The sequence below is a fragment of the Schistocerca piceifrons genome, unplaced genomic scaffold (genome assembly GCF_021461385.2).
Source record: "Schistocerca piceifrons isolate TAMUIC-IGC-003096 unplaced genomic scaffold, iqSchPice1.1 HiC_scaffold_2340, whole genome shotgun sequence".
Classification (NCBI taxonomy): Eukaryota; Metazoa; Arthropoda; class Insecta; order Orthoptera; family Acrididae; genus Schistocerca; species Schistocerca piceifrons.
This window is the reverse complement of record NW_025728274.1, coordinates 7,365,103-7,509,281: the sequence shown is the minus strand read 5'-3', so window position 1 is coordinate 7,509,281 and position 144,179 is coordinate 7,365,103. Positions and strand designations below refer to the sequence as shown.

Genomic DNA, 144,179 nt, shown 5'->3' with positions numbered 1-144,179 from the left:
GTATGTATGATCAGAATGTATTCATTTTTTGATCACTTCATATCAGTTTATCCCTCAGAATTGACTGATTCTGAATAGCTTTGTAAATGCATTCCCCTACACTTCATTTTTATGTGACTAGTGGAGGGAACAGAAGAGGAGAGTGTTTCAGGATTCAACAAGGGAGACGATTAGGGAGCTGCAATCATAAATATGAGCTTATTCGTTTTTGACAAATGGGGAAACTGCAACTTTAAATAAGTCTGAGGAAGATACTGAGCTCCAGGTGAATAATAATGACGATGATGCTCTGACTAATACTCACAGTATGATTCAATTATTCGTGGAAGTGCCTGTAGCTAAATGGAAGAAACAGGTAGAAATATTAAGGTGTTACGTTGATCTATTTTAAAAAACACCTCGGCTGATCAGATGTTGCACTTGTTGAACTGTAGTTAAGAATCATGAGTCATTCCATAGCATATTGTATCCAGTACCCTTGCCCTAGAAAGCAGTAGTTAATAAAGTAATTATGGGTAATTTGGAGAATCAGGTAATTTAACACTCAGATATTGAATGTTCTAATCCAATCCACACTGTAGAAAAAAGGGATTTCAGTGTGCATTTACTAACTGATGCTTATGGTGCAGTGATGTGGTTTACTGTAAAACGAGATCAACTGGAAAATGAAGGTATAGCTGGAAAAATACAGACTTTCTGTTGAATGGAAGATGTTACCTGTTTAAATGAATACCCTTCAGTCTGTCAGGATCATCAGCGGCCCTTATAACAGAACTTACAGAAGTTCTAAGAGAAGAATTTTTAACACACTCAGCATTATGTAGGTGATATTCTAATTAGTGCTGCCTTTAAGGAGAACATTTAGACATTCTATGCTATTTAATTTAAGCATTTAGTGGCATTTTGTTTTTGTTTTTGTTTTGTTTTTTGTTTTGGTTTTAGGGCGCAAAACTGCTATGGTCATTAGCGCCCAGTCCGTGACTTAGGAAACAGTAAAAAACCGAAAATGGAAACCAGCAGCAATGGGAACGAAAGTCATAAAATTGTAGAAACTAAAAGCAGAAGGAAGGCTTAAAAATCCACTACAGAAAGGGGTTGGTTGTCTGCAAAAAAAGCTTCAAATGACTGACGTCATTTCACTGGCACTAATAAAATCGAGAACGCGATCGGCTGAGCGCGTGTCATCTGCTAAAATCGACCATATATCAGGCGATAACTGTAGACAGGAGCGTAATGGATTTAAATAGGGGCACTCAATTAAAAGGTGTCTTACTGTCCACAGCTGAGAGCAGTGGGGACAGAGTGGGGGAGGATCGCCGCTTAAAAGATGCCGATGGCTAAAAAGACAGTCGAGTTAAAATTACCTCCTCCCGACGACGCATTCGGGAGGAAGAGTTCCAAGCACAAGGAAGAGCTTTCACGTCCCGCAATTTATTACGGGGAAGCATCAACCAATGAGCGTGCCATAAATGTACAACACGATGACATAAAACGCTCCATAGATCGGCGAAGGGAATTGATTGAATAGCTGGCCGAAGAAGGGAGACTGCAGCCTTGGCTGCAATATCAGCCACCTCATTTCCACAGATACCAACGTGTCCCGGAAGCCAGAGGAACGCCACCGAGACGCCCCCCAGGTGGAGCAAGCACAGACAGTCCTGAATCCGGTGGACCAGAGGGTGCACAGGGTAAAGAGCTTGGAGACTGAGGAGAGAGCTGAAAGAATCTGAGCAGATAACGTACTGTATCCACTGATGGTGGTGGATGTAGTGGACAGCCTGGAGAACAGCGTAAAGCTGCGCAGTATAAACCGAACATTGGTCGGGAAGCCGAAAGTGATTTGGGGTGTCGCCAACAATATAGGCACTCCCTACACCTAACGATGTTTTCGAGCCGTCAGTGTAAATAAATGTGGCTTCCTTCATTTGTGCACATAGAGCAGCAAATGCCCGGCGATAAACAAGTGATGGTGTACCATCCTTGGGATATTGACAAAGGTCACGGAGCAGGCAGATCCGGAGATGGACCCAAGGCGGTGCTGTACCCCAAGTTGTCAAGAAGGTTTTAGCAAAGCGGAAGGAAAGAAAATGGAGCAGTTGACGGAAGTGGACACCCGGTTTAGTGGAGCATGAGTCACATTAAAGATGGATAAATAAGAATTCACCAAGTCACAAAACAATTTCCTTTGGCACGTTTCTTTGTGCAGAATCAAATCTGATCTGACAAAAATAGAACCAGAGAAATATTTTGCTGCACCAAAATATTGTAGACAACTAAACGTCACACAGTACATTTAATTTATATCACAGTTTTCAACCTCGAAATTGTTTATGTTCACAAGTCTATCTCCATTTGGAAATGGAATAAGAAATATCAAGAAGAATTTAAGTTAATTAAAAACCAGCTGCGTGAGGCACTGATACTTCATCATCCTGATTTAAGCAAAATTTCTATGTTGGCTCTGATTTTGTTTATTTTCCCTTGGTGCAGAAAAGTATGAGGGTAACTGAGTCATTGAAAATTTTACTGTAGCATTCACAATTAGTGTACTCACTAACTCACTCACATACTCACTGGGAGAGGTAGTACATAGGTACTGAAAGAAATGCACTTTCCACGGGAAAGTGTTGCTGTATCTGGTATGTCATTGTTACACATAATAGAACACTTTGATTCTTACTAAATTGGTAACTACTAACCAGCAGACCAAACCCATTGAGAGTTAGCATTTGAAGGTTGAGATTTTTAAATTCAGTGTATACCAGAGCAACAAAAATAATATCTCAGCAAAACCAAGTGATAATTCTTGTTGAGATAGATTTAGGAGGTGAGCATCTTACAGAAAATTTTTTATGTAATATCAGATGGGAGCAGGTGGTTGTTGAAATTCATAAGAGGAATAATAAAAATATGGTGATCCTGATGCAGAAAACGCTTTTAATTCAAGCATTATATTGTTGTTGTACAAAAAAAAAGAAAAAAATTGTGCTCAATTATAGTAGAAGAGTAGGAGAGTAGGAGCTTTCAAAATGTGGCTGAACATTTTACGTCAACTGCATTCACAACCACACCCCCCTCCCCAAACAATGAAGTGTGGGAGCCTAATTAGCAAATGTAAAACACAAAAAGTTTAGCTCTCACCTCCTCTCATTTTAAAACCTGGAAGAAGTAGTAGCATTTATTTCCCATCTCTATGGTGTTGACCTGTGTCACTTCCGTGCGCAGGTCACTGGCAGTACCTCCATTATTCACCAAATTTAACATGTTTTTGCTTTTATATTCATTCAATAAGAAATTTTTGGATTAATATTTAAAGAAAGATACATGAATAAAACAAGAGAAGAGTAAAAATTATCTATAGAGCAGATATCAAATTTTCAGTTCATGCAGAATATAAAATGTAACAATATGTACCTACAAAGAAATGGTGTTCAGTTACTACTACCTGAACAACTGTGTTCCTCACATTTGCAAATATTTGAAAATCCATATGAAATTTGGAATGGTGGTCAGGCATGTGCTGACTGTGGATGAAGGATGTCATTGACAAGATAGTTGATGAGGGAGCAGGTCGCGGACGTATCGTCATCGTCTTTTGGTCGCTGTTCTTGCCTGGGTAATGTATTAACAGCTTCAGCGTATGATGTGTCATCTGTGTGCTGAAGTGTTCAGTGCATCAGTTTGGAACTTGGTAATGTGTATTCATTCTGAATACTTATTTTTGGTATTGAATAGCAATTCAGCAATAATTATTACAAGTGATGAATTTCTCCTGTCAACGTTGTGCCACACAGCACAAGCACACTGGTGTACATTCAATGCTGCCTGTGCATGCTCTGCTTCTTCTGACTGCACTGATATTTCAAATTATATTTATTACACTATCTATAATATTAGCCTCTGTAATTGTCAGTACATCCCTGTCCTAATAGCCTGTTACCATATCATCCAGTTTAATGTTTGACATTTATTGGTGTTTTGCAATTTGGTCATTGACTTTCCCTTGTGTCCAATGCAAGGTTACACAACCAGACACCTACATTAGTAGTGGAAACACTAAAGCAACATAATTTACTCGAGTGGAACTATATAGTTCCAGAGGCCTCAAACACAAATTATATATACATGGAGACTGAAAAGAATGAAGATTAAATATGAAAGGCAGGATTTGAACGCAGGCCTCCTGCTCATTAGGCAGATGTGCTAACCACTATAGTTAATAAGATGTCAAAGTGGTTTTGCATAACCTCACCAATTATATTCCATGCTTCACTCCTGAATCGGAACTCCCATTCATGCCACAGCCCACTTGGTATTGCTCATAAAGTAACAGCATTTCATAGATTCCCAGTATGTAGTTCGTTACTATAAAATCACTGGAGAACACAGAAACAATTGTGGTTTCATGTGCTTATTTTCACTTTACAATTTTGTTACTATGAACAAAAGAATTAGGTTTCACAGTAACCTGACAAATGCCGAAAGATGAATGAGATATGGACAACAGGTCCCACAGCTGCTGGCTCCTTGTCAGATCTTACTGCTGCAGCAGGTAAGCCCTCTAGTGCTCCAGTACTTTAAAGTAATTAAAGAGAAATAACAGTCGTGACCTCAGGAGAATGCTACCCCATGATGATTCCAGGGGTACCAAATCCCCCCAAGCCATCAGAATCAGAACCCAATTTCATCAACGTTCTTCTAGTTCAAATGATGGAGGTCGAACAAAATTTTGGTCATCAACAGAGGATAGTACAACAGTAGCAAACAATGGAGGGTGCCATAATGAACAACATGACTCCCAACATTATGACAAGCTCCTATGGGTACGATCTTTTTCAGATTCAATATATTCATCATACAATTTGAGAGATCACAAAAAACTTGCATGTAACAGACTTCAATGGTTTTCAGTTCAAACTCTTCTTTTCTTGCCTGGAAATTTCAGGTACTTAGGAATGCTGGTAGTAATATCCACCTGAGCACTTTGATAGAGCAGTTTGATTCCTCACAGTCTCTCTTGTGCCCTACCTGTCGCAAGTTCAAGTTTGATGTGCAGGTCCTTAGAAGGGGAATTTAGTATCAGAATTTGGCCTCTTCCATACAAGTCACATGTCCTGTCATGTGTTCCTTTTGACATACCGATTACAACCAGTATAAGCTGATATCAAACAACATCATGCCCAGAAATTTCCAACATTATGGCTTTTTAGAAGTCTTGCCCATTACCTCAGATACATGGTTCCAAAGAAATAATAGTTTCTGACAATCCATGTAGTCCTGCAAAACTGGTTATCACATATTCGACAAAGTTACTTGTAAGGCTAAGACACATGATACCAGAAAACCATTGCATGGGTGATATTTAAGCATTCCAAACCTTTCTACATGAACCATAATTTGTTAAATTGGGTTCCTGAGTGATAACATCAAGTAGCTACGGAGGGCACTCAAATATCTTGCTTCAGCCATACAGACCAAATAACTGAATCTCACTCGGTTATGATATTTATATACCATCCAATTGCCACACACATTGGCTTTTGTATCCCCTCAAAGGAATAAAAACAAGTATGTCAGTTAAGTTCAGCAAAAACAGCCGTGACTATGTCGGTGTACATAGCTTGTAAGTAAATTTTTGAATGTCTCGTCTACAGTTGATGCATATTATACAAGCAAGCTATTGTAAGGATAATATTTAAGCATTTCAAAGGTTTCTACAAGAACAGGAGTATTACAACTTGAATTTTTGATATTGATTCTTCGGTCACTGATGGAAGCTAGAGGTGTTGCCACAGCCATACTTTTTTTTTTTTTTTTTTTTGGGTTTAAGGGCGCTCAACTGCTGAGGTCATTAGCGCCCAGTCACTGTTGTTAGAGCACATGGAATCTGTTACAACTCAAGGGGATGGGGGGACACCAGAAGGACCTGACAAAGATGCAGATAAAATAAGTAAAAAGGTTAAATGTCTTTGGACAAGCCAGTTAAAGTTAGAAAACGCAGAATACGAGCAGCTGCTCGAGCGTCATCAGCTAAAGCATCCGGTAAAGTAGATGGCAGGGACAGGACAACACGAAATTGACTAAAATGGGGACACGACAAAACATGGCGCACTGTTAATGCCTGACCACAAGGGCACTGCGGGGCTGGGTCACCGGAGAGCAGGTAGCGGTGGCTAAACTGGCAATTCCCAATCCGCAACCTGGTCAGAAGGACCTCCTCGCGCCGAGATGGTCGGGAGGATGTTGTCCATACAGTTGGGAGCGGTTTTACTGCCCGGAGCTTGTTTCCTGGGAGGGATGACCAAGCATCCCACCTCAATGACACAAGCCTCTTACATAGATCCCCGCGAATGTCAGATGATGGGACACAATGGGAGGCTGGCCGAGGCAGGAGGACTGCAGCCTTGGCTGCAGCATCCGCAGCCTCATTCCCAGGCACTCCTACATGTCCGGGAACCCACAGAAAGCTGACAGAACCACCATTATCAGCGAAAGAATGGAGGGACTGCTGTATCCGTTGAATCAAGGGATGGACCGGATAGGGAGCTCCAAGGCTGAGAAGAGCACTGAGTGAGTCAGAGCAGAGTACGTACGATGAATGGCGGTGGCGGCGAGCATACTGAACGGCCTGATGGAGAGCAAAAAGCTCGGCCGTAAAGCTGGAACATTGGTCAAGGAGCTGGTATTTAAAGGTGGCGGCCCCAACGACAAAGGCACAGCCAACACCATCGTCAGTTTTGGAGCCATCGGTGTAAATAAAGGTGTGACCGGCAAGGCGAGCACGAAGTTCGACAAACCGTGAGCAATACACTGCAGCCGGAGTACCCTCCTTCGGGAGTGAGCTGAGGTCGAGATAAATATGAACCGGAGCCTGGAGCCAAGGTGGTGTCGAGGTCTCACCCTCTCTGAAGGTGGTAGGGAGGGCAAAATCCAATTGTCGAAGCAGGCGACGGAAGCGGACTCCAGGGGGCAGCAGGGCAGACACATACAACCCGTACTGACGTTCGAGAGAATCGGCGAAGAAGGACTGGTAAGAGGGGTGGTCGGGCATAGACAACAGCCGGCAGGCATACCGACACAGCAGTACGTCGCGCCGGTAGGTCAATGGTAACTCTGCAGCTTCAGCATAAAAACTCTCGACAGGACTAGTGTAGAAGGCTCCGGTCGCAAGACGTATCCCCCGATAGTGGATGGAGTTGAGCCGGCGTAAGAGGGATGGCCGAGCGGACAAGTAGACGAAGCTCCCATAATCCAGCTTCGATCGGACTATGGACCGATACAAGCGAAGCAGGACAGTGCGATCCGCTCCCCAAGATAAACCGCTAAGAACTCTGAGGACATTAAGGGAATGTGTACAACGGGCCGCCAAATAAGAAACATGTGGAGACCAACACAGTTTCCTGTCCAACGTGAGCCCTAGAAACTTAGTTGTGTCCACAAATGGGAGAACAACGGGACCGAGATGTAAGGATGGCGGGAGGAACGCTTTATATCGCCAAAAGTTGATACAAACCGTCTTCTCTTCAGAGAACCAGAAGCCATTTGCCACGCTCCATGAGTAGAGGCTGTCTAGACAACGCTGAAGGCAGCGCTCCAGGAGGCATGTTCACTGGGCACTGCAGTAGATCGCGAAGTCATCGACAAAGAGAGAGCCTGAGACATTAGGTGGAATGCAATCCGTAATTGGATTGATCGCGATAGCAAAAAGGGCTATGCTCAAGACGGAGCCCTGAGGCACTCTGTTCTCCTGGAGGAAGACGTCGGACAATACGGAACCCACATGTACCCTAACTTTCGATCCGTTAAAAAGGAATCAATAAAAATGGGCAAGCGACCGCGTAGGCCCCACCTGTGCATAGTGCGGAGGATACCTCCTCTCCAACAGGTATCATAAGCCTTCTCCAAGTCGAAGAACACGGCTACCGTTTGGCGCCTTCGCAAAAAGTTGTTCATGATGAATGTCGACAAGGTCACAAGGTGGTCAACAGCGGAGCGGCAGCGACGAAAGCCGCATTGGACATTAGTAAGTAGTCGTCGAGATTCAAGAATCCAGACTAACCGAGCATTAACCATGCGCTCCATCACCTTACAGACACAGCTTGTAAGAGAAATGGGGCAGTAACTAGAAGGAAGGTGTCTATCCTTCCCGGGTTTGGGTATAGGAACAACAACGGCGTCACGCCAACGCCTGGGGACTTGACCTTCAGTCCAGACGCGATTGTAGGTACGAAAAAGGAAGCTTTTGCCTGCTGGGGAAAGGTGAGCCAGCATCTGAACGTGAATGGCATCTGGCCCCGGAGCAGAGGATCGGGACAGTGCAAGCGCACGTTCGAGTTCCCGCATAGTAAAGGGGGCATTATAAGTTTCCAGATTCAGCGAGTGGAAGGAAGGTCGCCGAGCCTCTTCTGCCTCTTTCCTGGGAAGGAAGGCAGGGTGGTAATGGGCGGAGCTTGAAACCTCCGCGAAAAAGCGGCCAAAGGCGTTGGAGACAGCCACAGGATCAACAAGGACCTCATTACCTGAGGTCAGGCCAGGTACCGAGGAGTGGGCCTTAATGCCCGACAGCCGGCGCAGGCTACCCCAAACGACGGAAGAGGGAGTAAAACTGTTACAGGAGCTGGTGAAAGAGCCCCAACAAGCTTTTCTGCTGTCTTTGATGATTCTACGGCATTGCGCTCGGAGTCGTTTGTAATCAATACAATTCGCCAACGTAGGATGGCGGCGAAAGGTGCGTAAAGCACGTCGTCGGGCACGGATAGCGTCCCTACAAGCCTCGTTCCACCAGGGGACGGAAACACGACATGAAGAAGAAGTAGTACGAGGAATGGAACGTTCGGCAGCATTGACGATAACAGCCGTGAGGTATTCGACCTGACTGTCACAACTGGGAAAATCGTGGTCCGGAAAGGTCGCCAGTGAGGAGTAAAGTCCCCAGTCAGCTTTCAGTATGTTCCAGCTCGAAGGACGTGGGGATGGGGTGTGGTGCAGGAGACGAACGACACGGGGGAAGTGGTCGCTCGAATAAGTGTCAGAAAGGACATACCACTCGAACCGACGGGCAAGAGTGGTAGAACAGATCGAGAGGTCCAAGTGGGAGTAGGTATGAGTAGAGTCTGAGAGGAAAGTCTGGGCGCCGGTATTGAGGCAGACAAGATTGAGATGGTGGAAGACATCCGCCAAGAGTGAGCCTCTGACAGGAGGCAGGAGAGCCCCAAAGGGGATGATGGGCATTGAAGTCGCCAAACAATATGAACGGCGGAGGAAGCTGAACGATCAGGTGCATCATGTCAGCCCGACTAACAGCAGATGACGGTGGAGTGTAGATGGTACAAACTGAAAAAGTAAAAGCAGAAAGAGTAATGCGGACAGCTATTGCTCTGAGTGGGGTGGTCAATGGGATGGGACGGTAATAGACATCGTCCCGAACGAGCAACATGACCCCACCATGAGCTGGGATACCGTCCACAGGGGTGAGGTCATACCGCTCCGAGGTATAGTGGGTAAAGGCAATACGGTTAGTCGGGCGCAACTTGGTTTCCTGGAGACCGAGGACGAGCGGACAGTGCAGGCAGAGGAGCAGTTGTAATTCCTCCCGATTAGATCGAATACCTCTTATGTTCCAATGAAACAACGCCATTGCTAGTCAAAAAGTTGGGGGAACGAGACGGGGGAAGAGCTGCTCACCTAGACGGCCACGGAGGGCCAGGTTGCGAGGGAACAACGCTACAACCGACGGGAGGCGGATCCGGTTCCATCAACTCGTCACCAGCTGTGGCCACTGTCCCTGGTAGTGTAGAAGGGGCCGCATCATTTGCCGACGAAAGGCCAGCGGAGCACCTGGCAGCAGAGCGTCCCGGCGAAACTGAAGACGGCCGGGAGCAGCGACTCACGGATGAAGCGTCAGACGACGCGCGCTGGGGTGGAGAGGGGGATAGAGACTTCTTCTTGGAGGCCTTCTTGGAAGGCCCAGGAGGCACAGGGATGGTGGGCTGGACCCGAAGAAGGTCCTCACGCGCGGGGTCCGTTTTGGAACGCCGGATCTCGGAAGCTGGGGGTCCGGAACGTTTCCTCGATGGACGCCTCAGAAGAGGATCGCTTCTCAGGTGGCGTGGAGGGGGGGGAGGAGGAGGAGGAGGAGGAGGAGGAGGAGGAGGAGGAGGAGGAGGAGGAGGAGGAGGGGGAGGAGGAGGAGGAGGGGGAGGAGGAGGAGGAGGGGGAGGAGGGGGAGGAGGGGGAGGAGGGGGAGGAGGGGGAGGAGGGGGAGGAGGGGGAGGAGGGGGAGGAGGGGGAGGAGGGGAGGAGGGGGAGGAGGGGAGGAGGGGGAGGAGGGGGAGGAGGGGGAGGAGGGGGAGGAGGGGGAGGAGGGGGAGGAGGGGGAGGAGGGGGAGGAGGGGGAGGAGGGGGAGGAGGGGGAGGAGGGGGAGGAGGGGGAGGAGGGGGAGGAGGAGGAGGAGGGGGAGGAGGAGGAGGGGGAGGAGGAGGAGGAGGGGGAGGAGGAGGAGGAGGGGGAGGAGGAGGGGGAGGAGGAGGAGGAGGAAGGGTGGCCCATGGGGCAGAGGGGGTGGGGGCCACGTGGGAGGAGGATTTGGAAGGGAGGGATATGGGAGGCGTGGGCAGAGCCCCCTGATGGGCGGAGGAGGCGGAGGGGGGGGACAGGATAGGGGTGAGGATACCGCGGAAGGAGTGGACACAACTGAGGCAAACGAAGTGGTGAATGGCATGGGATGAAGGCGGTCATACTTCTTCCTGGCCTCAGAATAAGAGAGCCGATCCAAAGTTCTGATTTCTTGTATCTTCTTCTCCTTCTGATAGGTGGGGCAGTCTGAGGATCTAGGCGAGTGGACGCCAGGACAATTAATGCACCGAGGTGGTGGGATGCATGTATGTTCCTCACGAAGAGGACGTCCACAATTGCCACAAAGGGGCTCAGCCTCACACCGTGACGACATGTGCCCAAAGCGCAAACACCTAAAACAGCGCATAGGAGGTGGGATGTAAGGTCGCACGACACACGTCACACTGGTAGCACATCACCTTTACCTTCTCTGGGAGAACGTCCCCCTCGAAGGCGAGGATGAAGGCCCCGGTGTCGATGCGACGGTCTTTGGGGCTGCGCTGGACTCGCCGGACGAAATGCACGCCTCGGCGCTCCAGGTTGGCCCTGAGCTCCTCATCAGATTGTAGCAGGAGGTCACGATGAAAAATAACCCCCTGCGTCCTATTTAGTGCCAGATGTGGGACAATGGATACTGGGATGTCCCCTAGGCGGTCGCATGCCTGGAGCGCCGCCGACTGTGTGGCGGAGGTGGTCTTGATAAGTACGGGCCCTGAACGCATCTTGCTGAGAGCCTCGATTTCCCTGAAGATGTCCTCAATGTGCTGAACAAAGAACATGGGCTTGGAGGCGGCGAGTGTCCCCCCCCATCGGTTCGAGAACAGACCAAATAGCGGGGGAAGTACTTCGCCCCAAGCAGGCGGGCCTGTTCCTCCTCCATGGAGTGGCCAAGGGGGAAAGGGCAGGAGAACCAAGACTAGTAACGGTACCTTTTCTTTTGAAAGACTCGGCCGCAGAGCGACCTGATACGTGTTGACCTTTCATCTGCGAAACGTCCACCCCGATACCACCCACTCCGACAAGGGGCTCTCCCCATGGGCGCCACCCAGCCACAGCAAGGGCCACCTGGCAGGATGACCATTGCCGTGAGTCCTGATGCCCCAAGGAGACGGGCATCTACTCCTTGGCCGACGTGGGGAGGGTGCAGCTCAGGTATCGGCAGTACGATCCCTGTGTTGTCAGGGGGCTACAACCTAGAGGGTACATGACGACCCCACCACAACGGGCTGGCTACTGTGCTGGATTTCTGGTGCCATGGAAAGTCCATCATGATCGCTGAGGCAGATGGAGATGCACTATGGGCGTAACTTGGACAACCCATCAGGCGTTTAGGCCCAATTTGAGGAATAGTGGGTATGGTTACAACGCCGGCACAATACTGAGTGCCAAGGTCTTAGTGCACTTAGGACCAGTGGTACACCACGTAAGGTGTCCTTCCCCAAAAGGCTCGTACTTCTGTAGAATTTTGAAAAATGGAGGTCAAACCCCAAGAGGGCCATCACATGGAAGGCTGAAACGGTTGAAACTCCTTTTAGTCGCCTCGTACGACAGGCAGGAATACCTCGGGCCTATTCTTACCCCGGACCCGCAGGGGGGACAGCCAACAGACCAAATAACTGGAAATCAAAGATGAAGATTCCCAAATGAGTATGATTCAGAGAACAGTAGCCTCAGAACCCACAAATGCACAATAACAACAATTATGGCAATATGTTCAGTAGAAACAGCAATGAGTAAAAAAAATTTGTCGAGATTGGATCTGCAGAATGAGGAAGTAATCCTATGGGAGACAGTACCTGATAACAACAAAAGCAACAACAATAATGACAACAATTACAATGATGATGGAACAGATGATAGCCTAGTCAAAAGTAAGGGGAGAACACATGATGATGATGACGATGATGATGATGATGATGATTTGTTTGTGTGATGCTCAACTGGGCAGTTATCAGTGCCTGTACAAATCCTTAAATTTTATCAGTCCAATCTCACCACTTTCATGAATGATGAAATGATGAGAACTATACAAATGCTTATTCCACATGTGGGGAAAATACCCAACTGTCCAAAGAATCGAACCCAGGACCCTGTGATCCAGAGGCAGCACTATTAGCCACTAGATGGGGTAAACAGAACAGACTTAGGAGCAATCACTTATTACATCATGGTGATATAAGGGGATGGTATCTGATATACATTGTTTCATTTTGTATACATCTACACCTACATAAATACTCTGCAAGCCACGGTATAGCGCATGGTTGAAAGTAGCCCAGAACTTGAGTAGTCATTTCCATTTCTGTTCCATTTGCAAACAGAGCAAGGGGAAAATAATTATCTGAATTGCTCCATTCAAGCCCTAATTTCTCTCTCTCATCTTATGTGAAATGCATGTTGCCAGCAGTAGGATTGTTGTGCCGTCAGCTTCAAAAGCTGGTTCTCTAAATTTTTTCAACAGTGTTCCACAAAAAGGAAGTCTCCTTCCCTCCAGGGATTCTCATTTAACTTCCCGACCCATAATACTTGCATGCTGTTCAAACCTACACATAAAATATCTTGCAGCCTGCTTCTGAATCTTTCTTCAATCTGACCTGGTATATACCCTACAAAGTCATTCACCCAGGGATTATTTTTGTAGGTGAGGTCTTTCTGTTTTGCATGAAGTGGTGTTCTGGTTATCAGCAATATCACATGTGGTAAGTGTGAAGATGTGAAACCCCACTAATTCAATCACAAAAAGGAATTGACACTATGGCCACAATTGTGGAGAAAGAAGTTTGAATTGTGGGAAGGAGAAAAATTCACTGCTAATTAGGTTGGCCCAGACATACCGAGGACATAAGCTCTCACACACACAGTTGTAGAAGAGGATCTATAAAATTAACACCAAGCAGTATTGAATTTCAGTGGTGCAAAAACAGAGCTGAGTTTAAATGGAATTTTTGTGTTATTAAGAGCAGCTGCATCAAACCCCTATTTGCACTGAAGCCCACAACAAGAAAATTGTTTGAAATCTGTGTTTTGGGAAAATATATCTGAACGGAAAGACTGAGGTTTCTCACTCCATCTAGATCATGAACTGAACCAGGATTCTTTGACAGGGGTAGAGGTGAGATCGAAATGTCATCAGGTTGAAAGTTCTTCAGATTCAGGTAGACTGTAACTGGTTGATATTTTGTGGTTCCAACATCATGAGAAATGGAGGTAGAGAAAGAACCGGCACTAAAAGGATGCAACATATTATTGGCGGAGGTAATGAATCCATCCAAATTTAAATGCCAACCTGGTATCCTGGTAGATTTCTTACATTTGCCACTGGAGGGCATACCAGTAGGTCGGCACTGTGGTGTTCATGAAATGTATTCATTGTTTCAAATATGACCAGCCATCAGTTGTATAATGGAATGATAATCATGAAAATTTCTGCCGTACCAGGACTAACCCAGATTTCTCCATATTGCCCAAGGTAGCCTTACCATTAGTCTATCCAAGCACAATTCATGGGGAAACCCAAACTTCCACTTATTGTCAACCATGTGTCTTCAACTCACTCTTACATTCATTATGTATACTCCTGTATGGGTGAAATATTTTGATTTAAGCGCACATTTTGATTCAAATGTCACTTACCTGGTGTCAGGGGAGAGAGATGCTCTATGTTGTTAAGAAGTACAGTCCAATGTTCCTTCGGACAGGCATGCATGTCCAAAGCAACAGTGCATCATACTTCTGAGCATCACAAGCACTGCATTACCCCTCTCCAGTGATCAGATTGCCACACTTCACACATTGTATAAGGAACCACAGGTTATTACGATTACTGTACAGTTATGACTAGCAGTTTTCTTCTGACTTCAATCAAGGCTGTCAAAGAATGTGCAACAATTTTTGTAGTTATGACATAATACATGGGTGTAAAAAATATTCAGGTATGTGTTGATACAAAAACAACATTTTCTTAACCAAGACCAGGGGCTTTTTCTTCAATGTCACATCTGTGAAAGTTGTTGCGGAGTCATTTCACAGATAGAGGTATTGTGCTATGCAATGGACTGAAATTAAGAAGTTTCTGTACCATTTTCTTCATAACTAATCAAAAAGAGTTACCACAGTAATGCAGTTTTTTAATGTTAGGTCAAACTTTAGTCTAACTGGTTGAGCAAGGCAGGATGTAGGGATGACATCATGCCTATTTTCATGATTAACAGTTCAGTCCTTGAAGTGTGTTCTATGCAAAGACACTAATGGTTACTCTACTGAAGTCATTAATGACATATTTTATGTACTGAACAACAGAATCCCAAAAGATAAAGGTTCACCTCTATTCAACGGACTTGCAATCCGTCTCAAAATTCAGGATAATACCATAAAAATTGCTCTATGTGACATATTGACAACATATTGACTGGTACATTGTTAAGCTGAAGGCCATTGGAAGTCAGCTTTGGAACTAGAGGATAGGAAATCAGACACACAAAGCAGATACAGGCAGAGTGACAGTATTTAGAATAACATAGATAAATAGTATTCCTTGAGTTGTCCAAATAGCAGGCACTTTAACTGTCCCAGGGTAGAATGTTCTCTTCAGGAAATTAAATGGCAACGCCAGGGTTAACAGTGCTGCGACATCACTCCCCACTCACAAGATGCCTCAGGGTAGTGCCAAGTGACATAGAACATGGTTGTGGCTAGTCTTAATAGGAAGTTCAGTGACATTCAGCTTTCGTTGTTACAAAACTTGGAGTTAATTTAATGGCCAGATCACCACAACCTACACAGTAGGAGAAGAGAAAGGATACAAACTTGTTAGCCAGAGACACCAGGGAAGTACAAAGCCACAACGCACAATGCATGTAGTATCAGTGGATTGTTTGGCCAACTACAGGTAAGGAGAAATAGTGTGCTACCACTATCCCTTAAACACTTGCAGTTTTTTATTCAGGGCAAGTTCTCAATCTGACCATTGGGGCCACAACTCCTTGTCATTCACAGCCAGCCTCTACTTCTACATCTTAAACTAAATCTGTACTCTCCAAATCCACCGTGATGTGCATGGCAGAGGGTATGTCCCATTCTACTAGTTAGCGTTTCTTCTTTTACCATTCATATATGGATGTGGGAAGGATAACTGACTGAACGCCTCTGTGCATGCAATAATTTTTCTAACCTTACTCTCACAATCCCTATGTGTGGGTTATGTAAGGGGTTGTATATTATCCCTGGAGTAAACATTTAAAGCCATTCTTTGAAACATTGTTAACAGACTTTCTAGGGACAGTTTACATTGAAGGAGTGATTTGTAGGCAATCATTTTTGTAGATTGATGGTACTTCTCCGGTATTCTACCAATAAAGTGAAGTCTACCATTTGCTTTACCCATGGCTGAACCTATGTTCTCATTCAGTTTCCAGTGACTCATTGATACAATAGTCTAAGAACATTCCATTCCACCCATTACATCCATCCTGTGGAGTGCAAAATTTTCCATTTATGAACATTAAGAGCAAGTGCCCAGGCTCTGCACCACATAGGATTCTTATCAAGGTCTGATTGAATATTTATCAAGCTTTTCTCATGTAGTACTTCATTATATGTAACTGCATCATTTGAAAGAAGTCATTAATACAAAACATGAAAAGCAGGAGTCCCAACACACTTTCCTGAGGCACATCCAACATTACTTCTATATTGGGGGATGACCCGCCATCCAATGTAACATGCTGTGTGGTACCTACCAAAAGATTCAGATAAGATTCAACAAATCTATTTTCTCATTTGGAGTGGTGCCCTTGTTGAAGTTTGCACTTTACAGTGCTGCAAGTGTGATACATTCATTAACTGTAACCCTGTAGGCACAAACTCTTGTTGTGCAGCCAGTTGCATCTTTTGCTTTTTTTAAGTTTCACAATTACCCTCCAGTGTAATAATAAGTTTGAATTCAAATTGTGTTATTCAGACAGATGAGCTCCTAAAACTCCTGCAGCTAGTAGCCTTTAGAATTCCAAAACCTGTGCTCTCATATATGCCCTGTGACCATTTGAGTGACAGAAGGGTTGACTGATCTGATCAGCGCCAAAGTCTGTCAATCTGCATTTGCTTCCAATCACTTGGGAAGTGCAGACTGACCTGATGGATGTCTTCCCTCTATATGATGTTATGACAACAAATTATGGTGGTTGGTGATAAAGTGTTGCATTTTCAAAAATGTTTCATTATGTCAATAAAACTTTTATTTGATGTTCAAAACCCTTAAAATTATGTACATCAACTACATATTAGATTGTAAACTAAATCAAGATAGCTTTTTTTTGTTCTTGCATGTGGGAATGGTGTAATTTTGATAAAAATTTAAGGAATAGGGTGGTGTCTACACTACTTCCACAGACTGGTAAGGTCACCCTATGATCTTGTTTGATACCTCAATATTGCCAAAATATCTCCTGTTCATTTATCATTTTGCTCCATCATTTGATCAGCTGACACCCACAAATGCTATGGACAACAGATTTCATTAAAATTTGAAGCTTTACCTTCCAGCCTATTCAGATAATTTGGTCAATGCTGTTTATCAGAACCATTTAACTAATGCTGCCAAGAACACATCAGTATGGAAATATGTCAATGAAACAACTAAGGGAAAATTTTTATCCAGTGCTTTCACATCTAAATGACATAGTTCAATCCAGAAACTTTCACACAATGTGAGTTTATGGGAAGTTACCTGAGCTCATTGTCTGCATACATAGATGTGTAAATTCTCCTGTGTCATTTTGATTTCATTGGTGGACTGACTATTTTGGTGAAAAAATTACAATATTTGAGTTAGGTGAGACAACAGCATTGCTCCAGCAGATTGCCACAACTTTGGATCTCTTATTATTATATTGGCCACAGTAGTGGAGAAGAGATGATCCACTTCACATACAAAGTTGTGGAAATTGCGGTCTCCATACCTGTACTGAGGGATTACCAATCAATGCTTAAGTAATCTGGGATAATTTTTCTCTTGTTTTTCAAGCATGTGAATTGTCTCAATTACGAACCCTACATGAATGCCAGGATTATTGTCTTATCCAATGCATAGAATATGATGTACTGATACTGCCTGGTCTCTGTCATGACCTAAATGCCATAATGAGCTATGAGAAATTTGTACTTGTAATGAGTTGCATGAGGTTTGTTGACATTTCCACTCCAAATGAAAGAAAGTGTCCACATTCCTTTGCAGTCAACCTGAAGTGATTCTATGATCATGCTGATGATGTGACAGTCTATGTAATGTTGACTCAGTTTAGAGGCCACTACTCCTGGACCCTATATATACCACACAAACCCACAAAATTTTCAAATGAAATATGTGCCATGAGTGACTGAAAAAAAGTTTTATGCCAGTAATAGTGAAGAATATGTAGGAAAGCAGCTAGATGGACCATTTCTAGTATCAAACAGCCCAGCCATAATTGTAGGAAGGCTTGTCAGTAACAGAAGTACACACAGAGATGTCATCATTGACAATTGGTACACAAGCTGCCATTAATGGAAGACTTGTTGGAGAAAAATTACAATTCTCGACACTCTTCACAAGAAGGAAAAGGAGATACCTCTTGAATTTTGCATGTAAGAGATCAACCTGTGGAGTTTCAAAATGTTACTTCCAAGCTAATAAATCCTTTGTTTGTACCCAACAAAAAGTAATTGTTTGCTGATGCTCCTATCTACAACACATGACATGGATGATATCGACCACCAAAACAGGGAAGCATTTTATTATTTTTTACATTCACACTGAAGGAGGAGTGGATACTGTAGATAAAATGATTACAGATTATTCTGTTTCCAAAATCAGAAAGAGTTGGCCTATGGTGTTTTATAGCAAGCTAAATGTATCTGGGATAAATTATCAAATTTTGTATTCACTTTCAAAACCAAAAGGAACCGTCAAAATTTGATGTGATTTTCTGAAGAATTTAGCATTTGCATTGACAAATGAACACTTGAAAAATAGATTGGAAATCTTATCACTGGGTAGTAAAATTTGGCGTAGGTATTAAAATCCATGTAGAAGAAATAAAAACTTTGAGGTTCGCCGATGACATTTTAATTCTGTCAGAGACAGCAAAGGACTTGGAAGGGCAGTTGAATGGAATGGACAGTGTCTTGAAAGGAGGATATAAGATGTTTTTATTTCTTCTCCATGGATTTTAATACCTACTCCGAATTTTTCTTTTGTTTCCTTTACTGCTTGCTCAATATACAGATTGAACAACATCGGGGAGAGGCTACAACCCTGTCTCACTCCCTTCCCAACCAGTGCCTCCCTTTCATGCCCCTCAACTCTCATAACTGCCATCTGGTTTCTGTACAAATTGTAAATAGCCTTTTGCTCCCTGTATTTTACCCCTGCCACCTTTAGAATTTGAAAGAGAGTATTCCAGTCAACATTGTCAAAAGCTTTCTCTAAGTCTACAAATGCTAGAAACGTAGGTTTGCCTTTCCTTAATCTTTCTTCTAAGGTAAGTCGTAAGGTCAGTATTTTCTCACATCTTCCAGTGTTTCTACGGAATACAAACTGATCTTCCCCGAGGTGGGCTTCTACTAGTTTTTCCATTCGTCTGTAAAGAATTTGTGTTAGTATTTTGCAGCTGTGACTTATTAAACTGATAGTTCAGTAATTTTCACATCTGTCAACACCTGCTTTCTTTGGGATTGGGATTATTATATTCTTCTTGAAGTCTGAGGGTATTTCGCCTGCTTCATACATCTTGCTCACCAGATGGTAGAGTTTTGTCAGGACTGGCTCTCCCAAGGCAGTCAGTAGTTCCAATGGAATGTTGTCTACTCCGGGGGCCTTGTTTCGACTCAGGTCTTTCAGTGCTCTGTCAAACTCTTCACGCAGTATCGTATCTCCCATTTCATTTTCATCTACATCCTCTTCCATTTCCATAATATTGTCCTCAAGTACATCACCCTTGAATAGACCCTCTATATACTCCTTCCACCTTTCTGCTTTCCCTTCTTTGCTTAGAACTGGGTTTCCATCTGAGCTCTTGATGTTCATACAAGTCATTCTCTTATCTCCAAAGGTCTCTTTAATTTTCCTGTAGGCAGTATCTATCTTACCCCTAGTAAGATAAGCCTCTACATCCTTACATTTGTCCTCTTGCCATCCCTGCTTAACAATGAGATCGACAGGCAGTGCAAAATGGCTGACACGTTTGTATTCCTTTTTGCCTGCTTCATGTACTGCATTTTTATATTTTCTCCTTTCATCAATTAAATTCAATATTTCTCCTGTTACCCAAGGATTTCTACTAGCCCTCGTCTTTTTACCTACTTGATCCTCTGCTGCCTTCACTACTTCATCCCTCAAAGCTACCCATTCTTCTTCTACTATATTTCTTTCCCCCATTCCTGTCAATTGTTCCCTTATGCTCTCCCTGAAACTCTCTACAACCTCTGGTTCTTTCAGTTTTTCCAGGTCCCATCTCCTTAAATTCCCACCTTTTTGCAGTTTCTTCAGTTTTAATCTACAAGTCATAACAAATAGATTGTGGTCAGAGTCTACATCTGCCCCTGGAAATGTCTCACAATTTAAACCTGGTTCCTAAATCTGATACCTTTTAGTATCTCCAGGATTCTTCCATTTACACAACCTTCTTTCATGATTCTTAAACCAAGTGTTAGCTATGATGATGATGTGCTCTGTGCAAAATTCTACCAGGCGGTTCCCTCTTTCATTTCTTAGCCCCAATCCATATTCACCTACTATGTTTCCTTCTCTCCCTTTTCCTACACTCGAATTCCAGTCACCCATGACTATTAAATTTTCGTCTCCCTTCACTATCTGAATAATTTCTTTTATTTTATCATACATTTCTTCAATTTCTTCGTCATATGCAGAGCTAGTTGGCATATAAAATTGTACTACTGTAGTAGGTGTGGGCTTCGTATCTATCTTGGCCACAATAATGCATTCACTATGCTGATTATAGTAGCTTACCCGTATTCCTATTTTACTATTCATTATTAAACCTACTCCTGCATTACCCCTATTTGATTTTGTGTTTATAACCCTGTAGTCACCTGAACAAAAGTCTTGTCCCTCCTGCCACCGAACTTCACTAATTTCCACTATATCTAACTTTAACCTATCCATTTCCCTTTTTAAAATTTCTAACCTACCTGCCCGATTAAGGGATCTGACATTCCACGCCCCGATCCGTAGAACGTCAGTTTTCTTTCTCCTGATAATGACAGCCTCTTGAGTAGTCCCCGCCCGGAGATCCGAATGGGGGACTATTTTACCTCCGGAATATTTTACCCAAAAGGACGCTATCATCATTTAATCATACAGTAAAGCTGCATGCCCTCGAGAAAAATTATGGCTGTAGTTTCCCCTTGCTTTCAGCCGTCCGCAGTACCAGCACAGCAAGGCCGTTTTGGTTATTGTTACAAGGCCAGATCAGTCAATCATCCAGACTGTTGCCCTTGCAACTACTAAAAAGGCTGCTGCCCCTCTTCAGGAACCACACGTTTGTCTGGCCTCTCAACAGATACCCCTCCGTTGTGGTTGCACCTACGGTACGGCTATCTGTATCGCTGAGGCACACAAGCCTCCCCACCAACGGAAAGGTCTATGGTTCAAGGGGGGGGGATAAGGGATGTAGTCGAATGAAGTCAGGTGATGCTACAGGAATTAGATTATTGCTATTTCCTATTTGGGGAGCAAAAGAACTGATGCTGGTCGAAGTAAAGAGGATATGAAAGTATTTGTATGCAGTGTAGCCATGTATGGAAATGAGACATGGACGATAAATAGTTTAGACAAGAAGAGAATAGAAGCTTTCGAAATGTGGTGCTACAGAAGAATGCTGAATATTAGATGGGTAGATCACATAACTAATTAGGAGGTATTGAATAGAATTGGGGAGAAGAGGAGTTTGTGGCACAACTTGACAAGAAAAAGGGACTGGTTGGTAGGACATGTTCTGAGGCATCAAGGGATCACCAATTTGGTACTGGAGGGCAGCGTTGAGGGTAAAAATCGTAGAGGGAGACCAAGAGATGAATACACTAAGCAGATTCAGAAGGATGTAGGTTGCAGTATGTACTGGGAGATGATGAACATTGCGCAGGATAGAGTAGTATCGAGAGCTGCGCCAAACCAGTCTCAGGACTGAAGACCACAACAACAACAATCCTTTCAAATTAGGTTTTGACTTAATAAATTCTATTAATAAATCGAGTTCCCAAAATTTTATTTCCTTTGATATTTTCATCCTAGTAGAAGGATGATTGTTGGACCTTCATGTCTACTAAAACATACTCTTTGTGGCTCCTACCAGCAACATGTGAACACATTTGTTTAACTACTGTTGCATTTTTAGCAGTTACATGAAAGAATAATTTAGTCAACAAGATTGCAAAGCATACTCAATGTCAAGAAGTAAAGCCATTCAAAGCAGCATCAATATGGGCAAATTACTTACAGTGCATTTAAACCGTGAAGTCCAAACACGAATTTCTGAGCAGGAACAAAAATACACGAGTACACAGATGATGTGGTGAAAGCAGATTCCATATCATACAGAATGAAATCGTATATGAAGTCTGTAGAAACCCTTACATTGCTGCACCTCCACCACCACTATTGATCATTAGAGTAGTGCACTGTTCACTTGCTCTGTGCCCAGAACAGAAGCCACTGATCTCAATCCTGCACCTCTATTGCCTGCAGCTGAAACAGAGCTGTCCCTGGCAGGTAAATGTTTCTCATATAGCTACCTACCTCGTACGTATGCTGACACGTCCTTACTCACTAACTAGACCATTTCTAACAGCCACACACTTTATTGGGTCCAGAGTTAGAAAACAAGTGGAAACAAGTAGAACTTTCAAACACTTAGTTTCTGTGACTGTTTCTTCTTGCGTCTTACTTATGAATGTGGTACCTCTACCACTTGCCTGGCAACTGTAATTTACAATGGCCACTTCGGAAAAATTAGCGGCTACATTGATGGTTCAGGCTCCACGATCACAGGTGCTACGCACGATGGTATATTTCTGTCATACGACAACTCTGCTGAAGAAGTGAAACTTGTGAAAACTGGCTACACCAACACCTCATGGTATTGAGGATAATGGACATAGAAACTTAAGGGTTTGTTGGGGATTCCTGCCATGTGTGCAACAGTAGTTGTGCTTTAAACAAACTGGACTCTCACTTTTGATGAAACGTGTAGTTTGTCATCACGTTATAGTCACGAGTGCATCCAAATCAGTGTCGCTTGTGTAGAGTTTTACAAGCAATGCAGGCAGTCATGTCAGTCTTATCAGGATTAGGTAGCAGAGCTGAAGGGTTTGAGGGCTGTAAGTGACACTTTGTTACTAAAAGCTCCACAGAATATTATGCAGACTTTGCAGTTGATGATATGATCATCTGCCTAGTGCCCAATAAGGAAATTCATCAGAGAACCCTTTGAAGTGAAGATCTGTCTTCAGAAGAAATTTTAATACTGGTCAGTCTCCAAGTCCCCCATGCTGTAGCCTACCAAATCGAAGAACCCGGCTACACATTTGCATGCTTCAGCACATGGCACAAGATGATGAGGAAGACATTGCTGCTCAAGCGGGAAAGCCTAGCCAAGATGGATAAACCCAATCATGATGCTGATGAGGAGACCATTTGGCACTTGCAACATATCCCTCTCTCTTTGTGCGGCATGAGGAGGCTGCTTGTCCCAAATGGTGAGAGTTGTGGGACAACAAAAACTACATGGCTTCGATTTGTCACAACCAGCTTACCTCAATATAAATGGACTTTGACATTCATTCCATTTCATTATTGTCTGCAGGTTACAATGAACTTTTTATTGAAGTGTTTGCACTGAAGAAACCGTTATCTCCAAAAGTGAACACCAGATCAACCGTTTCACTCCTCTGCTCTCAGACCCACACACAGATCGGCTCCCACCATCAGCAACCATCAAATGCCATGTGGTAAGCCACAAACAAACAGCATATTCCAATTCTCACTCAGTTTTTGTCCACCACAGCTTACGTGGTTGAACAGACTGCAGATGTGTATTTGGTTATTAATGATACTGACACAGAAAATCTGTTTGGGTTCCATGCTTTTGTTACTTTTGAATTTTCTATTAATGAAAATATGTATCTTTTGTCAGATCTGGTTCCTTATCAAGACCTAGATTAATTGTGTTCTGAATTTTTGGATTTGTTTTCTGTGGGATTAGGGTGTGTGAACAACTTCACAGCACACATCAATGTAACAATTTGGTTTGGCTGCATTTTTTCACGTCCTTACATGAACGAGAACAACTGAATCTGTTGAGTCACCAGGCATAATTCGACTGCTTAAGACAAATGAGTGGGCTACACTATTAGTGATCATCAAAAACACATGTATGTCACCTCCAACTTTGTGGAAACATCAAATTTATCAGAGTCCTGTTATTGACACATACCTCCTGCCATGAGCTGATGAGTTACTTTTTAAATTGCACTAATCCTATTCCCAAACTGTCTGGGGTATGGTTTCCCTGCAGGTGCCATTAAAATACACAGTGAAACAATTTCTCAAAGTAAGCACGCATTTTGGTCTTCACGGACTCCAGGTCGTAGCTTGTGTGTGTGTGTGTGTGTGTGTGTGTGTGTGTGTGTGTGTGTGTGTGTGTGTGTGTGTGTGTGTGTGTGTGTGTGTGTGTGTGCGCGCGCGCACATGCATGCGCGCACACTGATGAGTGCCCGTGGGGCACCACTGTCATTGACTCTGTCCTAGGGTTGTACAGAAGCTCCTGTGCTACCCACCATGTAGGTGCCTCATATGCCATCATCACAGTTCACTGTGAGCAGCATGCCCTCCGGACTATGTCTGGCCACCCTCCCAATGTGGTTTCTTGGTCCTTTGCCAGTAGACTGGTCCCCAAAAGCTGCAGTGGCTTCTCTCATTGGAGGGGACGCTGAAGTTTCATTGACATGCCTACAGGTGCCTCCTAAACTGAGGCCAGTGGCTGCCATCCACCTGCTGGCACCACCTACGTTACCTCCAGAAACTGCAGCTTTCCAGTTCACAGCGCCACTCTCGTGGAGGAGGCCAGTAGCTGTGCATCTCTGCACACACGTGACGTTCATTCCTACTCAGCAGTTCACACAAAATGGGAACTGTTCACACCTGTTTGACCACTTCAAAACTATGGACATGTCAACTTCAGTGCACCACAAAGGTGCTGGCATCTGGTCACTTTTCCCCCAAAGCAATGAGAGTTTGTAGTAACATACATAGTACTGTACCTTCACCATCACTAATGTAGAGTGTGTTGGTATGTGTGCTGATTTGGGTAGCGTGCTGTTCAGCTGTTGTGTGCCCCCACCTGAGAACCCCGACCTCTGTCCAACACCTGAATCACATGCAGCCAAATGCCTAGTGGGCAAATGCATCTTATACAGCCATGTAGCAGCTCCAGCAGGAAATCATGTGTATGGTCTCTAAACTGTATTGCACTTATGCCTTCACACCATGACTTAATAGGTATTGGGTTGGGGTATAATTTTGTAGCTTTTGTGTTTTGCATGTTGTTATTCCAATTGCTATGAATTTATTTATTGCTTTTTTTTATTTGAGGTTCACCATTGCTTGTTAAGTTCATATATTGTCATTTTTTCAGTTAAAGGCACCTTAACCCCCAATGAACCACATCAGTGTACTTGAGAACAGGGAAGTACAATTGTGTGTGATTAGTTGACCATATGTTACATTTGCATGCAAAGGGGAATATTCAAAAACTGTTTACAGGTATCGTGTGCTCCAAGGCAAAAATCACGAAAATCGACAGGTATACATCTGTACCTCACTGCTTGATTGTATTCTAGTGGTTCATTAAGAACACCAACCATTCCTATCCTGTATTGTCACTGGCCTTGAGAAATAGTGTCTCTATGCTAACACAAGGAAAAGAAAGGAATGATTGTGTCCAGACAAAGCAGCAACTCCCCCTACAAAGATCTGCACACATCAACAAAAGATTCACAAAGAAAATACATTCATTTTCAACAACTATGACCTCTTTCAGATGCAATCCAAGAACAATTACCAGAAAGACTGTATGAAGTGACGCTGCTCCATGATAACAACCTCCATCATTCTGCTAGACTGACAAAAAATAATGTACAGGAGTTTGTTTTAGAAGTCATTCCAGACCAATCTTATTCACTTAATCTTGTGCACTCAGATTTTCACCTTTTTTGCTCTCTGTCTAACGACCTTCGAGGAACTTGATTCCTTTCTTTCTGGATGAAAAGGCACTGTCAACATGGCTTGGTGAGTTCTTTGCCTCAAAACTACACGATTTCTACAGTCACAGAATAGTAAAGTTGCCCCAGTGAAGGGAAACACATTACTGGAGAGTGAAATCTCTTGTGTGACTCTTGTGTTTATCAAAATTGGAAAAATGATACGAACATATACACCAACCCAGTATTTGCTTTCTTACTGCCATGTCTTTCAAGTTTTCTCTCTAACAGATGTAAGTGAATGTCAAGCTCAACACAAGCAACATATTAACAATTCAATTTGGAGAGTGTAAGATGAAGTCTTAATCACATATGGAGGACATGGAAGAGAGAGAAGAAAAATCACACAATGAGATCTACACGTTGGACTGAAAAACGTGGAGCACTTCAAATGGCCTAAGAGCAGACCAGAATTGTGTTTCCAGATGTACCTGTGTGAGTTTCAGTCCCCCTGCTGTCATGCACAAATGGAAATTGCATCTTTCATTCTGATTTCAAAGCTCCTGCTTTCTACACATTAGTTTGTGTGGTGTTTATTTCCTTTTCTTTTGTTTTGTAGTTGGGTGCAAAAGCAACTATAATGATATGCATCCATATCAGAACTATACAACATGAAGACTAAGAGAGGAGGAAGAAACAACTACACTCTTAATCACAATCAATGGAACAGAAGAATGCTAAAACAGAGACATGGAGAAAAGTGTGTAAAGTTTGCCATAGAGGAATGGAGGCCCTGAAATAAAAATTAAATGGTCTTAGCTATATTGCTTTTATGGATAAAAAGTATCACGCGGTCGACAGCTCACTTGTCGTTCGCTAAAACGAGTGATAATTCAGATGGAAAACTCAAACAGGAACAGAAAGTGTTAAAAAAACGCCATTCTGTCAGGAAATGCCTGACATTTTAACATTGCACCCAATGTCCACAACATGCTGGGAGAGCGCCACTTAACAAATGGCGATGGCTGAAAAGGCAGTGCAAAATACGCAGCCTAGATAAAATGACCTCCTCATGAAGGGAGGGCTGACAGGAGTTTGTCCAAGCCACAGGGAGAAGCTTAATAACCCAGAGCTTAAATCCATTGAATGGAGAACCAGTGAAGCTAAAGTGACACCACTTCCTGAGAGATGGCGACTAAGTGATCATTAGAAGGAATGTAAGAACCAATGGGCTGAGGTTCAATTACTGCAGCCTTAGCACCAGCATCAGTAGCCTCGTTTCCTGTCACACCGACATGGGCATGAACCCACGTGAACATCACAGGGGCTCTATCATGAGTGATCAAGTGACAGTTTTCCTGGAACAATTGCACTAAGGGATGGGTGGTGTACAGCCCCCAGAGGCTTTGAAGGGTGCAGACAGTGTCTGGCACATCTGAAAAGCCTGTGTTACCAAATGTATTCAGTGGCCTGATACAGGGTGAAGAGCTCTGCTGTAAATACTGAGCAGTGCACTGCAGGCCAATAACTAAAGATGTTGGCACCAATGGCAATGGTGTACCCGACACCACGGTCAATCCGAGAACCATCAGTATACACAAAGGTACAGTCGCAGAGTTCCACGCGAAAGTCATGAAACTGAGGGGGATAGAGTGAGGCTAAAGTAGTGACCTCAGGAGGAGAATGAAGACCAAAGTAAACATGGGCCACCACATAAAGCTGAGGTGATGAAGGTGGATGGATGGATGGATCAGTGAATAACTGAATTTCTTGCTTTTCATCAGCAGAGTGGCAGTAGCTCTAACAGATGCAAGAGCTGGGAGACCCGAATGCTGTACATTGGCTATTCTTCCTTTGGCTGCCCCATTCAGCCGCTGATTGATACAGGTGTGGTATGGTACATGTGCGTGTTCGTGGGCTAAACCACAGCTGCTCAACCACATGGAAAAAAATGTGAAAGTGTGGAGATGTGTTTTAAATGACAGTTTTTAAACAACTGACACAAAAGGAAAAGTAGGAGATACAGGGGTGTATGTGGCTGGCTGACCACTTACAAAAAACACTGAAAAAGCATTTATAGGTAAGAGCTCCTTGAGGAGCAGGAGTTGCTCAGATAGTAATTTAATAAAGCAAGTCAATTTTGTAACTCCCCATGAAGGGTCTACAAGTTAATCATCCAGAGAATGAGGAAGTCAGATTTTATTTGATGGGGGGGGTTATGAAACAGTGTGGCTTTCAAGTGTTCCGTGACCCCCTTGATGTTCACATGGATGTTTAAATCTTAATTCTTGTGTTCAAAGTGGTTTCTGTCTGTTACAGTAAAATATAGGCTGAGTAACACTGAGCTAACGAGAAAATGGGGATTCTATTAGCAGTCACAAGAAATGTGTGTCACAAGACCAACAACAACAACAACAACAACAACAAAATAAACCGGATTCTGATCAAATGGCAAAAGCTGTTAACTTAGCCAACCAAAAGCGTCATCCAATGGACATTGTGGCAGCTTTAAAATATTGCATTTTCTTTTCCCCACTAAGTCAGGGAAGGAGGCAGCAACAATGAAATTAGCATGTACAACTGTGTTACCAGTGAATCTCCACCTAAGCATGGAACTCTTATCTGCAAGTAGGATTCATCATGTTCACATAGTTAGACTCCCTTCTCACTGCACCTGTAAGATTCAGCCACTGGATAAAATGTTTATGGGACTGTTGAAGACCTATTACAGTGAAGAAATCTGGCAATGACTGAGGATGGAATAGAAGACTAGGACTGGACCAACTAATGTTGCAGAACTCTGTCGTCAAGCCTATATGAAAGTTGAGGAGTACTTATTCCTGATATGGAACAGGTGCTTCTGGATGCCATGACGAGCAATGGTTTCGGCCAATTGCAGATGGTGGCTCATGTTGGTACTAACACTGATCTGATCCAAAGCAACACACACAGTGTGTGTGTGTGTGTGTGTGTGTGTGTGTGTGTGTGTGTGTGTGTGTGTGTGTGTGTGTGTGTGTGCGTGCGCTTTTTGGCGGCTAGCTGATATGGTAAAGATTGCCTGTCTTGCTATTTGAAGGTGGAGCTCTATCAATAGCATCATGACAGAATTGACCATGGTCGTTTGAAACATACCACCAATTCAGCTCTGTATCAAGGGCTATGACAGTCCTGCACTCAGTCTGCAGATTCTCTGACTTGCGCCTTACGGTGGTGTGTTTCCTGGGCTATGCTTAATATGTCAGGGGACCACTACACACAGGAGGTGCCTACTCGGATATTGGGGGCTGTGTGGAGGTGAATGGCTGTCTTATATGATAGAGGGTCTCGGTAACCTACAGAAAGGTTGACAGTTTAAAATAGTGCAGAGCAAAAACAGGATGAAGGTAGTTTTAGATATAGTCGGTATTGTAACTAAGTTATTGTGGCTGTGTTGGGAAAATGCAGAACTCCAATCACTAATAGAAAGCATTGAAGCTTACATACCTTGTTTTACCAACCACCTGAATGAGTTGCTGAACAGCTCAAAGAAGAACTTAGCCATTCCAAATGGGTACCCCATTCATACAAATACAGTTGGTGATGACTTCAATCTAGCCTACATATGTTGGCTAAAATACATGTTGCAAGTCGGTTTTAGGTATGTCATCTGGCATACCAAAAGCTTTCTCAGAGAAGTATTTACAACAATAATTATTAGTGCAGGTGCCCACATTAATTGTAAATTATTGTAGAAGCATTGCTGACCACTTATCCACAAATAATAATGAGCAATTAGGGAGCATTATGATGGATACACAGTTTAGTGTCCACATGCTTATTGTAGAGAGAATAAATGTTGTAAGATCCAAACACACAAAAGTAAACGTAAAGTATACACATAGAAATGCAGTTAAAAATGCACTTGGCATCTTTCTAAGAGGCAGCCTGAACTCCATCTGATCTGACTATGTAGGCCTAGACCAGAGATCATGGATACAAATAAATGGAATCAACGGCAGTTGAGAGCTATGTACAAAATAAATTAATAAGAGGTCCCACCTAGTACATGAAACTGACAGATCAGAACACTATTACAAAAGCTATGAAGAAATGCATGCCAATTGTAAAACAATATAAACTCCCAGTGCGAGAGGCTTTTAGTAGTTTCCACAATGAAACTGCCCTTAAAACTGGCAGAATCGATAGAGGTTCTGGTCATATGTAAAGTACAACAACACCAACATGGAATCAATACCTTCACTGTGCGATAACAACAGTGATGTTACTGATGAAGTGAGACTAAAGCTGAGTTGCAGAAAGCATAGTTTTCTTTGCTGAAAGAATTTCAAAAAGCAAGAAAATATTCCAGTATTCAAATCAAGAATGAATGCAAATATGAATAACTTGGTAGCAGGTATTCTCCATGTTGAGAAGCAGCTTACATTACTCTGGTCTGGATTGCATGCCACTCAGGTTTGTTTCAGAGTATGCTCATACAATAACTCCAAAGTTAGTAATCATACACACCCATTTGCTCCAGGAAAACAATCTGTTGATACACAGTCAGTATGGATTCTGAAAATGTTTTTCTCATTAAACAAGGCAACACATCCACACTTTAGTTCCACAAAGTAACAACTGAGATTGACCGGAGGATCCAAACTAATGTGATATTTTTAGGTTTCCAGAAGGCTTTCGACACTATTCCTTAAACACAACTTCTAATAAAATTGCACAGTTGTAACATCTTAGTTATGCACTGGATTCATGATTTCCTGTCAGAAAGGTCATAGACCATAATTTATGGAGAGCCATTGAGTAACATGGATGTAATATCTGGTGATCTCCACCGGAGCGTTATAGGCCCTTTGCTGTTCCTGATCTACACAAATGATTTAGGAAGCAATCTGAGCAGTCCTCTTAGATTGTTAGCAGATGATGCTGTCATTTACTATCAAGCACAGTCATCAGATGATCAATACAAATTGCAAAATGATTTATACAAGATATTTGTATGGTGTGAAGAGTGGCGATTGTCTCTCAATAAGGAGAAATGAGATTATCCACATGGGTGAGGGGATACCCACTAAATTTCAGTTTGACAATTTATCAATCTAAAGGCTGTCAATTAAGCTTAATACCTATAAATTACAATTACAGACGAATTAAATTGGATGGTCATATAGACAATGTTGTGAGGGAACGAAACCATCAATTGCAATTTATTGACAGAACACTTGGAGAGTGCCACAGGTCTACAACAGGGACTTCATATAATCAAGCTTGTTCACCATCTTCTGAAGTACTGCTGTGCTTTGTGAGATCCGCATCAGATATTATTGACGGAGGAAAAACATCAGTCCATAGAAGAGCCACACAATTAGTATTATAATGAAATAGGGGGAGACAGTGTCATGGTTATAACAAGCGAATTTGTGTGGCAATCATTAAAACCAAGATGATCTTCATTGCAGTGAGATCTTCTGATGAAAGATCAATCACTAGTTTTCTCCTAATGTGAAAATATTTTGTTGGCACCAACCTACATATGATTATATTCACCACCACCACCACCACCACCACCACCACCACAAATTAAAGTAGAGCTCACATGGTGTGACTAAAGTTGAATTGCAGATCAGTCATGTGGATGTAGATTGTGTCAAGCATCACAGTACCGATACTGTATTTTAATGTTAATGGCTTGTTTCTCCTACTCATCCACATCCACTTACATTTTTTACATGTAGAACAAGTTGCTGTTCACCATACTAAATAGAAATTCAGTCCAAGTCAACATGTATCCTCCAAGAGTTCCTAAACGATAATACGTTTCTGTGTATTACAGTGTCATTAGCAGATGGTACTCTAGGTAAAGTGGTCAAATGGCAAAGCAGCTGAACATAATGCATGTAAGTGTAAAAGAACATAAATTTATCTACTTGCTGAAGGTTTGATAGTTCTAATAAAAGTTGAAAACAGCGATAAGCTGCAACAGGATGTTAACTGCTGCACGAGTCAAATCAGCAGTCTGGCAGACCACATCCGCCAATAAGATTGTGGCTTATGTGGGTTCTTCTGTTGTTGTGTACAAACATTTACTGCAACTGTGTGTTCTTAAGGGTGATAAAGTGGAGAGTAGGCCTGTTACAAAATGCAGTGGTGTTTGACTGTGAGAGGCTATGAAAGAGCTTCCCACTGGCACACTTATTACATTTAATACACCACAGAAAATCTTGTTCCTAGAGACTGGATCCTTGGTGACACAACTCAGCAATTCACATGTGTGGCACCAAACAAAAGAATTGTGTGCAGTGTCACTGCTGCAGAGAGATGCTATGTATGCTGCTATAAAAATTTTCAACCTCCTTCCCATTGAGCTGAAAACCTTATGTAGTTTCCTCATATAGTTCAGTTTTGAATAGTTATTTACTATTCCATAACTGTATCATTAATGACTGTGTTGTACAATATGTTTAAAACTACTTATCCAACATAAGAGATACCTAACAATTTTCATAACTGACAAAAGGTTAGTAAAATTATTTCAGGGAGTAATGCAGCTTCACACGTGCACATGTCAACCTTAATGGACCCTACACGTAACCTCTGGGTGTTACTAAAAAACCAACACAACTAGCTAACCTCCTGACTACATGAGAAGTACATATCAGTCAGGGAAGGAATGACTCATCATCACATCAAAAGCTCTTTACCAGGGCCTAACACCTACAGAAGTGAGACCAAGTATTAAAACTTGTCAACTCAACAATGAAGGCATTAGTTGAACCAAATGCCAAATTCTGGGAAAGATTCTGTTTAAGCATGTTATCAACATGGTTGTCCAACAACAAAGTCATACTAATAATGGAGATCAGGTACATACAGGAGGAAGGTGTCTAGCAAGCATCAATGTGCAGTAGCACGTGTGGCAAGAAAGGTCTGTAGAGGTTGTGGGTGGTGGTTGTGGTTGTGCTTGTGCTTACTGGAGAAGAAAAAAATCCACCGGAAATCCACAGACTGTGACATAGGGTGAACAGAAATAAAGAGCTTCTACTGCACAAGATTAATGCAGCATTAGACAAAATAGGGACCAACATTGACAATGCACCTCAAACAACTGTAGATAATGGAACTTTCAGGACAATAAAAAAGGGCACAGGGTGTTCACCTTGGTTGGATTCAAACATTTCAAACATTTATTTCAGAAACATTAAACCAACCAGGGCAAAGTAGACATGTGCATTACCCACATGTAATGTTAAGCAAATACCTGGACGATTCGTTTAACCAAAATTTATTCCAATTGTGAAGAATTTAAACCACCTTCTTAAAGAAATTTTGGTTCTGTGAAAAAAAAAAAAAGGATTGAGAATGAAATACTTCCAGCATATGCCACAGACAGAGTGCAAAACCAGTGGCCAGATATTCCAAAGCTGAAGTCGTAATATGTGAAGTTATGATACAGTAAACTAAATGAATTTTGGAAGCGGGCTATTCAGAAACTGAAATTGTCAGAAATGAGTCAGAACACAACCTAGTGGAAACCTGTCACTGAAGTGAATAAGGATTTATAGAGGAAGGAAAATATGGAAACATGAATACATTTTAAAGCCTTTCATGCAAACAAGACAGGAGCTATTACAGAAAATCTACATCCTTGCATTTTGATTATTTCCTGTTTATCATTTCCATATTGCCATTGCTGTAAACAATCAGTGCAATCTCACCAAAGGCCAGGCACTGTTAGATTTCAGAATTCAGGAGAGTATGTACAAGCAGAGTGTATTCATTTTTGGGTCACTTGATACCAGTTTAGTTCTCAGAGTTGGCTGATTCTGAATAGCTTTGTAAATGCATTCTCTCGCACTTCCTTCCACTAGCCAGACAAAATGAACAGAAGAGGAGATAGTTTCTGGATTCATCAAGGGTGATGATTAGAGTGCTCCATTCATAAATATGAGCTTGGGAACTGCATCTTCAAGTAAGTCTGAGGAAATGCTGGTCTGCAGGAGAATAAGAATGATTATGATGCTCTGACTAGTACTCAAAGTGTGAATCAAACATTAGTGGACATGCCTGAAACTAAACGGGAGGAACAGTTAAAAATATAGGGTGTTATGTTGATCTGTTTGAAGAACACCTGGCCCGATCAGATGATGCACTTGTGAAACTCAAGTTAAGAATCATGAGTCATTCCATAGCAAATTGTACCCAGTACCCTTGCCCTAGAAAGCAGTAGTTAATAAAGCAATTACGAATATGTAGGAGAATCAGATAATTTATAACTCAGGTAGGTAATGTTCTATTCCAATTCACACTGTAACAAAAGAAGGTAGCAGTATGCATTTTCTAACTGATGCTCATGGAGAAATGATGCAGTTTACTGTACAATGTGACCAACTAGAAGACTAAGGTATAGCAGGCAGAACACAGCCTTTCTGTGGAGTGGAAGTTGTTACCAATTTAAAGGAATGGCCTTCGGTCTGTCAGTATCATCAGTGGCCTTTATGACAGCACTTAATGAAGTTCAAAGAGAAGAATTATTGACACACTTAACATTATGTAGGTGGTATACTAATTAGTACTGCCTTTAGGGTGCACACTTAGACATTCTATGCCATGTAATTGAAGTATCTAGTGGAGCAAGAGTCACATTAAGGATGGATAGATAAGTATTTGCCAAATAGCAAAACAATTTCCCTGGGCATGTAATTTCTTTGTGTGGAATCAAATCTGATCTGATGAAAATGAAACCAGTGACAAATTTTCCTCCACAACTAAGCTGTAGACAACTGAAAATCTCTCATTTCATGCAATTTCTATCACAGTATTCATTCTCAATTTTTTTTTATCTTCACAAGTCCATCTCCATCTGGAAACGGAATAAGGAATATCAAGAAGCATTTGAGTTAATTAAAAACCAGCTGCATGAGGCACCGATACTTCATCACCCTGATTTAAGAAGAAATTTCTACATTGGTACTGATTACATTTATTCCTACTGATTGCTTAGTACATTTAATCCAACACAGGAAATGAATGTGTGTATAGCAATCTCTGTAAATAGGCACATTAAAAGCATTTAGAAACATTCAAGAGAAACACTCCAGATCTTTGCCTTCTATCCAATCGTAAAGTTACTGAATCACACTAATAGAGAGGAACAGTGGAAGAATGGAAGTGCGCAAATATGTCTAACTTCCCTTACATTGCAAAGCAACCAGTCAATGGGAGTAAACTGCTATATCAAACCTACTGCAGCTCACTATCTTGGTAATGACCACTCAGATCTGCCAACATAATTACAAGCAAATCATGTAGGAACCGCTTATGGAAACAGCTGTCTCCTGCTTTTGATGGTATTCGTGGGTCTTTGGATTGTGGCAGTCCACACTCACATGCTCCGAGTCCTCTATCCACGAACAGAAGTTTGTATTCAAACAACAACAGTTAACAGACGCTTTGTATACTTGGTCCTTTGTATTGCAGTGATCAGTATCACAAGAAGAATGAAACATGTGTTGAAGTAAAGATATGACACAGGAGAATGAAGAAAATTCCATACCTGGGAACTGCTTCTAACATTAGACGCAAATTAATGGATTGAGTTAATGATTTATGATCACCCAACAACCATGTACACAAACAAGATCTACCCTAACCACCGTTCATATACCCAAAATTCTGAAATGTTAGTAAGAAATGTGCATAGAGTGGACATGCATGGACACACGCATCTGATGAAGAAAAACCTGTAGCCAATGGCTAGTGTAATAAAAACAGACAAGAGCCCTAATGATGAAGCACTATATTAATAACGCAAGGTTTTTTTGACATAATAAGTCACTTTACAATCAGACAGTATTGCAAAACTAACTTTGTATACACAGAAGTCACTTACATAGCAACGAATGACATAATCACTTATTGAACTAATGTTATTGCCGTAACTGACCTTCAAGTTAAGTCTTACACCATGGTACTGGAGATTCAGTTGTATATCCAGGAACCCAGTACCAGTCACAAGTTGACTAATTAATGCCTTCGAGGAACTACAAACATATTTTGCTTAGTTATTGATGGACTTAAACACAACAAGACATTTTTAACATAAGGTTTTGTGTCTTAGCGAGTAGATATTGGCCAGTAGTACATTGGGAAACTGTGTGCATGTCAAGGCAGTGTAACAATATTTGTTGAGTATTTCAGGATGAGTGCACTTACAGACCTCTGATGACTTCAAGCATGTAAGGAAGAAAAAGTTAAGCATAAGTTTGCATTTATGCTTTAAGTGAAACATTGAGCTCATTAACTTATTTGCAAACCAGTCAGAAGATTAACTCCTGTGTATAAAAGGGCATCAGAGTCTGAACAATTTGAAATTTGTTGATACCTTTACAAAATCCAGATGGTAAGGTACTAAATTTTCACTTATGAACAACAGGAACATGAAAATATCACTATAATTGGTGTACATATGATTATCACAACAGGGATGATATTATGAATACAAAGACATTATTGCAGTAACTTGTGAACCACAAAAAAGTATGTTCTAACAGAGTAAGTGTAACATATATACATTCTTGCTGACAGCACATGCACTCAGAATATATTTATGAATTAACTATTGTAATATTACCAGTTGTGTTTCAGTCACATTCTCTGCCACTGTAATACTGAATTTAAAAGGGAAACATGGAAGTCGATAACTGACAACTTCAAACTGGGGTAATATTACTACAAAAACATCTAAACTGAGAATTGTATGGACTTCAACAAATAATGATGTTTTTGTATTAGTGCATATTTATATCGATTAGGTAAGACTAAAGCAAAGCTTCTTAAGTGCGAGATTTTTGTGACTATCGAGCCTCATTAAGTCTACACTCAACACATGCCATCCATCTAGTCACTAAAAATCCAGAGTGTTTCACAATTCCTATTACAGAGAGGTTCTAGAGAAAACTTTATCCACCAGGTTTCATTAATGAACCCATGTCTGTAAATGTACAAAGTCCCTTCTATAACTCTTACACACCCGTAATAGGAATTCTGACATGCCCTGGGTACAGAAAAAGAAATCTGTGGCAGTTTTACAACAGATTGCATATTTTACATTAAATGTATTTAACACTAATGAAAATATCCCAAGAGCATATGGTATTTAAAACTAAATAAATAAATGACCAAAATAGTGACTTTACCACTTCTTTTATCCATTTAATTCTGAAGTTATGGGATCCTGCCTAACTACACCAGGTCTCACTGGGTGTATTTTAAAACATCTGGAAGGGAATTCCACATCTGAAGTGCAGGGATAACACTGGCAATTTGCACAATATTTATTTTAAGTTGGTTCCTTCCACACCAGACAATAGTGATATCCACAACCACTTATCATTGCATTCAGACCAATATGAAATTCTGTGAGTAACTACAATGTCAATGCGTGATGGAGAATCCACAACTTATAGTTGATGAAACTCGTGAGCTACCCTTCATACATTTGTGCTCTGGCTTTTATAATGCTGATGCACATTTTTGGGAAGGTGAGGCATGTAAATGGCTGGAAAAAGTGTGATGCTCAGCAAGTAGGGCTTCTGATGTGAGACAGTTTGGTGCCTTCCCCAAGTGATATGCTGCAGGTAAAGGTACTTCAGGCATCTGTCAATGCTAGCTGGACCTTGTGTCATCTTCCTGTTAGCAGCCTTAGAGAACATTCACCCATGATGACAATTATGGACACCAAAATACAAATGATAGGAGCAGGGCAGACATCCATGAGGTCTGTGATGTGAGACATTACTCTGAACCCAGTAGCATCTGGGACACTGTTTAGCAAGAAGATACTCTCTTGAGAGGAGATACAGCAGTACCTCATATACTTTCAACACTGCTCCATCAAAAACTCCTGTCCTCATTTTTGTTTCAGTCTTCTCCAAACATCTGGCACCTCCAAATTACTTTTGTGTCCATCAGGGATGTCCAGCCTTTTGCACAACTTCACGGAAATTTAATAATGCTCCACCACAGCATGCTCATCACTCTGTTCTGATACATGCATTGCTAAGGGTTTCTCCATACACTGAGGAGATATAAAATAGTATCATAACTACTTCCTCTTCATCTTGTTCTTGTTCTTCAATAGATGAGCATGTCCTCCATCCATCAGAGAGAAGATTAAATAAAGAAAATGAAAGACACCCTCTGGCCTCGCAACCTAATACCATTGGGGTCGAAAAGATCAAGAGTTGGTCAAGAGAGACCGACAGGAAAGGAAACAGAATATGTCTGACACAAGTAAGTGGAAGTAATGTCAGACATTTCTAGAAAGGTGATAGTGACATACATATGACTGTTCTGTTTATGGCAAGTGGTATTTGACCATATTTAAAACCAAAGATCAGGTCAGATTTAATACTGTGAAATTTAAATGTTTATGCTGAGCCAACAAGTTGACACAATGCCATGTTCTCTAACATCGCAAGTACATTGTTTGGTCATGATACAATTAACAATGGGTAGATGTACCGAAGTGCAACATTAAATTATTCAAAAATGTAACAACACTTTATGCACTGATGTATGCTGTTAGATATTCCTTCCAAGTAATACCTTGCTGATATTAAATTTTTTGAAATTTTATTTTTACAACACAGACACATTAATGAATTATAACATGTAACAGGCCTCTGTAGTCACTACAGGCTACAACTCAGCTGACATTAAATAACAAGTTTTAAAAGAAATTTCTTGACACCTGTTAAAATTTAAATAACTATGCAGCTTGTTTGAGCTGATCGTAATACACAAAATAGTATGTCCTACATTACTAAATTGGAACATCGGATTGTCTAAAATGCTCAATTATATGATGGATATTCAGTAAGTAATGCAAAAATTTTTCAGAAAGCAGGTTGGTTCTATTCAGGATTCCATAACACCATATAATTTCCTATGGTCTTTGATACAAAACCTGAGTTTTCAACATAATTTCTGTTCAATTTGATGGCCTTATGCCACCTTACAGGGAGGACTTGTATGCCTGTGAGACACAATTCTAATGATTGACGTTGGTGCCATCTTGTTGCTTCAACAACTATCCTATCATCCACACACTGCTTTCTGTAGAGAGCGTCCTTCAATGGATAATTCTTCCTTGTCCACACAACAGTCTGGATATCGCACCTTCTGGCTTTCGTTTCTTTGTCCCAATGAAGTATGTGTGCTCCTCTCAAGTGTGCAGACTTGGCGTGGTCTTGCAATGCCATAGAGAAGGAGAAGTTCATTTCCATTTTTGTGGTGATGTGCGTGCTGAAGTCATTTTTCAACTTCCTGATGGTAGTGCAAAACACTACATTATGATGGAGATAAGCACAAAGAATAACAACTTCAAAATTTCAGAAGACCACCACCATGTCTTCATTGGTTGAGGATGAAGCTTTGAACTTTTTCTTCAGAGGAGATGATGTGGCGCTACTCTGTGGATTGCTGTTTTGTTTCTCAGTTCAAAGTGTTGCACTATCTGACAAGATTCAACAAAGATTATCACTATAACCCTCCTAATGCACAGTCAGTTTGGCACAGATGGTTGTTCGTTGGTCTTTACCATCTCCAGTTTGGCAGAACAGAGCAGGGCACATCTTTGAGTGCCCTAACTGGTGGACAACTGTGTCTGCACTAACAACAGAGATGTCCAGCTGAGCAGCGAGGTGTTCCATCCATTGTGATTGCCAGATCACAATCAGAGTGTTTGCATGTTCCAACATTGCAGTCACAACTGTGTGCAAATGGCACACTTTTTTCCAGGTCTCTGTAGATATTCTGCAAGTGCCTATGAATAACTGAAATGGTCTGGTTTTGCACTGAAAACTCAACAGGGCCCTGCTTGGAACATACCTCTGTTACAGACAGATTTTAAGGCACAAATAGTGCTGCCACTTATTGGAACTTTGTGGAATATTCCTTCTTCAGCCCCTATAGTTTCATCAAAGCCGAAGATGTTTCATGCACATTTTTTCGAACTGACATCAGCCAGGAATAGAAATATGTTGCATTACTTAGTGAATGCCCCTTCTACATTGGGTTACAAATGCAGACTGTCATTATATAGAGAAGCATCATACAGAAATATCAAAGTTGAGAGACTCTAGAATTTTAGGAAAACATACTGCTATTGTGGCAATGGTATGAACATGTGCAGATAACAATTTAACCAACACAAAATATGGTAATTACCTGTATACACAGGTTACCTAACACATAGAGGAATTTATGGAATGTTGTATTACTGAGTTTCTAAATTATGCTAAAGTAAGTTTTCTATTAATAGATAAAATTTAAAAACTAATGACAATCACATATTTACAATGTCATTAACAAATTCCCATACCTTCTTGACCAGCTGTTATTGTAGCTACATTTAACAAGTTTGATTATATGCACGTTCACAGTCTCCAAATATGATAATCATTTTATAAAAGGAAACATCGTCCATTGTAGACTGTACTGAAAAATATGCACCATGTTCCATGAGATGTGACATACAGATAACGAACAGCCCACACACAAAGGCACACATGAACAACAGTATGTTCTGTATAAAATACAAAGGAAGGAGCAGTACAGTATGTGAAAATATCCATACCTAGTATAATTCAGGTATGAAGATCCTGTCGTTTCACCTCGGAACCATACTGGATCATGTGTAAACCACAACTAATCAAATCTACCAGTAACATCAACACACAGAATGAGAGTTTAATCAGCTCTTCCAATTTCCACCACAGACACATTAAAAATTAATATACATGTCTTCTGATACTGTATGCCAAGGCACATTACATAGTTTTCTGTTGTGCCAATTAGTGTCAGTTGAGTCTTACATTCTAAAATAGACCAAAATGGTATAAACCCTGTTACTGGAATGTTAGCAACACCTGTATGCAGTGAGAAGACTGATAATATCCAGTCACTCACAATTGCCATCTCATACTTGACTATACTAATATGATGCATATTTTATAATACTGAAGAGCTGTGTCAATCTTGAAAGATTGCTGCTTAGTAGAAATGTACATAGATCATGAACTGCTTTTTCAAGTTTTAATGCATGTAAGCTTTTAACAGATTACTAACATTTAGATTATTAGAACACTGGCATAATAAATTTCAGCAAACACATGTATCCATTACTTATCTGTGAAGTACAGTTAGAAGAGAAACCTATAACTGAAATTTCTAATAATACTTAGTAATCATTTAGGATGTATATTATTGTTACATCTGCATAAGAGAATTTCACGCAAGAGTGAAGAGCCACATTATTGTAAAAATATGCTCAAATTATGATGCATAACAAGTATCTTCCACATAAATCATACTCAGTATGTTAAAAGACTTAAACTACAATGTATAAAACAACTTCATACTTCTGACTATTTTGCAAATGCACAACTATGTTCTGACGTTGAGCATTTAGGAGAGATTTGAAATTATGTTTGAAGTTTTTGGAAATCACAAAGTGCTCTCATTATGAAGCATTGGATGTATACAGTGTGTATAAATCATGCAACTTGAGCTACACTGCTGCGAGACATGTATGCACAGTTTCCGACTGTAATACTCGTCCCACAGGGTTAAACTTTTGTTGTAAGACATAAGGACAAAATTATGGCAGGGATTTAAATTCACTCTACATTTGTATGAAATACTGAGAATCAAAGAAAGCATTTATGTAGGCTACATGCAGCTGGCACTGTGTGTAATGAACCTGATTAGTAATTTAGTAATACTGCCAGAACTGTGTTTGGGTAAAGAACCAACTTCTGTCCTCCTGAGTCCTTCAGCGTCTCTGATTTATGCTAAGATCTGCCTGCAGTAGTGAATCGCGTATAGTGGAAATGTACCATGTTTACAGATGACACCATCATTGTAACAGAATATCTGTCAATTACAGTCTCCAATGACATTTCACGAAACTTCTGTAACAGGTTTGTTAACTCCCTTCCTGCCAACCTAAACATGATAAAATTTATGCAATTTACATGAAGTCACAAAAAGCCAGACAAACACTCAGTGACAGTGAATAAGCACCATATTATCAGTTGATACCATCAAGTTATTGCGCATTGACATCCATTGCAAATTATGGAAGTAATGTCACATTTATCAGACTGAGCAGAGAGTCAGCTCAGCAGCTTTTGCTCTCTCATTCTCGATGATGAAGGGGTCAGACAGGTAGCTTATTCTGCTTCTGTGCGCTCTATAGTGTCACATAGAAATATGTCCTGGGGGAACTCTTCCTTAATCAAACTAGAATCTCCTACTGAGCAGTGAAAATAGTCATATATAGAATGAGTCCATGAAACTCCCATTGCAAATAATTTAGCCAACTGAGAATATTTACTACTGCTTGTCAACACTTATTTTCTCTAATGTATCATGTTCCTGGAGACTGGATCCTTGGTGACAGAACTCCGCAATTCACAGGTGTGTCACTAAACAAAGAATTATGTACACTGTCTCTGCTGCTGAGAAATGCTATGTATGCTGCTGTAAAAACTCTCAACCTCCTTCCCACTGAGCTGAAAATCTTATGGAATAGTAAATATCTATTAAAAACTAAACTACGTAACTTTCTCTATAATCACTATGTTGTAATCTATGTTTAAAACTACTTATCCAACATAATATATAATTTTATTAACCTTATGTCAGTTGTGAAGCTGCATTGACCCCTGAAATAGCTAACAAGCTTCATAAGTGCACATGTCAACCTCAAAGGATCCTCCATGTGATCCCTGGGTGGTACTACAAATAGAACACAACTGGCTAATCTCCCAACTACATGAGAAGTACATATGTTAGGGAAGGAATGACTCATCATCACATCAATAGCTCTTTACCAGGGACAAACATCTACAGAAGTGAGACCAAGTATTAAAACATGTCAACTCAACATTGAAGCATTAGTCGAACCAAAGGCCTAATTCTAGGAAAGATACTGTTTATGCATGTTATCAACATGGTTGTCCAACAATAAAGTCATACAATTAATGGAGATCAGCTATGTGCAAGAAGAAAGTGACTAGAAAGTGATGTCATAATTACAAAGTACCACTGTACCAATTGAAGGGAAAAGTACCCATATATCTTTGAATTTAATATCCCTGACAGCATTAATGTGCAGTAGCGCCCATGGCAAAAAATGTCAATAGAGTTTGTGGGTGTGTGGTAGTGTGTACTGGAGAAGATGAAATCCACCAGCAATTCATACACTATGAGGAAGTGTCGATGGAATAAATAGAGAGCTTCCACTGCACAACATTAATGCAGCATTAAGCAAAGTAGAGACTAACATTCATAATGCAACTCAAATAATTGTAGATAACAGAACTTTCAGGACAATCAAAAAAGCCCACAGGATGTGTGCCATGGTTGGGTTCAAACAGTTCATACATTTATTTCAGAAACAAAAATTATTCCATAGGTGAAGAATTTTAAGCCACATTCTTAAACACATTTTGGTTTTGTGAAAAGAAACAGAATTAAAAACCAAAAATCCCAACATATGCCAGAGAAAGAGTGCAAAACCAGAATTTCCAGAAGCTGAAGTCATAATACGAGAAGTCGTGATTCAGCAAACTAAATGAAGTTTTGGAAATAGGTCACTCCAAAACTGAAGTTGTCAGAAGTGTGTCAGAAGTCACAATGAACACCACAAAGTGCAAACCTATCACTGAAGTGTAAGAAGATTTATAGAGGGAGGAAACATAGCATCATAAATACATTTAAATGCCTTTTGTGGAAGTCCAAATATGCTGAATTATGGATGCAGTAGCCATTTCGTTGAGGCGGATGAGAACTATTATGGAAAATCTACCTCCTTGCATTTCCTGTATTTCCTGTTAGTAACTTTCATATTACCATTGCTGTAAACAATCAAAGTAAGCCCATTAATCATACTGGGTACTTATAATTGGTGGAAAAATAGAAATTTTTTTTAATGACTTTAATAAATTCTATAGTCTTTCCCGATTACATTGATATATGTACATTACAGGGTTTCAAACGAAAAATGACCTAAGTATAGCAAATTTTACAGTTACGGACATGTATGCCACCACACCCCCTTTACTTCTGTTGCAAAAACCAGTATTATTTTGGAAAGAACTGTAAACTGTTTCCAGTGATTATTTGTATGATACATTGTATATGTTAGTAACAATGCAGGTTTCTAGTGCCTGTAAATTATTACCTTTGTTAGTATTTACCTCTGTTTTGTTGAAACAGTTTACCCACGTGTTGATCGAGTGCTACATATACAAAAAAGCAAGCCACACTGTTGAAAATAACTTCTGTATCATTTCTTTAGGGAAGACACTCCCACCACGCCTCCCAGTGATTCAAATTTTTGTGTTAACAATGATGCTGTTTGTAGTGGATTTGTTGTTGTTGATGGCATTTTATCTTCTTTGATAAAGGAAGTGGGGAAATGTAAGCAGTGTGATGGTGTAGGCTGTCTGGAAGGGTTTGGCATCAAAAGTAGTTCTGTGTACATCCTCCAATAAATAACCTTAAAAAGGAACTTTGAACATTGTGCATGATACATACGGTGTAACTCTAAAGTTAGTGCCTGCATGTGTGCAATACAAAAAGGGGAAAAAGGCTACTCAAACATTTTGTGGTTTGACGGACCTACCTCTTCCTCAAACTAGGTTCAACAAGTACATAAAAATACTTTTAGGTGCCTTGACTGTTGTGTCTAAAACATCTAAGAAACGTGCGGTAGAAGAAACTGTAAATATTATTGGAACCAGGGACTTTTCTGTTGCACTTGATGGGACATGGCAATGCCAAGGACATTGTTTCTTGAATGGTGTATGAAGTGGAACTTCTCTGGAGAATGGAAAAGTTTTTGATGTTGAGTGCTTATCTAAGTACTGCCACACCTGTGATGGTAACACTGGACATACTGAACATAAGTGTTCTAAGAATTATGGTGGCTACAGTGGAGGTATCGAGTGTTATGGAGCTCTAAAATTATTTCAAAGGTCAGTGGCCATTTATAATGTTAATTATACGAAGTACCTAGGCGATGGTGACTCTAAAGCTTTCAACAAAATTAATGAGTTCAATGTCTATGGTGATACCTTGGTAACAAAACTGGAGTGTTGTGGACTTATGCAAAAGAGGATGGGTGCTAGATTGAGGAAGCTATGAAGATAAATGAAAGGAAAGTTGCTATTGGATGGAAAATCTGTCTGGCCAATGCAGATTGACAGAAATTGAAATAGACCTTAATTCAGAGGTGCAGGTCATCTAATGGCTAGTCCATAACAATTCTGAAGATGTTACAGCAACGAGAAAAGCTGTCTCGGTCACCTACTTTCATGAGTTGCCCACAGATGACCACCCTGTTGACGGACTTTGCCCTAGAGGAGCAGACTCTTGGTGTGGTTATAATAAAGCAAAAAAAGTGGTCAAATATACTGTTATAAGTATTCTCTTCCTGAGCCTGTTATGAATAAAATAAAGCTAATTTTGAGAGATGTGAGTGATCTTGTTTTGCTTAGCAATTGTCTTCATGGGGGCACCCAGAATAAAAATGAATGTTTCAACCATTGCATATGGGAAGATAACACAAGAATGCTTTTATATGATTAAATACATTAAAAAATGGTGTACTAGAGGCAGTGATATGTTTCAATGATGGAATGATGGGAAAGTTGGAAGCTCTGAGAAATTTAGACATAAAATGTGGATCTAATATGGAAGATCAATTGCTCATGTGTGACGGAGAATGGGTGCATGAAGCTGAAAGATTCGGCTCTTGAAGTTACTGAAGAAGCAAGAAGTGCTAAAAGGAGAGCCAAGAGGAAGCTTGAAGGAGAAGAAATGCTGCAGGATGAAGAATATGCTTCAGGAATGTTCTGAGGTACGATTTAATTGTTCTCATATCTTCATTCACAATTTCCCACAACCTGTATTTTTCAGATTTCAGGTACAAATATTTCCTAAAGATATATAGCATTGCTCTAATTTTTTTCTTCAACTTGCAATAGTCCATAGGTAGGTAGTAGACATAAGCTATATTGCAGAATCAACTTTATAGAAAATGTAACATTTTTATTAGGAAAAAATTGTAAAGGTTAAAATGTAAGAGATAATGTTTTTATCCTTTTAATATACATAATAGGTGGAATTAAATAGGTCTAGCACCTCAGCCATCATATTGTGCATATCTGGTAAAAATTTGGCCTCCTTCAAATGTGTAACATTGGATTAAATGGCACCTCAATTTGAGGAAGCATTTTGGGAAAAAAAGTTGCATCAGTTTCTATGTAATCTTTTTGAATAACCCAAAGCAGGTTCAAAAATATTGAAAATACTTTTAATTTGTTTAGAAATTGTGCTGCATTACCTGATATCAACAAAAAAAAAAATCTGTGAAACATATACAATATACACAGTGCCCGAGAGAAATAGGTGTTGATTTTCACATAATATGGAGCCGGAAAAGTATCCTGTATAATTGAAGGCCAGGCACTGTTAAAATTCAGAATTCAGGAAAATATGTATGATCAGAATGTATTCATTTTTTGATCACTTCATATCAGTTTATCCCTCAGAATTGACTGATTCTGAATAGCTTTGTAAATGCATTCCCCTACACTTCATTTTTATGTGACTAGTGGAGAGAACAGAAGAGGAGAGTGTTTCAGGATTCAACAAGGGAGACGATTAGGGAGCTGCAATCATAAATATGAGCTTATTCGTTTTTGACAAATGGGGAAACTGCAACTTTAAATAAGTCTGAGGAAGATACTGAGCTCCAGGTGAATAATAATGACGATGATGCTCTGACTAATACTCACAGTATGATTCAATTATTCGTGGAAGTGCCTGTAGCTAAATGGAAGAAACAGGTAGAAATATTAAGGTGTTACGTTGATCTATTTTAAAAAACACCTCGGCTGATCAGATGTTGCACTTGTTGAACTGTAGTTAAGAATCATGAGTCATTCCATAGCATATTGTATCCAGTACCCTTGCCCTAGAAAGCAGTAGTTAATAAAGTAATTATGGGTAATTTGGAGAATCAGGTAATTTAACACTCAGATATTGAATGTTCTAATCCAATCCACACTGTAGAAAAAAGGGATTTCAGTGTGCATTTACTAACTGATGCTTATGGTGCAGTGATGTGGTTTACTGTAAAACGAGATCAACTGGAAAATGAAGGTATAGCTGGAAAAATACAGACTTTCTGTTGAATGGAAGATGTTACCTGTTTAAATGAATACCCTTCAGTCTGTCAGGATCATCAGCGGCCCTTATAACAGAACTTACAGAAGTTCTAAGAGAAGAATTTTTAACACACTCAGCATTATGTAGGTGATATTCTAATTAGTGCTGCCTTTAAGGAGAACATTTAGACATTCTATGCTATTTAATTTAAGCATTTAGTGGCATTTTGTTTTTGTTTTTGTTTTGTTTTTTGTTTTGGTTTTAGGGCGCAAAACTGCTATGGCCATTAGCGCCCAGTCCGTGACTTAGGAAACAGTAAAAAACCGAAAATGGAAACCAGCAGCAATGGGAACGAAAGTCATAAAATTGGAGAAACTAAAAGCAGAAGGAAGGCTTAAAAATCCACTACAGAAAGGGGTTGGTTGTCTGCAAAAAAAGCTTCAAATGACTGACGTCATTTCACTGGCACTAATAAAATCGAGAACGCGATCGGCTGAGCGCGTGTCATCTGCTAAAATCGACCATATATCAGGCGATAACTGTAGACGGGAGCGTAACGGATTTAAATAGGGGCACTCAATTAAAAGGTGTCTTACTGTCCACAGCTGAGAGCAGTGGGGACAGAGTGGGGGAGGATCGCCGCTTAAAAGATGCCGATGGCTAAAAAGACAGTCGAGTTAAAATTACCTCCTCCCGACGACGCATTCGGGAGGAAGAGGTCCAAGCACAAGGAAGAGCTTTCACGTCCCGCAATTTATTACGGGGAAGCATCAACCAATGAGCGTGCCATAAATGTACAACACGATGACATAAAACGCTCCATAGATCGGCGAAGGGAATTGATTGAATAGCTGGCCGAAGAAGGGAGACTGCAGCCTTGGCTGCAATATCAGCCACCTCATTTCCACAGATACCAACGTGTCCCGGAAGCCAGAGGAACGCCACCGAGACGCCCCCCAGGTGGAGCAAGCACAGACAGTCCTGAATCCGGTGGACCAGAGGGTGCACAGGGTAAAGAGCTTGGAGACTGAGGAGAGAGCTGAAAGAATCTGAGCAGATAACGTACTGTATCCACTGATGGTGGTGGATGTAGTGGACAGCCTGGAGAACAGCGTAAAGCTGCGCAGTATAAACCGAACATTGGTCGGGAAGCCGAAAGTGATTTGGGGTGTCGCCAACAATATAGGCACTCCCTACACCTAACGATGTTTTCGAGCCGTCAGTGTAAATAAATGTGGCTTCCTTCATTTGTGCACATAGAGCAGCAAATGCCCGGCGATAAACAAGTGATGGTGTACCATCCTTGGGATATTGACAAAGGTCACGGAGCAGGCAGATCCGGAGATGGACCCAAGGCGGTGCTGTACCCCAAGTTGTCAAGAAGGTTTTAGCAAAGCGGAAGGAAAGAAAATGGAGCAGTTGACGGAAGTGGACACCCGGTTTAGTGGAGCATGAGTCACATTAAAGATGGATAAATAAGAATTCACCAAGTCACAAAACAATTTCCTTTGGCACGTTTCTTTGTGCAGAATCAAATCTGATCTGACAAAAATAGAACCAGAGAAATATTTTGCTGCACCAAAATATTGTAGACAACTAAACGTCACACAGTACATTTAATTTATATCACAGTTTTCAACCTCGAAATTGTTTATGTTCACAAGTCTATCTCCATTTGGAAATGGAATAAGAAATATCAAGAAGAATTTAAGTTAATTAAAAACCAGCTGCGTGAGGCACTGATACTTCATCATCCTGATTTAAGCAAAATTTCTATGTTGGCTCTGATTTTGTTTATTTTCCCTTGGTGCAGAAAAGTATGAGGGTAACTGAGTCATTGAAAATTTTACTGTAGCATTCACAATTAGTGTACTCACTAACTCACTCACATACTCACTGGGAGAGGTAGTACATAGGTACTGAAAGAAATGCACTTTCCATGGGAAAGCGTTGCTGTATCTGGTATGTCATTGTTACACATAATAGAACACTTTGATTCTTACTAAATTGGTAACTACTAACCAGCAGACCAAACCCATTGAGAGTTAGCATTTGAAGGTTGAGATTTTTAAATTCAGTGTATACCAGAGCAACAAAAATAATATCTCAGCAAAACCAAGTGATAATTCTTGTTGAGATAGATTTAGGAGGTGAGCATCTTACAGAAAATTTTTTATGTAATATCAGATGGGAGCAGGTGGTTGTTGAAATTCATAAGAGGAATAATAAAAATATGGTGATCCTGATGCAGAAAACGCTTTTAATTCAAGCATTATATTGTTGTTGTACAAAAAAAAAGAAAAAAATTGTGCTCAATTATAGTAGAAGAGTAGGAGAGTAGGAGCTTTCAAAATGTGGCTGAACATTTTACGTCAACTGCATTCACAACCACACCCCCCTCCCCAAACAATGAAGTGTGGGAGCCTAATTAGCAAATGTAAAACACAAAAAGTTTAGCTCTCACCTCCTCTCATTTTAAAACCTGGAAGAAGTAGTAGCATTTATTTCCCATCTCTATGGTGTTGACCTGTGTCACTTCCGTGCGCAGGTCACTGGCAGTACCTCCATTATTCACCAAATTTAACATGTTTTTGCTTTTATATTCATTCAATAAGAAATTTTTGGATTAATATTTAAAGAAAGATACATGAATAAAACAAGAGAAGAGTAAAAATTATCTATAGAGCAGATATCAAATTTTCAGTTCATGCAGAATATAAAATGTAACAATATGTACCTACAAAGAAATGGTGTTCAGTTACTACTACCTGAACAACTGTGTTCCTCACATTTGCAAATATTTGAAAATCCATATGAAATTTGGAATGGTGGTCAGGCATGTGCTGACTGTGGATGAAGGATGTCATTGACAAGATAGTTGATGAGGGAGCAGGTCGCGGACGTATCGTCATCGTCTTTTGGTCGCTGTTCTTGCCTGGGTAATGTATTAACAGCTTCAGCGTATGATGTGTCATCTGTGTGCTGAAGTGTTCAGTGCATCAGTTTGGAACTTGGTAATGTGTATTCATTCTGAATACTTATTTTTGGTATTGAATAGCAATTCAGCAATAATTATTACAAGTGATGAATTTCTCCTGACAACGTTGTGCCACACAGCACAAGCACACTGGTGTACATTCAATGCTGCCTGTGCATGCTCTGCTTCTTCTGACTGCACTGATATTTCAAATTATATTTATTACACTATCTATAATATTAGCCTCTGTAATTGTCAGTACATCCCTGTCCTAATAGCCTGTTACCATATCATCCAGTTTAATGTTTGACATTTATTGGTGTTTTGCAATTTGGTCATTGACTTTCCCTTGTGTCCAATGCAAGGTTACACAACCAGACACCTACATTAGTAGTGGAAACACTAAAGCAACATAATTTACTCGAGTGGAACTATATAGTTCCAGAGGCCTCAAACACAAATTATATATACATGGAGACTGAAAAGAATGAAGATTAAATATGAAAGGCAGGATTTGAACGCAGGCCTCCTGCTCATTAGGCAGATGTGCTAACCACTATAGTTAATAAGATGTCAAAGTGGTTTTGCATAACCTCACCAATTATATTCCATGCTTCACTCCTGAATCGGAACTCCCATTCATGCCACAGCCCACTTGGTATTGCTCATAAAGTAACAGCATTTCATAGATTCCCAGTATGTAGTTCGTTACTATAAAATCACTGGAGAACACAGAAACAATTGTGGTTTCATGTGCTTATTTTCACTTTACAATTTTGTTACTATGAACAAAAGAATTAGGTTTCACAGTAACCTGACAAATGCCGAAAGATGAATGAGATATGGACAACAGGTCCCACAGCTGCTGGCTCCTTGTCAGATCTTACTGCTGCAGCAGGTAAGCCCTCTAGTGCTCCAGTACTTTAAAGTAATTAAAGAGAAATAACAGTCGTGACCTCAGGAGAATGCTACCCCATGATGATTCCAGGGGTACCAAATCCCCCCAAGCCATCAGAATCAGAACCCAATTTCATCAATGTTCTTCTAGTTCAAATGATGGAGGTCGAACAAAATTTTGGTCATCAACAGAGGATAGTACAACAGTAGCAAACAATGGAGGGTGCCATAATGAACAACATGACTCCCAACATTATGACAAGCTCCTATGGGTACGATCTTTTTCAGATTCAATATATTCATCATACAATTTGAGAGATCACAAAAAACTTGCATGTAACAGACTTCAATGGTTTTCAGTTCAAACTCTTCTTTTCTTGCCTGGAAATTTCAGGTACTTAGGAATGCTGGTAGTAATATCCACCTGAGCACTTTGATAGAGCAGTTTGATTCCTCACAGTCTCTCTTGTGCCCTACCTGTCGCAAGTTCAAGTTTGATGTGCAGGTCCTTAGAAGGGGAATTTAGTATCAGAATTTGGCCTCTTCCATACAAGTCACATGTCCTGTCATGTGTTCCTTTTGACATACCGATTACAACCAGTATAAGCTGATATCAAACAACATCATGCCCAGAAATTTCCAACATTATGGCTTTTTAGAAGTCTTGCCCATTACCTCAGATACATGGTTCCAAAGAAATAATAGTTTCTGACAATCCATGTAGTCCTGCAAAACTGGTTATCACATATTCGACAAAGTTACTTGTAAGGCTAAGACACATGATACCAGAAAACCATTGCATGGGTGATATTTAAGCATTCCAAACCTTTCTACATGAACCATAATTTGTTAAATTGGGTTCCTGAGTGATAACATCAAGTAGCTACGGAGGGCACTCAAATATCTTGCTTCAGCCATACAGACCAAATAACTGAATCTCACTCGGTTATGATATTTATATACCATCCAATTGCCACACACATTGGCTTTTGTATCCCCTCAAAGGAATAAAAACAAGTATGTCAGTTAAGTTCAGCAAAAACAGCCGTGACTATGTCGGTGTACATAGCTTGTAAGTAAATTTTTGAATGTCTCGTCTACAGTTGATGCATATTATACAAGCAAGCTATTGTAAGGATAATATTTAAGCATTTCAAAGGTTTCTACAAGAACAGGAGTATTACAACTTGAATTTTTGATATTGATTCTTCGGTCACTGATGGAAGCTAGAGGTGTTGCCACAGCCATACTTTTTTTTTTTTTTTTTTTTTTGGGTTTAAGGGCGCTCAACTGCTGAGGTCATTAGCGCCCAGTCACTGTTGTTAGAGCACATGGAATCTGTTACAACTCAAGGGGATGGGGGGACACCAGAAGGACCTGACAAAGATGCAGATAAAATAAGTAAAAAGGTTAAATGTCTTTGGACAAGCCAGTTAAAGTTAAAAAACGCAGAATACGAGCAGCTGCTCGAGCGTCATCAGCTAAAGCATCCGGTAAAGTAGATGGCAGGGACAGGACAACACGAAATTAACTAAAATGGGGACACGACAAAACATGGCGCACTGTTAATGCCTGACCACAAGGGCACTGCGGGGCTGGGTCACCGGAGAGCAGGTAGCGGTGGCTAAACTGGCAATTCCCAATCCGCAACCTGGTCAGAAGGACCTCCTCGCGCCGAGATGGTCGGGAGGATGTTGTCCATACAGTTGGGAGCGGTTTTACTGCCCGGAGCTTGTTTCCTGGGAGGGATGACCAAGCATCCCACCACAATGACACAAGCCTCTTACATAGATCCCCGCGAATGTCAGATGATGGGACACAATGGGAGGCTGGCCGAGGCAGGAGGACTGCAGCCTTGGCTGCAGCATCCGCAGCCTCATTCCCAGGCACTCCTACATGTCCGGGAACCCACAGAAAGCTGACAGAACCACCATTATCAGCGAAAGAATGGAGGGACTGCTGTATCCGTTGAATCAAGGGATGGACCGGATAGGGAGCTCCAAGGCTGAGAAGAGCACTGAATGAGTCAGAGCAGAGTACGTACGATGAATGGCGGTGGCGGCGAGCATACTGAACGGCCTGATGGAGAGCAAAAAGCTCGGCCGTAAAGCTGGAACATTGGTCGAGGAGCTGGTATTTAAAGGTGGCGGCCCCAACGACAAAGGCACAGCCAACACCATCGTCAGTTTTGGAGCCATCGGTGTAAATAAAGGTGTGACCGGCAAGGCGAGCACGAAGTTCGACAAACCGTGAGCAATACACTGCAGCCGGAGTACCCTCCTTCGGGAGTGAGCTGAGGTCGAGATAAATATGAACCGGAGCCTGGAGCCAAGGTGGTGTCGAGGTCTCACCCTCTCTGAAGGTGGTAGGGAGGGCAAAATCCAATTGTCGAAGCAGGCGACGGAAGCGGACTCCAGGGGGCAGCAGGGCAGACACATACAACCCGTACTGACGTTCGAGAGAATCGGCGAAGAAGGACTGGTAAGAGGGGTGGTCGGGCATAGACAACAGCCGGCAGGCATACCGACACAGCAGTACGTCGCGCCGGTAGGTCAATGGTAACTCTGCAGCTTCAGCATAAAAACTCTCGACAGGACTAGTGTAGAAGGCTCCGGTCGCAAGACGTATCCCCCGATAGTGGATGGAGTTGAGCCGGCGTAAGAGGGATGGCCGAGCGGACAAGTAGACGAAGCTCCCATAATCCAGCTTCGATCGGACTATGGACCGATACAAGCGAAGCAGGACAGTGCGATCCGCTCCCCAAGATAAACCGCTAAGAACTCTGAGGACATTAAGGGAATGTGTACAACGGGCCGCCAAATAAGAAACATGTGGAGACCACCACAGTTTCCTGTCCAACGTGAGCCCTAGAAACTTAGTTGTGTCCACGAATGGGAGAACAACGGGACCGAGATATAAGGATGGCGGGAGGAACGCTTTATATCGCCAAAAGTTGATACAAACCGTCTTCTCTTCAGAGAACCGGAAGCCATTTGCCACGCTCCATGAGTAGAGGCTGTCTAGACAACGCTGAAGGCAGCGCTCCAGGAGGCATGTTCACTGGGCACTGCAGTAGATCGCGAAGTTATCGACAAAGAGAGAGCCTGAGACATTAGGTGGAATGCAATCCGTAATTGGATTGATCGCGATAGCAAAAAGGGCTATGCTCAAGACGGAGCCCTGAGGCACTCTGTTCTCCTGGAGGAAGACGTCGGACAATACGGAACCCACATGTACCCTAACTTTCGATCCGTTAAAAAGGAATCAATAAAAATGGGCAAGCGACCGCGTAGGCCCCACCTGTGCATAGTGCGGAGGATACCTCCTCTCCAACAGGTATCATAAGCCTTCTCCAAGTCGAAGAACACGGCTACCGTTTGGCGCCTTCGCAAAAAGTTGTTCATGATGAATGTCGACAAGGTCACAAGGTGGTCAACAGCGGAGCGGCAGCGACGAAAGCCGCATTGGACATTAGTAAGTAGTCGTCGAGATTCAAGAATCCAGACTAACCGAGCATTAACCATGCGCTCCATCACCTTACAGACACAGCTTGTAAGAGAAATGGGGCAGTAACTAGAAGGAAGGTGTCTATCCTTCCCGGGTTTGGGTATAGGAACAACAACGGCGTCACGCCAACGCCTGGGGACTTGACCTTCAGTCCAGACGCGATTGTAGGTACGAAAAAGGAAGCTTTTGCCTGCTGGGGAAAGGTGAGCCAGCATCTGAACGTGAATGGCATCTGGCCCCGGAGCAGAGGATCGGGACAGTGCAAGCGCACGTTCGAGTTCCCGCATAGTAAAGGGGGCATTATAAGTTTCCAGATTCAGCGAGTGGAAGGAAGGTCACAGAGCCTCTTCTGCCTCTTTCCTGGGAAGGAAGGCAGGGTGGTAATGGGCGGAGCTTGAAACCTCCGCGAAAAAGCGGCCAAAGGCGTTGGAGACAGCCACAGGATCAACAAGGACCTCATTACCTGAGGTCAGGCCAGGTACCGAGGAGTGGGCCTTAATGCCCGACAGCCGGCGCAGGCTACCCCAAACGACGGAAGAGGGAGTAAAACTGTTACAGGAGCTGGTGAAAGAGCCCCAACAAGCTTTTCTGCTGTCTTTGATGATTCTACGGCATTGCGCTCGGAGTCGTTTGTAATCAATACAATTCGCCAACGTAGGATGGCGGCGAAAGGTGCGTAAAGCACGTCGTCGGGCACGGATAGCGTCCCTACAAGCCTCGTTCCACCAGGGGACGGAAACACGACATGAAGAAGAAGTAGTACGAGGAATGGAACGTTCGGCAGCATTGACGATAACAGCCGTGAGGTATTCGACCTGACTGTCACAACTGGGAAAATCGTGGTCCGGAAAGGTCGCCAGGGAGGAGTAAAGTCCCCAGTCAGCTTTCAGTATGTTCCAGCTCGAAGGACGTGGGGATGGGGTGTGGTGCAGGAGACGAACGACACGGGGGAAGTGGTCGCTTGAATAAGTGTCAGAAAGGACATACCACTCGAACCGACGGGCAAGAGTGGTAGAACAGATCGAGAGGTCCAAGTGGGAGTAGGTATGAGTAGAGTCTGAGAGGAAAGTCTGGGCGCCGGTATTGAGGCAGACAAGATTGAGATGGTGGAAGACATCCGCCAAGAGTGAGCCTCTGACAGGAGGCAGGAGAGCCCCAAAGGGGATGATGGGCATTGAAGTCGCCAAACAATATGAACGGTGGAGGAAGCTGAACGATCAGGTGCATCATGTCAGCCCGACTAACAGCAGATGACGGTGGAGTGTAGATGGTACAAACTGAAAAAGTAAAAGCAGAAAGAGTAATGCGGACAGCTATTGCTCTGAGTGGGGTGGTCAATGGGATGGGACGGTAATAGACATCGTCCCGAACGAGCAACATGACCCCACCATGAGCTGGGATACCGTCCACAGGGGTGAGGTCATACCGCTCCGAGGTATAGTGGGTAAAGGCAATACGGTTAGTCGGGCGCAACTTGGTTTCCTGGAGACCGAGGACGAGCGGACAGTGCAGGCAGAGGAGCAGTTGTAATTCCTCCCGATTAGATCGAATACCTCTTATGTTCCAATGAAACAACGCCATTGCTAGTCAAAAAGTTGGGGGAACGAGACGGGGGAAGAGCTGCTCACCTAGACGGCCACGGAGGGCCAGGTTGCGAGGGAACAACGCTACAACCGACGGGAGGCGGATCCGGTTCCATCAACTCGTCACCAGCTGTGGCCACTGTCCCTGGTAGTGTAGAAGGGGCCGCATCATTTGCCGACGAAAGGGCAGCGGAGCACCTGGCAGCAGAGCGTCCCGGCGAAACTGAAGACGGCCGGGAGCAGCGACTCACGGATGAAGCGTCAGACGACGCGCGCTGGGGTGGAGAGGGGGATAGAGACTTCTTCTTGGAGGCCTTCTTGGAAGGCCGAGGAGGCACAGGGATGGTGGGCTGGACCCGAAGAAGGTCCTCACGCGCGGGGTCCGTTTTGGAACGCCGGATCTCGGAAGCTGGGGGTCCGGAACGTTTCCTCGATGGACGCCTGAGAAGAGGATCGCTTCTCAGGTGGCGTGGAGGGGGGGGGGAGGAGGAGGAGGAGGAGGAGGAGGGGGAGGAGGAGGAGGAGGGGGAGGAGGAGGAGGAGGGGGAGGAGGAGGAGGAGGGGGAGGAGGAGGAGGAGGGGGAGGAGGAGGGGGAGGAGGAGGAGGAGGGGGAGGAGGAGGAGGAGGAGGGGGAGGAGGAGGAGGAGGGGGAGGAGGAGGAGGAGGGGGAGGAGGAGGAGGAGGGGGAGGAGGAGGAGGAGGGGGAGGAGGAGGAGGAGGAAGGGTGGCCCATGGGGCAGAGGGGGTGGGGGCCACGTGGGAGGAGGATTTGGAAGGGAGGGATATGGGAGGCGTGGGCAGAGCCCCCTGATGGGCGGAGGAGGCGGAGGGGGGGGGACAGGATAGGGGTGAGGATACCGCGGAAAGAGTGGACACAACTGAGGCAAACGAAGTGGTGAATGGCATGGGATGAAGGCGGTCATACTTCTTCCTGGCCTCAGAATAAGAGAGCCGATCCAAAGTTCTGATTTCTTGTATCTTCTTCTCCTTCTGATATGTGGGGCAGTCTGAGGATCTAGGCGAGTGGACGCCAGGACAATTAATGCACCGAGGTGGTGGGATGCATGTATGTTCCTCACGAAGAGGACGTCCACAATTGCCACAAAGGGGCTCAGCCTCACACCGTGACGACATGTGCCCAAAGCGCAAACACCTAAAACAGCGCATAGGATATGGGATGTAAGGTCGCACGACACACGTCACACCGGTAGCACATCACCTTTACCTTCTCCGGGAAAACGTCCCCCTCGAAGGCGAGGATGAAGGCCCTGGTGTCGATGCGACGGTCTTTGGGGCTGCGCTGGACTCGCCGGACGAAATGCACGCCTCGGCGCTCCAGGTTGGCCCTGAGCTCCTCATCAGATTGTAGCAGGAGGTCACGATGAAAAATAACCCCCTGCGTCCTATTTAGTGCCAGATGTGGGACAATGGATACTGGGATGTCCCCTAGGCGGTCGCATGCCTGGAGCGCCGCCCACTGTGTGGCGGAGGTGGTCTTGATAAGTACGGGCCCTGAACGCATCTTGCTGAGAGCCTCGATTTCCCCGAAGATGTCCTCAATGTGCTGAACAAAGAACATGGGCTTGGAGGCGGCGAATGTCCCCCCCCATCAGTTTGAGAACAGGCCAAATAGCGGGGGAAGTACTTCGCCCCAAGCCGGCGGGCCTGTCCCTCCTCCCACGGAGTGGCCAAGGGGGAAAGGGCGGAGAACCAGGACTAGAAACGGTACCTTTTCTTTTGAAAGACTCGGCCGCAGAGCGACCTGATACGTGTTGACCTTTCATCTGCGAAACGTCCACCCCGATACCACCCACTCCGACAAGGGGCTCTCCCCATGGGCGCCACCCAGCCACAGCAAGGGCCACCTGGCAGGATGACCATTGCCGTGAGTCCTGATGCCCCAAGGAGACGGGCATCTACTCCTTGGCCGACGTGGGGAGGGTGCAGCTCAGGTATCGGCAGTACGATCCCTGTGTTGTCAGGGGGCTACAACCTAGAGGGTCCATGACGACCCCACCACAACGGGCTGGCTACCGTGCTGGATTTCTGGTGCCATGGAAAGTCCATCATGATCGCTGGGGCAGATGGAGATGCACTATGGGCGTAACTTGGACAACCCATCAGGCGTTTAGGCCCAATTTGAGGAATAGTGGGTATGGTTACAACGCCGGTACAATACTGAGTGCCAAGGTCTTAGTGCACTTAGGACCAGTGGTACACCACGTAAGGTGTCCTTCCCCAAAAGGCTCGTACTTCTGTAGAATTTTGAATAATGGAGGTCAAACCCCAAGAGGGCCATCACATGGAAGGCTGAAACGGTTGAAACTCCTTTTAGTCGCCTCGTACGACAGGCAGGAATACCTCGGGCCTATTCTTACCCCGGACCCGCAGGGGGGACAGCCATACAGACCAAATAACTGGAAATCAAAGATGAAGATTCCCAAATGAGTATGATTCAGAGAACAGTAGCCTCAGAACCCACAAAAGCACAATAACAACAATTATGGCAATATGTTCAGTAGAAACAGCAATGAGTAAAAAAAATTTGTCAAGATTGGATCTGCAGAATGAGGAAGTAATCCTATGGGAGACAGTACCTGATAACAACAAAAGCAACAACAATAATGACAACAATTACAATGATGATGGAACAGATGATAGCCTAGTCAAAAGTAAGGGGAGAACACATGATGATGATGACGATGATGATGATGATGATGATGATGATTTGTTTGTGTGATGCTCAACTGGGCAGTTATCAGTGCCTGTACAAATCCTTAAATTTGATCAGTCCAATCTCACCACTTTCATGAATGATGAAATGATGAGAACTATACAAATGCTTATTCCACATGTGGGGAAAATACCCAACTGTCCAAAGAATCGAACCCAGGACCCTGTGATCCAGAGGCAGCACTATTAGCCACTAGATGGGTTAAACAGAACAGACTTAGGAGCAATCACTTATTACATCATGGTGATATAAGGGGATGGTATCTGATATACATTGTTTCATTTTGTATACATCTACACCTACATAAATACTCTGCAAGCCACGGTATAGCGCATGGTTGAAAGTAGCCCAGAACTTGAGTAGTCATTTCCATTTCTGTTCCATTTGCAAACAGAGCAAGGGGAAAATAATTATCTGAATTGCTCCATTCAAGCCCTAATTTCTCTCTCTCATCTTATGTGAAATGTATGTTGCCAGCAGTAGGATTGTTGTGCCGTCAGCTTCAAAAGCTGGTTCTCTAAATTTTTTCAACAGTGTTCCACAAAAAGGAAGTCTCCTTCCCTCCAGGGATTCTCATTTAACTTCCCGACCCATAATACTTGCATGCTGTTCAAACCTACACATAAAATATCTTGCAGCCTGCTTCTGAATCTTTCTTCAATCTGACCTGGTATATACCCTACAAAGTCATTCACCCAGGGATTATTTTTGTAGGTGAGGTCTTTCTGTTTTGCATGAAGTGGTGTTCTGGTTATCAGCAATATCACATGTGGTAAGTGTGAAGATGTGAAACCCCACTAATTCAATCACAAAAAGGAATTGACACTATGGCCACAATTGTGGAGAAAGAAGTTTGAATTGTGGGAAGGAGAAAAATTCACTGCTACTTAGGTTGGCCCAGACATACCGAGGACATAAGCTCTCACATACACAGTTGTAGAAGAGGATCTATAAAATTAACACCAAGCAGTATTGAATTTCAGTGGTGCAAAAACAGAGCTGAGTTTAAATGGAATTTTTGTGTTATTAAGAGCAGCTGCATCAAACCCCTATTTGCACTGAAGCCCACAACAAGAAAATTGTTTGAAATCTGTGTTTTGGGAAAATATATCTGAACGGAAAGACTGAGGTTTCTCACTCCATCTAGATCATGAACTGAACCAGGATTCTTTGACAGGGGTAGAGGTGAGATCGAAATGTCATCAGGTTGAAAGTTCTTCAGATTCAGGTAGACTGTAACTGGTTGATATTTTGTGGTTCCAACATCATGAGAAATGGAGGTAGAGAAAGAACCGGCACTAAAAGGATGCAACATATTATTGGCGGAGGTAATGAATCCATCCGAATTTAAATGCCAACCTGGTATCCTGGTAGATTTCTTACATTTACCACTGGAGGGCATACCAGTAGGTCGGCACTGTGGTATTCATGAAATGTATTCATTGTTCCAAATATGACCAGCCATCAGTTGTATAATGGAATGATAATCATGAAAATTTCTGCCGTACCAGGACTAACCCAGATTTCTCCATATTGCCCAAGGTAGCCTTACCATTAGTCTATCCAAGCACAATTCATGGGGAAACCCAAACTTCCACTTATTGTCAACCATGTGTCTTCAACTCACTCTTACATTCATTATGTATACTCCTGTATGGGTGAAATATTTTGATTTAAGCGCACATTTTGATTCAAATGTCACTTACCTGGTGTCAGGGGAGAGAGATGCTCTATGTTGTTAAGAAGTACAGTCCAATGTTCCTTCGGACAGGCATGCATGTCCAAAGCAACAGTGCATCATACTTCTGAGCATCACAAGCACTGCATTACCCCTCTCCAGTGATCAGATTGCCACACTTCACACATTGTATAAGGAACCACAGGTTATTACGATTACTGTACAGTTATGACTAGCAGTTTTCTTCTGACTTCAATCAAGGCTGTCAAAGAATGTGCAACAATTTTTGTAGTTATGACATAATATATGGGTGTAAAAAATATTCAGGTATGTGTTGATACAAAAACAACATTTTCTTAACCAAGACCAGGGGCTTTTTCTTCAATGTCACATCTGTAAAAGTTGTTGCGGAGTCATTTCACAGATAGAGGTATTGTGCTATGCAATGGACTGAAATTAAGAAGTTTCTGTACCATTTTCTTCATAACTAATCAAAAGAGTTACCACAGTAATGCAGTTTTTTAATGTTAGGTCAAACTTTAGTCTAACTGGTTGAGCAAGGCAGGATGTAGGGATGACATCATGCCTATTTTCATGATTAACAGTTCAGTCCTTGAAGTGTGTTCTATGCAAAGACACTAATGGTTACTCTACTGAAGTCATTAATGACATATTTTATGTACTGAACAACAGAATCCCAAAAGATAAAGGTTCACCTCTATTCAACGGACTTGCAATCCGTCTCAAAATTCAGGATAATACCATAAAAATTGCTCTATGTGACATATTGACAACATATTGACTGGTACATTGTTAAGCTGAAGGCCATTGGAAGTCAGCTTTGGAACTAGAGGATAGGAAATCAGACACACAAAGCAGATAGCAGGCAGAGTGACAGTATTTAGAATAACATAGATAAATAGTATTCCTTGAGTTGTCCAAATAGCAGGCACTTTAACTGTCCCAGGGTTGAATGTTCTCTTCAGGAAATTAAATGGCAACGCCAGGGTTAACAGTGCTGCGACATCACTCCCCACTCACAAGATGCCTCAGGGTAGTGCCAAGTGACATAGAACATGGTTGTGGCTAGTCTTAATAGGAAGTTCAGTGACATTCAGCTTTCGTTGTTACAAAACTTGGAGTTAATTTAATGGCCAGATCACCACAACCTACACAGTAGGAGAAGAGAAAGGATACAAACTTGTTAGCCAGAGACACCAGGGAAGTACAAAGCCACAACGCACAATGCATGTAGTATCAGTGGATTGTTTGGCCAACTACAGGTAAGGAGAAATAGTGTGCTACCACTATCCCTTAAACACTTGCAGTTTTTTATTCAGGGCAAGTTCTCAATCTGACCATTGGGGCCACAACTCCTTGTCATTCACAGCCAGCCTCTACTTCTACATCTTAAACTAAATCTGTACTCTCCAAATCCACCGTGATGTGCATGGCAGAGGGTATGTCCCATTCTACTAGTTAGCGTTTCTTCTTTTACCATTCATATATGGAGTGTGGGAAGGATAACTGACTGAACGCCTCTGTGCATGCAATAATTTTTCTAACCTTACTCTCACAATCCCTATGTGTGGGTTATGTAAGGGGTTGTATATTATCCCTGGAGTAAACATTTAAAGCCATTCTTTGAAACATTGTTAACAGACTTTCTAGGGACAGTTTACATTGAAGGAGTGATTTGTAGGCAATCATTTTTGTAGATTGATGGTACTTCTCCGGTATTCTACCAATAAAGTGAAGTCTACCATTTGCTTTACCCATGACTGAACCTATGTTCTCATTCAGTTTCCAGTGACTCATTGATACAATAGTCTAAGAACATTCCATTCATTCATTCATTCATTCATTCATTAATTTTGTGGAGTGCCAAATTTTCTATTTATGAACATTAAGAGCATTTGTCCAGGCTCTGCACCACGTAGGATTCGTATCAAGGTCTGATTGAATATTTATCAAGCTTCTCTCATGTAGTACTTCATTATATGTAACTGAATCATTTGAAAGAAGTCATTAATACACAACATGAAAAGCAGGAGTTCCAACACACTTTCTTGAGGCACACCCAACATTACTTCTATATCTGAAGAAGACCCTCCATCCGATGTAACATGCTGTGTGATCCCTACCAAAAGCTTCAGCTAAGCTTCAACAAATCTATTTTCTCACTTGGAGTGGTGCCCTCATTGAAGTTTGCCCTTTACAGTGCTGCAAGTGTGATACAGTCATTCACTGTAACCCTGCAGGCAGGAACACTGTCTTCTGTCATGCAGCCAGTTGCATCCTTTGCTTTCTTTAAGGGCTACAATTACAGTTCAGTGTAATAAGAAGTCTCAATTCAAATTGTGTTATTCAGACAGATGGGCTCCTAGAAATCGTTATTCAGACAGATGGGCTCCTAGAATTCCTGCAGCTAGTAGCCTTTAGAATTCGAAAACCTGTGCTGCTCATATATGCCCTGAGGCCATTTGATGCTGATGAAAGTAATAAACCCTGCTGTCACTCAAAGTTTGTCTTGCTGTATTTGCTTCCAATCGCTTGGGAACTGCAGACTGACCTATGATGCATGTCTTCCCTCTATCTGATGTTACGACAACAAACTATGGTGGTTGGTGATAAAGTGTTGCAGTTTCAAAAATGTTTCATTGCGTCAATAAAACTTTACTTTTAAGGATTTAGAACACCAAAGAATATACATCAACTACATATTGAACTGTAAACTAAATCAAGATAGTTTTTTTTATTGCATGTGGGAATGGTGTAATTTTGATAAAAATTACACAATTTGGTTTAAGGAATAGGGTGGTGTCTACACTAGTTCCACAGACTGGTAAGGTCACCCTATGATCTGGTTTGATACCTCAATATTGCCAAAATATCTCCTGTTCATTTATCATTTTGCTCCATCATTTGATCAGCTGACACCCACAAATGCTATGGACAACAGATTTCATTAAAATTTTAAGCTTTACCTTCCAGCCTATTCAGATAATTTGGTCAACGCTGTTTATGAGAACCATTTAACTAATGCTGCCAAGAACACATCAGTATGGACATATGGCAATGAAACAACTAAGGGCAAATTTCCATCCAGGGCTTGCACCTCTAAATGACAGAGTTCAATCCAGAAACTTCAATACAGTGTGAGTTTATGAGAAGTTGCCTGAGCTCATTATCTGCATACATAGATGTGTAATGTCTGCTGTGCCACTTTGATTTCATTGGTGGACTGACTATTTTGGTGAAAAAATTACAAGATTTGAGTTAGGTGAGACAACAGCATTGCTCCAGCAGATTGCCACAACTTTGGATCTCTTCTTATTATATTGCCCACAGTAGTGGAGAGGGGATGGCCCACTTCAAATACAAGTGGTGGAAACTTGGGTCTCCATACCTGTACTGAGGGACTGCCGATCAATGCCCAAGTTTTGTGAAAAAATTCTCTCTTGTTTTTCAAGCACGTGAATTGTCTCAATTATGAACCTTGCATGAATGCCAGGATTATTGGCTTATCCCAAGTACACAATATGAAGTACTGATACTGCCTGGTCTCAATCATCACCCCTCTCGCCAGACATTCAAAACTTTTCATATGCACACTAACATCCAATGGAAATTACAATGGGTTTATTACTCAAGTTTAATGAGAAGCAATCATATGACAAACTAATTTCCACTAGAAAAAAATCATATGCTGCCAGCTGACCCAATCTAGCACTTCTACAAGCATATTTGATAATGACCTGCCAGTAAGTTTTATTTTTTCATCCTATGCAGTATCAGTTAAATCAGCGCAAGATGGTATGTGCAAACTTGCAACCAATGAGATCTGAACCTGAGCATATTTGACAGAGTTGTCAAGACCTAATGGTCTGTCTTATATCTATGACGTGTATCTTAGGTGGCTTTCCGTACCTTCACTTCTGCAAGATACCAAACAGCAACCCTCCAGCATCACGGAACGGTAGAAAGTTTAACATAAATTATCATTGTTCAGTTGGAAAGAGAAGCGTCTCCTGGACTGAAGTAATCTCTAGTTGTTAGGCCCAATCAAACTGAAGAGCCAATAACTCCATTGACACTAAGACCTGAAATAGTAAGGAGAACAAGGTTATTTTATCACATCTCCTACACACGGATCAGCCAAACAGTACAGGTACAAGGCTGTAGACATTTTAAATACTAAAATGGAATGACAGTTGCATTACCCCGTACTTGGTTCTTAATAACTAATACCTGGTACAGATACTTGTCTGAAAATGCACCTGTTCTGATGAGAGAATTTTTTTTCTACCCAGTCTCACAAGCTATTAAAAAGATTTCTCTAATAAATTTTTACTGTTTTTATAGCTTTTTGGCACTAATATTGCAGATATGATTGTATCCCTTACTACCAAATATACTGACAACCCTCAAACAAACTAAAAATGTACAAGAGATTGTATAGTCATGGATAGGCATGAAATTATGTCACTAATTGGCATTTTGCATTTGACAGGTACAGAGAAAGGTCAGCATGTAAATGTGGAAGAATTTTGGGAGTCAGGCAGTACACGTATGAATATCCTGAATGCCATAATGAGCTAGGAGAGATTTCTGCTTGTAATACATTGTCTGAGATTTGCTGACATTTCCACTCCAAATGAAAGGAAAAAACTTGACAGTATAAGTAATGTCAGAAAGTGTTCACATTCCTTTGCAGTCAACCTGAAGTGATTCTATAATCCTGCTGATTATGTGACAATTGATGAAATGTTGACTCGGTTTAGAGGCCGCTAGTCCTGGACCCTATATATACCACACAAACCCACAAAATATTAAAATGAAATATGTGCCATGAGTGACTGAAAAAAGGTTTATACAAGTAATATTGAAGTGTATGTAGGAAAGCAGCTAGATGGACCATTTCTAGCATCAAACAGCCCAGCAATAATTGTAGGAAGGCTTGTCAGTAACAAAGGTACACACAGACATGTCATCATTGACAATTGGTACACAAGCTGCCAGTAGTGGAAGAAATGTTGGAGAGAAAAGTGACAATTCTACGCACTCTTCACAAGAAGGAAAGGGAGATACCTCCTGAATTTTGCATCTAAGAGACCAACCTGTGGAGTTTCAAAATTTTGCTTCCAAGCTAATAAATTTCTTATTTGTACCCAATGAAAAGTAATTGTTCACTGATACTCCTGTCCACAATGCATGATATAGATGATATCGAGCCCAAAACAGGGAAACCAATTATCATTATTGATTACATTCACACTGAAGGAGTAGTGGATACTGTAGATAAAATGATTACAGGTTATTCTGTTTCCAAAATCAGAAAGAGTTGGCCTATGGTGTTATTTTATAGTATGCTAAACGTATCTGAGATAAATTGGCAAATTTTTTATTCACTTTCAAAACCAAAAGGAACCATAAAAATTTGATGTAATTTCCTGAAGAATTTAGCGTTTACATTGGCAAATGAACACGTTGCAAAATAAATAGAAAATAATATCACTGAGGACCGATGTCCGAATTGTTTTAGAAGGAAACTCAGAAGCTGTCATTGACACACCAGTGAAGATGAAGAATGGGCATTACTGTGTGTGTGAAAGGAAAATCAAGGAAACCCCATGACGAAAGTTTCTATTAAGTGCAGTAAGTTTACTTGTCAAGCACATCTGACTACAGAGCCTGTGTGTGTTGCGTGTCATGAAATGGAGACTGCCTGGATGTGTTGTGTCAGTTGTGCAACAACACTCTTGTCAGTAGTCATGTTAATATTCTCACACCCATTGCATGGTTGGTTGGTTGATTTGGAGGAAGGGACCAAACAATGAGGTCATTGGTTCTACTGGATTAGGCAATGATGGGGAAGAAAATCAGCCATACCCCATCAGAGGAACCATCCCAACATTTACCTGAAGTGTTTTAGGGCAATCACGGAAAACCTAAATCAGGATGGCTGGATGCAAGTTTGAACCACCATCTCCTGAATGTGAGTCCAACACTAAACATTGCACCACCTCACTCGGATTGTACTCACATGAAAGAGATCGTGGACCTACACACAGCACAGACATCTGTCTGGACAGACACATGGTAAGGGCAATAGTGGAAGATAGTACAGCTACCACAGCACAGATAAGAGGGCTTGCCAGTCAAGATGTGCCAACATGAACCATTGCAAACTGGTTATTAGTAGTGGGGCTAGCCTATCTTCCACCCACGGCACAGCGTCGACATGCACTATTCATGCTATCAGAGGATCATTTGGAAGACAGAATGGTGTGTCACAGACTTCAACAATGAAAGCAGATTCTGCCTGTGAGCAAGTGATGCTCATTTGCGTGTATGACATGTACTGGTGAGTGATATCTCAAAGTCATTTCATTCAAGGCACACTGGTCTCACCACCGGTCTCACGGTCGGGGTTGCGATGGGCTACAACTCTCATTTATCTTTGCATTTCTGAAAGGGACATGAACCATTGCTCTGTCCGGGCAGAATGTTGTTGGCCTAGTTGTTTTGCCATTCTTGCAGCAGGAAATTAATGTGTCATCCCAACAGGTTAACACTAGCCCACACAGTGCCCATAGAACTCGACATGTCCTGCAAGATGTGCAGACTCTTCTCTGGCCAGCACTTTCTACACACTTGTCCCCAATGGAGCTGAGCAGGAGATGATTACTGCAATTAATCTGTATATTTAAAAAATTTTTTTTGTCCCATAGTAATTCTGAAAAATTAAGAAAATACTATAGCAAGAGTAAGCTTTTGTTAAGTGTAGTTTATCTATTTAAAATAACCTCTCCGACATACGTGGAATAAATGTATTAAAACATATTTTGTAAATAATTATGTAATATTTCAAGTTCAACTGTAATTAATTAGGTCAATTATGTATGTATATGTTGTCATTCTATTGTAGGTGGTTCATACTTAGGGTTTTTGTAAGCAGAAGTGTAAATTGAAAATGTGTAGGGATCATAGGTAGAATGGAACTCCATTCTGTGGTGGAATGGAAAAGGTGGTGGGGCGTGCGATTGAGATTTTAGCGTGGAAGTGGCTGATACAGTCGGTAGCTGCACAGCAAGTAGTGAACACGCATTACGTTAGTCAAGCATTTGAGTCCCCGAATTTAACTGCATGACTGGGTTTTGGCCTCTGACATGTTCTACATGGCTGGCACTGTAAGGCAATAAATTAATAGCTCAGAAATTTGCAATTTTATCGTCGCCACCAAGAGGAAGACGGAGTATGTACATCAAGAGCCGTATATGTGCAATGTTACTACGCAGCACCGCCTCATGCCACCGTCAACATCAGTAACAGGCAAAGCAATTTATTTAGAAGATTATCACAGTATGAACCATCCATCTTCAATCAGTGGAACATAAGTGTTAAATGTACCTCTATGTTTAACTGTAATTTTCCTATTTCATTTACCGCAGTACGGTCCTTACCTAAACGAATGTATTCTGAGTATCCTGATGTTTACTGAAGCTTGAATATTAGTAAATAACTGGCAGTAGTACTGTTTTGGTAGTAAATTCTGATAATCATTATTAAATTCTGAAGTTTGCACATATCACTTTCAGGGCCACCCCTTTGCGTGACCATGCGGATAAGTTTTCAATAGTATTTGTGAAAGTAAAGTAACATAACTGTTTAACTGCAACAATCTTAACAGTAATTGGTCGTGTTGCTTCTCCATGTCAAAGAAAGCCAGACAAATATTGGTTTTAGTAAAACATTAACAAATAAGAGTCCTAAAGAAATGAAATTTAGTCGTGTTAAGTAATGGTTTTGGTCATATGAATTGTAGCTATAAGTTTATTTTTTTTTTTGTTGAAACATGTGTGTCTTCTTTAAATAATTACTGAAGTATAGTGATAAATTCCATAAGTAGGAGAAAGTGGGATTAATAATACTTACTGCCAAGTGACAGCAGTAAGTGAAAGTAGTTATTTATTCAGTGTCAAAAATTGACTTCATCTTTTGTGTAGACACTGTGCCTGATTTGGGCTGGCAGCCATTTTATTAAGTAAAACAGTTTATTGTCATAACAGGCTTTGTGTGATAAAAGGTTTCCAAAAGTAATTATTCTCACTGCCTTTCCCCAAACTGTACAATTCGGAGAAAAATAGTTGATGGTTTAGAGCATTAGTGCTGCGTGATTTTGTGGTGGTGTTCCTGTCGCTACTTACTGCACAGTTCTCACATTCCAAATCGCGGATCTTCCATCTTTAAAGTGGTAGAACTTAAATGTTCTGGTACCGTACCAACGAGAACGTGAAAGTAATGTTGCAAAACCAACACAGTTGCTCTCTCATCAGCATAATACATAATACACATTTTAAGTTTATGCAGCTATGTGTAGGGACAATAACACTTTGTCTCAAAACATTAACAGCATCATGTAAGGCTGATGTTAACAGGGACATTATGCAACTAATGCAGACGTCCACATCTTTCCAGTGTTGAAGATGATGCTGGGAGGATGGTTAAATGAACTTACATTGCAAACTCTGAGAATCATAATAACCAGGTAGGGAAGTATGAGGAGCCACTCCACATATGGTTAGCAAACCAGAGGTTCAATCAGCTATCTATTACTTTACTCAAGTGTCTTGCACCTGTTTGTGATACTCTAGTGACAAATGGTCTACTGAACCTACAATGAAGGACCTGTCCCCACAGATTGGGGCTCCTGCATTAACTCAATGGAATAACAGTGCTTGTTCAACATGGATGACTGGATAATTCTAATGTAATTTGAGTCTCATGTGAGGAATCCTTAGAGGAGCAAAGCATCTGCTTTCTGGATGAAAAGCCAATATTGGCTGAAGCTGGCAAAATTCCTTGGAAATCAGTGAAAGAACTATGGTAGAACAGTTTAGCCTGTTCAAAGAAAGTAAACCTCAAATTATGGGCTAATCAATGTAATTTTAGTTTCAGATTCACATAGTAAATGATAAGAAGTAATAAATGACATTTGTCAGAAGAAAACTATCAGGTTTGAAAATATAATGCAACTGAATAGATGAAAGATCTACTCACTAACACTCATATACAGGGTATTACAGTTTGCAAGCTTTGGGAGCCAGTGGCTCTTCTCTTGGCAGAGGGGTTGAAGGGGATGGAAGAGAGGTGATGGAGAAGGCCTGTTGAGGTGAACAAAAAGTGGTACAATTTGCAAAGTCGTCCAAAACAAGGGGGACCATTTGCGGCATTAAGAGTTCCAGCTTCTCCCAACTCCACCCCTTTTTTTCTAAACCTCACCAGTTCTTTTCCTTGGCCTCACTTTCTTTCCCTTCAACCTTTCTTCCACAAGGAAGGCCCATTGGCTACCTAAGACTTTCTATATAGTAGATCTTTTTATGTATCCAATTGCATTATAAATTATTAGAAGAGTAAGTCAAATGAGGACAGAAAATCAAGATGGACATTCAACACAGTGAAGATGGGACATTGGATGCATTCTGAGCATCATACAACCAAGAAATACCTTGGCCCAATTGAATTATGGCTCATCCTCTTGAACACCATCACCATTCTGTTGTTACCTTCTTATGAGACTATACAACCACGACCTTAATTTATCCTGTTTCTTCTCTGTTTAAATCAGCTCAACTCATCACCATTCCCTTACTCCAAAACGACCTGCTCTTTCACCAAAGTTCTACTCCAATTGCTCTCCTTACCTCGTTATGCAGAATTTAACATATTGGAATGCAGTTGCTCATAATTCATTTCAGACACTGATACCTTACTCCCAGAACAGTCTGGATTCCTCAACGAGTGTTTCACAGTCTACCAGCCCCTGCGATCAGCAGAGTGGATCTGCACAGCAAAACATCAGTGATAGAGCATCAGCAGAGTGTTCCTCAATGCAGAGAGGGCATCCAACTGCATTTCTTGTGGGACCTTAAATATTTAACTTAATTGTCATAAGCCAGTGAGGGTATTTGCTCACAATGACATTAGTTTCTCAAGATGAGGTGACTGTTTGGATGCCAGACATTGCAGCAGCATAAATCTGATTTACAGTTGTAATGGTGTAAGTTTCAGTTCAGGAACAAACTCACTGTAATATCTACAAAAAAACATCCCCAAATATGTGGGAAGGGATAATGCCCAGGGATACATGCCACAAAACTGGAAATAAATGCAATAAATGCTGTACTTCAGAATGTACAAAATAAACTGCAACCCTTATGACAAGTTTTATAAGACACCAAAAGAGAAAAAAAAAATTCATGACACTGTTTATGGAGCACTGCTACAACTGGAGAGACAGTGCATAAAGATGCACTGACAAGTCAAGAATCTTAAGCTGGGTCGTCTGAGAGGAAGCACAGAGGTGTTTTCTAGAGCCCCAATAGGACATACCCTATACATACAGGAGCACCTAGAAATGTTTACCCACAAAAACACAGCTCCACAAACCAAGTCGAATGAAAATAATGAATTTAGCCCTAATGGGTTTTCCAACACACAGTCTGTGGCATGCTCTGCTGCTGTTCACTGGGCCACACCTCACCCCACACCTACTGGTGGTCACACAGCCAATGACATACCTGGGAAAGCGAGTTGTTGCCTCTTCTGCACAATCGAGGGACTTCAAAAATATTTGAATTTAATACTAGAGTTGTTCTGGTTTTTTATAAAATATTCTTACATGTCTGTATCTTTTAGTGTATTCTTTGCTGAAGTTTTAGTTCATGAGGCACAGTGGATTTTTTTTCTTGCCAAATTGTAGAGGCAAAAACTACTTTTACAATCAAACTTCCCATTAAAGTGAAAGGTATTTAATCCGTAAGTTTCATGTGGGTACCATACAGGTATTATGGAATAGGCTAATAATATCTACAAAGCAAACTGCTAACAAGTTCTTGTTCTCAAGTTTGGGTATACTGTACATCGAATAAATAAACCATCCAAGGAGTTGCTGCAATTAGTATGCAATTTTATTCATTTTAATTGTGCTTTATAACACAACTAAACATTTTTAATTTGAATTGTGTGTGTCTTTTTATAATTAGAAATAACAGGGGGAAAATATAGCATTAATAATAACAAGTAAAATCTAAAGACAGTGTTTCCCACTGCAGTTCCAAGTGTCAACTAAACCTACATCTTAGTGTAATTCTTAAATCCGTTTTCAGTTAACACCTCAATAAGATGTAAATTTTAACATGGACACTGAACCTCACTTCACAAGTACAAATTTTTTGCTGAGTAATCCTCTCAAATTAGGTATTTTTTTATATTTTGGGAACTAGACTTATTAATAGAATGTATTATTTTCTTTGAAATTTTCATTGGAGTAGAAGCACGATTGTTGTACCTTCATTTCTACTAAAATGTACTCTTTGTGGAATTTTCCATTACAAATGAGAAAATATGAAAATCCAATGCAAAAGAGAACAGTGTCAATATGTGCAATTTACTTACAAGGCATTTAAATCTTGCAGTCCAAACACAGATTTCTGAGCAGGAACAGAAAAATATGAGTTTACAGATCATGGGGTGATGTGAATCATATGGAATGAAATCGTATATGAAGTCCATAGAAACCCAGGCATCACTACACCTCCACCACCACTATCGTTCATTTGAGTAGTGCCCTGTTCACCTGCTCTGGTTCCCAGACAGAGGCCACTGATCTCGAGCCTGCACCTCTATTGCCTGCAGCCGAAAGACAGCTCCCTCTGTTGGGCAAATGCTTCTCATACAGCCACCTACCTTGTACTTAAGCTGACACATCCTTACTCAATAACTAGAATGTATCTAACAGTCGCGCCTTTTCTTGTGTTCAGAGTTAGACAACACGTGGAAACAAGTAGAAATTTCAACCACAAAGTTCCTGTGACTGTTTCTTCTTGTATGTCACCTATGAATGTGGTACCTCTACCACTTGGGTGGCAGCAGCAATTTACTATAACCACCTCAAAAAAACTAGTGGCTACATTGATGGTTCAGGCTCCACCAACAAAGGTGCACCAACCATGGTTTATGTCAGTCATACGATGACTCTGCTGAAGAAGCGAAATTTGTGAAAAATGGCTACACCAACACCTCATTGAATTCAGGATAATGGACAAAGAGTCTTAAGTGTTTGTTGGGGATTCCTGCCATGTGTGCAACAATGTCTGTGCTTTAAATAAACTGGCCTCACACTTTTGATGAAATGTGTAGTTTGTCGTCATCTCATAGTCATGAGTGCATCCACATCAGTGTTGCCCGTGTAGAGTTTTACCAGTAACGCAGGCAGTCACATCAGTTATCAGGATTAGATAACAGAGCTGAAGGGTTTGAGGGCTGTAAATGTCACTTTGTTACTAAAAGCTCCAAAGAATCTTATGCAGACTTTATAGTTCACAACGTGAATGTCTCGCTAATGCCTGATAAGGAAATTCATCAGAAAACCCTGCAATGTGAGGATTTGTCCTCAGAGGAAGTTTTACCATTGGTCACTCTCTTTAAGTAACCTCCCAAATCGAAGCACCAGGCAACATCACCATCATACACAGAGAACTGCTTCAGCACATGGCACCAATTCACCAGATGTTGTGGAAGTCACTGCCCCTCAAACTGAAAGCCTAGCTGAGATGGATAAACCTGTTGATGATGATGAGAAGGAGACCCTGTGGCACTATGGACAAATCCCTCTCACTTCGTGCAGCATGAGACGGCTCCATGCCCCAAATGGTGAGTTGTGGCATAACAAAATCCACATGGCTTCTATTTGTCACACACAGCCTTCCTTGATATAAATGGACCTTGACATTCATTGTATTTCATTATTGTCTGCAGGTTAGAATGATTTTTTTTTTTGAAGTGTTTGTGCTGCAGAAACCATTATCTCCAAAACTGAACACCAGATCAACCGTTTCACTCCTCTGCTCTCAGACCCACACACAGATCGGCTCCCACCATCAGCAACCATCAAATGCCATGTGGTAAGCTACAAACAAACAGCATATACCAATTCTCACTCAGTTTCTGTCCACCAGAGTTTACATGGTTGAATGTACTGCAGATGTTTATTTGGTTGTTAAAGGTACTGACACTGAAAGTTTAATTGGGTTGCATGCTTTTGTTACCTTTGAATTTTTTATTAACAAAAATATGTATCTTTTGTCAGATATGGTTCCTTATCAAGACCTACATTAATTGCGTTCTGAAACTTCGGATTTGTTTTCTGTGGGATTACGGTGTGAACAACTTCACAGCACATATCAATCTAACAATCTGGCTTGGCTGCATATTTTCACGTCCTTACATGAATGAGCACAACTGAATCTGTTGAGTCACCAGGCATAATTCGACTGCTTTAGACAAATGGGTGGGCTATTCCATTAATGATCATCAAAAACACAGGTGTGTCACCTCCAAATTTGTGGGGACATCAAATATATCAGAGTCCTGTTGTTGACACATACCTTCTGCTATGAGCTGATGAGTTACTTGCAAAAATTGCACTAATCCTATTCCCAAACTAACTGAGTATGGTGTCCCTTGCAGGTTCCATTAAAAGACACAGTGAAACAACTTCACAAAGTAAGCGCAAATTTTGGTCTTAGTTGATATGAACATTAAATATTTGGAGTACCTAGCCCACAGCAAAATTTCAATGCTCACCAGAGCAACATATGGTTGATGTTGCTCACTGTATCATCCGTTCCCACAATATTGCAGTAACAGGCACTTCAACTAAAGAACAGTTACATAAGCTTCATTCTCTCTAACATTTTTTACAGCATCTGAAGTGTAATCCAACTGACCCACACTTTCCCCTTCCTCTGCTGTATATCTTGGACACAAAATTTCCATAAACAGTGTCCAAGCCCCTAACAGCATGACACTGCTCTACAGTTCTGACCAATTTGCAAGAACTACAGGCATTCCTCAGAAGGAAAGCATTCCATCACCAGTTTATTTCAGGTGCAGCCACTCTGGGACACCCTCTGCACCAGTTTCTTTATAAAGTTTTTCCTTTTAAGCAGTCACTTGTGATCACACCTTTGTGGAACTTTGTAACACATTATGCTCTAACCATAACATGTTAGCTTTCACGACCGGCGTCTTCATTAATTAAAACTTCTGGGCTGAATTGCCATGGTTGATATATAAAACTGCTTCTTCTTCCTGACATTTCGCTGCTTACTGCGGGCAACATCTTGTGAGATGAGTCACCTCAGAAGATGTTGCCCACAGTAGGCAATGAAACATTAGGAATGAGAAGCAGTTTTATATATGGACCACGGAAATTCAGCCCGGAAGTTTAAATTAATGACAATATGCTCTGTTCCTCACCTTGCGACTTTCCATCCTGCTATATCTATAGTCTTGCCCACAGGCACATCTCACTATGGGGTGGTGGCTGTTCTGCCCTACTGCCATGCAAACGGCTCTGAGCAACCCATCATTTAAGCATCCAAAACACTTAACATAGCACAGCATCACTATTCGCAACTCAGAAAAGATGCCCTTATAGTAGTTTATGCGCCAAAAAAATTTCACATATTCTAATATGGTAATGAAGTTCCACTTAGCCACATGTCAATCTTTCAGTTTCCTTGTTTAACCCATCATCTGCTTTAGCTGACACATCCACTCATCGCCTTTCACTATCAGGGATTGCTTTTGTCAATAAGAAATTTCCACCTCACATCACAGGATGCAAATGCTGATACATTGCCTTGAGTGCCCATTAGGGCTCCATACATCCTTTGATTGGCCAGATTTGTTGGGTTTCCAGCTATAGACAGATGCATGATAGTTACCCTGTACGAGCTCCAGGACTGCACCTGCAGTAGCTGCGGAGCCAGGGCTTAAACAAGTTGTGTGCACGTATGACAAGGGCAGATTGACTGTCTGCCAGGACACCTGTCTGGCCGTTTTTGGATCTTGTACAATTTCAATCATCATCTTTCTCTGTTAGATTATGTCATTCTCTTCTTAATGGAAGAGGGTACTACCCTCGACATGATTCTTACAACGTTACTTAGGGAGGATCTCAACCTGTTACTCAGAGGTCATCATCAGAAAGGCCACCAAACTAAACACTTGGCACATCTGCACAAGTTCTGGACAGCTATCAATCATGAAGTAGATTGCCCAGTCATGGCATGACAAAAGTGTTCAAATTGACAGGGGGCACCGTGAACTGGAGCCTCTCTGGATGCTGACTTACAATTCAGAATGTGTGTCAATGTCACAATGCCTGTCACAACAGATCAGGCCATTGGACAAATTACATCAAATGGTTGTAACATCAGCAGCTGCTGCCAAAAAAACACATTCCCTGTTTTTATTCTGATCACACTTCATATCACCAGAGGATTGGGTGGATAGTGTAGAGGATCAAAGTTGGAGGGAGCACAGAATTGCTGTAAACAAGGTTCTCTACAGTGTCTTGCATGGCTGGTGTCAGTGAGATGCCTAGCAAAAAACTGTTTCCACTGCAAAGAATAAGTGAAGGAAAGAAGGTCTTTCAAAGGTCCAGCATGGTTAACATTAGTTTTGGAGCAAGATGAGGTCTTCCGAAAGTACTGAGACTTCTACAGAGATCAGAGCTGCAGCAGAAAGATTGGCAAAAATGTTACAGATTGAGTGTTCAGGAGTAATATGTTTCATGGAGGGCAAAGGAACTTTTTGTCGATATGGAAGATGGAGTAAGACAGCAAGGCACTGTTGAGGAGCTACAAGAAGGTGATGTGAGTCTCAGATCACATTTTAAAGCTTTTTATTGGCTTTAGGAAGTCACACAGAGGCCTAAGACAAATGGGGAATGCTTTTCCAACAGTTTGAGTAAAGAGTTTCTATTACACTCATGCCATTCTACAAGTTGGGGTCACTGTGGCTGAGTGCAGTGCTACTATAGAATAAACTTGTTTCTCTGTTGGCTAACACCTCCACATTATATAAGCAACCTACTATCCTACATTCAAGACAATGATCACATCCTTCACTGCCACTCCACAGTTCCTGTCCCTTTACAACCAGACCCTTTGCCGGTCACTGTTGATGTAACTTTCTTTTACACTGACATCTCCCTGCCAATGGCCATTCAACCATGGAACACTACCATTCCCAATGTCTTCCTGACACAAAGCCTACTACTCTTTCCTATTCCTTTTAGACAACCACATCCTTACCCACAATTATTTCACTTTCAAAGGCCAAATCAACAAACAAATCCATGCGACTGCCATAGGTACTCTGCATGGCACCATCATATGTTATCTTATCTCTGGGCATTCTGGAGGAATCTTTCTCATCCAGTCAACAGATAAAACCTCTTGTCTGGTTCAGATTCAGTAATGGCATTTTCATGATCGACTCACATCAGAGGACAATCTTTCCTCTTTCCTCCATAAACTTAACACCTATTCCCAGGCCAAAACAAAACAAATTCTAAAATACCTTCAGCCATCTATATTTCAGATTTTATTTTACTTATGTGACCAATTTCGCCATTTCAGTACACCAATTTCAAGCCTCCTGATCAACATGTAAGAAGAATCCAACCTCTGGTTCAATTAAAATAAGAGACACCATTCAGCAACTGGTATCCCCAGACTACCTTTGTAAGATTTTGATTGTCTATCAATGTGTAATTGACTATTGTGCATGAATCTGTGATTGACCAATGAAGGGATCACATTGTTAAAAAAGTAGTCTACAGATACTAATTACTGAATGCTGGCCTCTCTCTCAATTGCACATGAGGTCAGATTCTTCACACACGTCAGCCAGGCGGCATGTAGATGGTATAGTGAAATGCCGGAACTGATTGCATAATTAAAATATAATCTGAAATATAGACAGCTGAAGGTGTTTTCAGTCTGAGACTTTATACTGAAGAGGTACTGGGAGATGGATTCTGGTGTCTGAATTTGGAATCTAAGGCCTTGAGGAGCTGCAGGAGTTCCTCAGCAATCCTGTATAAAGATGGACTTGAGACAGTTTGAAAGTTTTCTTCACGCGGTCCACCTCAAATAACAGCCTCACTGTCCGAGATGTGGATCTCTACTTCTCACTCTGCTCCATAATTAAGTCCATCAGTATCGAGTGCACCAACCACTAACACTTCCTCCAATTTGACAGTTGCCAACCATTCAATGTCAAAAACCTCTTTTCTACAGCCCCACCATCTGTGGATGCCACATCAGTAATGGGACAGGGCCATGTGTAAAAAGCAGCCACATACATGGGCACAACAGGTCTACTCACAACTGTCTACTTAGATAGATGGCTGTGGCTACCGCCAAACTGTGGAATACTGCAAATTGATCATCCAGCTGCCAAATGTTCACATTGCAACACAAATGACTTCAACAACTGCTTCATTATATGGGCCATTTGGATACTCCCTTACGGCACACATTTCTATGAACTATTCAGTTGTAGTCCAGTGAATGGGTGCTCAAAAGGAGTGTAGAGTGTACAGAATATACAACAAATCTTTACTTACTGACTGTTAGGGACAGTTAGGAGGTAAGCATACAAGTTCCCACCCTTGGGAGATGAGCTAGAAGTGAGAATTTTTTTTCTTTTTTGTCTCGCAAACAGTGAATTGTAAAAAAAAAAAAAAAAAATTTACTATGAGATATATGTGTTTGTCAGATTCCCAATGGTTTCTGACATATGTTACTGAAAATCTATTTTCAAAAGAAATCATTTTTACCTCTTTCTTTTTGTCAATAATTTGTTTCTATTGCCTCCCAAGATGGTTTCTCAGAAAGATTGTCATGGACAAAGTATTAGAGCATAAAATTTCATTCAATTTCATATAAACACTTGCAATTTTGTCTTCAACAAAGCCAAATTACTGAAATTCCATGCTGTATGCTCAAGTTCGATGCCCCTCTGCAAGCGAGCATGTAGCATTTTAACTGCTGTAACTTGTGATCATGATGAATAGTATCACTTTTACAATGGACAAAATGTTATTCCACTTGAAACAACTTCTTTTAAATTTATAGCTTTTACTATATCATTAGGAATCATATACTGAAAGTGACTTTTCATAGAATGAGTATTTAAATGGACCAATAGTAATTCACAAATGGAAGAAAAGATGCATTCAAGACGACATATTGGTTTTTTGAGGTGCAAGATTCGAGGCACATTGCTTTTCATCAGCAATGGAGATGCTGTCAAAGTTGCCTATACCTCAAGCACGGGAATGCATTAACAATGGGGAGGCCCTTCACGGAACAACAAATGCCAACCACATGGCTTCTTCTGAGAGACTGTGTGAAGCGGAGTGGGGTTCTCACTCACTCCATTTATCTTCAGTTCACTTCAAATGTTCATTGTTGAGAGTTGAGAATGTCCGTTTTGTTTAATTGTCATACATCTGTTGTTCTATAAATATTTTAATTTACGCAAATGTTGACAGTGTAGAGCATGTTACATTTACTAGGTTCTTTTTGTGTAATGAAACAATTTATGGAGCAGGTAATGGTGTTTCCACAGTGACAAAGAAGGAATATTATCACTCACTGAAGTGAATAGAGTAAGAAGAGATGGAAATGCCCTTCTCATTCATACTCAATGTAAACAAATAAATAAAAAAATTAAAAAGACCTCACACCAGACCATCAATGCCCATTTGAACAGACAGGATCTTTCAATGTCCTCTGAATCATCTTAGCCTGCAAGTTTGAGAGCCAAACAATTAAAATTCAGTTCCAAAACAATGTGTCTTTTGTGCCAAAGGTGCTAATGGTGAGCAAAAGAAGCTCAAAGAGAGGCATAAGAGATATTTTCAGTTACTAACATCACAAAAGGACACAACAAAGCCAACATTCAAGTAATGAATATGGATGCTGCTGAAACTAGACACAGTCAAAGGGGAGACAAAATGATGGATTGTCTTTCCTCTCTAAATTATTTAGTTGCAGAATGAGGCTGCATGTCATGATGAATGCTAGTCAGACTTTCTGAAACCATTATACCAGAGACTGTAAACATCCACAGATGAAGATTCTGTTTCAAATGCAATTGAAATGGTTGGTTAGTTAGTTACTGGAGGGGAATACTGCTACTCAGTTTATAGTAAACAAAATTATTTGCACCATTACTGACGTGAGTGGAGAAATATCATAACTGAACTGTTGAGGAGATGTGAGGATCACACTCACTATCACAGGGTTCAACAGATTCAAGGTAGCAATGATTTGATGTAGAAACACTGGGTACATATTGTTAACCAACGTTTTATATTATAATGAAAATGATGGAGCAGAACATGTCAAGATCAACTGTAAAGCTTCCAAGACAACAAGGCAAGGTATTCAGAATGAGGAGTCCAATTACAACACTTAGCCACCAAGAGAACTTCTTGAAGGATGTAGATTCTCTCCCCCAATCCCTCCAAAACTTTCTCAAGGCGATTACTTTGGGGCAGGGGGTGGGGACTTAGTGATCAAGGAAGAAGTCTTGTTTTGTGTATATACTTGGGTAAGAAGAAAAATTTCGTGGATTTCCAAGGTGAAAATACAATACTTCCAGTGTGAAAATACACTTTGTGTTAAATGACAGTACATTTTCCCCAGAGATGTAAAACTCACCAATCCTTTCAATGATGGACACAAAGAACTTCCTGGCACTTTAGAAAATGAAACAGGGAGAAAATGTGTTTTAGGAAAATCTTTGATGCACAGCATCATGTACATTGTGTATTTTCTTATTGGCTCTGAGCACTATGGGACTTCTGAGGTAATCAGTCCCCTGATTTTCTTTTTATGAAAGGATAAATACACATTCTGCCACATACAGCACATTAGTTTGCGAATCACTGAAATTGAGATTGCAATGTGCTTTCATCAGCCAATCATAGCTCATGTTATGTGATCTCGCCAGCCTATGACAGCAGATATGAAGAGCATAGGTTATGTGATGTAGTTAGCCAGTAGCAACATCATTGTTAGGTAACACTAACACACAAAAAGTTAAAACTAATTGTTTAAATTAATACACATACAGCATAGCTGAAAGCATAGCTAAGCTTTTCCACAGAATATGGGCCCTTTTTCATGTGTGTTACCCTTTAAAATGTATCAAACATAAATGTGCCAGTAAAATATTAAATAATGACAGAAATGGTGGGCACTCTGGGCCTCAAATTTTCCTAAGTGATAGGTCCTCAAAGAGAATAAGATGCAAATGAGATTTAAGAAATTCATCCCACATTCTCACATGTAACATGGTTCATCTTGCATAAAAGGAAATTTACTTTGAAAGTAATGCTCCTCAAATCACAATTAGCAATATTTTGCCACAACCTGTTAGAAATAGGTCCATCTGAACAGTTGACAGAGTGTACTAGAAGACAAGCATTACTATGCATGCACAGTCATTGTCATGTAGGGAGGCCTGCTTGGTGTGCACCTTTCATCACATTTCGTCATATGATTTGGCCATACTGTTATCTATCACTTCCAATCAAGTATGAATTCACACAGCACAGAAAAAAGATAATTAGAAGGAATTCAAATTTCTTTGGGGGGTGGCGGAGGGTAGGGGCATGGGGGGTAGGGACAGTTTATATGGTGCTCCAAGAGTAAAAATAAAGCCTTGTGGGAAATTACAATGATAAAACATGATGGTGTGCTGCCAGTCTATAAGCCTAGAGGTGGTACTAGACAAGTGTTGAAACATTTGTGGTCTAAAAACAGTGTGCTTCACAGAAGGCTCATTTCTAAAATTCTGCTAAAGCTGTCAATATATTTAAAACCTAAAATTTTATTCAATACTACTGACCAATTCCACCTGCTTAGTGATCTTCACATGAACATTTATGTATGTTTGTATGTAACAGATCTTACAGTATTTCATAACGGAATAAGGACATCAGAAAACTCCAAAAGCATCAGAATTTTGTAAACCATACTGAAGTGCATAATTTGGCTTAAAGTGCAAATTTGTATGTCCAGTTTCATCTCAAGTAGGCCCCAACCTAGCATTTACGTTCTCAGTGCAGTTGTAGGAATGCGTATTTTTGGAGTACCAGTACTGTATTTCCTAAGGGTTGGTCCTTTATGAAGGCATTATGCCATACTTGCCAGTAAATGGAAACATGCACATGAAATTCAACAAACAGTTCAAACTAGGCTATAGTGAGGGATGAAACACTTCATTACAAATAAGTTGATTGCCTCTGCAGAAAGGTTCATGAAAGCTACATTTCTTTATCAAATCAACAAAAAGGTTCGTTGTCCTGCAAGATAATGGTAAAAAAAAAAGGTCGTCCATGACTACGTGAATGTGTTTTAATTCACATGATATCTACAAGCCAATGTGAGAGCTGCAAACAAAAAGCAAACAGCAAAAATGAAAAATAAACAGAAGTCATGTTGAGACTATGTAGCCCCCACCCCCTCCCCCCCACAAACACCAACCCTTCACCCACCCATAACAACTCTGACTGTGTTGTAACCGAGACCATTCCAGTTGCCGTGTTGCTATGAATGGAAGCATGGTGGGACTGAATGGGAGTGGCCCACGAACAAACAAGATGGACAAATGGGAAAGTGATGTGTGCACATTGTCCTAGCGGTTATTGATCCAATCTGGCATAAAGTTTGCCTATATAGCATGTGCCTCAGGTGAGGAATGAAGAGAGAGTGAACATGGAGGTGCTAGGAGGCATGAGTCTTGCATCCACTGTGTTTGGAAGCACACTGGGTGGCAGTATATACTGGCAACGCATATAACTGAGACTGTTGGTACTGTTGTTGGTGATTCTGACATTCATTGGTGGATGGGACTGAGTGGACAGCCTTGTTTCTGCTCATGATTGCATTGGAACCATGGTGTTTTTTTTATTTTTTTTTTATTTGGAAACAATGTGATTTATGTAATGCTTCCTCTTGTTGTCTCATTTGAAATTCTTGTCAGCTACTTCACTCTCTCCTATGGATAGTTGCCAACTGCCAGTCCTGAATGATTTCCTTAGTACTGAAATGCCATGTTTTGATGGTTTATCAAGTGTGATTAATTTTTTTTTATTTTATTTACTGTACCAATTGGTTGCTTGAAGTTTTCCAGGCCATTCTCATTATTGTCTGGCCTGTATTCCCTGAAGCACGTACGGACATGTTTTTGAGGCTTGTTGAATTAACACAGTCTGTTTGTGTGTTTTATAAGTTTGTCTGTTTTCTGTCCCATGTATACAATGACCTGCCTCAGGAGATGGGTGGGCCAGTTGATTGTTGTAGAGTAAAAGGGCTCATACCAAGATTGGCAGTTCATGTGTAACGAAGGGAAAGATGTGTAACTCTGCTTCGAGTACACGCCTCCAATTATAATCACTATCTCTTGATGCTTTTGTGGTTGCATGAGTGGTGGCTTAATTTTAAAACCTGCAATTTGCTTAATGTTATTTAATGAACCTGTGTTTAATTATTCCAGAAGTTAACTCTTACGTCATTTACTTGTCATCTTTAATTTCTTTTAGAGATTTCTGTATTTAACTACAGTAATGTTTTTATGAGAATCACTGAAACTTTTTCTGCTCTGTGTTTTATTTTTCTTTTCAATTGTGAGCTCATTGATAGATGCTGCATTGGAGTTAGACCAAAACTTATATTCTGGTCCAGTTATTTTTGTAGGTGAAGTATCAGGCTTATTGGAGTCTGATTGCTTTGGTAGTGGTTGTTTAAATATTAAAGCTTGGTAAAATATACTTTAGTCTTATTATTTTAATAATTTACCTAAAATTTGGGCATGTGCTGAAGTGCATAAAGGCTCACTTGTGCAAACTAAAGCAGACATTGGGATCCCAGAAGCTTAGTGACAGTAAGACCCTTGGAGGAAGCAATTGATAGATTGCAGAGGTATTATGGGTGTGCAATTAGGCAAAATACAAGAAGCATTGAGAATATGAGGAGAGCAGTATAGGCATCATTTTTCACACTGCATCAACAAATGAGCACCCACAACATGCACTGTGCTTCACAGGTGATGGCTCATGGTGTAAGTACCAATCAGGAAAGGAATATGCCCATGCCAAATGCTGTAATTGATGTAATTGATGTAATTAAGCCCATATTTAGAGATTCATCACAGCCAAGTTTATTGTAAGAGTGTTTACATGGGAAAACAGAAAATCCAAATGAAAGTGCAAATAATTTAATTTGGATTACGATTCCCAAAGAATGTTTGCACAAATACAAACATTGCATTTTGGAGTGTATGATGCAGTGGCAACATACAATGAAGCAAACATTATCAAATGTGATGTGCTGAAACTTTTAGGATTCCAACCATGACACAACACCATTTCCACAAAGCACCTAATTGATGAAGAAAGACTAAGAGGTGCAAGAAGAAGAGACAAAAGCCTACAACATGCAGCCAAAGGGAAGAAAAGACCAGTGAAAAGGAAACACTGGAAAAGGAAGAGGATGCTGACAATCCATCATATGAGGCAGGAATTAATTAAAAAGCTTCGGAAGCCATTTCCCATAAATTTAAAATTTTCATCTTTGAGGAACATTTCCTCAAAACCTGCTAACAGTATATCAATGAAATTTATACACAATATTGTTTACTTCTTTTCCTTCATTTTTATAACAAATTGTGAAAAAATATTGTATAATTGAAAAGTTAATGAAGACAAAGTGCAAAATCTTAAAGAGAAAAAAAAAAAAAATCAGCATCTGTTTAAAAAACTGTAAAACAAAAACCAATAAATATGTCATAACATGGCATTATAACTTTCTAGATAAATATTCACTGAAGATGTAGTCCAAATTTAAGAGCAATATGTTTAATGGTTTCAGAAAAAATGTACCTTATATTTGCTAAAATTAACATGGAGGAGATTGATCCTTCTGGCTCCCCTTAAGAAGTTAAAATTAAGTGATTATTGGTCCAGAGATACACTTTTGAACACACCAGTTTTCAGCAAAATTATGTCCCAGGACTGTTTTTGTCTACTTCTGAGAATGTTACACTTCAGTGATAACTCTGAGTACTAGAGGTGACAGTCTATATAAAATTAAAACGACTGCTGACAATGTTCGTAAGACGTTTCATAATTCATTTCACCCAAATCACAAACTTTGTACAGATGAAAGTCTGGTGAAAGAAATGTGTACTGTATGACTGTCAGATAGAGTATATTTCAGATTTTATTGCATACGCAGGCACGACAACAGAAATTGGGTTCCACAATTTGGGAAAAACTGGCAACGTAGTGGCAACTCTTATGGGACCATTTTTGGAACAGGGTCATACCCAATATGTCAATAACTCGTTCTGCAGCCCAGACATGTTCCTCTGACTTCACAACCATGGAATAGCCACATGTGGCACTGTTCGCAAGAATAGGGTCAATATGCCAAAACTGAAGAAGAAATTAAAACGAGGAGAAACCGAGTTTAGGACCACTGAAAGATTCTTTCAACCAAGTGGTGTGATAAGAGAGAGGTGTACATGTTGACCACAAGTCACACAACACAAATGGTTGAAACAGAGAAGACTGGCGAAGAAATAAGGAAACCGATATGTATTGTGGATTACAATTCGAGTATGGGTGCAGTTGACCGTTGTGACATGTTACTGAGCTCAGTGGGATCAGTGCATAAGACTATGAATTTGTATCAGAAATATTTTTTTTCACATTCTGGATTTGTGCATTCTAAATGATCATGCTCTCCACCAGTCGGTAACAGAGCAAAAATGGCACTCGCAGAGTTTCACCTATCTCTCGTAAGGGAGACTGTAGAAAAATATAATACAGAACGGAGAAAAGATGGTAGGCAAAGGCACTACAATGACAAGAATCCTCTGTGATTCACAGGGAGACATTTTATGGCTGTTATTGTGAGTAAACATTCACAGAATAGTACACTAATGCACAGATGCACAGTTAGCACGAAACAGAAAGCGTGCCGGGAAACTAGATACCAATGTAAAACTTGCAATGTTCCATTATGTGTTGCACCCTGCTTTGAGACCTATCATACAAATAAGCATTGCTAATCACTAAATCTGAGAAAATTTATTGACCCTTCTGAATGAATTACTAAAAAAAGGCAAATATGTAAAAAATAATATATGAATCTATATTTAACTTCACCATTGTCTTTCCAATCCCAGATCAAAGAGGTGAATGGGAAATAGATGCAACAGATGTAAAATTATATGAACAAAGCCTGACTTCTTCATATGTAGCAGTTTACTGGCAAATGAATAAATTGGTGATTGAGATGGCACAATATCTGTACAGTGTGGCAAAAGTAATTACGCTAAGCACATTGCTCCAGTATAACAAAACCCATACATTAATCTGCATATGATACATTTAAATTATTAACACATAACATGGACAGTTATATTCTTTTATCCTTAGTACCACAATTGTAGACCACACTATCAAATTGTATGAAACATGTTTTCCATAACTGATTTAAATGCCTTTGATCAATGAGAAACAACTTGCCAAAATTAAAACTCTCTTCTCCTTGTGACTTTTCTTGCTACTTTGCCTCTGTTGTTAGCCAATATTGAAAATTGAACTCATTGTTGTGGCTTGGGTGGAAGGGGGGGGGGGGGCTGAAAATCTGTTGTTCGAATGAGACTGGCTTTGAAGCATTAATAGAAAATGGTATTTGAAAAAGAAGTATTGAATACACACTGGTTTCATCTTTTCTTAAAAATCAACATCTTTTGAACCAATTTGTAGATTGAAAAATAGTAGGGGAATAAAAATTTTATTCCTTATAGCTATGCAGTCAATCTAATGCACCCTAAATTTTAATTTTCATCATGCGTACACACTATTACATGTGCTAACCGAAAGTTTACATTGTTTTCAGGCCTGATTTCTGTGCCCAACTTCCATTCCAGTTGTACAGCTTGGTACGTTCCATGGATCATAGTTTTTTAGCAAAATCAGAACAAAAATACCGCGTTTTTATGTTTTTACAAAATCTTCAATTTTGTGCTTAATCCATTCAATACTGGAAAGTGCTATGGAAAGAAATATTATATTTAAGAATCTTGTGTTAGTTTACCACACGCCAATTTTTACATTTGTCATAGCATTAATTCAGGAGATGGAACAAGCCGAAGTTCAAAATGTTTTTGGGCGCCTATGTTTTGGTTGATTTAACTACAATTTTCTGGCTCAATATGGCCCGTAAAATTATTTTCACATTATTATTCTTAAGGAAACACATAAAGTTGTACAATTTTATTTCTTTACAAAAGCTATTGCCCAAGATATTACAGCTCAAAGCTGCCAAAAATTCATGCTTGCTCTGCGCGAGTCGTATTCAGCCAAGAAATATTCAGCACAGGGTGGGTTGAGCAACGTGGGCCAATCCAGTCCCAGTGGTGGCTCCAAGAGACAGGCATGCAGAGCAGGTCGATGGAATATGCCGCAGTCCATGGCGACTCAGCGAGATAAGCAGTCAAAAGATTAAATATGCGGACAAGCCACTCTGCCGTGCCAGACGAAGAAGGGTGGAAAGGCGGGCTACAGATATGTTTGATACCGTTGGCCCAACAGAAGTCATGGAAGGAGGATGCCTTGAATTGAGGGCGATTATCAGAGACCAATGTGTGAAGTAGGCCCTCAATTGTGAGAAACTGTGCCAGATCCACGAGTGTGGAATCTGTGGTGGTGGACACCATGTGGACGACATATGAGTGTTTGGAATAGGCATCAACAACAAGTAGCCACATCGACCCCAAAAACGGGCCTGCAAAATTGAGATGGATGCAATCCCAGGGCCGCGAGGCATGAGCCAAGGTGCAAACAACTGAGGGGGTCTTGCCTGGTGACACGCTCACATGTTGCACCCGCAGACCAGGCAGTCAATATTGCAATTGATGCTGGGTAATACACATGCCAATGAGCCAAAACCTTCATGTTGGGCATACCCCAGTGCCCGTAATGTAACAAACTGAGCACTTGATGCCTCAAATCCAGAGGGATGACCACCTGATGGGCATCTGACTCCATGGCCAACAGGAGGGCGTCATCGACCACAGAGAGCCTGTGGGACAGGTGGTGCCAGTGGCTGAAGTCAGTCCACATCTGCCAAGTAATATAAGAGGCCGACCCGTGGACCCTGTGGCGGAGAACCTGCTGCAAGATAGGTTCTCGGTGGGTAGCTACGACAATGTGAGCAGCCATAGGAAACAGACCATCCAGCACATCCCAGCGGGCAGAGTCAATGTGAGAACAGAGGCCCTCCTGCTGGTCAAATGCAGGATCAGAGCCTGCTGGGAGATGTGACAGAGCGTCCGTGTTAGCATGGTGGCTGGTGGGCTAATACCGGATGGTGTAAGCTTATTCCGTAAGAATAATGCCCGTGCTGGAGACATTGAACCGTCTGCTCTGGAAGGTGAGAGTTGGGTCCAAAAAGTGTAACTAAGAATTTATGGTCTGTCAGAAGAGTGAACTTTGCCCCAAAGAGATAGGTGTGAAATTACAGCACAACAAGTGCAGAGGCCTCTTGTGGTAATCAAGGTCCATGCCATCTGGTGCGGATTCGAAACCCGTGGTGCTTGGTACATACATACATTTGTGCATACACAAATCTGGCAGCCTGAACACACTACAGAATTTTTTTCAGATATCATCTGACTGCTTGCTGCTACTGCTTATAAATTAACAGCCACACTAAAAACTAATGTTAACAATTGTGACATCACACTCATCAGAAGCAATTTGTTGTTATTAAGTTACATTGGAGAGCCAGGGATATTGGTGCAGCTGCCACAAATACATCACTCTCTGAGCTGCCTAATTGTGTTACATGTCTCAGCAGATTTCATCTGCTATTGTCAATTCTGGGTTGTGTGGGGTACCTGATGATTCGAGCTGGTTTGAATGATGCTCTATGCGCTATAAATGCTCCATTATCAGTGGACAATTTCTGAAAGGGCACATCTTTGCCAGAGCAGTGTGGGGTCATTTTCTTCTTGAAAATATCTTCTCAAACACACTATTAGACAATGCGAAACTCTCTGAGGAAGAGCAAATATGCATCACAATCTTCACATCACATATCCTCTTCGTGCTTCACTCACTAAATTCTTTGAACAAAAACAAACTACTTGAATAAGTTGCTTCCAAATTTGTAAAAGTGATGTACATGGTCAGGAACATGGACCCACTGCAATGTTATGAATCCAATACTTCAGAATGGTGAATTTGATGAAGGAGTACATCCATGCAGAGTTCCTTGCCCATCTGAACTACTGTAAGTGAATGATAACCTATTTTCATGCTGCTGGAGGTTTCCTGTGTATCAAGTCTTCACATTTGTATGTACAGGATACAGAAAGACTCTGTGCTCTACTTACAACAGAGGAGTATGAGAAGTTTGTGAACAAACACTACTTCGCTATGAGATATAATGACCAGCTCTGGTCAGGCATGTGGCCAGACATGACATTGAGACAATTTTGGTCTGGCCATTCTCAAGCCATGGTGGCATGACCCATGGTAGTGGTATGACAGACAGTGCTCCCAGTAAAAGGATAATTTGGGTGACTACAATTCAAGACGTATGTGCTACACATTAAGAATATTGTAGTGTGTTGTTTTCATGAAGTGGGCAGCACAATAATTTTTGAGAATCTCACCAAAGTTAAGATGAAAATGACATTTGCAAGCTTACACATTAATTTCATAATCACCCTCATTTTCTGAGTACCAAGAAAATTGTGATAATAGTGACAGGAGTAATGAGAGATGATACAATCTTATGCCATGATGCACTTACAATTGCCAAAACAAGCAATGACAAAAATGGAAAACCAGCCATTCACAAGTATCAAACTGTCACAGAAGGCTCACACACTTCAGCTCTCCCAAGCAAATTCAACAATAGAGATTGACAATGAAACTTATCATCAATTCTTGCTGTTTCAGCAAATCTCCATTATCAAGAAATCAGATGAGTATTTGAAGAATTACATGCAATATGAACTGGCTCCCTAGACCCAGCTTTCTTCAACGAAACTGGAATGAGGAAGTTCAAAAACTAAGCACTACACACATGGGTTAAGCAAACTGATGAGGATATTCCATTGACTTTATTGTTTATTAAGCATTACTAGTCCACAAAGATAGAACTGTATCAACCTTTTGTGATGCTTACATTAGGTTTCTGAAGACTCGTTATTAAGGGAGAGGTGAGAGGTTGTACAGCAGTTTTTGATGGGTACACTGGGAGTTCAGTAAGCACAAAGGCACCAGAACAATGTTAACATTGGTCCCAGAGAGGAGATAGAGGTTGTCCCGCATGATGCACGAGGGAGTGAAACTGTTGAAAGAGGGAAATCCTGTTAGCTCTTTTGCTATCCTGAAGAATGCAACAAAACTGTGCATGCACTCTTTACAAAGTATGCAGTTCGCCATCATAGAATGGAGGTTAAAAACGTGAAAAGCACATCTCGATGCATGACTCGTGTCGTGGCATGCCTCAGCCCATTACAGGACTGGAACATGTTGCAATAAAGAAGTAGTGAAAGACATTGATATTCTGTGGCAGAAGGATAACATTCATAAGGAACTCTACCCAGTCACCACAGCTGGAAAAAATAATGTTCACTGGAGGTCACCAGGGAGGGGTGAAGCCTCCCGTCAGCCTTAGGAAGTCCTCACCTGCATTTACACGTAGGCGGGTAGGAGTCAGCAAACTTATAGTGCATGGGATATGGTCTCCTGAGAACATGTCAGAGAGAACAGAAAACTTGAGACTAAGAGCAAACTGGGCAGCGCAGAATGAGAGGTCCAAATGGAATTACGCACATGTAGAGTCTGAAAGGAACACGGGTGCTCCAGCATTACGACGGTGAGACTGAGTTGATTGAGAAGGTCAGCCAAAATGGAACCTCTCTGACAGGTTCTCAAAGAGCCCCAAAGGGGATGACAGGCATTAAAGTCACTGAGCAGCAAAAAGGGGTGAGATGAGGGAGCTAGCCAACCAACTGGAGTAAGTCTGCCCTGGTGACAACATTGATGCTGGGGTGTAGAAATTACAAAGAGAAAAGGTGAAAATAGGAAAGAAAATGGGGACTATAACAGCTTGCAGCCTATGTGCAACACGAGTCTTCTGGGGCAAGGTCAAAGTGGGCTGGAAGGAAACACAAGAGCTCAAAGTGTGCTGGAGGATGCAATTTCATTTCCCGGAGGCAGAGAACAACTGTATGCTGCGATTCCAAGTGCCAGACGATTAAATGCCAGGCCTTTGGCTAGCCAACAACTTGCGAGGAACAGAGTAGGGTACTTTCTCCTTCACATGGTGCCCTGGTCAGCCTGCTCATCATGATACATTGGGCACTCACAGGGTGAGGTGGTAAGGTCACCATTACAGATGGTACAGTGGGGAAACGGAGGGAGGCAGGCAGGCAGGCAGGCAGGCAGGCAATCACCCTGATGAGCATCCCTGCAAGTAACACATTTGGTGGTGTTTTGACAGAACATGATATCATCGTTATAACGTTGACACTGGTAGAAATGCATTGAGTCTAGAATGTACAGCTGGGCTGTGATGATTTCATAGCCTGCCTTTATCTGCAATGGAAGCACTATTTGAACAAATGTGAGGAAAAGAGTGCTTGAGGCATGCGAGTTTGCCTCAATCTTTTTCATTACCTGATGGATCACAGTGATGGCCTGATCGAGATAATTTTGGCTTTGTCCCTTGGTAAGACCATCAAGCAGGTTAATGTAAATATCATTATGCAACATACTCAGCATACTGTGTAGCAATTATTGAACTATATGAAATAAAATGATTATGACTTCTGAACAATTTGTGGTAGTACATTCAAAATGCACAGTTGGCTTAAGCACATGATGTGAATTATTATGAGCATGGTTTGGTTTGGTTTTGGAGACCACTTTCACTTGGCTAAGTTAGTCGCTAAGTGAAATTGAAGCATTTGGGGGACTTGATATTGCGCATTTCGCAAGTGAGAAATCCCTTCACCCTCAACAGATGACTGGGGAGTACAATGCCTAGTCACAAAATGATATGTGTGATATTCCTTGATGGCACAGTGGCTATTGAATGGTACATGAAGGTTTTGGAAGAGCATTTCATCCCCATTATCCAAAATGACCGATTTTGACAAGATGTGGTTCATTCAAGGCAAAGCTTGACCCCATCAAAGCAGAAGAGTGCTTGATGTCCTTGAGGGGCACTTTAGGGGCAGCATTCTGGCTCTGGGAACCCAGAGGCCACTGGCATGGGCCTTAATTGGCTGCCATATTCTCCAGATCTGAACACATGCTACTCCTTTTTGTGGGACTACAATAAAGACAAGGTGTGCACGAATAAACCTGTAAGTTCTGTTCACACACAGACAAATTACTACACAACCATCAACACTGAACATGCAACACTATATACACACACAATATGTTTCCAAGAGTAAGTCCGATATCTCAGTGTCTGGATCAACCAGAAACTTGCATGGGTTTACCACATCGAATATGTTGCCAACAGTGTGCACGTGAGGCTCAAACAACTTTACCCAATGCTCAAAAGGGACAGTACACTGAAAGGGAGGGTGTTGAGGTCCATATATATGACACTGGTTAGACCTCTGATGTTCGCAGTGCCTGTCTGGGGAAAAGTAGCTTCTACACACCTGCGCCGCCTGCAGATCATACAGAACGAAGTGCTACACATCATTAGCAACACTCCACACTACACACACACTGTGGATCTTTGCAATGAATACTGCTTTGAAACCCTCAAGGATGTATTCAGGAAACACATCACACAGCTATACAGTAACTGAAGACACACTAACAATCATTTCATCTTTATTCTGGGAAACTATGATCACAACTGTAGGTGGAAGCACATACAGCCAAAGACACTACTATGTAGGGCATATCCACCTAGGGCAAGCTAACGTACACCCACAAGTGGCAAATGTCAGCAAGACCCTGCATATAAGCAAGGTTGACTGGATATGACAGCTGCTATTAAAGCCGACCAACAAGCTACAGCATGGAGACCAACAAGCTCACTCACTCATTTGCAAACAAATCACCAACATTATCTCACACTCTGAATCTGATATATGACCTATCAGACACAAAATGATGATGAACCCAACTGTTACAGGTATGCTGATGCTGACTAAGAAATCTACACTGACATCCAGCAGCAGCCTCCGAGTAACAGCACCACACAATGTCAAAGGTATAGATCTGAATGGTACCCACTAATAACAAAAGCCACCCTTGTATGACCTGCCTCAGTCTGCAAGGAAACTGCTATTGCTCTTACAACCCAACTCAACCCAACTATCACAGCAGTTTTTTTCCCCTTGGCTCTTGCCTTGGCCCATTTTTCCCCTCTGCCATTCAAACCACTACACTTCATTCAACTTTTGACCCAAACTATCTCCAGATTAGTGCCTATTAATGGTTAACATTAAACAGACATATGCAAACATTACAGCACCCACATCCTGTGAGACCTGACTCATGGCAATAGACCTTTTGTGTTGGCTATCAGTTTGGTGTGGGCATTCATGGGCTCCACCTATTGTGTAAAAATCATATTGCTCAGCTGAAGGCAGCAATTCAGGAGGTCATTGACAGCATCAATGTTCTGACACTTCAGCAGATCATGCAGAATTTTGCTATTCGTCTGTGCCAAGGATGGCAGGTGTATCAAACATGTCATAACCTAAATCCAAATATCCATAATGATGTTTACATGTTGAATAAAGTGTGAGCATACTGTAGCTCATAACTAATTAAAATGTTTTTCATCTAGTTCAATAATGGTCACCCTATACGGAAGCCTCGACACAAACAGGATAGCCATGTAGGAACAAAGCCGTAAGCAGTTGTCGGGCTTGAAAATCACAACTGGTCTTGAGAAGCCATTTCCCATTATGCAAGTGAGAGTAGAACTTCACAGGGCACAAAAAATCATTCACACCTTTCTGAATAATAAACAGATCAAATGAAGCAAAAGACTGACATCCTTTGGTATGCGAGACCACGAGGACCTGAGGTGTACCTTTGAGAGTCACAGAATCTTTAGCTATACATCATTTACATTTAGTAGACCTAGACTGCGGCGAAGATGATTGACTCATCACAAAAACATCCACCACGATAGCCAGTGTCACCTAAGGTCACATCTCCCAAACTCCAGACAGAGGGACCAATTGGCTATTGGGAAGGTAACAGCTAAGCAAATCACCCCTCCCTGGGCCTGGCCTGTACCGAGGATATGTTTGAAACCCACCTGCTGACATGGAGCTCGGAGTTCAAAACTTTGTGTTTTCCAGTCTCCAGACATGTAGCAAATGCATGGGCTAACCTTCAGGAGCACACAGAGAGGAAGAAGGAACAACAAGAAATCTCTAACACAAGCATAGAGAGGAGAAGAGATGGAAAAAGAAAGGAAGGCAAAGGACTGTACAGATGCCAGACTACTGCAACTTCAGAATGCATTCCCGAATATATGCAAAACATGTTCCTCCAGGAAGGGGAAAAATAACAGCAGGAGGATAGACATTCAGCACAGGAAGGGAAGAGGTACTCCCAAGACTGGGGCCCTGTGGTGGGCAAGCACGTATTCAGGAAAGAGATGTGAGCCCCACGGGAGGAGCTTTGAAGGTGGTGCAGTGTTTGCCGATTTGCCTAAGTGTTCAAAAAGTTAACATTGTGCACTTCACGAAGTGATAAAACACAGTACACTATGAATATAGTACTAGTGAGACAGAGCTTGAATCTGTGAACTCATACAAATACGTGGGTGTGCTCAAGAAAGTTTACTGATAAAGTTTCAAGAAACAGCTTTAAATCATTCCTATATGAATATACAACAAACCCCCACAAATCACTCCAATAGGGTTCCTGTGGATAAGATTAGAGTAATTACAGATCACACAGAGCCATTTAAACAATTATTTTTCCCACACTCCATATAGGAACAGAACAGATAAAAGCGCTAATAATAAGTACAGTTACATAACTGGTGCACTTCACAGTGGTTTCCAGAATGAAAATGCAGACTGTGCTGTGTCAAAAGCATGGGTTATGTTCACCATAACAAATAATGTCCATCCAATCCAGTAAATGGCCAATAACACCTGGTGAATACAATAACCACATGTCTACAATGTATTAGAAGGTGATAAAATATGTTCTAGATGACCCGAGCATGCCACAGAGACAACAGGTGGTGAACACGCACGATTTCAGCAATGTAACAACTCAGCATTGCTGATTCCAGAGATGCTGCATTAGTGACTTGATGCAGCTGGCCGCTACCCATGTTACTCGATGGCCAAAAGGAATAATAATTTCAGTGTCTAAATTTGGTGTGGTGTTACCTGTTTGTTCACGTAAATGCTTCCCATTGTATGGCATCAGAAAATAGTGAGTTTCCCAGTAGACCTCTTACCAATAAAGGCAGAGAAAGGAAACAAATAATAATAATAATAATAATAATGATAATAATAATAAATAGTAGTAGTAGTAGTAGTAGTAGTAGTAGTAGTAGATACCGATTCACTGCTGCCACTGCTGTGTCGAAATCTTCCATCTCTGTGGCATTCCAGCCCAGAGATGTTCCAGTATGTCTGGTGGTACATCTGAAAATTAAGAAAAATAAAAATATGTATTAATTATCTCCTCAAGGACTGCCACCTAACTGTGGCAAGGAAATCTGTGCACTCCGCTATGATGCAGATAGCTATATTGAGGGAGTGCAAGCTACTGGCAGGGCCACCCTAGCGGGACAGGTCTTATGGTTATGAATCAGATGAAGACCAGTCCACAATGTAGGAGTGGTGGGCACGGGGAGACAGGTTGTCTTAGGCATAGAGAAACAGACCCTCCTAGAGGGGTCAACCTTGATTAATAACAGGGAAGGAGTCCCTCCAAAACCTGGAGAGATGAATCCATAGCTGTAGTGAAGGCAGCCATCTAAGGAGAGAGAACCCCAGAGAAAAAGCAGGTGTACTAGGACACACAAATGTGGCAGCCCTGCCACCAGGCTACAGGTCTGTATCTTTTAATGGGGAATTACAACACTACTGACAAAAATCAAGTAGCAAAAAACACTTATGACAATGACCAGTGAGGAAAAAATAATATAGGGAGTGGGAAAAATAAGGAAAACAACAACATGGAATGTTAGAGGAATAAGCAGTAATGAACAACAAATAACGAGGGAATTAAACATTTCAAAAACTGATATAGTTGTAATATCAGAAACAAAGAAGGAACTACAAATCTCTAAAGAAATTAGTCGTTATATTATGAAATATAACGGAGTAAGTAGAACTGAACAGGCAAGAGCTGGAGTTGCAGTTACAATCAAATTGGTTAAATCCATATGTTTCCATAAATTAAGGATTGATATACTTAAGGTTTAAGACACTGGGATAAGTTGGTGAATATTATTGGTGAGAATACAGCCTACAAATGCATATACGACAATGATTGGTAGAATACCTAAAGCATATTATTTAATAATTGCTGGAGATTTCAATGCAAAGTAGATAAATCTGCCATTAAAGGCATAGTGGGACCACATGGAGAACATACTAAAAACAATAATGTATATCAGCCAAGAGATTTTTTCTGCCTTTAAACCACTTAAGAATGACAATCAATACAACCCCTCTCCCCTTAAATAGAAATATTCATAAAATTACATGGAGTACTAGGGGTACTAGATCTATAACAGAGTATGTTATTGCACATGAGAAAGCCATCCCACTTATAGAAGACACCATAGTCTAAAGAGGATATAATGTTACAACTGATCATTTTTTCGTAATATAGAGGGGCATTCTTAGCTATGACAGTAATAAAAACACAATAAAAAGCAGACACAAGGAGAAATCTATACGATACATTTGCTACAAGATGAAAGCATTACATGGTTACAGAAAAAATGTTTCAATGAAGTACTGAAACATCTGCAAACAGCATTATCCCATTATTAAATCAAAGGAGATCACAGAAAATGTGACAATTATTGAGATATTAGTCTTCTTAACTCTTCATACAAGATATATGCACAAACAGTAACAAACAGACTGAGGTACTGTTGGAAATATCTTTTACTGAAGAACAGAAGGGTACTAAAATGGTACAGTATTTTTCCGGTCTGCCAAATTACTGAGAAACACAAGAGAATATGTGGTGAAATAACATCTCTGACTGTGTGAACGAGGGTTGCTTCATATGAGGCAGCAGGAATTGGTATGCTTTGTACACTCATAACACTTACGCATGTTGCATGTATGTACTACTAATAAATAGGATAGAAATCTGGTCTACAACACCAGACCACTATTCTGCTATCATATTGCCGGCACCCCATCTCCCATAGATGTGACCCCAAACTCCCACAATGGGCCACTGTTTTGCTGTTAAGTTGTAAATATGCTGTGCTATTTATGCGATTGGGAATGCTACCATAACAAATGGTACTTCACTGTTCCTACAGTGAAGTCAACAACATCTCCAACAAGAGCTCATATATTCCATGAACATCCCGTGTACAAAATCGGTAACATCCAACAGGGCTTGGACGATAGTAGAGTGGCAAATGACATAGCAACTTCGCCATCATCATTGTTTGACACATCTTCAGTTAAACTTCACATCACTGCCAATGCCAAGCACAAACTGTGCCATAACAAGTATAAAATTTATCTAGTGACTCCATAATCAACATTCCAGATTTGATACCGAGAGAATCCATCCCTTGTATTTCATACAATACTGCAGCAGGCAGTCACAATAAACAATAGCCCGTTTCTCCGTAATGAATGTTAATCTAAGTGGCTTCAAATATCATGCAGGGCAAAACATCAATTGCTGCAGTACTAGTGATTACGAGCATTATGACACTCACATTGACAACCTGAACCAGACTTCTCCCACAGTGCCATTCCAAACAATGGCCCACGCCACACCACTACTTCATTCTGTTTCATCACCTATCTGCCAACAGACTTTTTTTTTTTTTTTTTTTTTTTTTTGTGGTTTTCGGGCGCACAACGTCAATGGTCATTAGCGCCCTGACTACTCTAAGAATGCACCGCGAGGCACAAGTTGACAACAACAACTAAAAGGGAAAACACAATAAAAGACAGACTGACAGGCGTAAGAGTAAAACATCATCAAATGTCCTTAGCGAGGTTCGTCAAATTGATAAAACAAAGAACACGAGCAGCTGCTCGTGGGTCATCCGCTAAAATGGCATCTAAACTATTAGGCAGGTTAAGATCGAGGCGCAGTGTGGTAAGATCTGGACAGGACATTAAAATATGTCTAACCGTCAGCAAGTGCCCACATGGGCAGAACGGCGCCGGCGCAGCCGTCAGCAGATGGCGATGGCTGAACCGGCAGTGTCCAATTCTTAACCTTGCTAAAACGACCTCCTCCCGCCGAGAAGGGCGTGAGGAGGACGTCCAAGCCACGGGAAGAGGTTTTAAGGCCCGAAGCTTGTTGTCGGTAAGTGCAGCCCAGTCGGCATGCCACAACGACACAACGCGCCGACAAATGACCCTGCTAAAATCGGACGAAGGGACACAACAAGAAGCTGTCCGAGGCTGGAGGACCGCAGCCTTGGCCGCGGCATCTGCAGCTTCGTTCCCAGGGATACTGACATGGCCAGGAACCCACATAAAGCTAACCGGCGTACCGACGTCCACCAGCTGCTGAAGAGAGCGTTGGATCCGGTGTACGAAAGGGTGAACCGGGTACGGATCACTGAGGCTCTGGATGGCGCTCAGGGAATCTGAGCAGATGACATAAGCAGAATGTCGGTGGCGGCAAATGTAAAGAACAGCCTGGTAGAGGGCAAAGAGCTCAGCTGTGAAGACCGAACAGTGGCCATGGAGCCGGTATTGGAAACTTTGTGCCCCGACAATAAAGGAACACCCGACCCCGTCATTGGTCTTAGAGCCATCTGTATAAATGAAAGTCATGTTGTTGAACTTCGAACGAAGTTCCAAAAAACGGGAGTGGTAGACCGAACCGGGGGTGACCTCTTTTGGGAGCGAGCTGAGGTCGAGGTGAACGCGGACCTGAGCCTGGAGCCAAGGAGGCGTGCGGCTTTCGCCCACTCGAAAGGATGCAGGGAGTGAAATATTAAGGTGTTGAAGGAGGCGACGAAAGCGAACTCCAGGGGGTAGCAAGGCAGAGACATACAACCCGTATTGAAGGTCAAGAGAGTCGTCAAAAAAGGAACGATAAGATGGATGGTCGGGCATTGACAGTAGCCGACAGGCATACCGGCAAAGCAGTATATCGCGCCGGTAGGTGAGTGGCAATTCGCCAGCGTCAGCATGAAGACTCTCTACGGGACTGGTATAAAATGCTCCGATCGCAAGTCGTAAACCCCGATGTTGTATGGAGTTGAGGCGGCGTAAGATGGATGGCCGTGCAGAGGAGTATACGAAGCTCCCATAATCCAGCTTGGAGCGGACGATCGACCGATATAGACGAAGTAGGACGGTTCGATCCGCTCCCCACGACAGACCACTGAGAACACGGAGGACATTTAAAGAACGGGTACAACGGGCGGCCAAATATGACAGATGTGGAGACCAGCTAAGTTTCCTGTCAAATGTAAGGCCTAAAAATTTGGTTGTCTCCACGATTGGGAGAGCAACGGGACCGAGTCTTAAGGACGGTGGGAGAAACTCCTTGTATCGCCAGAAGTTAATACAGACCGTCTTCTCGGCAGAAAAACGGAAGCCATTGGCGACACTCCAGGAGTAAAGACGGTCAAGAGAACGCTGAAGACAGCGCTCCAGGACACGTGTACACTGCGCGCTGCAATAGATGGTAAAATCGTCCACGAAAAGGGAGCCTGATACATCAGCTGGGAGGCAATCCATTATAGGATTGATCGCGATGGCGAAGAGAGCGACGCTCAAAACTGAGCCCTGTGGCACCCCATTCTCCTGGCGAAAGGTGTCGGACAGGACAGAACCCACACGTACCCTGAACTGTCGATCCATTAAAAAGGAACGAATAAAAAGAGGGAGGCGACCGCGAAGGCCCCATGTATGCATGGTGCGGAGGATGCCCGCCTTCCAACAGGTGTCGTAAGCCTTCTCCAAATCAAAGAACACAGCCGCGGTCAGGCACTTCCGCAAGAAGTTATTCATAATGAAGGTCGACAAGGTAACCAGATGGTCAACAGCAGAGCGGCGCCTACGAAATCCACATTGTACATTGGTAAGTAGGCGTCGAGACTCGAGCAGCCAAACCAATCGAGAGTTAACCATTCGCTCCATCACTTTACAGACACAGCTGGTAAGCGAGATGGGTCGGTAACTGGAAGGCAAGTGCTTGTCCTTCCCCGGCTTAGGAATCGGGACAACAATAGACTCGCGCCAGCATGCGGGAACATGTCCCTCAATCCAGATGCGATTGTATGTATGAAGAAGAAAACCTTTACCCGCAGGAGAAAGGTTCTTCAGCATCTGAATATGAATAGAATCTGGCCCTGGAGCAGAGGACCGTGATCGGCCAAGTGCGTTTTCGAGTTCCCGCATGGTGAATGGGGCATTATAACTTTCACAATTCGAGGAGCGGAAGGTAAGTGGCCTAGCCTCCTCTGCCTGTTTGCGGGGGAGGAAGGCAGGGTGGTAATGAGCGGAGCTCGAAACCTCTGCGAAAAAGCGGCCGAAGGCATTGGAGACAGCCTCAGGGGCCACAAGGACGTCATTCGCGACCCTCAAGCCAGAAACTGGTGAGTGGACCTTAGTGCCAGATAGCCGGCGCAGGCTACCCCAGACAACAGAAGAAGGAGTAAAACTGTTGAAGGTGCTTGTGAAAGCAGCCCAGCTGGCTTTCTTGCTTTCTTTGATAATACGACGACACTGAGCACGTAATCGTTTATAATTGATACAAATCGCCACTGTAGGGTGGCGTTTAAAAGTGCGTAAAGCACGTCGACGAGCACGTAAAGCGTCTCTACATGCTGCGGTCCACCAGGGGACCGGTACGCGACGTGGAGAAGAAGGAGGGTGAGGGATGGAATATTCAGCAGCAGCGAGAATGACTTAAGTGAGGTGTGCGACCTGACGATCGCAGCTTGTAAAGGTTTGATCCTGAAAGGTCGCCCTGGAAGAGAAGAGCCCCCAGTCTGCCTTGGAGATGGTCCAGTTAGAGAAGCACGGAGAGGGGGTATGCTGCAGGAGATGGATAACACACGGGAAGTGGTCGCTCGAATATGTATCAGAAAGTGCATACCACTCAAACCGGCGTGCAAGTTGGGGAGTACATATAGAGAGGTCTAAATGGGAATAGGTGTGAGATGTGTCCGAAAGAAAAGTAGGGGCGCCAGTATTGAGGCAGACAAGATCGAGCTGGTTGAAGAGGTCTGCTAACAAGGAGCCCCTCGGGCAGGATGCTGGAGAGCCCCAAAGGGGATGGTGGGCATTGAAGTCTCCAGTTAACAAAAATGGTGCAGGTAGCTGAGCAATAAGTTGCATCACGTCTGCCCTGGTAACGGCAGATGACGATGGAGTGTAAACGGTACAAAAGCAAAACGTAAAAGTGGGGAGAGTAATGCGGATGGCAACTGCCTGCAGGCCGGTGTGCAACGTGATGGGATCGTAGTAAATATCATCCCGGACCAGCAACATAACCCCTCCATGAGCTGGGATACCTACCACAGGGGGTAGGTCAAAACGCACAGAGGTGTAGTGTGCCAAGGCAATTTGATCGCATGGGCGTAGCTTCGTTTCCTGGAGGGCTACGACAAGCGGACGGTGCAAGCGGAGCAGCAACTTCAAGTCCTCTCGGTTGGAGCGAATGCTGCGAATATTCCAGTGAATAAGTGCCATCGTAAGAAAAGAAAGATGAGAGAAGTGGTCACCTCGAAGGCCGCTTAGGGCCTTGCTTCGAGCGAGCACTGCCGCCGCTATCAGTAGGCGGACAGTCATCGTCCATTGGGTCTATAGGGTCATCGGCCATCTCGGGAGGATGGCCGGGAGGGGGAGCTTCCTCCGCCAGTGAACGGCCAGATGTACGGCGACCAGCGGTGCGGCCAGGCGAAACGGATGACGGCCTGAGGCGGCAGCCGCTGGGTGGCGCAAGAGAAGAAATGCGCCGTGGCGGGGAAGGAGAACTGTGCTTCCTATGCGCCTTTTTGGAAGGACGTGTAGTGGAAGTACCGGTCGAAGGCTGTGAGGTCGAGGTACGGAGGAAGTCTGCACGGGATGGTTCCTTCTTGAAGGCCCGTGCATCTGACTTCGGTGTCTTCGTCTTAGCAGAAGCTGAAGAAGGTGCTCGTGTCTGCGGGGTGATGGGAGGAAGAGGAGACGTCGACCGCGCGATCTTAGCACTGGCCGAACGGACGACCGTGGTGCTGAAGGTCAGATCGCATGTCTGGGTTGCTACCTCCCGGGTAGTCCGAGGAGAGGCGAGGACAGTACTGTATTTCCCCGCTGGGAGCAGCGTGGGCTTCCTACTAGCCAATAGCTTGCGAGCAGCCGAGGTGGACACTTTCTCTTTGACCCGAATTTCCTGGATACAGCGTTCTTCCTTATAGACAGGACAGTCGCGGAGGATGCTGCATGGTCACCCTGACAGTTCACACAACGAGGAGACGGAGGTGGACAGTCACCCTCATGGGCATCCCTGCCACAGGTGACACATTTAGCCACATTGGAACAAGACTGTCGAGTGTGATTGAAACGCTGACACTGGTAGCAGCGCGTAGGTGTCGGGATATAGGGGCGAACAGAAATAACCTCGTAGCCCGCCTTGATGCGCGATGGCAGCTTAACACTATCGAAGGTCAAGAAAATTGTCCGGGTCGGTACAAGGTCATTGTTGACCTTTTTCATGACCCTATGGACAGCCGTCACGCCCTGCTCAGCGAGGAATGATTGAAGCTCCTCGTCAGTCAATCCGTCGAGGGAGCCAGTATAGACCACACCACGAGACGAATTCAAAGTTCGGTGGGCCTCCACCCGGACAGGGAACGTGTACAGGAGGGTGGCCCGAAGCAGTTTTTGTGCCTGAAAGGCATTCTCAGTTTCTAGTAATAAGGTGCCGTTACGCAACCTGGTACAGGATTTGACAGATCCGGCTATGGCATCTACACCCTTCTGAATAACGAAAGGGTTGACAGAGGAAAAATCCTTTCCGTCCTCAGTTCGAGAAACTACGAGGAACTGTGGGGCAGGCGGTAGTACTTTTGTCACTGTTGGCTGGTCACGTTTCCGTTTTTGGGTCGAAGTCGAAAGAGATGGAGTAGAATCCATTGCGGAGGAATCCCCCATGATTGCCAGCGTCTCCGATGGCGCGCTCCTTCCTTGTGGGGACCCTCTCAGAGGGCACTCCCGCCTTAGGTGAATGTTTACACCTCAGGTCACACCTCCCGAGAAACAGACGGAGGGACCAATCGGCATGGTCAGAAGGTATCAGCTCAGGCAATCACCCCTCCCCGGGCCTGGCCTTTACCAGGGGGTACGCGCGTGCCTTACATGTCTACCCAGGGCGGGGACTTACGCGTTACCCCGTCACCGGCTACGCGTGCGAACGCGTGGGTCGGCCTTCAGGCACGCACAGGGAGGAAGGAAGAAGAGGAAAAAGAAGAGAGAGAGGGAGAAAGAGGACAGACTGCCTCAAACGCCGAGGCGGAGACCAGAGAAGGCAAGGAGAAGAAGGCAATGAGAAAGCAAGGGGAAGAAGGCAATGAGAAGGCAAGGAGAAGAAGGCAATGAGAAGGCAAGGAGAAGAAGGCAATGAGAAGGCAAGGAGAAGAAGGCAATGAGAAGGCAAGGAGAAAAAGGCAATGAGAAGGCAAGGAGAAAAAGGCAATGAGAAGGCAAGGAGAAAAAGGCAATGAGAAGGCAAGGAGAAAAAGGCAATGAGAAGGCAAGGAGAAAAAGGCAATGAGAAGGCAAGGAGAAGGCAAGGGAAAGAGTAAGGAAGACAGTGAGGTGGAGAAGAGCAAAGAAAGGAACCAACAAAAGGAAGGAAGAAACGAGAAGTGAAAAAACCAAAAGGACCACGATGATAGGTCGTGGAACCGTCCGTCTCCGGACGCAGGCGCGAACTACCCCCGTGAGGGGGATGGACTCCTTTTAGTCGCCTCTTACGACAGGCAGGAATACCGCGGGCCTATTCTAATCCCCGGACCCGCAGGGGGGGCCAACAGACTGCAGGATCCAGGTTTACATCACATTTCAGTACCTAGGCATTCCAATTTTCCAAATCCTATGCCAATCATTGTGGCTAAACATGAGTTTCGCGAGAGATACTATAATGTCACTCATATCCCAGCCACACTGGGCCTCACAACCATCTCACTTCTGATCAGCAGTGTGCTTTCCATTTGAACCACCCACAACCAGCACTGAAAGCAACTACATCCTCCGAAAATACATTTCTCGTGACCTTGTCTCGGCAAGGTCAGATAGCTCTGGCTCCCTGTTCGGGTTATGTCACACCCACAGCAGCCACACCATGAATGACTGCACACCTGCACAAATGCAAAAACTCCATGAGACACACACAGTGCTGCTGGATACTAAATGGGCTACACGAGGATATCATGCGCACTCTGACACACATTTCCCACCGTCTCAGACACCGGACATTAGGAAAGTCTTATCTACCAACTTAGCCCCAGAATTTCACTGACACGTGCAAATACTTTTCTAACAACCATGTGAGTTCTACACAAATTGCTTTGTGATGCTGACACTATCTGCACTGACGCATGATCCACCTCATTATTTACAGTCCTATGTAAAGCCACATTTCTTGCCTGCCGCACACACCGACAATCCTCCAAATGCAGCATCGCGCCGTGCCCATCTCACTGTGGTGCCTCACACTGTAACCACTGACAACCATCATATCATCCACCACCATCCTAAACTATCTTTCTCCTGCAAGGTGTTTTGCCCTCCGTGAGCATTTGATGCCAGCCAGTGTCATCATTGCAGATGATGAGAAGCTCACCACATGCCTTAACCACTTGGAAAAATGTGCAGATCTTACTAGCGACTTGCTTTGGATCATTCTGGCCCCTCACACATACAAATCTGCTAAGACACTAGTTCTATACAGACTAACACACACCCAAGAGCAGCTGCTACATTTCCTGATCAAAGAGACAACTTAGTCAATAGCACACTGTCTTTGTCCTAGCACCACATGCAAATTCGATATAACCCAACACTCCTATCTGTTCATGTCTTATGGACACTTGGGCTCCTGAATCTCCCACAGAACATCCAAGCAGCAGTGGTAGTAGTGCATGATGAGGCACCACTGGAGCTTCAACTTTGACTGGCTGACAAAATGAGGGCACTATCACAACACTGCATTCTAATTTTTTTTATTTCTTTTGGTTTTAGGGCACAAAACTGCTATGGTCATTAGCGCCCGGGAACGTAAGTCATAAAATTGGAGAAACTAAAAGCAGAAGGAAGGCTTAAAAATTCACTACAGAAAGCGGTTGGTTGTCCCCCAAAAACGCTTCAAATGACTGACGTCATTTCACTGGCACTAATAAACTTGAGAACACGGTCGTCTGAGCGCGTGTCATCTGCTAACATCGACGATATATCAGGCGATAGCTGTAGACGGGAGCGTAACGGATTAAAATAGGGGTACTCAATTAAAAGGTGTCTTACCGTCCACAGCTGAGCGCAGTGGGGACAGAGTGGGGGAGGATTGCTGCTTAAAAGATGTCGATGGCTAAAAAGACAGTGCCTTATCCAGAGTCTAGTTAAAATTACCTCCTCCCGATGACGCATTCTGGAGGAAGAGGTCCAAGCACAAGGAAGTGCTTTCACGTCCCGCAATTTATTATGGGGAAGTGTCAACCCATGCGTGTACCATAAATGAACAACACGACGACATAAAACGCTCAGTAGATCGGCGAAGGGAATCGATTGAATAGCTGGCCGAAGAAGAGAGACTGCAGCCTTGGCTGCAATATCGGCCGCCTCATTTCCACAGATACCAACGTGTCCCGGAAGCCAGAGGAACGCCACCGAGACGCCTCCAGGTGGAGCAAGCGCAGACAGTCCTTAATCCGGTGGACCAGAGGGTGCACAGGATAAAGAGCTTGGAGACTGAGGAGAGAGCTGAGAGAATCTGAGCAGATTACGTACTGTATCCGCTGATGGCGGCGGATGTAGTGGACAGCCTGGAGAATAGCGTAAAGCTCCGCAGTATAAACCGAACACTGGTCGGGAAGCCGAAAGTGATTTGGGGTGTCGCCAACAATATAGGCACTCCCTACACCTAACGATGTTTTCGAGCCATCGGCGTAAATAAATGTAGCTTCCGTCATTTGTGCACATAGAGCAGCAAATGCCCGACGGTAAACAAGTGAAGGGGTACCATCCTTGGGAAATCGACAAAGGTCATGGAGCAGGCAGATCCGTGGATGGAGCCAAGGCAGAGCTGTACCCCAAGTTGTCAAGAAGGTTTTAGGAAAGCGGAAGGTAAGAGAATGGAGCAGTTGACGGAAGCGGACTCCCGGTGGTAGTAGGGAGGAGGGGCGGCCTGCATACCCTACATCAAAGGAGGCGTCGAAAAAAATGTCATGAGCTGGATTAGCAGGCATGGAAGACAGATGGCTAGCATAACGACTCAGAAGGACTGCTCGCCGATTGGACAGCGGAGGCTCAGCAGTCTCAGCATAAAGTCTTTCCACAGGGCTGGTGTAAAAAGCTCCAGACACTAAACGTAATCCTCGGTGGTGGATAGAGTCGAGACGCCGAAGAATAGACGGCCGAGCAGAGGAGTAGACTGTGCTTCCATAGTCCAATTTCAAGCGCACTAAGGCGCGATAGAGGCGGAGAAGGACCACTCGGTCCGTTCCCCAGGAAGTACCATTCAGGACACGGAGGGTGTTAAGGGATCCCAGACAGCGAGCCGAAAGATAGGAAACGTGTGAAGACCAGCACAGTTTTCTGTCAAACATAAGACCCAAGAATTTAACACGTTTGAAAACGGAAGGTTGACAGGACCTAGATGTAAGGAGGGTGGAAGAAACTCCTTACGTCGCCAAAAATTAACACAAACGGTCTTACTGGGAGAAAAACGGAAGCCGGTTTCGATGCTCCATGACTGGAGGCGATCGAGAGAGCCTTGAAGACGTCGTTCAAGAAGACTGGTCCGTTGAGAGCTGTAGTAGATCGCAAAATCGTCCACAAAGAGGGATCCCGAGACATCAGGAAGGAGACAATCCCTAATTGGATTGATGGCAATGGCAAACAGGACAACACTCAGCACGGAGCCCTGGGGTACCCCGTTTTCTTGGGAGAAAGTACGGGAGAGAGTAGTGTTCGCCCCCACCCTAAATGTGCGCTCTGCCATAAATTTGCGAAGAAAAAGGGGCAGCCGACCTCGAAAGCCCCAAGAGAACAGTGTGCGGAGGATGCCTGTCCTCCAACAGGTATCGTATGCTCTCTCCAGATCAAAAAATATTGCTACTTTTTGGCGTTTCCGGAGAAAATTATTCATGATATAAGTGGAGAGAGCAACAAGATGGTCAACTACAGAACGATGCCTTCGGAATCCGCACTGGGCAGGTGTTAAAAGACTGCGGGATTCCAGCCACCAAGCTAATCGGTAATTCACCATACGCTCCAAAACCTTACAGACAGTACTCTTGAGAGAAATGTAGCGATAGCTAGAGGGGATTTTTGTCCTTTCCAGGTTTCGGAACAGGAACGACGACAGCTTCCCGCCATCGTCTGGGAAAAGTACTGTCGGTCCAAATTCGATTATAAAGGCGAAGGAGGTAACGCAGACTATGGGTTGATAAATGCAGCAACATTTCGACGTGGATACCATCCGGTCCTGGGGCGGAGGAGCGAGAAGAAGAGAGGGCATGTTGGAGATCCTGCATGGAGAAAACAGTATTGTAGCTTTCGCGATTTTGAGAGGGGAAGCAAGATGTCGCACTTCTGCTGCACGTTTCTTCGGGAGAAACGCTGGCGGGTAATTTGAAGAGCTCGAAATCTCAGCAAAGTGCTGACCCAATGAGTTAGAAATTGCGACGGGGTCCACTAAGGTATCATGCGCGACAGTGAGCCCAGAGACCAGGGAGAAACTAGGCGCGCCTGAGAACCGTCGAAGCCGACTCCAAACTTCCGAGGAGGGAGTGAAGGTGTTAAATGAGCTAATAAAGAATTTCCAGCTTGCCTTCTTGCTATCGCGGATGACACGACGGCATCGCGCACGGAACTGCTTATAGCGGATACAGTTGTCCAAATTAGGTTGGCGGCGGAAAACGCGAAGAGCACGTCGCCGCTCACGTATTGCGTCACGGCATGCTTCATTCCACCAAGGAACTGGAGGGGCGCCGGGGCAATTCGGAGGTGCGTGGTATTGAATGTTCCACAGCTGTAAGAATAAAGTCGGTAATATGTGTGACCTCATCGTCGACGCTGGGAAAGTGACGGTCATCGAATGTCGCTAGAGACGAAAAAAGTGTCCAATCAACTTGGGCAAACTTCCAGCGTCGCGGGCGCATGTATGGCAGTTGAGGCTGCAGTTTAAGGACACATGGAAAGTGGTCACTCAAGGGCGAACCATTCGAAGCGCCGAGCTAACGGAACAGTACCGACCGCAAGGTCCAAATGAGATAAATTTGTCGTGGAGGCAGACAAAAATGTAGGGACACCAGTGTTGATGCAAACTAGATCCGCTTGGAGGAAGATGTCTAGCAATAGTGAGCCACTCGGACAAGGATGTGGAGATCCCCAAAGTGGGTGGTGGGCATTGAAGTCTCCAACCAGCAAATAGGGGGGTGGAAGCTGACCAAGAAGATGAAGGAGATCAGCTCGTGCCATTGGTGTGGACGATGGAATGTATACAGTACAAAGAGAGAACGTATATCCAGAAAGGGAAAGGCGGACAGCGACAGCTTGGAAGGAAGTGTTTAAATGGATTGGGTGATAATGGAGAGTATCATGGAGAAGAATCATGAGTCCTCCATGTGCTGGAGTGCCTTCAACAGAGGGAGATCAAATCGGACGGACTGAAAATGGGGGAGAACAAAGTGGTCATGGGGACGCAGCTTTGTTTCCTGATGACAGAAGATGACCGGCGAGTAGGATCGCAAGAGGATCGACAATTCACCCCGATTGGCTCGAATACCGCGGATATTCCAGTGGATAATGGACATAGGGTGAACAGAAAATGGAGGAATGTGACCAAGGTCGCTGTCAACTCAACGACTGCTCAGAGCTTGCGACCGACAGCATGGAATGGCATTAAGCCAAAGGCAGAAGATCCTGATCCATAGGTTGGTCAGGAGCAGCTCCTGCCACCAGCGATCGGCTGGTTGATCGGCCGCCTGCAGTGCGCCTCGGCGACACAGAAGACGGCCGAGGGCGAGTCCCGCCAGGTGGTGCTGTAGGTGGGACACACCTTGGCAGAGAACGAGAGGAACTGGGTTTCTTTGTAGCCTTCTTGGAAGTATGATGTTTAGATGAAAGAGGAACCGATGGTTGGGAAGTTCCGGAACGTAAAAACTCTTCATGAGTAAGTTCTTTTTTCGAAGTCTTGATGTCTGACTTTTGGGCTCGAGATTTAGCAGAACCCGACGAAGGGTACGCCAGAGAGTGGGTAGGTGAAAGTGGTGAGGTGGAACGGGCGATCTCTGCGCTGGCCGATCTGACGACCGTGGCACTAAAGGTGAGGTCGCAAGTCTGCGTGGCTGCCTCCTTTGTTGGCCGAGGAGAAGCAAGGACAGTGCTGTATTTTCCTGTCTGAGGCAAGGTGGGCTTTCGACTGGCGAATAATTTTCGAGCAGCAAAGGTCGACACCTTTTCCTTCACTCTAATTTCCTGGATGAGCTTTTCGTCCTTAAAAACGGGGCAATCTCGAGAGGAAGCAGCGTGGTCACCCATACAGTTGATGCAGCGAGGGGATGGAGGTGGACAAGCACCCTCATAGGCATCCTTGCCACACGTAACACATTTGGCCGAATTGGAACAGGACTGGCTGGTGTGATTGAACTGCAACACAGATAGCAACGCATAGGGTTTGGGACGTAAGGGCGAACGGAAATTCTCATACCCTGCTTTGATTTTCGATGGGAGTTGAACTTTGTCAAATGTCAAGAAGACAGTGCGGGTTGGAATGATGTTCGTGTCAACCCTTTTCATAAGCCTATGAACAGGGGTTATGCCCTGGTCAGACAGGTAGTGCTGAATTTCTTCGTCAGACAATCCATCGAGGGAGCATGTATAAACGACTCCACACGAGGAATTTAAAGTACGGTGCGGTTCCACCCGGATAGGAAAGGTGTGTAGTAGTGAAGTACGCAGCAATTTTTGTGCCTGGAGGGCACTGACTGTTCCTAACAACAGGTTGCCATTCTGTAATCTGGAACAAGACTTTACAGGACCTGCAATTGCGTCGACACCTTTCTGAATGATGAAAGGGTTGACCGTGGAAGAGTCGTGACCTTCGTCAGACCGAGAAACAACAAGGAACTGTGGCAACGATGGAAAAACTGTCTGTGGCTGAGACTCCGTGAACTTACACTTGTGAGCAGACATAGTGGAAGGTGAGGAAACCATTGCGGAAGAATCCCCCACGATTACCGGCGTCTCCGATGGCGTGCTCCTCCCTTGTGGGGGCCCTCTCTGAGGGCACTCCCGCCTTAGGTGATTGTTCACACCTCAGGTCACACCTCCTGACAAACGGACGGAGGGACCAATCAGCACTTTCAGAAGGTATCAGCTCGGGTAATCACCCCTCCCTGGGCCTGGCCGTTACCAGAGGGTACGTACGTGTCCGACCTGTCTACCCAGGGCGGGGAATTACACGTTACCCCATCACCGGCTATGCATGGAAGTGCGTGGGTCGGCCTTCAGACATGCACAGGGAGGAAAAAAGAGAAAGGGAAAGGAAAGAAGAAGGGTCTCAAATGCCACAGCGGAGAAAAGTGCAAAGAGAAGAGGGAAGGAGAAGAGAAGGACACAGGAAGGACGAAGACTTGCAAGTATTGAAAGCAAGGAACTAGTAACAGTTTTGAGCGTAGGCACAAACCATACCCCCAGAGGGGGAGAAAGGGAAGGAAAGAGCCAGTGGTGAGGTGCTGTCCATTTCAGATATAGAATTTTATCATCTCATAACATACCGTAAATGTCAAACCATTGATTTACTATACAGGAGACCCTTCAAGCTTGTAAGTGTAATATGTTGTACATGGAATACAACATTTACTAGAACTATAAAAATCTGAATACATATACTTTTAATTTTTATTCTGCTTGAATTGTCAGAGCATCACAAAAAAATTCATTAGTCGAGAAATAGCATTTTTATTTCAGAGCACTATATGATTTTCTTTGTACTAATCAGTTTCAGTCTTTTGAATATTTGTCTTTTTAACCAATTGTGTATTTTCATCTTTAAATGTTGTGGGGTCTGTGCAAAAAATTTGAGTCTATGTGCAGGAAGCATGAAACTAACTATGTTTCTAGTTTCATATCCATACTGGAAGTTGTTTGGAGCAAACAATTTCAGATTATTATTTGTGAAAATAAATATTTCATATAAATACAGTGATTGAACACTTAGCATGTTTAGGTCTCTTAACAATGGCTGACAAGATTCTCTTGACTTTGCACTGCCTATGTTCCATATAATCTTTTCCTTTAAAATTAATATCAAATTGCTAGCATTTCCCCGTAACGCAATGCCGTATCTCACCATTGCCTCAAAGTAGCTAAGGTACACTACTTTTTTGTGTCTGTGACAGTGACACTGGCTAAGACTGACATAGCAAATGCCAGGCAGTTCAGTCTGTTTTTTAAATAGTTTATCAGTAAGCAACAATGACATATCTGTCCAACTGCATTCCTATGAATTTACCACATAGTGCATCACTTAGCTCCAGACTTCCTTGCATAATGTGAATGTAATTTATTTTCGAGTGTTTGTCTTAAACCACATAAGCTGTGTTTCTGAAAGATTTTGTTTTGCCCATTTAGGTGGAACCAAACATCTGGGTTTTCTGGAGTTTTTCTGATATTTTCAGGAATTTCTCCTGTATTATCATTTTCTATCAGTACTGATGGGTCATCAGTGAATAAACCTGGATGATTATTTCTATTGCAAGGTAAGTCATGTATGTAAAAAGGAAAAGTATAGGTCCTAGAATGAATCCTTGTGTTACACCCTGTGATTTATTTCTCCATTTTGAGGAGTATTTTCCTTTGATGTTTTGACCTCCCTTTGCTGTCTCTGTCAAATATGACTTGCACCACTATAAGGCACTGCCCGTAATTCCGTATTTTTGCATTTTATGTGTAATAATAATAGTAGTTCACACAGCCCAACTCTATGCCTCAGTATCAAAAGATTCCTGGAGCTTTTTGAGATTTATTTAAGGTGGAGCTACCTTTATTTATGAATTTGTTAATTGCATGAATTATACTTTTGCCATTTAGGAAGCCAAATTAATTTTTTGAGATTAAATTAATCTAATGACAAAATTTTTGAATATTTAGTTAAACAATCAGTTCAAATAACTTAGAACACACAGGAAGAAGGGGAAATTGGATGGCAATTTCCCATATCTTCTTTTTTAAATAATTGTTTCACTTCCACCCTTTTCAGGGCATCTGAAAAGTAATCATCTTAAAGTTATTTATTAATTATTTCAGACAGTGGGTGTGGTATTATATTTGAGGCTGCTTTGGTAACTATGGCACAAATTTCATCCCATCCACACAGTTTTTATTTTTTAGGTTTAATAGTGTTTTCTACATATTTTATTGTTACTTTGTCAAATTTAATTAGACTGATTGTCACTCTAAGTTTATGCAAATAAATGTAGATTCTCTTGATAAGAGTCTACAACTACAACATCAGACCTCCTACAGTTATATAATTTTTTTTACAATTTTCTAATATTTGAGCAGGATTTACAATCTTACATTGGTCGCCTTTTGTTACAAGAAGTAAATAGGATCTGTTTGTGCATATTAATAACTGTGGCATCTCCTGTCATCAACCAGTGCCATGACATGCATGGGTGTTTGGAAGTACAGTGGTGCGAAACTCTCCCGGTGGGCCTCAGATATGCTATACACAAGCAAAATTTGCTCTGTGATTTATTCTTTTGTTGTTTATTTCTGATTCCACGTTCTACTCTGTGGTGGAAGCATGAATCCAAATGTGTCAGATATGGAATAATTTACTATACCGTACCGTACGGTACTCACACATTTGCACGAGTTATAGGTTGCAGTGTAATATAGTCTGTTGTGACCACAGGGTTTTGTAAAAAAAATTATTCCATCAAGTTGAGATGAGTCTACTTCTCTTATTCAGCCTACAAGCACACGCATATGTTAAACCGTCGATTGCGGTAATTCAAACCAGTACCGACAGGGTGGTGACCCCGATGTGATCTCCTGCATGCATGCTGAATTTGCGACATGTCTTTGCAAGAAATTCAGATGGTGAATCCACCAGAGCTGACAAATACTTCTGTTTCACATCTAGTGGTTCAACTACCACCCTTCTGGCTGCACAATCCATCCATGTGGTTTGCACAACTTGAAGGAAATTTTTCCTATGCGTGTATCACGGTTGACGCCACGAAATTCACGCTGGTCGTCAGCCAACTAGATCACCAGTATGCTGCTGAGGTTCAAGACATCATAATTAGCCCACTAGTAACAAACAGTATGACTGATTGAAGGCAGAACTAATTCGGTGTGTTTCCGCTTCACAAGAAAGACTAATCTGGCAGGTGCTTATCCAAGAGGACATCGGCAAAAAGAAACCTTCACAGTATCTAGGTCATCTGCAGAGTAAAGTAGATGCAGGTACAGTCCCAGATAGCTTGCTGCACATGATCTGGAGCAGCCAGTAACCACCACCAGTGAAGGAAATCGTGGTGTCACAGACTGATGCGTCATTAGATGCAGTGGCCAATTCAGCTGATACGATCCAAGAGACAATGATGCCGTCATAGTTAGCTAGGCCACTGCAGAGTGCGCCTGCATGGCGACAACTGTCTTGCACACTGACTATGATGTTCTTGTTAACAAAGTGGACTTATTATCACGGCAAATCAGCAAGTTGTTACACTGCCACGAGATGGACAGCAGGAGAAGACATCAATTCTGTCATCGGCAGCTTCATCTATGACAGGGACAGAAGAAAACAGCCTGTTGGTACCATCGCAAATTTGGCGAGCAAGCACATAAGTGTACCATGCCCTGCACCTACCCAAACGGCAGCGGCGATCGCAAGTGAGCACCTCCTCCAGTTGCTGTCCGACTTCCAGGTGCCTGTTCGTAAGAGGCTGACGTTCAACCTGCAAGTATTTAGTAGACACTGGTTCCGATTTGTCAATATTTCCTCGCACCATGCTACAACAAAAGGGACCGTCTATGCCCATATGCCTCACAGCTGCTAATAAATCCCAGATTATGGTATATGACATGATGTGCTTGGAACTCTACCTCTGGTTGCGGCATGCTTTCAAATGGGACTTTACCGTCGCAGACGTTGCCGAACAAATCATCGGAGCCGACTTCCTTGCCAACTACAACCTGCTGCCTGACATAAGGAACTCTTGTCTGGTAGACAATACCACCGGCCTAACAACTTCCGAATTCCATTGAGGTGTCACTGTCCACACTGCCAAGGTAATTCAGGTAGCGAATGGTGAGTACATGGAGCTGCTGTAAAGATTTCTAGCCCTGATGTGACCATCCGGTGCACCTACGGAGGTACGACATGATACTGTCCATTATATTGAGACTGCTGATGGACCCTCTACCTCTTGTACGCTGCAACGTTTAGCCCCAGATCACTTCAAAATAGCAAAGGCAGAATTTAACTGCATGTTGCATGAAGGTGTAATCCGGCCTTCCAACAGCCCTTGTACATCACCATTACATCTAGTGCCATAGATGTAGGGTGCATGGAGACTGTGTAGCGATTATGGAGCCCTGAACGCCCGGACAATACCAGATTGTTATCCCGCACCCTTCTTGCGCGATTACAATTACGCGTTGAGTGGCTCAGTAGTGTTCACTGTGTTACACTGTGCAAAGACCTACACACAGATACCTATAGCCAAACGTGACATTCCAAAAACAGCCATCGTCACTCCTTTTGGTTTCTTCAAGAGCATGTTCATGACTTTAGACTGAGGAGTGCCACACAGATATGGCAGTGCTTCATGGATACTGCACTACCGGGTTTACCTTTTGCTTTTACATACCTGGACGACGTTTTGGTTTTTTGTCGTCACCTGAGGAACATCGCCACCATCTATGTGAAGTATTGAAGCAATTGGAGTACTACAGAATTGTGCTCAATACGTGAAAGTGTGTGTTTGGTCAACCTGAAGTAGACTCTCTCGGACATAGAATTTCTGCGGCAGGATCGGTACCCCTACCTGAGAAGATGAAAGCCATTTCGGCATTCCGAGAACCGCTAGAGCCAAAGAACTACAGCGTTTCCTCAGGATGTTAAATCTTTACCACCACCATTTGCCACACTCTTCTGAGCTACAGGAATCTTTAGTTGCAGCGCTAACTGGTCGAAAGCCAAGGGTAACGCGCCGTAACTTGGACTCACGAAATGACTGTCGCATTTGAAGTGGCCAAGAAAAGCATCGCCAAAGCAGCCCTGCTGGCACATCCAGATCCTACCACCACATTAACACTGGTAGTCGACGCTAGCCAGACTGCCGTCGGCGTTGTGTTGCAACAACAATGTAGTAACATGTGGCAACCACTCGCATTTTTTTTTCACGCTAGTTGACAACCTCACAAAGACTTTGGAGTGCATACGACTGAGAACTTCTGGCCATTTACAAATCTGTCAAGTACTTCATACTGCAACTAGAAGCATGTGACTTCAATATCTTTATGGATCACAAGCCACTACAGGGACAAGAAAAAAAAAATTCCCAGATTATTCCCGGATTTCTCCCGGATATCCCATTTAAAAAATATGCCTTTTCCTGGGTGAAAATACTCTTTTTTCATGCTAAATGACAGTAGGTTTTCCATAGATTTTCCTTCAGAACTGTAAAACTTATCAATCCTTTGAACGGTTAACATTTTATACAATCGCGTAGAACTTCCCCAAAATAGAAGAAATGATGGGTCAGAGAAGGTTTTGGAGAGACTTTTAATTTAAAAAAATGAGGAGAGAAGTTTTGGAAAGACCTTTGATTTGCAGCAACATATACACTGCATATTTTCGTATTACGAAAGTATAAATTCGAATTGCACCAAACACAGCGTGTTAGTTTCCGAAGCATTAAAACCTGGGTTGTGATGTCCTTTTGTGAGCGAGTCATATCTCAAACCACGAGATCTCGCCAGCCAATGACAGCAGCTATTCAGAGCACAGTACACGTGCTATAGTCAGCCAATAGCAAGGTCACTTGTTACCTAGCACGAACACAAGAGAGGAAAATTTAACAGTTTACATTAATGTACACAGTACTGCATATCTACAAGAAAAGCTAAGCTTTCACGTATTATACTGGTCTGTAAGATTAACATTCTACAACAGAAGCTAAGCTTTCATATGTAATATTTATCTTATTTTGTGTGTGTTGTGCTTTAAGATACATCACACAAATGTGCCAGTAAATTTAAAATTATGACAAATGTCTCAGCTCAAAATACTTTTAAGTGGCTGGTTCTCAAACTGTCCAGTTTCGAATGTGATTTAGATACCCATCCCACTTTCTCACACATAACATATTTCATCTTACGTAAAAAGAAATTTACTTTTAAAGTAACGCTTTTCTAACCAGCGTTCGCAGTACTATTCGAAGACTGTTATAAATAGGTTCGATTTACCAGTTGCCAGAGAGCACCAGAAAACAGGCATTATTGTGAGTGTGCAACTGCAGTGGTGTATGAAGCCCGAATGTTCATTTGTATAAAGCACTAAGAGAGGTTACATTACCACCATAAAAGAAACAGGGCATCAGAGGATACTCCTACACACAGATACCAATAGCCAAACGTGACATTCCAAAAACAGCCATCTTCACTCCTTTTGGTTTCTTCAAGAGCATGTTCATGACTTTAGACTGAGGAGTGCCGCACAGATATGGCTGTAAACAATACTAAAATGCATAATTCGGCTTGAAGTGCAAATTGGCTTTTCCAGATTCACAATGAAGTAGGTCCCATCTGGTATTAAGCTTTTCAGTGTGGTTTTTGGGATGTAGATTTTCCTGGAGTACCAGTACTCTACGATCTCATTTTTGGTTCTTTATTATGGCATAATGCCATACATGGCAGAAGATGATAACGTGCACTTGAAACTGCACTTTAAATTCAGCAAACAGTTGGAACTAGCCATTACTGTAGAATGAAACACTTCATTTCAAATAAAATGATTGCCTCAGCGGAACGATTAATAAAGCCAAATTTATTTAGCAAACTTGCAAAAATAACTTTATTGTTCTGCAAGGCAATTAATGCTTGACTGCTACTAACTTGGAAATAAAATAAAATCAGAAACCTGAAATTAATAATATATTTTTGCCCTCTGTAATTATGTCAATGTATTTTAATTCACTTGGTAGCTTCCGGCCACAGAAATATGTTTTGTTTTCATTTGATGTGGGAGCTGTACATGAAGAGAAGCAGTGAAATCGCTTAACATACACACGGGTCATGTGGAGACTAACCCCCTCCCCACTACAACTCAGACAGCTCTGTACAAGCACAAGTCTGGCAGCTAGGGTGCACCAGTTTGCATCTGGCTGCTAACTGCCAAACTTCAAGTAGCGGGAAGCAAGAGAAGGTACTCCTTATGAGTGAGTCAAATGCGCATGTGCAAACGACCACTGGCAACTGGTCAAATGAACCAAATGTGAACAGTTGCGACGTCATGCTCATAGCAAGCAGTTTACTGTTACGAAGAGTTACAGTCAGTGCCCTATGGCCTTTGACACATTATTGATATTTGCAGACGCTTGTGTGTGCATGGTGTTTTGTTGTTGCGAATTGCACATTTCCTTTGCCATTAAAGTTTTATTTTTTCCCCTCTCGTTTACATTTTATTGCTGCAGCATCATTCTCCAGTAGAAAGATACAACAACATTCTTTGCTAGAGAATCACTTCTGCAGTCAAAATTACAAAAGTTAACTGCACCCTGCACTAACATATGCATTCTGTCAGACAACACAACCAGCTCATGCTTATTTCTCAGTTTAGCACTGATATATGTCATGTGTCTGGGATCGACAATGTAGTGGCTGATTGTTTGTCCAGAGTCAGCAGCATTGCAAATATGATCAATTACGCCAACCTCACTGCAGCACAGCTAGCTGATGTGAAATTACAAGCAGTTCTGCCAAATGGTGAATCGGTGACAAAGGAATATTGTGATATGTATAAATCGAAGCTGAGACCCTTCCTACCTCTGGAATTTTGGAAGGACACTTTCCATTCGCTGCACAACTTATGTCATCTAGGCATATGAGCTACAACGCGCTTAGTTAAAATGCATTACGTATGGCCTGGAATGCAAATGGACTGCCGTGAATGGACGAGATGCTGCTTGAAATGCTAGCGTAGCAAAATAAATTGCCACGTCCACTCACCAGTAGGAAGCTTTCCAATCATGACAGCATGATTCACGCATGTCCACCTCGACATTGTTGGCCCACTTTCATCATCTGATGGTCACCGTTATGTACTTAAAATGACTGAACGGTACACTCTATGGCCAGAAGCTGCACCAGTGGACAATGTTACAGCAGAAACTATTTCATTCACCTTCATCACACACAGTGTCACGTTTTGGTTGCCCGCTGCAGATTACGACGGACAGGGGATGTCAATTCGAGTTCGATTTGTTTTGAGGGTTGACAAAATTTTGTGGCACACTTCACCACCGGATGGCCAGATACCCACCCCGCCAGCTACCCACCCCACCAGCTACCCACCCCGCCAGCTACACACCCTCCAAAGCACATTCAAGCCAGACCTGGATGCTTCTTCAAGCGAATTGGTTTATAGTGAAGCATTGTGCCTGCTGGGAGAATTTGTAGCTACCGACATTCTGCCGAACCCTACGGGTGACCAGCTGGCATTTCTCCGCCAACTGTGACAACTTGCGGCTCGCCTCCATCCACAGCAACCTCACGAACATGGGACCCTTGCCATGTTTGTCCATCATGATCTGTCCTCCTGCACACACGTCAAGTTATGAAGGGAAAGTATTAAACCCTCGCTCCAACCACCATATTCCGGCCCACATCGTGTCTTAACTAGAGGAAGCAAGACTTTGGACATCTAGATCAATGGGAAACGGACTACAGTCTCCTTTGACCGCGTGAAACCAGCGTGCATCTTTCAGGAAGCAACGAGGCCTTACCTACCACAACTTCCAGCTCACTCAGCAATAACTCCATCAATGTCGTCGCCGATGCAGCCAGGTTTCATCGCAGATCAACCAACACGCACCTCAAGATACGGACGACATGTCAAATTTCCAGCACGCTATTTGGGATGATGCTCCACTTCCACCCTGAAATCAGATGTGGCGTCTGCTGTCATCATCCAGTGCCATGACATGCACGGGTGTTTGGAAGTACAGTGCTGCAAAACTTTCCCGCTGGATGTCAGACATTATACACAAGCAATATTTGTTCTGTGTTTTATTCTTTGGTTGTTGATTTCTGGTTCCACGTTCTACTCCATGGTGAAAGTGTGAATTCAAGTGTGTCATATTGGATAATTTACCATACTGAACTTTTCTCACACATTCACATGAGTTGTTGGTTGCAGTATAATATTGTCTGTTCCGACTGCAGGGTTTCGTAAATAAATTATTCCATCAAGCTGAGACGAGCCTACTTCTCTTATTCATCCTACAATCACACACAGATGTTAAACCATCCATCACAGTAATTCAAACCAGTACCGACAATAATCATTGCCTGAGAAGGGAATCTAACGCACATACTATGTATACAGGCCTACTGTTGACACATCAGACCACCAAACACCACACAGCCTGGCAATAATCATTTGGTAATGGAGTTACACTGTAACGGATGAGAGTTCTGACTCCCTGATTCCTTGCAGTGGATTTATGGTTCATTCCCTTGTTTGATCAAATCACAGTTGCCCAGCTGGCATAGCGACCCAATATGTAAATTTGACTTGATTTTGTAATAACTGAAATAATATTACATAATGACCAGCTACACAAACTGCTGACACTGTAGAATGCAGAAACTTTCGCACAAATTATGCCTTCCACTTCATCTACTCTGCTGAACTGTCTGCATCTGCTAAATGTTGGACACTACAGAAGTCTAGCTGTGTTACTACCCCATTTTTTCTGTGATTTAGTAGACCAAATCTCATCTGTCTCCTAACAGTATCAATCTATTGGAAGTTCAGATAAAATTTACTTAATTTTCTAACGTAACAGTAATAATAAAACTATGGAAAACATTTCTGAGAAAGAACTCATTGCACCTGTCCTGATGAGAATAATTTCTATGCCACTGGACACTCACTGGATTCAGCCCAGATGATCACGCTGCATCATGCCTTGCAGCTATAATCTGGAGTGGACATTTCTGCACTCACATGGACAAGCATCACATTATTTAATATTTTCAGCATGGATCACCAAAAAATATCAAAAGGATGTAGTAGGATAATTCTCTGTCACTTCAGGGTTGACAGGCACATTCTACAGTGTTGCCATGTAACAATCAACATGCTGCTGGAGGAATTAAGTTTCCACAACCACTGCATTTCTTGAATGGCCTAACAATCTAGAAATGCAGATTTTATTTTGAAAATGCAGTGTAAGAGTTGCCAAATTGACAGAAGCCTTAAATATGACAGGTGTAAGAAAATGTGAATAAGCTACCCTAAAACCACAAATTGGAAACAGGGAAATTAACTGGATGGTCCTCCTCCTCATAGCTATCATTGTTTTACTTTTGTTTCAGTTTCTACATAATTAGCATATTCATATGAGACATATCAAGGAGTAGTTGCTAGAATAGACTGTTAGGCATAAATAAGAAAATAACTAATCATTATAATGCAGGGCTCAAAGACCTCAAGTTCTTATTTAAAAAGGAATTCAACCCCCCTACGATGAAACTGCAAGTTACCTGGTTTTTATAATTTTATCAGGAACTTCAACTGCTAGGTATACTTGGGAACTGAAGAAACTCACTCACTATTAAACACCCCCCCCCCCCCCCCCCCCCACACACACACACACACACACACACACACACACACACACACACACACACACACACACACACACACACACAAAATTATTATTGATCTTCCTAATTTTGTAACTAATTATTTTGAGTATTTTGAGCTTTAAAAGCTATATAAAATTTAAGTTTAAATGTCATGTCCTTTGTCATAGGAGGTTTTCACTAATAAAAATGTATACTGGAACATAATTCAAAAATCAAAGTGTTGTCAGCCACATTGCAATTCAAATTTAATTTCGGTCATTGGAAGAATTGCTCAACAGTGTGTGAACAGCATCATCAACATTGTACCCTCCACACACAAAACAACTCCATCCCATTCTAATTAACCACAACAACACACCTAATGCTTCCATCTCTTTGCAGCCACTATGTGAATATGTTCATAGCAGACAGTCACCTCATTTTGGAAGTGATGAACAAGGGTACCCAACTATCACACCATCATACACCTAACACAGCACCAGTACCCCATCCTTCCCCATCCCCATCCTCCATAGTGGATTTCTCTAACTATAATACCACACACAGAAACATATGTGAATTCTTGTGGTCTATCCACTCTAAATAAGATCAACATCTCTGTTTGAAGCTCAAATGTGTCTTGGGACATTGGCATACCATTACACAATTTCCATATCCTTCATCCCTCTGGGTCCTAAGGTCTCTTTTCTATTCCCTGTGAGGTATAACCATCAACTCCTGGTTTCCCTAAGTTTAAAACAGCTCCTACATTTGTTTAGGATCTATGCATTATTGCCAATCAATCACTCCAGTGGGTATAATGTTATTGTCATCTTGTATCACCCAGAGACCTTTGCATCTAGCAGCACTTCTCTGCAAACCTCAAATAATCTCCTCATTGTGGATATTAGAACAGTTCACTTGACATCATGGGAAACCCTCACATTAACTTCAGGACAGGTGACAAGTGTAGTGTTTTATGATTAACTGCTCTATACAAATGTAGGCAGGCAGCTTGTGTACCCTCAGCTCAAAGCTTGCTTAATTCATTGAAGCTCTCACAGCCTGTTCCACTGTTAAGAGCAGTCACTTATAAACTATGAACAATAAACTAATTAGGAAGCATTCCTTTTCCACCCACTCATTACTGTAGGCATGTAGACAAAATCTTAGGCAGTATCTTGATATTTTAACTTCTTGGCAGATTAAGAATGTGTATTAGACTGAGACTTGACCTTGGGACATATGCCTGCCCTAGCAAAAATAAAGCTCGTGAGTCGTGCTTGGCTAGCTCTGTCAGTAGAGCATTTGCCCATGAAAGGCAAGTTCAAGCCTTTGTCCGGCACACAGTTTACATGTTCCAGGAAGTTTCATACCAGCACACACATTGATGTAGAGTGCAAATTTCGTTCTGGTAGCTCAATATTCCCAACAGAATCAACTACAGCTACTTACACAATACCCTACATCATGCTTTCCATGGGACTTGTGAACTGTTGTCAGTTTTATATGTTACACAAGTAACTGTTAGTTGTAACACTGTAGTTTTGGCCCAAAAACAGTGCACACTCAGTATTTCAACATTTTTTGACTCCATTCCAAATCCTTCAGAATTCCAGTGTCATGAAACTGTTCTGCCATTTACAGTTAATTCAGTGGGTATAAGATATGAAACAACAGAAAACCATTGTAGGCTACTTGGGACAGCACATTCATGGCTTCCTAGTAGTAGTTGCATATTTACTCATTCTATAGTTGTTCACCTATTCTAGCATGTACTGCTTTATCATTAAAGTGATAAATCACCAGAAATGGTTGCAGATTTCTAGTTAATGTTATCAGCTGTTCTAACATGTTCTCCTCCTCCTCTGAAAATTACATGAACAGCACATGACAAAAAATGCTTCCAGCCTTCCAACTCACCGTTAAAGAAGGTGAAAATAATTGACAAAGCAGTTTCTGAGAACTAACAGATAACAACATCACTATTGTCATAGTACTAACTACAGAATTTTGGTGCATACCACTGTTCACCTGTTGAGTATCAAAAGTTGTCTTATTAGTCTGTACAAAACAGAGCAAACTCTCATATTTTCTTAAGACTGTGTTACCTAATTTCATTCTGGATCTTTTGATTTGCACTAGCAAAGAGGAAAACAATTGGCATTACATATACCACTTTTGCAGATGTATTTGGCCTTATGGCAACAGTTTAATTCATATTAACAAGCACGATATCACAGAGCTACTGAGATATCAATACTAGAAACATTTTCTCACTGTCGTAGAAGCAGTTATGGTAGAAGAATAACAGCTTGCTAACAAAATGAAAGATGAAAGAAATTCTTATAATTTGTGAGTAAAATGATATCCTTTCATGTGAAATAATAAATTCTCTTACTGTCACTTATTATGCAAAAATTGCGCAGAAAATTTCACCAAGTTTACAGAAGTAGCTAATTAATTTGAAGAATGATTCACCTCCAGTCTCAAAAGTAAGTCAACAATAACTGACTTGCCAAACAACTTAGAGATGTTTCCAAAGTCTCAGCTTTTCCAATGGCAGGAACGTATTGTAGTATGATTGTATGGTTAGTTGGTCAGTTGGTCAGTTGGTCGCTTAAAGAGACCTGCATACTAGGTCTTCAGGCCATTTTCCTCAAACAGGATGACAGACTTTTTTTGCACGCATTCTATTTAGTGACGAAGCGTCATTCACCAACAGTGGTAATGTAACCTGGCATAATATGCACTATTGGGCAACAGATAATCCACGATGGCTGCGACCTTGGCGGTTTAATGTATGGTGCGTAATTATGGGAGGAAGGATAATTGGCCTCCATTTTATCGAGGAAGGGGGGGGGGGGACGGCGGCGAGGAAGGGGGGGGGGGGACGGCGGCGAGGAAGGGGGGGGGGGACGGCGGCGAGGAAGGGGGGGGGGGACGGCGGCGAGGAAGGGGGGGGGGGACGGCGGCGAGGAAGGGGGGGGGGGACGGCGGCGAGGAAGGGGGGGGGGGACGGCGGCGAGGAAGGGGGAGTGTGCGGACGAGGAGTGTGCGGACGAGGAGTGGCAGGACGAGGAGTGTGCGGACGAGGAGTGGCAGGACGAGGAGTGGCAGGACGAGGAGTGGCAGGACGAGGAGTGGCAGGACGAGGAGTGGCAGGACGAGGAGGGGCAGGACGAGGAGGGGCAGGACGAGGAGGGGCAGGACGAGGAGGGGCAGGACGAGGAGGGGCAGGACGAGGAGGGGCAGGACGAGGAGGGGCAGGACGAGGAGGGGCAGGACGAGGAGGGGCAGGACGAGGAGGGGCAGGACGAGGAGGGGCAGGACGAGGAGGGGCAGGACGAGGAGGGGCAGGACGAGGAGGGGCAGGACGAGGAGGGGCAGGACGAGGAGGGGCAGGACGAGGAGGGGCAGGACGAGGAGGGGCAGGACGAGGAGGGGCAGGACGAGGAGGGGCAGGACGAGGAGGGGCAGGACGAGGAGGGGCAGGACGAGGAGGGGCAGGACGAGGAGGGGCAGGACGAGGAGGGGCAGGACGAGGAGGGGCAGGACGAGGAGGGGCAGGACGAGGAGGGGCAGGACGAGGAGGGGCAGGACGAGGAGGGGCAGGACGAGGAGGGGCAGGACGAGGAGGGGCAGGACGAGGAGGGGCAGGACGAGGAGGGGCAGGACGAGGAGGGGCAGGACGAGGAGGGGCAGGACGAGGAGGGGCAGGACGAGGAGGGGCAGGACGAGGAGGGGCAGGACGAGGAGGGGCAGGACGAGGAGGGGCAGGACGAGGAGGGGCAGGACGAGGAGGGGCAGGACGAGGAGGGGCAGGACGAGGAGGGGCAGGACGAGGAGGGGCAGGACGAGGAGGGGCAGGACGAGGAGGGGCAGGACGAGGAGGGGCAGGACGAGGAGGGGCAGGACGAGGAGGGGCAGGACGAGGAGGGGCAGGACGAGGAGGGGCAGGACGAGGAGGGGCAGGACGAGGAGGGGCAGGACGAGGAGGGGCAGGACGAGGAGGGGCAGGACGAGGAGGGGCAGGACGAGGAGGGGCAGGACGAGGAGGGGCAGGACGAGGAGGGGCAGGACGAGGAGGGGCAGGACGAGGAGGGGCAGGACGAGGAGGGGCAGGACGAGGAGGGGCAGGACGAGGAGGGGCAGGACGAGGAGGGGCAGGACGAGGAGGGGCAGGACGAGGAGGGGCAGGACGAGGAGGGGCAGGACGAGGAGGGGCAGGACGAGGAGGGGCAGGACGAGGAGGGGCAGGACGAGGAGGGGCAGGACGAGGAGGGGCAGGACGAGGAGGGGCAGGACGAGGAGGGGCAGGACGAGGAGGGGCAGGACGAGGAGGGGCAGGACGAGGAGGGGCAGGACGAGGAGGGGCAGGACGAGGAGGGGCAGGACGAGGAGGGGCAGGACGAGGAGGGGCAGGACGAGGAGGGGCAGGACGAGGAGGGGCAGGACGAGGAGGGGCAGGACGAGGAGGGGCAGGACGAGGAGGGGCAGGACGAGGAGGGGCAGGACGAGGAGGGGCAGGACGAGGAGGGGCAGGACGAGGAGGGGCAGGACGAGGAGGGGCAGGACGAGGAGGGGCAGGACGAGGAGGGGCAGGACGAGGAGGGGCAGGACGAGGAGGGGCAGGACGAGGAGGGGCAGGACGAGGAGGGGCAGGACGAGGAGGGGCAGGACGAGGAGGGGCAGGACGAGGAGGGGCAGGACGAGGAGGGGCAGGACGAGGAGGGGCAGGACGAGGAGGGGCAGGACGAGGAGGGGCAGGACGAGGAGGGGCAGGACGAGGAGGGGCAGGACGAGGAGGGGCAGGACGAGGAGGGGCAGGACGAGGAGGGGCAGGACGAGGAGGGGCAGGACGAGGAGGGGCAGGACGAGGAGGGGCAGGACGAGGAGGGGCAGGACGAGGAGGGGCAGGACGAGGAGGGGCAGGACGAGGAGGGGCAGGACGAGGAGGGGCAGGACGAGGAGGGGCAGGACGAGGAGGGGCAGGACGAGGAGGGGCAGGACGAGGAGGGGCAGGACGAGGAGGGGCAGGACGAGGAGGGGCAGGACGAGGAGGGGCAGGACGAGGAGGGGCAGGACGAGGAGGGGCAGGACGAGGAGGGGCAGGACGAGGAGGGGCAGGACGAGGAGGGGCAGGACGAGGAGGGGCAGGACGAGGAGGGGCAGGACGAGGAGGGGCAGGACGAGGAGGGGCAGGACGAGGAGGGGCAGGACGAGGAGGGGCAGGACGAGGAGGGGCAGGACGAGGAGGGGCAGGACGAGGAGGGGCAGGACGAGGAGGGGCAGGACGAGGAGGGGCAGGACGAGGAGGGGCAGGACGAGGAGGGGCAGGACGAGGAGGGGCAGGATGAGGAGGGGCAGGATGAGGAGGGGCAGGATGAGGAAGTTTCATACCAGCACACACTCTGCAGCACAGTGAAAATCTCATTCTGTAAACATCCCAGGCATGTTCTCCAAGGCAGGGGAAGAAGTATGGCAAGAGGATATACAAGCAGCATAAGAGGGAAGAGATATTGCAAAGGCTGGTGCCTTATGGTAGTAAAGCGTGAACTCACTGAAGAGCTACGATCCCCGTGAGGTAACTCTAGGAAGTGACAGTAGTACCCATTACAGTTCCATTGAATAAGCACAACATGGGTATCCAAATGGGAGTGAATTACGTGGAACCAATTACACCAGTGGGTCACCATCCACCACCAAAGGCTTCGGCGTGAGATCCATAAATAAGAGGCCCAATTCACAATGTGAGTGGGAAGATGACACCCTCAGGGGCACTAGGGACTTTTGTCCTGGGACTCCTCCTCCTCCACCTCCTCCTCCTCCTCCTCCTCCTCAAGATGAGGATGGTGGGGCACTGAGGTAGAGCAGGATTCTACAAGATCCACAATTGAAAGACACTGGTAGGACTTTGGGGCATACAGATTTGTGTCATGTGGTTGTGTTGTGGCAGCAAGTCTCTTGCCTGAGACGCACCACAGGGGAGTGTTTCTGGGAGGGAGCCTCATTACCAGCGGTTGCCAAAGAAGGGGCCACTACTTCAGCTGGGGTTAGGAAGAGGAGAGAGTAAATGGCGACAATTGGTGGGCAAGGAAGAGGGAGGCGAAGAAAGGATGTAACTGTGTCAAAAGTAGATGTCATTGACACTGAATGATGATCAAATTTCTGATGAGCTTCAGTGTAAGGAACAGTCCAGCAACTTATCTCCTTTTCTTTCTTGTACGCCGGGGAATCAGGTGGGTGTGAAGACTGATGGTCCTGACAACACACACAGCTGGTGGAATTCAGGCTCCCCTCATGAGGTGGGTGCCCTCTGTCACCACATGGACAATCTGCTATACATCAAGAAGATGTGTGCCCAGAAAGCAAGCACACAAAGGACTTCAGGGGTGGGGAATGTGTGGCATCACATCACACCAGTAACACATAACTTTGACCTGCTCTGGGAGGTTATCTCCCTCAAATGCCAGAAGAAAGGAGGTGATTGGTGTGATTGTCCTTATGACCTTCGTGCACAAAATGAATGCCCTGACATTCAAGATTGCCCCAGAGTTCCTTACCAGTCGGAAAGATAATGTCCATATGAGAAACGACTTTCTGAACCATATTCAGAGACTGCTGATGTGTAACGGACACTGGGATGTTTCCAAGATGATAACAAGCATGAAGAGCTGCAGACTGAGCAGCAGTGGTAGTATTGATCGACAGTGAACTTAACTGCGGTGTACTGAGAAATTCCAGTTCGCCAATCTTGTCTCCAATATTACCTCAAACGATAATGGCTTTGTGGTGGTGGGTGCATCCTTGTCCTTCCTAATGCAGATCAGGTATTGGGGAAAGTGTGTCACCACAACTCAGCGAACCTGGCCCCCCTCACAGAGTGTACCCAGGGAAGTGAAGGCTGCAGAGTGTTATGAAGTAGTGGTCAATGATCTTTTACCTCTACAAGAGACAGCCACAGGAGAATGGCCAGAGTTTTGGAGCTTGATATGTTTCATATGGATATCATCTGCCCTGATACCACCCTATGATCAAGGTCCCTCCCCATTGGCACCACCCAGGCACACAGTGGCCTTTGCTGGAAGTTCTGATGCACCAGAATGACAAGCAACCGCTCCTATGCACACACAGAGAGGCAAAAGCTCTGGTATCACAAGTGTAATCCCTGTGTACTCAGGTGAGTACATAACAGCCCTACCACACAGGCTGGCTGCACATACTTGTGACCTAGGGAGTGGAGGGGTGCTGTGGCAAGGAAGGAAGAGGTGAAGGATGGGTGGAGAGGAATCGAGACTATAGACTCAAGGGAGGGAGTTGTTCCGAATGGTTCACACTACAGACAGAAAATTTAGAAGTCAAGGTCAAACTCCCAAAGAGGGACCAAAAAGGGAGGATGAAAATGAAGGGGCAAGGGAAATAAAACAAGAAATACAAGAATCAATTGAACACCCAGATCAACATAACGAACAGCTCAGAGGATAGGCAAAGGCGCTGGTGAAGGAGCAAGGATAGGGGAGAGGGGGGCACTGTGAAGGAAATGCAGCCCAGGACCCAATGGTTGCCACCACCACAAACTCACAGAAGAATGTGAGGCCCCCTGGAGAAAAGGGAGAATAACTTTTCCTATGAACCCAACATAAAGCATTTATTTAGGAGCAAGTCGGCTTCAGAAATTTATGATGTGATGTTTTCCCATCAGCTTTGCAGATGAAGGTGCTAGGTTAATATGCAGTGATCCCCTTTTGGCTATGACATAATGGTTGTCTATAATTCGTTTTCATCTTGACCAGAACTTCATGTCTAATATGATTAACATGTTATTTCTAGCATATGTTCCTGGTCATATGCTACCAGTCACTGAGTTAGTATGTAGCTCATTTTCTTTGACTGAAGTGGAAAATGCTCAGGGATCATCATCTTAACAATAAAATGTCATTTGACAAATCCATGGAGTAACTGATTTCATTACCAAAATTAACTAAGCAATGGCGCACAGTCAGTCATTTGTAATGTCCACATATTGGCCTATGCACTGAATTTGATAATTTTATTGAATCTGAATTTTGAAAATATAACTGCAAAGGTCGACAATTAACTTCAAAATTACACTTACATTTTATTGAAAGTGATTGGTTACACACAGCCTGAAAAACTTTTGCCTCATGACTAACGGAGCAGGAACATACACTGCAAAGTAGTTAACTTTCACTAACATTTTCCACACACAGGGATTTTACTTTTAATTCTGTGTTCTCAAGACAGCCACTAAAAATTTTAGCATTTCCCCATCTTGGAAAGTTTATTTTTGAAACTGAACAGAGTGTCACAGCAGCAGTTCTGTTACTACAGTAAAATTATTATCACAGGAATATTTGATACTACTAACAGTAGCACAATATATTTAATAAATTCTAAAAATTGGGAAGTAGCTATCTGAATGTTCAGAACTCCCGAGGTTAAATTTTACAGAATCTTATGACTGTAATAGCGATGAGTGGCAGGTGTAATAGGTCAACCAATAGGAATACATGTGTGCAAAAGTTCTTAGGGGGAGGAATGAAAATCATGTCAAGTCATCAGTAAAGCAGGCAGTGAACTTCTGTTTATTTATGGAATACTGGGGAAATAAAATCCATCTACAACGTGTATGAGAGACATACCAAATATGACTAACAGGGAACATCAAATACATACAGAACAGGTTGGAACAAATTGTCGCAAGTTTGACTCAAGGGAGAGAGCCAAAGAGAAACTGAAGAAAGTCAACTGGCAGACACTAAGACACAGACTACCACCAGAAGGTCCACTAACAAAGTTTCTTTAAATCATGGCTCCAGAAGTGTTCTACAACCCTCTTCGTATTGCTGCTGTAGGAATTACAAGGAATGAGCATTGTTCTCGTACTCCATACGTGAATGGAATGGGAAAAAATAACACTAGTAACTGGTACAGTTGTATGTACCTACTGTCGTGCACATCACAAAGCTTTGCAGATTGTGGATGTAGACATATTTATACATTCCAAAAAGTTAAATGAATGTACACTAACACAAACTTGGAAACAAAAGTGAATAGTTTTTCCTTTTGCTCTGTTTGGAAGAATGCAAATTAACAAGCTCCCAAATTTAAAAATATGGCAAATGGTGGTAATGTTAAAAAAAGGCGACTAAAAGTGACAGCAGTGGCAAATTTCCCTTTTATGCCAGTACACCACTGCAAGATGAAGTTCCTGAAGTACAGAATAATGACTTGGGTGCTAACCGTGGACACACTATTGTTATTGATGCTGTCAGTGTCAACAGAGTAGGCACATTACACTGGCTTCAATGACAACATTTCTGTGCTTTTTGATTGCTGCTGTGATGGACATTAGACACAGACACTTGTCTTAGCCCACACCTAATATCTGTATAACTAGAAATCAAAGGAGACCTTTTTTGAGCATTTTTATATAATACATCATCTTGTATTATCTTTCGTGGATGCATACTTTCAGGTAAACACACAGTTTACATACAACCCGTTAGATTTTTTAAAATTTTGACACTAGCTGGTAAAATTTTTTGCTCAGTTTCACTTTAAAATTGATGAATTATGAAAATGTGATCAGTGGAGTTCAAGAACAAATGGTATTAATGCTGAGAGGGAGCAATTCCCTCAAAGTAAGTTTTTTATGAACCACATGCATAAAAAATTGATCCCACTCGTCATGGAATGACAGGTGTCTAGCTCTATCTCTCAGCACACACAAATTAGCCTGTGTGGTAACAGCAATGTGAGGGGTGACAACTTTCCTGGCACTACGTCCGCCAGCTGGGGCACCATCATGATACTGAGCCAAGTCCAGGCTCCACACTGGCCAGCTGACAGATTTAACATTACTGGAGTAAAAACAATGTATAGTCATCCTAGTTACCCTATCAACAAGTTCTGCTGTTTTGTGGGCTGGGGAAATCTGATTCAGTCCATCTACCTCGTGCTGTCAGAGATCCGAATGAAGAACCATTAGTGTTATTTCAGCCAACCCTTTCCATTTTCAGGATGACAATATATTTCAAAGAATGGTTTGTGTGTGTTGCTGCTGCTGCTGCTGCAGACTTCAGTGCAAATGCCAGTTCGATGCTGCTCCCCACACTATACTGTCCCTTGACAGTCCCCTTCATCTCTCAATCTCCTTACAGTAGTCTAGCATCTCACACCCCCTGTTTTTTTATCTGCCACACTTTCTTCCACTAATAAATTTACAATTCCTCTATGTCTCAGGGTGTATCCAATCTATCTATTCCTCTTTTACATCACTACTCTGCAGTTCACAGTTAACTGATTGAAAGAGGGTATGCAGAACCATTTTTGGACTGTTTCCCAATCATTACACTATCAAACAGAATGGAAGAATAATGAACACTTTAATCTCTCTGGACATCTTCACATCTATCTTATTTTATTATTATGATCTTTTGTCCCTACGTATGTGGGGGTTGGCTGGTAACCCAGTTTGTGTATCTTATCCATGACACACAATTCTCAACAAGCTGTCCTTTTCACTTTTTCATTGGCCTCTGTCATTTCTGTCCTATTAAGATTCCATATTACTAAGCAATATTCCAGTAGAGAATTGACAAGTGTGGTGTAGGTAGTATTTATAGTCAACCTGTTGCATCTTCTCAATGTTCTGCCAGTGAAACCCAGACTGCTTCACCTTCCCACAACATTTCATGTTTAACATTTCCAATTTAATTTTGTTAGTAATTGTAATCCCTAAGTACCTTTTCTAAACTTTTTCTTGTTTTCATGCTCCACATCAACACATTGATTCAGTTACAAGTTATCAGAATATACAGTTTGACTGTGATAACTTCATAACCTGCTTTGATCTTTGATGGAAGCACCAATCTACTCAAGATGAAAAAATTACTGCATGTGGGCACTAAACAGGCATCTACTTTTCTCATCACCCAATGGACTCCAACGGCACCCTTATCAGAGGGGTGCATTTCGATTTCTGTCTCAGTCAGACCATTGAGCAACCAAGTGAAAATAATAACATGGGAGGAATTCATTGTTCAATGGACCTCGACATGAACAGCATAGGCATCGAGCAAAGCTGAAAGCAGTTCATGTGCTAGAGTATCAGAAGTAGTTTCCAAAGGCCAAGTGCCACTGAATAAATGAGAGCAGGATTTCACAGGGCCAGCAACTGCATCAACACCTTTCTGAATAACAAACATTTACTGTAGTGGGTGACTGGCAGTCTTCAGAACATGAATCCACGAGGAACTGTAGTGTAGGTTGGAGGGTCTTGGAATTGTTAGCATCCTTCTATTTATGTTTCATAGCCATTGACTGTGAAGATGATTGCCTCACTGCCAGAAAATCCACTGTGATTGCCAGCATCTCTGATGGTGTACTCTTCCTACTGGGTGCCCCCCTTGAGAAGGGGGTTCATACCTCAGGTCACACCTCCCGAACATCTCACAGAGGGATCAATCTGCAATTTGGGAAGGTAGCAGCTCAGGCAGTCACCCTCCAAGGGCCTGGCCTGTTCTAGGGTTACGTGCAAACCCTACCTGGGGCTGTGAATTACACATTACCCCATCATCTGTTATGCATCAGACGCATGGGACAACCTTCAGGAGCACACAGGGAGGAGGAGGAGGAAGTAAAAGTAGAAGTAGAAGTAGAACCTCAAACGCAGAAGCAGGGAAAAGATAGGAGGAGGTCAACAAAGAAAAGCAAAAGAACAAAAAACAGTGCCGAGTATTCTTATTATGACTGCTGAAAATGCATAATACATTTCCAAAACAGCCCAGACATGTTCCCCAAGAGACAGAAATCAGAACTGCTAGAGGATAGGCATGATGCATGGAAGGGAAAAGATGCTGCAAAAGCTGGGGCCCTGTGGCAGTCAAGCACGAACCCACCTGGGATGGCTTGGCCATATTGCTAAGATGGGTAAACGTAAAATGCAGTCAACAACTCATGAGTCAATTGCTAAAATGGCTGGTAACTGAGATGGGAAATGTACATTAGAATTGAAGTGGTTAAAAGACAGGGGATTCAGTCCAAAAATGGTGAACTGTCAATGGTTAATGTCAATGAACACAATGTGGTGGGGGTTCTCCAGTTAACAAAAGGTGATGGCTAAATTGACAGTGCCCTACATGCAACCTAGCTAAAATTATCTCTCAGAAAGGGCCAAGAGGTGGTCAGCCAAGAGGTGGTCAGCCAAGCCACCGGGAGAGGTGTTTTTCCCCAGAGCTTGTTGCCATAAAGGGAAGATGAGAGATGGTTCCAAAGTGACACCACCTGCTAATAGGTGCCGGCATGGAGACGATCAGTTTAGAAGAACTAGTGGGTCATGGTAGGCAGACTGCAGCCTTGGCAGCAGCATCAGCAGCCTTGTTTCCAGTCAGACTGACTTGACCAAGGACCCAGTTAATTGTCACAGTGCCTCCCTCAAGACTGAGCAACTGGACTCTTTCTTGGACCTGTTGAACTGTGTACAACATATGTAGGTTTGGAAGGGCACAGAGAGAATACAAACAGATGATAATTGAAAAGCCTGTGTTGCCGAATGTACAGCATGGCCTGATACAGGCCAAGAGCATGGTTGCAAACACTAAGCATTGCTTTGGAAGCCAATACCAAAAATCTTCAGTGCCAATGATGAAGGCACACCTGAAACACAGTCAGAGTCATCATGTACACATACGTTCTTTCATTAAGTTCCCAGGGATGTTCGAGAGACTTACATCAATATATATAGAATTTGGATTAGTTTCTTTAGAAAGCCAATTAAGTCCAAGGTGAACTTGGACCACCACATGAAGTGAAGGTGGTGAATGGTTCACATCCATCAGAAAATTGGAGGGTAGCATGAAGTTAAGCTGCCAGAGTGAAAGTGAAATGCAGAGGGTAACAGAAGAGAGATGCTTACCAAACTGGCCATCAAAGGAGTCATTGAAGGAGGCATAGAAAGAGTGGCAGAGCATGGAAAACAAATGGCATGTGTGTCTGCTGAGTAGAGCATCATGCCAGTATGACAGCAGTAGTTTGGCAGCTTCTTCATAGGTACTTTCAACCAGGCTAGTTTAAAATGCACCAATGACTGAATGGATTCCATGATGGTGGATTGTATTTAGATGACATAAGGTCACTAGTCTGCGAGGAATGGTAAGAATGGTGCTGTAAGTGCCAGAAGGTAAAACACAGGCCTTTCAACTAGCCAACAATCTGTTAGCAACACGGTAAGGTACATTTTCCTTCATGTGGATTTCCTGGAGAGCCTGCTCATCAAGAGGCACAGGACATTCTTGTGACAAGGCGGCATCATCTCCATTACAATTGATACAGTGGGGAGGAGGAGGTGGGCAATCATCATCCTGAGCATCCCTGCAACAAGTAAAGCATTTTACAGTGTTTTTACAGGAGATTAGAGTGTGGTTTTAATGTTGACATTAGTAACAAAGCATCACGTTTCAAATGTATGATCAGACTGCGATAACTTCAAAAACGGCTTTGATCTTTGATGGAAGCACAACTTTATCAAAAGTGCATAGAAGTAATGTAGCATTAACCATTTATGTTACCTGATGCACTGCAGTGATGCCCTGATCAGAGAGGTAAGTATGGATTTCTCCCTCGGTCAGACCATCAAGTATTCGAGTGCAAAGAACAACTCAAGAAGAGTTGTGTGTTTGGTGGTGCTCAACATGAACAGTATAACGATGGAGAAGAGAAGCTTTATGCAGCTGTTGGGCTTTAAAATCACTATTGGTTTCAAGAAACAAATTATCATTACGTAGACAAAAATCAAGATTTCACAGGGTCAGCAATTACACCAATACCTTTTTGAATAATGAATGGATTAACGGCAGCAAAAAAATGACCACATTCAGTACATGGTATCATGAGAAGCCAAATTGCAACTCAGAGTGCCTTATTTTTCAGCCTCATACCATTCATGTTACATAGAATGAAACTGAGATGAAAGTAAGTGGCACATTGTGAAAAAATTGCCATGGCTGCCAGCATCTCTGATGGCGTGCTCATTCCAACCAAGCAGAACAACATTTTTGGTTCTGTGCCTGATGTCTACTTTTATGGAAGTTGCAACTAATGAATTTCGTCATTCAGATCTATTTTGAAGCTAGACAAATTTTCTCATAAATTCTGACCTTAGAATGGAGGGCAGTATAGGTAAATTAAGATAAGGCAGTATATGACTCAAATTTAGTCAGAAATGACTCAATCTCTGCATCCAGTTTTAAAAAAAATGTTGAATGAGCTGTCAGCATAAGGCAGCTAACACTTATGAATTTCGATAGCTACCTTAGGTTCTGATTTTACCTACTGATGTTCCTACTTTCTTTACACATTATTAAACAGCCTTTAACATTTCCTGAGCCCAGACTCTCACCATTTTATTTTCCACACACCAAACAGTGTGAAACATCTGTGGGAAAACAGATGTGATTGTAATATTATTGAAATAAATAAGGCAGGACTGAATGTTTTTAAATAAATTATTGAAAGCTCTTACACACTAGTACAACTCAAGTCAGCATGCACTATATGTAAGCCCCATATCCCAAAGTCCTTAAATGCAGGACCCTCTGGATTACCCTAGACTGTGAGCTCCACGGACACCTAACAACTTTTCTTTTCCATTTTAGCTTAGACTAGCATGCATCTACCTCAAATCCAATATTCTTTTAGTGCAACTTTTTCCAAAAACACTGAAGTCAGACAGCTGCTCTGAATATCACCCAACACTAATCCAAAAATGGAAACAAAACTGTAGAAATAGATCAAACTCAGTCACTACCATGACACAGGCGCCAACATTATCCTACAGTTGTTTAGTTAAAAATGCCTTAGTCTGAACATGATACTGTAATTTATTTTTGACTTAAAGATGCATTTTGGAGGCAACATTACTGTCTGGGAACGCACTTGGTAAGAGATAAACGAGCTGCCAATGTTCCCAGAAGATAGGTGGTTCACAACAGCTAGACAAATGTATCTCTGTCTCCATCACAGCACCCTCTGCAAGTAATGTAGCATCATTGACCATTGGCCAGAAGTTCCTGCAGTAGATGCTCAATGTCACTACTTCAGGGAGGATCTACATAGTTGCTAGGACACACCGCAACTGTATGATACACTCCCTGCATGCACAACAGTAGGTGAATTAGAAATACTACTTTTCTTTACTGAAATTAGTAATGCCACACTACCTGCAATTCTTTCTTTCCATTTCTTATGAGCCACTTCCAACCCACCCACTTTTTTACGTATCTCCTTGACAGGGTCCAAAGAGAGGCAACATAATTTTCCATATGTACGTGTAATTGAAAGTGGTTTATGACGACTCACAGCAACATTGGAAGTGTTTGCCAGTCACTACAGAAATGATGCAAGGAGTTCCCACATAGTCCCATAGTCCTCACTCACGCTGTGGCCACCTGAATTTCACCGTTGTTGGAATGGGCTTTAGCTCAATGTTAACTAAACCAACAACCTTATGCCAAAGACCAGTAACTGCTTGTCATTGTTCTAATTACACTATTTTATTCCTACCACTGAAGAGCTATAATCACTTATTCATACACAATGCTATCAGAATTATTGCTTTTGGCATGTACAGCAGTAATTTTTTAATATATATCCAAAACAATGTACTGTGTGCATTCCTAGCACACCCTGAAATTGCTGGTTCAAAAGAAATTGATATGAATAGCCCACAAATTCCCCAAAAACAAAACGTTTGTGTGATTAAATTATATTAGCAAACAAGGTAATACATTTGGATGTATGTGAATACAAACAGCACCATATATTCCTGAATGTAAACATCAAATATTCATCACACCTCCTAGTCAGTCAAATCATGCTGCAAAAGCACAAGCACTAATTAGTGTAACTGAGGCCACACTGCAGCGACAGGCATGCAATCCATTCCATATCAACAACAAACCTCCACACAGCTTGTCTGCATTCAGCCAGCCCAGACTCCCCAACTTAGCAACTGCTGTGGACTGCATGGGCGGGAGAAGTTGGGGAATGCCAAAGTCCCGACGGATGGTGGTTGCGAAGCACTGATGTGAGTGCGAACAGCGAGAGCAGCACTGCATTGAGAAAAGGGGGGGGGGAGGGGGCAAGCGAATGCCTCTGCTCCTAGAAGCAAATCAAATACTGTGCCTTTTCCAGGGTTTTTAGGTAAAATGCAATCATTACTTGAGTTTCCCCAAGTTTCCCCACAACAACAAAAATTCTGGAGTCTTCCCTTTTTGCCAGGATGCTGGACACCCTGTTATCAGACAATGAAAGTGCCTCTTTGTGTGCTACCACTTGCAAAAACGTCATTTCAATATCTTGAACTGTTTATTAAGTATGACCTATGCTACTACCTAACAATTCACAATGCACACAAGAGAAACAGGTGTACTGCCCCCGACTGTCCGCCAGATATGAAAAATGGATGAGTTGTCATTCTGTTCTCAATTTCATGTGAAATATGATATCTACATTTCATACACACAGATTTAATCAGTCCTCTATTGAGCAAAGTTAGACCAACAGCCCAAAGTCAAATTTTTTCACTGAACGGCTTTCTTAAAATTGGACGACAAGTAATTGGTAGCAGCGGGAGTGGCATGTCAGTAGAGGTGGCAGCATTACGTGAGAAGTACAGTAACAATGAAGCCATGGTCAGCACAGATTGCAGCGATACACCTGTAGCAGTCTGAGGTTTAAAGCATTGGGATTTGTCAGCTGAATGATGAACAGTTGTATCTGCTTAATTAAAACAACTAAGAACAACAAATCAATACAGGAGATGAAAATTAACTGGTATATAAACTAGCAATAAGTGAAAATAGTTTTATAGGCTTTAGGAAGGAGTACAGATAACTTCTTACGACACTGTTGTGCAGCAGAGTATAATTTTTAGTGTGGTTAGAAAAACTTTAAAGTTGTTCCCCATGCAATGCCAGAAGCCGAGCAGATGTGTCACAGGGCAGGCAGAATTTCAGCAAAAGAGACAGTGCAACCAGTATCACAGAAGCTATCGTAAACCCGAATGGACGTATTGCTCAAGCAAGAGCTGTAGTAAAATGACAACATGGAAACAGAGGCTTATGTCATAATGGTGACTGCACAATATGTTGCAAGAAAGCTTAAACTGGACAAGATACTGGACATTTAGTTGCTGACAGCACATAAAGAGCATCTGCAATGTGAATTGCTCAAGCACTGAAGCAACTGAGATAGCCGATCAAATGAAACACCAGAACAAATCGTGTCATTTATGCCTGACAAGAGCAGAACACGCATGCCCATCCTGCACCAATCCTACCACTAATGAGACAGAGATCTGTTCAATCCCTGCTGTCCTGTTTAGACCAGAGACCTATGTCAGTAGATCACCTCATCTGGTCACCTACGCTCATCTACGTAGCAGCCAGTTCCATCAGGAGCAGCTCGGTCCCTGTGAGATGCAGTAACTACCGAATCGAAACTGGCAGGTTTCTGTGATTGCCATCACCTGGAAGGCCTAACTGTCAGAGCCGGGATGAAGATGATCATTCGCCACCACGTGGGCGAGCCACTGCCACTGTTCGGCTCTGTTCCCATGGCGTACTCTTTCGATACCGGTCTGTCTCTCCCATCTGGAGGCCACAGCAATTCTTTTAAAGGTGTCCAGTATTCCAGGCAGCACCGTAGACACTTTCTCCATTTACAGTCAGTGGTAGGGTCACGGCTGCTCTTGCCACTGTCTCTCAGAAGACACATGCAGCTGGAGTCAGCACAGTTGTGGCCGAGTGCTGACACAGACCAGACGACCAGCCCCATAATGTCACAACTGCCGAGCCGACCCACTACAGACTGTGTGCCGACTGCTGACTAGTATATTCCACAGTGCTTCCACCTGCCCTGCTCACACCAGCTGATCCATCGATGAAGCTTCTGAGGTCCTATTTTGTGGACAACAGATATTCAACATTGTATTACTGTTTCACTTATCTACCACCTGAGTTGCCGAATACATCTACCTGAGGTGACATGTCCGTCTACATTCTGAGCTCCACACTGTTCAACATTGCAACTCCTGCTACACCTAGCAGTGGTGCTAATGGTTGGTGACTGCATCTTTGGTAGGCTTTCATTTTGTGTGCTGTGGGCACAAATATAAGGAGATTCAATCAGACAAATTTGGAAGGAACTTCTGTAAAACCATAGAAGCCTTCTCACCTGTCCTATTTTGAGAGCAAACCTGAGGGATGAAACTTACAGGCTGTAAGATGCCACTATTTTACAATGTATCTGGGCACATGCTGCCTGTACAAAGGCAGTGTCACTTACATGTAGGGTTAGCCATGAACCAAAGCAATGTACCTAATCTAGGTGGGCCATTATAAGGCGCAAAGTTTAGTTTACCTAATGCCTACAGCTGTGTACTTGCAGCACTATGCCTTCCTAATTTTTGTATATGTCAGATGGAGGCTACATAAATGGCAGAAACAATTGTAGCAATGAGGCATGAAGTAGTTTAGGTCTTTAAGTGGCAATTAGCCACATTGTTGGAAAGTTATGTCACATTACAGAGATGGATACCTTACAAACCAGTGGTAGTTGAGCACAATCCAAGTTGAAGGAGGCAAAAACACTTTTGAATGTACCTATCACTTCTGTAAACCCAGTATGAGATAGTCTCTTGACTTTTTCCAGAGGAAGCAACTGAGGATGTGTATGTATTTACTAATGAACAGCTCAACTCTGTCTGCTGTGCTCTGATAGACTGTGGACCTCCAGAGACTGTTTTCATTTAATCGAATTATGTTTTATGTTGTTTTCAGACTGCAACACTGTCCAAGCATTTCATGCAAATTAACACCATATAAGTACAGTCTTTTCAGAATGTACTTTTTATCGAAAGGCATTTCTGGTAGCTCGAGTCTGAAGATTTGTTGATCATGCTTTTTCCATATGAACTTTCATTATGTATCAGCTATTTCTTCATATCTAACCCAGAACTCTAATACCAATATTCATAAACTTAGCCTTAATTATTTTCATCCCCTATTTCACACCCTTAGGAGTGGAATTTCAGCCAATCTTCTCTTAAGCAATGCCTACAGTGCAAGATCCACACCTCCTTCAAATTTAAAGTTTCCATCCTTAGTGGTCTGGGCAGGACAATGATTCAGTCCACTCACTCTGCTCAGTCCAGTCAGTCCGCTCAGTTCATTGCCTTTGATACATAGATATTTGAAGGCTGCTAAATTTGGTCATTGGAAATGCAAAATGTGCTTGCACATCGCTTAGTGATGGTCGATGGGTGGCAGAGCAGCTTGCCTTGAAGGACTAAATCAGGGGCGGGCAGTTAACAGGTGTTCTGCGTGCACACAGGGGCAAGCTGGCCACCCGCTTACCTCCTATCCCCACCATACCTTCAGTCCGCTCCTTCCTCTGCAATGCGTTTTGTTTCCTAGCTTGCTTTATTGATGAAGAAATAAGATTAGTAGGAGTGCTTGAAAGATGTCATGTTTTGAAAGAGTACCTATTACCTATGACACTTTTTATTTAATTATCACAGGCAGAGTGGTACAAAATTTCTACATACAGACAAACACAAACAGTTACTTAAATTTTCATCACTGATGTTTGCTCTTAACTGACACTTACTAATTCAGCAAATGGTTTTCGAGCTCTCGCTATATTAAGCGCAATCTTCTAACTTGCAAGTACTGCTGAGCTATTATTGCTGTCATCCTGAAAAATTGAAAACAGTGCTCCATAAAATGTTATATCAGTTAGACGAGAGACATGACGAAAGGAAGTCGCAGATCTCTCGTGATGACAGCAACTACGACAGATTCATCTAGTATCATCAGATCGCTCTTCTTAAGCTCAATTTCCCCATCTGCTCAGAATCCAACAATAAATTGTACTCATAGTGAAATTTATTATATGGCCTTCAATACTAAACTTCCGCTGACCAGCGAGAATAATGCCACATATTAAACATTTCGAATTTTCACGTTTTTGCACAAAGAAAAAATGATTCTCCCATTACTTTTTAAAAGATAGCAAATCTCCACTTCTCCGTTTCCTTGTTTCACCCTGCATTTTCCGGTTCTTGAAATACAACGTTCACTACGTAGTGGTCGCTTCGCATCAACGTCCACAGCTTAGCCTGGCACTACTCTGCAGCAACCTGCTGGCTGTCGCCAACTGCCCCAGTCGACGATTGCACACGAGCAGCACACGTGCAGTGCTGTGCACTCATGAGCCACGTGCAACGTTTGCCCATCCCTGGACTAAATAAAGCTCAAAAATTTAAACATCTAGTTTTACCAGTGGTACCCTAACACGAAATATGGTTGGTCAAAAAAGCACATTGAGTCAGTAGAATCACTCTCAGGGAGGGTCATAGAAGTAATGTGCAAAACTATTAACCGATTCGGAGTGAGGAAACAATTTTTCTGCAGGAGGCAGAGAAGAGGAAGTTAGATGTGTGTTGATGGGACTTCCAGCTGATAATGAGAAGGGTAAGAATGGGGAACCCTAGCAATGCCACCAACCTTCATATTACAAATGTGTAAGTATGATATAAGGCATGTGATCATCTGAATAGGAGTGTGTGTGGTATGAGTGTTCATTGAATAATTGTTGTTAAGGTCTTTCACAGAAACAAAGACAATATGGGAAACAATCCAAAGAAATTAATTTACTCTAACAAGTGACTGAAGACTGCGGGTCCTTTGTACCAGGATAGACAGCACCCTAAACAATGTCTAGATGTTTGTAAGAGTTCTGGTTCACCCCGTACGATTTCACCATCTATGAACATAGTGGACAATATTTTTCCACTTCAGTTTTATTAGATCATTTGATATCATGATTCTCAACATATATTAAATTCACTGCTAAATAAAAATACACATGGCAAAACTTAAGCCCAATAACCAACAACTTCATCACACAGTGATTAGATCAGATTCAGTTTTCCTTCCATAGCCCCAAAAATGGGGTAATTCTCATGGGTGTGGAAAAAGACAAAGTATGACAAACACAAAACATTTGAATGTTTGATACACCAATCATTTGTCAGGAGATTGTCAAAATATGACAGTACTTTACACTAAATTTGAACTGCTTGTATTTACAAAATTAATGCACTGTCAGCATGAAACATTTCTGCAATTTTAATAGATTTATCATACACAAAATACCTAACAGTGACTGTTGTGATGAAGCGTTAACAACACTGTAATCTGACATTTTTACTTAAGCCCATTTGAAAGTCCCTGTTACGATATTCATCTATAGAGCAGAAAGAGCTGCCTATTCAGGTGCAATTGAATAATCTGTTTAAACTGCTCTTCACTCAGAAACCAAGCTTTCAATGGGAAGATGCAGCAAGACCTCCACCACCCCCTCAGGTAATCAATGAGGGCAAAAAGCTCTACATGAGTGGGATGAATAGATACCACCATCATGGGCAAAACATTAACACCAGGGCAGCCACTTTGGTGCTGTCTACTAGCACTAGAGGTAGTGTGTTAGGAAGATTACAATACCACCACAAAGCAGCCAAATTTGTGCAGTCTGTGAGTAAGTGGCCACAAAAGGTGGGTTCTACACTGGCAATGAGGGGGATCCTCACATCAGAACGTGGCAAAGAATCAGCTTCCAGCAATCTATGACATATAAATGGCTAAAGGTGGAGTTCTACAACTCAAACTTCCAGAATTGGCATACTGGTGGCCAGGTTGGCCAACTGGTCAGTTTGTTTATTTCTAAAAATCCCAAAATGACTGGGTGTCCAAGTTAAAACAACTGGCCATCCACCTTGATGTAGCTCCGAGACGAGATTCTGGATAGCCATAATTAGCAGGTGAGGAGATTAGTACTATTCTATAGCCTTAAGGCTGCACAGGGAGTTGCTGCAGATTAGGATACTTTTGCCAGTGCAAGAATGAATACAGCTAAGGGCTAGTTTAGCAGCCGTTAAAGCAGCAGTGAACACACAACAGCAATTTGGAAGAGAATATAGTTCATTACACTGTGCATTTGTATTTGCAAAGCAGCTTTGTCAGCTGTTGAGCCATCAGTGAATACCACGTCCAAGCTGTGATATGTCTTAAGGCCAGTCAAGAACAGGCAGCCAAAAATCATGGGTCGAAAAGAATCTTTTGGACAAAAGGAGACAGACAAATCAGAGTTCTGGGTACAAGCCATGGGGGCAGATGCTATGTCTCCCTGATCAGATCAAACAGTGGAGGCAGTGGCAGTTATGGGAGTTGGAACTCCCTTCTAGGGGAAATGACAGAGCAGTTGGGGTGTTCAGGGAAGTTATGAATGCATATAATGTAATTCAGTAGCTGTTTTTGTTGTCTGACAGGTAATGGAGAGAGTCCAGCCTTGGCCAGTAGGCTGTTCACTGAGCTATTTTGAAAGGCTCCCGATGAGGGTCCAGTATCTGCAATGCTGAGAGTGTTACTGAACCACATGCAAGGCTTCCATAATTAAGATGGAAAGAAACGGTTTTGTACGTATGTGAAACCATACAGCCCTCTGCTACCAAACTAATATTACTGAGCCAGTGGAATGGACTGAAGTGTAGCCAGCACTTTTGCTTAAGTTGGAGAATGTGGGAAGCCACACCAACCACAAATCACAGAACAATACCAAAAAGTGGTGCACCTGAACCAAACGGCCCGCCGCGCACCCAAAACGGCCCGCCGCGCACCCAAAACGGCCCGCCGCGCACCCAAAACGGCCCGCCGCGCACCCAAAACGGCCCGCCGCGCACCCAAAACGGCCCGCCGCGCACCCAAAACGGCCCGCCGCGCACCCAAAACGGCCCGCCGCGCACCCAAAACGGCCCGCCGCGCACCCAAAACGGCCCGCCGCGCACCCAAAACGGCCCGCCGCGCACCCAAAACGGCCCGCCGCGCACCCAAAACGGCCCGCCGCGCACCCAAAACGGCCCGCCGCGCACCCAAAACGGCCCGCCGCGCACCCAAAACGGCCCGCCGCGCACCCAAAACGGCCCGCCGCGCACCCAAAACGGCCCGCCGCGCACCCAAAACGGCCCGCCGCGCACCCAAAACGGCCCGCCGCGCACCCAAAACGGCCCGCCGCGCACCCAAAACGGCCCGCCGCGCACCCAAAACGGCCCGCCGCGCACCCAAAACGGCCCGCCGCGCACCCAAAACGGCCCGCCGCGCACCCAAAACGGCCCGCCGCGCACCCAAAACGGCCCGCCGCGCACCCAAAACGGCCCGCCGCGCACCCAAAACGGCCCGCCGCGCACCCAAAACGGCCCGCCGCGCACCCAAAACGGCCCGCCGCGCACCCAAAACGGCCCGCCGCGCACCCAAAACGGCCCGCCGCGCACCCAAAACGGCCCGCCGCGCACCCAAAACGGCCCGCCGCGCAC

General features: G+C 43.0%; 1 protein-coding gene across 1 annotated transcript; it reads left to right on the top strand.

The window, feature by feature from the left end:
* Positions 1–76,155: 76,155 nt before the first annotated feature.
* LOC124742870 (spore wall protein 2-like) lies at positions 76,156–142,440 on the top strand. The gene is made up of 3 exons (XM_047248815.1): positions 76,156–76,209; positions 123,791–126,115; positions 142,126–142,440. The coding sequence occupies exons 1-3, from the start codon at positions 76,156–76,158 to the stop codon at positions 142,438–142,440; spliced, it is 2,694 nt and encodes an 897-aa protein (XP_047104771.1).
* The last annotated feature ends 1,739 nt before the right edge of the window (positions 142,441–144,179 follow it).

Excerpts from the sequence above, each read along its gene's own strand:
- LOC124742870 (XM_047248815.1), top strand. The coding sequence starts at position 76,156 with ATGGAAGATGGAGTAAGACAGCAAGGCACTGTTGAGGAGCTACAAGAA. Across the intron at positions 76,210-123,790 it reads AGGAGCTACAAGAAGGTGAT|TGGCAGGACGAGGAGTGTGC; the intron begins GTGAGTCTCAGA and ends GCGGACGAGGAG. Across the intron at positions 126,116-142,125 it reads AGGAGGGGCAGGATGAGGAA|AAACCAAGCTTTCAATGGGA; the intron begins GTTTCATACCAG and ends CTCTTCACTCAG.